The sequence below is a fragment of the Antechinus flavipes genome, chromosome 2 (genome assembly GCF_016432865.1).
Source record: "Antechinus flavipes isolate AdamAnt ecotype Samford, QLD, Australia chromosome 2, AdamAnt_v2, whole genome shotgun sequence".
Lineage (NCBI taxonomy): Eukaryota > Metazoa > Chordata > Mammalia > Dasyuromorphia > Dasyuridae > Antechinus > Antechinus flavipes.
This window is the reverse complement of record NC_067399.1, coordinates 44,856,087-44,999,590: the sequence shown is the minus strand read 5'-3', so window position 1 is coordinate 44,999,590 and position 143,504 is coordinate 44,856,087. Positions and strand designations below refer to the sequence as shown.

The window sequence follows — 143,504 nt, the reverse complement described above, 5'->3', positions numbered from 1 at the left end:
ATCGCATCTGTGAGTTGGCTGAAACCCTGCTCTCTGGAACAAAAGAAACAGAGACTACTATAAAGACATCACAAATGATGAGCCCTATTTTCAAGGAGAATCTATGATCTACCTGCATATCACAGAATCACCGAACTTTAGACCTGGAACAAACTTCCGACGCCATCTCACAAAACCAGTACTGGGCCAAGAATTCCTCCAAAGCATTCTTGACCAGTAGCTATTCAACCTCTTCTACTGAAAACCTCCAGGGAGGGGAGGATCTCCTTCCAACCAAAGGAGCCCTTTCTACTCCCAGAATTGTGAGGAAGTTTTGTCCTATCAACCCAGATCTAAAAGAACCTTCTAAATCTGGTTCTTCACAAAGAACCAGGATGAGTCCTAGAAATTGCCTAGAGCAGGCTTTATTTCATAGCAACTCATCCCCCTAATGATGACACATTTCTAACCATCCCACTTTCTATCCACTGACAACATCCTCTTTAAAACTAGGAAGTGTGTAGGTTTTATATCTTCTGGTATTGGCTGGCTCATTAATAAAACTACTCCTTATGGGAAGACATCAGGAATCCATCTGATGTTCTTAGAAAGTAGAGATAAGAAAATTAATATATAATACACTCATTACTTTTACATTAAGATTTGTAATTTGTCCCAGGTGGACTCTCTGCCCCAACAAAGATTGTAACCAATTAAGAAGCATTTGTGAAATGGTTCATATGAGCCAGGCACTGTGCTAAGCCCTGGGAATGTAAGGAGAAACAAGAAGCTTCCACAGGCTCCAAGGAGCCTCCATGCTAGCAGGGGAAACAAGATAGCAGGCGTATACAAGATCCACCCAGAGCAGAAGGAAGGTAACCTCAGAGGGAAAGGCTCTAGATTTGGGGGAGACCAGGAGATACCTCCTGCAGAAGGTGGGTTCCAGGAGGTGGAGTGTGAAAGGAGAACCTCCAAGTCTGGGGTCAGCCCATGCAAAGGCATTCAGATGGGAGAAAACCCTCCTGTCTAGAACAAGCAGACCAGGATGGGGGAAAGAGCTTGGACTGTCGAGCAGAGAGCCCACATGTCCATGACGCTGCTTCAACCACTTCAAACCACTTACTTCAGAAGGGCCTCTAACTCCCGCTTGATTTTCCCTATCACGGGGGGTCCCCCGTAGGTAAATGCTGTGTACATCTGGACCAATGAGGCACCGGCGCGGATCTTCTCCAACGCATCTTGCCCACTGCTGATCCCACCGACACCAATTATGGGAATTTTGCCTGATGGGTAAATGAATGAAAATGAGCATCCATGTCCTCCCATCTGTCCCGCCCAAATCAATAGCTCCAGAGCCATGATTCAGAGGTGTCCCACCGGGTCCAGACTGCCTTACCTTGGGTGAGTGAGTACATCTCACTCACAGTCTGGGTCGACATGTCTCGGAGGGGTTTCCCACTCAATCCTCCCACTTCAGATCGAAGTGCTCCCTGGAGGCTGGCGGGGCGACTGACGGTCGTGTTGGTGATTATCAAGCCATCGATGCCCACCTGCAAGGTGGGAACAGAGAAATGCATGTGTCACATGGGGTGGGCGGAAAGGCCGCTCATACCCAGCACACCCAGGATGCATCCCCTCAGCCCGCTGACCTGGGGTCCCAAGAAATCAAGAGGGGTATGCGATCCCTGATCACATAACAGCAGCTGGTGGGGCAGTGGGAAGAGCCAAGTCAAACCCTAGTCCTGTGCAGGACATTTCCCTGAGGTCTGCCTCAACTGCCTCATCTGCAAAAACGAGCTAACAGCAGCTGCCCCCAGGGCTGTGAAAACACTGATGGAAGGTGCTTTTGTGTGAATGCTGAACCTCCAGCTGAAGACTGAAGGGGGCCCAAAGCTTTGTGGAGAAAAGAAGGAGGTCAAGTGGCAGAGCAAAGACTGGCTGTCTCGGCACAAGGACAGTCTCCTGACTCACTGCATGACCAATAGCCATGAGAACTGACAGCAAACCAACCCAAGCCAGGAACGAAAGGGCCTACTCCAAATGAGAGCCAAACAGGCAAACCATGACACATCTGGGCAGGAACACTCACCTCCCTGACCACACTGGCGATCTCCTTCTTCTCCTGGGTTGTGAGATCCGGGGCAATTTTCACCAGTACTGCAGGCTTGTGTCCACCCTCTAAGGCGTCCCTCTCTTTCAGCACCTGGAGACAAGGCAACAGTAGGGTTTGAAATCTTTTGGAATCAAGAAAATTTCCAATGAAATTATAAACCATAGCAATTCTTTAGTGTTTCTTTGTGACAAGGAAGGATGTGCTGATGGGAACAGATCAGAAAATGGTTGTGATATTCTTAAAAAGGCACAAATGGAAATTCTGATTGGGAAGAATAAATAGTAAATAAAAAATTAAGTCAAACTTAAAAGGACAATTCTGCATTTTCATTATAAACAAGTATCTAAAGAAGTTGCAGGGGTGTGATTGACAGGCCTTGGCAACAACTTGGCAACAACTTTTGAGAATGAGAGATGGTGAGGGGTCCAGCATGACATTGGAGGATGGGAGGATGGTGTTGCCCTCTATAACACTAGAGAAAGGGAGGAAGGGAGGTGAAGAATTAGGGGAAAAGATCCAGGATGATTAATGCGAATTTGATTCAGTCTTTCCAAAGTATAATGAGTTAGCTGAGATCACAAAGGACAATTCTCTTAAACAGTCTATGATCTGTAATGATTACAGACAGCTCTTTATGTAAATGGACCATTCTGCAGACTTCTACATAAAGTGATTTTAAGTAATGAGAATCTGCCCATAGTGTAGGAGGATAGGAAAAGAGAGACTGAAAGGGGGCCACACACCCATTAAGGTAGGGAGCCAACACCTGGTTCACGGACACCTGGTAGCAAGGAACAAAGAAGTGAGAGCAGGAGGAGCAACCCACAGGAGCCAGGGATAGATGCATAGTACCTGAGCACAGACAGACAAGACAGACATGGGATTGAACATTCAGGCAGGGGTGAGGCGGAAGAGGGCAAAGTGCCATTTGTCTCCAGCTGAGCATGCAATCTGGTGGTGGGGGTCTCTCTGCTTTCACATGAGAGTTTGTTAGGGAGGTTTTTTTAGGGGAGGAGAAGGAAGAGGTCACAAAGCACTAAGCCAAGGGGCAGGAGCAGAGAAACAGAAACAGAAAGATGGAGAGAAAGAGAGAGAACACAGCACTGTATGATAAAGTTAACAGGTGGATTTTTTGGAATGTGAATTTCAGATTATTTAAAGTCAGATTTACATAATGTAAATTTACTTAAAGTGGGAATTGCTGATATTAAAAAACTTTCTTTAAAAAGTTAGATGATTCTACTGTTTCCAGTATAGAACAGTTAGAAATTATGGTTCCTAGCCCCAGATGAAAGATATATCAATGGCTCTATATGCATTTTTGTTTGCTTTTTGTTTTTTTCACAAGGGAAGGCTGTTTGAGAGAGCAGAGGGAGAGAGCTATGAAAGGAAATATACATGATATAAAAACAAAACATCAACTTAAAAAATTTATTTTTGAAAACTATATATAAAGTTTTAGAATCTTTTGATTTTTTTTCTCTTTTTAAAAAACCACCTAAGCCAATTAGAATTCAAATCTTTTAAAGACTGACTTTAAGAGTTCTTCAAGGGTGAATGTTGAAAACTATCTTTGCATATATTTTGAAAATTAAAAAGGGTTTATTTTTTTTAAAGTGACTTTAAAAATCCTAATTTTGTAAGTGGTGGACCTTGCTCAGCAGCTGGCGTAATTCCTCTTTCCCCTGCAGATTCCTCAATCCAGCAGTGTTAGGACTGGAAACATTCACCACCAAGTAGTCTGCCAAAGGCCCCATCACTCGAACTCCTTCTACGTAATCAGCCGCAGCATCTGAGGAGCTCTTATTCTTTCCCAGGTTTATTCCTAGCGGCATGCCATCTATAAGAGGGATGTACAAACATCTGAAATCCAGAGAACCTGCTTCAACTCTGAAGTAGCTATACTCTGCTATCTACAAAGGTCAATGGTACTTTCTTAGTCTTTCTAACAAATGGCTGGGAATCAGTCTAAGATATCAGCAGAACTAATGGTAGCTCTTTACTAACAGGAAGCATTCAGACTTGATAATAACTTTCTTAAACCCAAGATGAAGAATGAGCCAGTTTGGTTTCATTTGTGTGAGAGTAAAAAATGAAGTGGAGGACTCTGACTTGTTGGGGTTTCAGGATCAGTCAGGTAAAAACCAGTGGTTCACATTAACTTGGGAAATAGTGGAGATGACTCCTTGTTGGGGGAAGTTTGGGCTGGATAAGAGGTTTCTCCTTTGGCAATGAGATGGGGAACCTAAGCCACCCTGTGGGTCATTAAAAAAAATCCCTAATTAAAAATTAGGATGTTCTACAAGCCCAGAATTTCTCCTTCCTCTCTTCGGCCCTAAGAATTCTTCAAGCTTCAATCTGAGTCACCTCCTATAGGAAGCTGAACCCGATCTCCTCAGCCATCAGGACTTTTCCCCCTCCTCACACGCTCTTGCATTTACACACTTGCATGAATGCCCAAGTCCTGATTGCCCTCTCTTCCCCACAAAATATAACTTCCTTGAAGAAAGGAAGTTCTTTTTGCATTTTCAAGACCTTGCAAATTTACCTACACCTGTGTTTTCACTGGTATTAGGAACTTCGAATAAATAAACCCCTCCACCAAGATATATTAGCAGCTGCAGCCGGGTACCACAATAGATAGAGCCTGGGCTCAGAGTCAAGAAGACCTGAATTCAAATCCAGTTGAGAGATTTACTAGATGTATGACCCTAGGCAAGACTGATCATTCAGAGAAAGATAGGAGGGAGAAAGCGCCTGGAAAGTATCCCAAACTGCCCCATGACCTTTCCAGGGTCCCCAGATAGGCAGGTTTTGTTAAGAACCAAACCTAAGTGTCAGAACCACCTAAGCAGTTTCCCTTACAAAGCAATTAAACATATCTAGGGACACAGTGGGTGGCATTTAAAAAACGGTGCTTCCTTCCTGCTGAGTACGAGAGATCTTTACAAAGATGTAACAATGCAGCAGAAAGAACACAGTGGGAGGAGGCAGAAGCCCTGAGGTCTGTGTTCTGACCCAGACACTTGAAAGCTTTTTAACCGCTATGTGCCTCAGTTTCCTCACCTGTAAAATGGGTGTAATATTACCTGGCCAGTCTCACCCAAGAGGCTGTGATGAGAATTAAGATAATGAATGTGAAAGTGTTTCAGATATCACCAAGGTCTACACAAACAAGTTTGGTCCCAACATTTTTCTGTCACTAAGAAACTCTGCTGCAAGGCAGCTAGGTGGCGCAGTGGACAGAGCACCAACCCTGAAATCTGGAAGACCTGAGTTCAAATCTGACTTCAGACACTTAACACTTCCTGGCTGTGTGACCCTGAGCAAGTCACTTGATCCCAATTGCCTCAGAAAAAAAGCAAACCAAAACAAAACAAATTAACCTTGAGATTTTCCTAGCTAAGTTGCAGGTGGGAGGGTTCCATGTTACCTTCTGTGAGCTTAGCCTGCTTCTCCTGCCGGGCTCGTAACCTGTGCTCCACCACTGAGAGTCCGTGACTGTTGAACCCATATCTGTGGAGTACAAGAAAATATGGCTCATGGGAAGGGGTCTGTCCCCCAAACAGAAAGCGTCTGGACATTTGCAACATGCTAAGGGATAGAACCAGGACCCTCCGGGAGAAGGGAAGGAAACTAAAGATGATTTCCTCATTTTTAGGGCTGGATTAAAAAACCCTCTTCACAAACCACAGCTCTTCACCTACCTGTTAATGACAGCCTGGTCTTCTGGGAGCCGGAAGACTCTGGGCTTAGGGTTTCCTTCCTGAGGTTTTGGGGTAACGCTTCCCACCTCAACAAAACCAAAGCCCATCTTATAAAGTCCGTCCACTGCTTCTCCATGCTTGTCAAAGCCTGCAGCCATTCCCAAAGGATTTCGGAATCTATGGCCCAGGACCCGCACTTCCTAGAGGGACAAAGAGATCAAGCTTACAGCTCTAGCTCCATGACTTCATTAAAACTATGCCTTCAGTAAGCTAACAGGCCAAGGACACTCACCTAGACTACAGCTACTAGGGCCTCTGGAAGGAGACTCATATAGAAAATCTAATATTAATGACCTAATCTCCTTTTCCCCAGTTCAAGAAACAGATCCTTTCTCTGAATAACAAATTGCTTCCAGGCCCTATTCCTTTCCTTTCAGAAAAGTCTTTTTCCCTTTTCCTAATTCTCCCCTATATTTCAACCCTTCCATTCTTACAGTTTCTTCTGAACCAGGAAAGTCCAACCAATTGCAAAGGACACTAGAACAGGGATTCTTACCCTGTGTTCCGTGAATTTAAAAAAAAATTTTTTTTTCATTCACCTCAAACTGAAATCTAATATTTCCTTCAATCACAAATTTCTACAATTGGCAATCATGTAGTCCTTTAAGGTTGGCAAGGTTCTTTACACAGGTTATCTCAATGGATAGTTACAGCAACCAGGATGGGGAGGGGGGAAGAGTTGCTGTTATCAAACCCATTTTTAAAGTAAGTAAACTGAGACAGATTAAGTGCCTTTCCAGGAGTTACTTGGCTAATAAGTGTCTGAGGCCATGTTTGAATTCAGTCTTCCAAGCTTCACTATACTGCCAAAGGGGTCCATGTCCCAAAAAAGCCCAAGAAGTCCTGCAGTAGGGAATGTTAATCTAAACACAGAGACAGCAAAGGAAAGAAATATGAGGCAATAGATATCAAGTGCATTTTTAACCATTAGCTACACATACACACACGCACACATACATACATATACACGTGAATGCGTGTGTTCATACAGAATAGCTGCCTGCAGCCCTGTACATGTTTGCATGTATGCATACACACACACACACCCTCCTCTTCCAGCTGCATAAAGCTCTAGTCTAGAAAACTGATTATCTAGGGCGTGACACGCGACAGTCAGCCACTTCTTTAGCCACATTCCATAGTGAAAGGCCAGGGGAATCTTAAACTATACAATGCAAGAGAAAGGAAGAAATGAAGAGAAACGAGGAAGGGAGTGAGAAAGCAGAAAAGGAGAAGAATTAGGAGAAGTCAGAGATAAAAATGGACACAGAAAAATGACAAGAAAGGACTGACGACCTCTTGTGGGCAGGCTTCTATCCAGGGTCCTGACCCAAGGCTCAAGCGCTCTGTCAGCTAGAATTTGGAGCAGCAACTAAAAGGAAGTTGGTACAATGGGGGGGCTCAAGGGGAAGAGAACCTCCTTGTTGATGAGGCAACAACTGCAGCAAAGCCATGTTTCTTCTTGTTAATAAAAACATTAATCTGAAAGAATTGTCTTTTGCCTCTTTGTTTCCCCAGAGCTTAGCACGGCATAAATAATGATTAGTGAAATGACTTTAATTGAAAGTGTAGACCTTTTCCTCTACAAAGCACCTTTTTCACTTCTTTCTAAGACCCCAACATTCCCCTTGAGCTGCCTGGCAGTTAACGTCCCCAGGGATCCTCTGCGTCCTCCAGACACCCCCGAGGGACAAGGACTTGTTCCAATGGCGCCAGCCAACCTCAATATCACACTCTATGGGATCAACTTGGTGTAGTTCTATCAAGGACCCAATCAGGGAAATCCAGCTTACGGAAACCCCAGGGAACCTGTTCTGGGACAGCTTCGGACAGCACCAGATGTGCCTGAGCTTGCACGGGGATGTCTACTAGACACGGCGTACACGTGTGCTGCATATGTGCTTGCCGGGATGTCTCCTGCTACGCTGTACCCGTGTTATGCACGTGCAGGTTTGCAATGGGTGGCTGCGGACGCACTACATGCGTGCGCTTGCACACGGATGCCCTGGACACACGGTACATGTCTGTGCACCCAGGCCTGCTGGTACACTGTGCGCGTGTGTGCTGCCTGTGCCTGCCGCAAGCACCTCCTCTGCCCCAGGGAAGCTCCGCCCAGCCCCGGGGCTTGTGTCTGTCCCTCTCCCCACCCCCACCCCGAAGCCGTGGCCACGCCCCGCCCCTCCCCTCCCCCCTACCCCCCGTCTCGGCCCAAGGGCACGTACCAGCAGGCCGGAGTCGGGCCGGGCGCGGCTCGGGAGGAGGCCCAGGGAGATGCAGCGGACGGTCAGCTTGTGGGCCTGCTCCGGGTCCAGCAGCCTCTGCAGCGTGGGCATCAGGTGCTGGGCATAGAAGTGCTCGTCGCCCACGGCTGTCAGGTAGGAGGCGAAGATCAGGCCTCCCCCGCCCAGGATAATGGCCGCCTCCTGGGCGCGCTTCTGCAGAGAACGTGGGTCAGGAAAGAGCCGGGGCGAGACCCGCCACCCAGGCCCGGAACTCATGATTCCTCTCTCCGCGGCCCTTCTCGGATGGGGCTTTGCGGCCAGTGCCCACAAGGGAGCAAACGCTGAAGTTCGGTCAGCAAAAATTCTAGGGCAAGGACCACCTTTCCTCCCCACCCCCAGGTGAAGCACCCCTAAGTCACTCTGACTATAAACGAGAGAGGTGACCCCAGGGGTGGGTCAGTGTCTGAGCAGGTGAATGGGAGGCAGCCGAGGGTGGCGGGACAGGAGCCCCCTCACTCCACAGACCAAGAGAATTCGGGGAGAACAATGAGCGTTTATACACAGCGCTAAGCAACTTAACATATCTCGTATGATTCCACGGAGTGTTATTATTATTCCCATTTTGCATTTGTGGAAATCGAGGCAGAGGATGAGCCGACTGCGTTAGTTTAAGTCTAGAGTCGGATTTGAACTCAGGTCTCCTGACCTCAGGTCTGTTTTATTCATTCCGGTGAGTCTCAGAAGGCAGCCCCACCCCTACTCCAGCAGACTTGGCATTCACAGTTGAGTTGGGTTTTCTTAGAACAAATACTGGAGCCATTTCCATCTCCGGTCCATTTTATAGAAAAGAAAAAGCTAAAAGGGGGGAGTACTTGGCCCGGAAGTGTCGGAGGCTGGATTTGAACTCCGCTCCTCTCTTAGCTGGCCGCTTCTCTGGGTCAGAGTGGGTCAATGTTTGGCCACTGCACGTGATGCGGGACCTTAGCAAGTGAACCCTGACCCTCTGCGGCACGCGCACAACTCACATCCCCGCCCCTGGGGGCTCGCGGCTTCCCTCCGCTCAGGGCTCCCCCTCCCCCCATTTGGAGCCCCTCCCCCATGGGGGGGGCGGAATTGCAATGTGGAGGAATCCTTACCCTCAGCAGTCGCCCCGCCATGCCGGCCGACTCACCGCAGGAAGCCCCGCCTCCGGCCCCGTGATCATTGGCGGAGGCCAATCAGAGGCGGCAAAGCAAAAGAAACCCTCCCCTCCACGGCAAGACGCCGGAAGGCCTAACTCGGGCCTGATTCCCTTCAGTTTGTTCCTTACGCTGCCCTCTGCTGGCTGGGAAGACCAAAGTTTACAATTCAATGAGAGCGATAGATAAGAAACCTGGGGAGGGCAGCCTCCAATTTCGAGTTCGCCTTTTATCTACCCCAACTTTTCTTTCTCACTTCCTGGCTGGTGAGAAAAGGGTCCGGTGCCTTCGCTTCTTGAATTGGGTTCAATTCAGAGAGACTTTATTTCTCTTTTATGGGTGAGGAAACAAGTGCTGAAGGGTAAAGAGGCCGTAATTAAGTCCTAAATCTGACCTGGAGTGTAAAAGCGTGTGAAGTCACCTTTGTGTGGCCGGTCACTTAAGCCGCGTGGTTCGGGGAAAGCTACTGCGGTTTGCCTCAGTTTCCCCTTCTGTCAAATGGCAAAACTACAACCCTTCCCAGGGCGGGAGAAGGAAAGACGACCAGATCTGTAAACTCTCCGAGGGCGGGTATCAGGTCTTAGCTAGATCGTGATTCCTTCAAGACTAACAAGGTCCTGCCCAGTTTGGGGATCCAACAAAAGGTGCTAATTGGCTAGGACTTTGCCCAACAGAGAAAGAAGTAGCAGAGCCAGATTCCGTCCCTGGGGGATTCTCACCCAGATCCAATGCTGCTTCTGCTACACAGCAGAATGGTTTAGCAGATTCAAGGCACAAAGAACAGAGAGGCTGAACTTTTAAGGAGCAGAATTTCCCCCAAATTACTGATGTCAGAACGTGTATGGAGGGGTTTAACCCACTTCTAAGAAAGACATTTGAGATCAGAATGTTATAAAAGACATTTTCTAGTTCCTCAGTCCTATCCAGCTCTTCACAACACCCTTTGGAGTTTTCTTGGTAAAGACATGACAGCAGTTTGCCATTTCCTTCTTCAGTCATTTTACAGGTGAAGAAATTGAGGCAAACAGAGATAAGTGACTCGCCCAGGGTCCTACAGCCAGATTTGAAAACCTGTCCTTCCTTTAGTTCTATGCACCCTTATTTTAAGAATAATGAAAGCTCAGAGATTGATTCTTCAAGTACTAAAAGAGTATTAGTCCCTGGGTTAAGAGTCAAAAGGAAACATAGTCACCTACCATGGGGAACTTACTATTTATCCAAATAAGTAAGTACAAAATATACAAACTAATTGAAGGGGATCAGGAAAATTTCCAGCTGGGAGGAGACAGTGCTACTGAACTTTAAAATGAAGTTCCGGTTTCTAAGAGATAATAGTGGAATTGCATCCTGAGCAAACAAAAATGCAGAGATAAGAGATTAAAAGTTGTGCCGGAGAGTAACACTTGGATGATTGCTTGTTGAACTGAAGGTTAGCAGATAGCTAGAGCAGATCTTGTGTTCTGTGTCCCTGCTCTTAAAAAGCAATCAAACATTCTGCTTTTCACTTAAGGAAAAGTTGAGTTCTTTGCTTAGAAAATTTAGCTCCCATAATGTGTTGGAATCTTTACAAACTGCTAACTCATTAGAGTTGATAGATTATTGATCTAATCTTACAAGATGTTTTGGGCCAGAACCTGAAACAAGGTACCAAGTAGAACTAATTAATACAGTGCTTGTGTTTACACCTTTACTCATTGGAGTTCACAAGTATGGGAGATTCACAAAGTAAACTTTGTAACTTTGTGAATTCACATCTCCCTTGAAGCTCTTAGGCCAACACTATGGGAGAAAACCCATAATTCCTCTCTCTCCTATCCCATAATTCCTCTTTCTCATATATAAGAGACAGAGGCTCTCAGACAGATTTCAGCGGAATTACTCCAGAAGTCCACTCTCTGAGGCAAGAGAGATCTATTCCATTTTCCACTTGACTGCTGGGCTGAAGGACTAGCCTTTGGATTGGGAGATATTCAGAGGGAGCTCTTGGAACCGAGCAGAAAGATAGGCCTCTAAGAATCTAGCTATCCGGGCCTTGGATAGACTTGGAAGGAGAAATACATGCAGCTGGCTACATTTGGCATAATTATTGATCTGAACTGATACTAAGGCTGCCCCCAGAAAACCTCCCCGAGGAACCTGCATTCTCACCCAGAGAGAACTTATCTTATACCATTATTTTAAAGAAGAAAAAAATCACCACAATAATGCCTTTAGTCAGTGGCCATATACACAACAAGAAACAAAAACATTAAAAAAAAAAAAAAAAAAAACCTTTAAAACATGACCATAAAAAAGCTCCTAAGTCCTTTAAAAAAAAAAAAAGAGTAATGTTTTTTTAATATAAAATAGTATTTCATTTTTTCCAATTATATGTAAAGATAGTTTTCAACATTGATTTTTTTTTTTTAACAATTTTGAATTTCAGATTTTTTTCTCCCACCTTCTTCCCCAAAACTTCAAGCAATCTGATGTAGGTTATACATGTACAATTCCTGTAAATGTATTTCCAGAAAGCATTTTCCTACATACGTCTTCCAGAAAAATGTACAATCTGTAGGAGGTGGGAAGAAACTGGTCATAAACTTGAAGTACAATAGTAATAAAGCCTACACACACGCCTAAGACATCTCTCAACTCTAGAAATGCAACACTCCAGTGTCCATTCTCTCTCCAGGAGATCCTCCAAGAGATGATACTAGTGATACACGAGTCATTCCCTTGATCCTAGGCAGGTTAAGTGCTGGGCTGGACCAGGAAGCTCCTGCTCGGCTGCACAGCACTGCGCTGCAAAGACCATTAGGAGCAGAAGTCTCCTTCCTTTGACTCTCCGATTTTAATTTGGGTAAGTGTCATCGTCCCACATGACTAATTTGTTAAAGTCATACAGTCAGAATGTACCTGAGGCTAGAACTGAACTCGTAAAGATGAGTTTTCCTGGGTTCAGCACTCTATTCACCGTACCACCTAGCACTTAAACAGCTCTAATTTTGTTTTTTCTGATGTTTATCAAATTACAATTTTCTGGCAGATTCATGACACCCATAAATTCTAAGTTGAATGAATGAAAGCATTTATTCCCTTTGTACAGCAGCTCAAGCTGTTCAGAGCACCAAAACCTGCTTGGATTGGTGCTAGACTGCATGGCAGCTGCCTGATAATAATGTTTGGAAGCAGTCTACAGAGCCCATTCTATTGTACATCAATTGTATGAGCTCTGTCTAGGTAATAACAATTCATCATACTGTTCAAATATCTGAAAGAGCCACCAGCTCCTGTTGTCATGACAAAATATAGGTTTGCTGTAACTCAGAGGGAGGTTCTAAACTAGAGCTGAGCTTGGAGTTGGAATGTTAATCATTAATTTAAAGCAGGTTTGAACTACTGTGCTGTGCAGTTAATAGATTAGCACCAAGAGTTTAGAATCACTACATTCTCTTAGTGACTGAACTTGTTAACTATTAATCATTGCTAGACTTGCAAAGTATATGAGAAAATATTCAACCTACATATGATCTATCTACACACACATAAACATATATATGTACATAAATAGATACATATATAGCTACAATAATGCCTTATAGACTATCATATTGAATATGTAAAAGTTTATTAATTTGTCTTTCTGTTAGGAAGTCTCAAGCTCCATGTGGGCAAGGACCTTATCTTATATAAATTTTGTATCTCAAGTAGGTACCTAATGGTTATTGAATTGAATAAAATGAAAATAAATAAATATAAACATAGATAAAGCATTTATTAAATGATAAGTGTGTGCCAAGCACTATAATAAGCCTAGGGTACAAGTACAAGCAAAAAAGACAAAAAAGGAGTTTATATTCTCATAGGAGAGAACAACACATAAAAGGCAGCTAAAAAAGATACAGAAGAAAAGGAGATTGAACCAGTTTTCAGTAAGCATAGTTGCCATCTCCACTGACATGGATGTCAGCGACAAACTCACCAATTGGAGAAGGTAGTGGAGTTTGGAGGTATTGACAGTATAAAGAGCGCCACTGGGATAGAAGTCCAGATGGAGACTGGGTAGTCATGGTCGAACCACATTCAGAGTGAGTATAGGTCAAGAAGTACGGTATTATGTTCTGAATATTTTTTATTATAGCTTTTTATTAACAAAACATATGCATGGGTAATTTTTCAACATTGATTCTTGCAAAAACTTCTGTTCCAACTTTTTCTCTCCTTCTCTCTAATCCCTTCCCAGATGGCAGGTAATCTCATATATGTTAAATATGTTAAAGTATATGTTAAATACAATATATGTATACATATTTATACAGTTATCTTGCTGCACAAGAAAAATTGGATTTAGAAAGAAGGTAAAAATGACCTGAGAAGAAAAACAAAAATGCAAGCAAACAATAACAGAAAGAGTGTAAATGCTATGTTGCGGTCCACACTCATTTCCCAGTGTTCTTTCACTGAGTGTAGCTGGTTCTGTTCATTACTGATCAATTGGAACTGATTTGGATCCTCTCATTCTCGAAGATAGCCACTTGCATCAGAATTGGTCTCATACAGTATTGTTGTTGAAGTATATATTGATTTCCTGGTTCTGCTCATTTCACTTAGCATCAGTTCATGTAAGTCTCTCCAAGCCTCTTTGTATTCATCCTGCTGGTCATTTCTTACAGAACAATAAGTCAATATAATTTTTAACAGGAAATGGCTATTTGATAATATGATTTTAAGTGCATTAATTTAGATAAGTCAATTCACCAAGGGTTTATTCAATACTTATTATATGCTACCACAGAAGATACAAAGAAGGGCAAAAGGACAGCCCCTTCCCTTAGTAAGCTCAGAGCCTAATAGGAAAGGCAACATGAAAAGAACACAAAATATATATGGGATAAGTTGGAGATAATCTCAGAGGGAAGACACTAAGATTAAGGAGGTCTAAGAAAGAGAATTTCCAGAAGTAAGATTTTAGCTGAGGCTTGAAGGAATTCAGGAGGCAGAGATGAGGAAGGAGAACACTGCAGCATGGGAGGCAACTAGTGAAAATTCAGAGAACCAGGAGATGAAGTATTTTGTACAAGGAACAACCAAGAGGTTAGTGTCTGGATCTGAGATTACCTGGTGTCTAAAGGATGTTCAGGGAAGACTAGCACTTCTGGCATAGGGTTCAAACCAAATCCAACTTTGCCATTCAATAGACTGTCATTATAAGGAGTGCTAGACCAAGCATAGTCTTATTCTCTCCAAGCTAAATTTTTGTATTCCACAAAAGTGGTGGTCCAAGGCAAGAAGGCAACTAGAAGACAATGTCACAGATTGGAGCACTTTTTTGAGCTTGAAATGTTAATGGGGCAAGGCTGAGCCAATACATGGCTAGCAACAATGGAACCGAAAAGGAGGGGGCAGCTTTCAGAGATCTGGTGAGTAGCATCTCAGTGCTGGACACTACCAATATCAAGTTTGGTTTGACAAAAATGATGGGGAAATTCAAAAGCTGCTAAATAAAAAGCAAAAACTCCACAGGGTTTACCACAAGGACAGTTCATCCCATCTCAAAGAAGGCAGCATTTAACTCTATTAAAAGTAAAGTACAGTGACAACAAGATTATACAATAATCAATTCTGATGGATGTAACTCTTTTCAATAATGAGATGATTCAGGCCAATTCCAATGATCTTGTGATTACGAGAGAGAGCCATCTATACCCAGAAAGAGGACTTTGGGGAATGAGTGTGCTTCACAACATAGTATTTTCAGTCTTTTGTTGTTTGCTTACATTTTTTCTTTCTCATTTTTTCCCTTTTCATATGATTTTTCTCATGCAACAAGATAATTGTATAAACATGTATACATATATTGAATTTAATATACATTTTTAACATGTTTTACATATATTGGATTGCTTGCCATCTAGGGGAAGGTGTGAGGGGAAGGAGGAGAAAATTTGGAACATAAGGTTTTGCAGGGATCAATGTTGAAAAATTATCCATGCATATGTTTTGAAAATAAAAACGCTTTAATAAAAAAAAAAAAACGTAAAGTGCAGGCAAAGTTTAGGAAGATGCAGGATTCTTGGCTCAGTAACAAGGTAGATAAAATTCAATTTTATTTTGATAGTAAACCAAAGCACTTTTATGATGTCCTGAAGGCTATTTATGGGCCAGAGTTATATGATAATCTCAACTACTCAGTGCTGATAGAGAAACATTGATTAGTAATAACAGCATGATCCTGAAGAGATGGGCTGAACACTTAGGAGACCATCATCAACCAATGATTAAGCCATTGACCTTCTACCTCAGATTGAAATCAATCTTTTTCTAGCTGAACATGCAACTGCAGGAGAGGTTTTAAATGCCATTAGGTTCCTCTTGTGTGACAAAGTTCCTGATGCCAATTTGATTCCAGTAAAATTTACAAAGCAAGGGGTCCACAGCTCATAAAAAAGCTGACTATAATCTTCTAGGTTATATGGCAACAGGAGGTTATCCTCCATTGTTTATCTCTATAAAGGTAAAGGAAACAGATTATTTTGTAACAGTCATGGGAGAGGGGAATTGGAAGTCTGTGGGGATATGAGGGGCGTTTCTTAGTCATTGCCAGTACAATTTTTACCAGAGTCCTTAATAAGTTTACCCTTCACCTGGAAGCTGATCAACCATCTGACAGCCACTATGGCTTCAGAGAGGGCTGAGACATAGTATATCTACAGGAGAACTCTCCAGGAGAATAACTCCAGGAGAAATTCCAGGAATAGAACAGAGGTCATTACACAATATTTGTTGATCAAGACCTTTGATATACTTGGTCATGAGGGCTTATGGAAGATCATGGTGAAATCTGGTTACTTGGAGAAGTTCATCAGTTTTGCACAGCATGCTTGCACGGGGTCTGGATAATAATGTTATCATGTAAATAATAATTTGTTCCCAGTCAACAGTGGAATGAAGCAGGACTGTGTGCTTGCTCCCATGCTTTTTAGTGTGAAGTTTTCAGCATTATTGTCTGATGGCTTTAATAAGGACAAAAATGTTATCAAGGTCATTTCACTCTGAAACTACCTTATTTAACTTAAAAAGGCTATAAGCTAATATTAAAGTGGAGGGAGAGTTTATGTGCAAATCACAAATGATTATGCATTCAATGCAGCCTCTAAGGCAGAGATGCAATAGGGTATGGATCAATTCTATGTTGCTTGTGCTAATTTTGGCCTGACAAAGAAAATACAGGTTCACCAGTCAACATCACATCATAATACATGGAACTGTCAGTTAAAGCAAATGGAGAAATTTTGAATGCTGTGAATAAGTTCACTTATCTTGGCAGTATATTTTCCAGGGATGTATATATAGATTATGAGGTTGACACACAACACTTGTCAAAGGTAACTCAGTTTTTTGGAGGCTCTAAAGAAAAGTATAGGAGAGAAGAGGTATTAGATTCCCTGCCAAACTGAGATGTTGTACTACTTCCATTGTTTCCTATGAAACCTGGACAGTCCACCAGCTCCATGCCAGGAAATCGAATCATTCTTATATGAATTGTCTTAGGAAGATTCTGAAGATATGTAGCAAGATAAAGTACTGGACATTGAGATCCTTTCTTGAGCTGAACTGCAAAGCATTTAAACTCAATTGCAGAGAATGCAACTCCAATGGACTTGTTTAAATGTCAAATATATTTGCTTAAAACATACATTTTATGGAAAATTCATACAAGGAAAGTGCTCAAATTCTTAAGGTCTCTCTAAAGAACTTTGAAATTGCTTGCCATCTGGGGGAGGGGGTGGAGGGAGGGAGGGGAAAAACTGGAACAGAAGTGAATGCAAAGGATAATGCTGTAAAAAATTACCCTGGCATGGGTTCTATCAATAAAAAGTTAAAAAAATAAATATTCTCTACCTGAGATGTAAACAAACAAACAAAAAAAAAGAACTTTGAAATTGATTGCAAATACTGGCAAAGGATTATCTGGCATGGTGTACCAAAATCAATCATGCTGTCCTCTATGAAAAAAGCAGAATGGCAGTAGCTCAAAAGAAACATGAGATGCACAAATTTAGGGACATCTATCTCCTCTCTAAATGTTCATATAGCCTATGTCTGACCTGTGGTAGAGTCTTCTGAACTGATACTGGTCTCATCAGTCACAATTGGAAATACCGTATCTTGATCCTGACATAATGATATCATTTTGGTCCTCCTCTGGCTTTAAGGACAACTAGATCATCTGTGAGGAAGGAGGAAATCAAGCATGATTAGAAAGATAAGAAGTGCTCAATTATAAAGGGCTTTAAATGCCAAATGGAGAATTTTTTGTTTGATCTTGTAAATGATTAGGAGCCTCTTGAATGTATTGATTGAGGAATTTGATAGCTGAGAAGAGGATGAACTAGAGTGAGTAAAGAGTTGAGAAAGACAGAACTAAAAAAGTTCTTTACTTTAGTTCTTTATTTTACTTTAGCAGTAAAGTCCAGGAATGGGGTAATGAGAGAGGGCCTACATCAGTGAAAACAGTGTAAGAAGAAAAAAGGGGACAGATAGGAAAGATTTTTCAAAGGCAAAATTAACATTATTTGGCAACAGACTGGATATAGGGGTAGGAGTGAGAGAAAGTTGAGGCTGACATTAAGGTTATAAGCCTGGGTGACTGGAAGATTGGTGATACACTATAATAGTTATAGTGAAATTAGAAAGGGAAAGGAAAATAATTAATTCTGTTTTGGACATGTGGAGTTTGAGATGTCTGCAGATCCAGTTAAGATATCCAGTAGGAAGTTGGAGCTCTGAAACTAGAAATGGAGAGAGGTTAGGGCTAATTAAGCAGATTTAATGCATCAACTCTTTCATCATTTAAATTAGATTTTGTGTTAATGGGATTCTTACCCTCAAAGAAAAGTACATTGAGGAGAATAATATTAGAAACTTTATAAAAAGTGTTGGAAATTAAAGTAAACCCCATACAAGCTAGATGTCATAGAAGGCTTTATTGCCTTTAGGTTTCACTTGCAAATATAAAGCACTAGCTTAAAATGTTTTAGAATTTGCATATGCTTTGAGACAATATGATATAATTGAAAGTGACATTTTTATTTAAATAAATATTATAAATTCACTGTCATCAACAAGCAAGAATTTCGATATACAAAAGACATGTTTTTGAAACAATGAATCATCTGTATTTAACTTTTTTAAAGTATACGTCAACTTTAACATGGGAATACCAACATTGTCCCTTTTCTTTCTCTTTCCCCTGAACTTTATTTCATTCTCTTTTATGTATTTATTTACATGTTTCATTGATATTCTTTTCATTTTTATTTTTTGAGTATCACATTATCTTCAACTTTCCTCCACATTTCTCCTCCCTTAAGAGAAATCCTCCCTTGTAACAAACAAAATAAATTTGTGTTGAATTGGTCTTATTATACCTATTATTATACCTTCTGTTGCACAGAAGAGAAATAAGAAAAAAATGGACCACCAAATACTTGTATCTTGGAAGAAAAGAAGAAGAATCTTCCTGAAGCATAAGGAACTAAATGTTCTGAGAATGAAGCAACTGCTTCCAAGTACTGATAATATAGAGCCACAGGGGCTGTATGTATTTTCAGTAGTGTTAAATAGTTATCCAATAAGAGTAAAAAGAAAAAGGTGGTGGCTGGTGACTCCTGTTGAGGTTACCATTTGCCAATTGTAATAAAAAAAAAAAAAGTTAGATCTCTAATTTTCCAGGAACATGTACCCAAAACAAAATAGATAACTTCCAAAGATTTGTCACAAGGAATGATCACAGGTTATTTCTGGTGATTCACATGAATGAAAACTATATTCTCAAATGGAACCTCGAAAACATTACCAAAGATTACAAAATCATGTGCAAGAAATTGAAAATACCAGAGGCATAAGTGGTATTTTTATCACTGCTATCCATTAAAAGCAAAGAATCTTGAAAAGAAGGAATTTGAGAAGTGAGCAACTGGCTAAGAAATCAGTATCTGAGAATGTGATTTGGATTTCTGGACCAAGCCTTAAAATATATGAATGGGGGCAGCTAAGTGGTGCAGTGGATAGAGCACCAGCCCTGAAATCAGGAAGATCTGAGTTCAAATTTGACCTCAGACACTTAACACTTCCTGGCTGTGTGACCCTGGACAAGTCACTTAACCCCAATTGCCTCAGTCAAAAAAGAAAAAAGAAAAATAGATGAATGGCAGGCTCTTAACAGGAATGAAGTGTGTCTAATAAAGGCTAATAAGAATATATTTGAAACAATATATTTGCCTTGTGTCTTAAGCTTTTCAATCTGAGCATCAACAGTCCCTGTCCTCTCATTCAAGTAAAAACTGTGATAGCCCTAAAAGCAGAAAAGGGAGAAAACTACCTATGTATATCCATCAAGTTAGATGCCATAGAGAAGGATAGGAAAGAAGTTGAGACACCCAGAAATTCAGAAAAGGGAAAATCCAAGAGAAGAGCCAATAAAACTTCAAAAGTAATTATACTATACTGAAATGAACAAAAATATCATTGAGATGTAGAATGAAACTCTTGACCATGGCAATCCTTGTTGGTCCAACTCTTCATGACCCTATTTAAGGTTTTCTTGTCAAAGATACTGAAGTAGTTTGCCATATCCCTTTCCAGCTCATTTGGCATTTTATTCATGAAGAACATGAGGCAAACTGAGTGACTTGCCTAGGGTCACACAACTAGTGAGTGTCTGATTTGAACTCAGGAAGATGAGTCTTCCTCCAATCCCATCATGCTATCCATTGTGACACCCAATTATCTAGAAGTTTCAAATAAAATAAAGATAGTATAGTGAGTGGGGGGAGGAGGAATGGAAATAAAATGAGGCTATGAGAATAGTATTGTATATTGAGAAGGTATTTGTGCAGGAAAAACAGGAATCAGAGTAGGAAAATAGTAAAAAAAAAAAAAAAAAAAAAAGCATTGGGATGGAGATCAATAAAAGAAGAAATAGAAGCAATTTATTTACTAAAGTATGCTATGGATTACCTGAGTGGAAAGAGAACATGAGAAGTTTGGGAAACAATATAAAACAGGAATGAGGCTATAAAATAGATGGGGGGGGGGAGAGAAGGGGGACAGAGAGGACTTAATTATCCAGACATGCTGGAGTGCTTCTGTAGCAAAAATAGAGTATCTAATAATTTCTTGTTTTTCTTGAATGACAATTTTATCCTTCTAAAGGTGGAGAAACTAATAATTCTATTCTATACTAAATCTCACTAATATCCATCTTGCAGGGTTGTTGTGAGGATCAAATAATTTTGGTAAAGCCCCTAGCACAGGAGAGAAGGAAACAAGCATTTATTGAGTATCTATATTATCTGCTAAGCAACAAATTATGAAATGGGACATGCATTCTGAGATTTGACCAATGTATCCTTTGTTTTGTTTGACTATACATATTTGTTACAAGGGAAGCATTCTTCTTGGGGGAGGGGAATAGATGATGGTTAGTGAGTATGATATATGTGAAAAATAGTATCAATAAATCATTTTGAAAAGAAAAAAGTACAAAAAAGGATACAAAATTATTTTGTTGCTATCTAGCTTAATTAGTTAAATCTGTGATCTCAATACAGAGCTAATCATGTCACTACCAAGTAGGAGGCTTATTCTAGTATAAAAATCCCCGAGTCTAGAATAAAATTGCTAACTGGGAATAAAGGGAATGAAGCAGTCAGAAATAATAGTTTCAGAATGCCTTCAATTTGTTAACGAATTAAGGAAGGACTAGGATTAATGGGTTTACAATATAAGTTCAGAATGAAAGTCTATCACAGTTTTTACTTGAATGAGAAGGCAGGGACTGTTGATGCTCAGAATGAAAAGCTTAAATTTCACCATACATGGAGAGCAATCTGGAACTATGCTCAAAAATCTATCAAACTGTGCATACCTTTTGACCCAGCAGTGTTTCTCCTGGGCTTATATCCCAAAGAGATCTTAAAGGAGAGAAAGGGACCCGTATGTGCAAAAATGTTTGTGGCAGCCCTTTTTGTAGTGGCAAGGAACTGGAAACTAAGTGGATGTCCATCAATTGGAGAATGGCTGAATAAATTATGGTATATGAATGTTATGGAATATTATTGTTCTGTAAGAAATGACCAGCAGGATAATTTGAGGGAGGCCTGGAAAAACTTACATGAACTGATGCTGAGTGAAATGAGCAGAACCAGGAGATCATTATACATGGCAACAAGAAGACTATACAATGATCAATTCTAATGGACATGGCTCTCTTCAACAATGAGATGATTCAAATCAATTCCAATTGTGTAGTGATGAAGAGAGCCATCCACACCCAAAGAGAGGACCGTGGGAGCTGAGTGTGGACCACAACATAGCATTCGCATCCTTTATGTTGTTGTTTCCTTGCATTTTGTTTTCTTTCCTAGTTTTTTTTTTCTTCTTGATTCGATTTTTCTTGTGCAACAAGATAACTGTATAAATATGTATATATATATTGGATTTAACATATTTAACATATATTGAACTACCTGCCATCTAGGGGAGGGGATTGGAGGAAGGAGGGGATAATTTGGAACAGAAGGCTTTGCAAGGATCAATGTTGAAAAATTACCCATGCATATGTTTTGTAAATAAAAAATTTTAATAAAAAAATTTTCACCATACAATTTAGGAAAGCCATTCTCTTCAACCAATTATACTGTATTTATATTTGGTTTCAAAAATCAGTTTTCTAAGTACAAAATGGAAAAGACATGTTTAGCCGATGTAGACTTGAAGGCATCTTCATTCCATCTTCTTAGTCCCACTGATGAAGTGGGTTTTCTAGAGCTTGACTAATTACTTTTCCCCCTCAGGGTTCAAGACTGTCCCTGAAGAGTTGGAAATGATGTTCACTATATCAAGGATGTACTTATTCCAAAAACCATCAGTTGAGAATCCATTTAGTTAGTGAAATTTAAGTAGTTTTTAGAAAGGGGCATTTATTAAGATAGTATAATAAGATGGTACAATTCCCCCAGATCTCTATGGCAGAGAAGTAGATTATAACTCCTGATAGCTGGAAGTGCCTTTCTCTCATTTGTTGGGTGCTCAAGAAAATCCCTTCCATGTTTGTCTATCGCTGATCCAATCAACCAACTGATCTAGAGACACTGCTAGGATATTGATGCTGTCTTGGGGGTGAGATGCTAGAAGACCAGTGGAAAGATGGGGATTATACATGTTCTGAACTCTACAAAGATGAAAAGACTTCTTTTTAATAACTCAGGAAATTTATTGTTTTAGATGTATAGGGATTATAAGCTTAGATTTAATGCATTTGGCTTTTTCTACTTTATTTTTTTTTTTAACACACAGTGCTTTATGAATCATGTTAGGAGAGCAAAAAAAGAGCAAAAAGGGAAAAACCATAGTAGAGATAAAAAAAAAAGAAAAAGAAATGAACATAGTCTGTGTTGATTTACATTCAGTCTCCTTAGTTCTTTTTCTGGATGGAGATGGCATTTTCTATTAGGATTGCTTTGAATCATTGAATCACTGAGAAGAACCAAGTCTTTCATATTTGATCATCACACATTCTTGCTATCATTGTATACAATATATTCCTGGTTCTGCTTGTTTTGCTCAGCCTCAGTTTATGTAAATCTGAAAAGACTTTTTCTAAGGGTAATAGTTGGCAGGAGAGTAGACGTGGAGACAGAACTAGTCAAAACTAAAGCCAAAGCTTCTTTGCTCCACCTCCATCCTAAGCATTTTCTTCTCATAAGAGAAGTAGGGAGTTGAATGTGGGAGTTAGTTCAACTTGAATTCTAGACTCAATACAATTTCTAGAATAACCTCCCACTTCAACTAGAATGCTAACTTAAATATCATCCCTAAGTATAATCAAGTTTTCTCAGCCTATTAGGTCAAACTTCCAGTCTCATGTTTTTTCATTTCACCTAATGGCTTTCAAAGACATTTTATACTGAGTCTAAGATCTTTTGACTAATTGAAATATGTTCTCACCTAGTTGAAGAATCAGAGCTAAAATGGGATAGGTGATGTAGACCTCATCCTTACATGTAGACATTTAGACAACAGTTTGTCTAAAAAAGAAAATATAAGAGTTTGTTGGACTGGAAATTCAATATGAGTCAGCACTGTGATGCAGCAGCCAAAAAACACTAATGCAATCTTGAGCTACAAACTTCTAGGACTAAGGAGGTAATAAATGAACTTTCTCTTTGTCTGACTTCTCAAGGGTTTTATTCCTTGGACTACAATTTACCTTCTTTTAAATTCTGAGTGTCCCAGATTTTGGAGAGAATGGAATTTCCTTTATCTTGGGCACAAAATTTCTGCTTTGGAAAGGTTTGATAGATCATGGGGATCAAAGAAAATGACTAGTTCTCCATCTTGTTACTCATGTGACCTGGAAACTCCCACCTAGGAATGATTTAGATGTACACAATCCCAAATATCTAGGTATAGTAGGAATTACAAAAAACCTACTTCTCCTTCAACAAATGGTGCCTTCCCCAGCAGCAGCAAGATAAGCTCTACTTCTTCAGTCCTTTTCGGTGATCTTTTGCAAATCAAAAGCAACTCTTCGATAATTTAAATAATCTAGCCCAGCTGCCCTGAAGAAAGACAGGACATTTGAATGCCATGACTCACTTGGTGGGCTACATATCCTTGAAGTACCAGGGAAGAGAGTAAGCAGATAGGATTTATCCTTCATAATACAATAGTCCAGAAAGAGGGCATTCTCACTGTGCCTTCAAAGATCTTCAGAGGAGAAAGAGCTGTAGAATCCAGGTGTACATTTTCAAAAGAACAGAGTCATTTGGAACTCATTCAACAAAGATGCTGATATGCTTCCTTCCCTACTCCCTAAACGCCTTCCACCTCCCCACCCCCCCCAAGCCCTGTTATATGCTGTTAGCTGGTGTCCTGGGAAAAGTGACAAACACCACTCACAATAACTAGAATTAAAAATTGTGTGGAAAGTTAAGTGACTAGAAGTCAACTCATCAATGAAAATGAACAGAACTTGTAGGACAAACTCCTACCTGCAGAGAACTAAGGAAAATTACAAATGAAAGACAGGAGAGAATGATAGGGAAGATGGCAGATCCTTGCTTCCTCCCTTGCTGGAGTTTCAGATAGGACAGGATTGTTGAATGTAGAGAGAAGCATCTATGATATCTAAGGACTTAGATAAAAATCTGGGTTTGTTTTTTTTTTTTTGGGGGGGGGGGCTATTTGGTTTTTTTTTTTCATTAACTTACAAAAAAACATTGTGTTATGGTTTTTGAATCTAGTGATCCTACGTCCAGTAAGAGAGGCTAGTGGGCTACTATCATGGCAATGACAGGTGCTGACATTTCCAGATTACACCTGGGTAAGGGGCAATAAGCCGATAGGGGAGAAATCCCTAAAATGTAGCTATATCCCTTATATCAGGAGGAAGCCTCTAGGTCAAGAGCTACACAATTTATATTAAGTAAATAATGGCTTAATCCATAGGCAGGGCGTTATCCAGATACATAGACACAGGTGGGGTTGCCTCTTCAAAGATCCATGGATTTGTTATTCTCATTTATTTACCCTTTGGCTTAGAGGAACTTGATCCTTTAAATTAAAAAAAAAAAAAGCTTTTGTTCCTTCTTGCATTATCTACAATTCCCCCCAACACACATGACAAAAGCACCAGATGTATGTTTAAAAGGACCAGGTATCTGCTAAAGAGTGCAGACCAGTCATTTTTTGGTTCTGGGTCAGGGAGGATGATGTTCCGAACAGGGATCTGGCTTTGGCTCTGCATTGGACAAAATGTTTTAAGAGGAGGAGGACTAAATTACCAAAAGCAACATAGAAAAAGTGACTGCTATCAACTTAACAGGGTTCACTGCTCATTCGAGGGAGCACAGAACTATTGCCATAGACAGGGGGGTCAATTGATGACCATGTGGAATCAGGACATTAAAAATCATCTCAAAGATTACCTGGAAGAAGGAAAGAAGTGGTGGATTAGGCCAGATTCCGATCCATTGATAAAGAAGAAGAGAAAAGGTAAAGTATCAAGGAGTACAACAACTTCTTTACTTAGTATTCTGATCCTCTGCTTTCAGTCCTATAACTCTACTTTGTCCACTGACTTTTTCAGTGTCTTTGTTTAAATTACTTCAGTTCATCCCTTATTCCTCTGAACTGTGAAATGATAATTCCATTCAACAAATGTGCATGAAGCACCTACTATCTCACCTCTGATGCTGCCATTTTTGTGACTTGAAACACATCCTCAAACCTCCTGGGTCTCTATTTCTTCATCTGTAAAGTAAGGGTGTTAGGTTAACAGGACTCAGAGGTCTTTTCCAGCCCTAAATATATGATGCTATGATCTTGTATGCAAGAAGCATAATAATACCTGTTTCTTATTTTAAAAAAATTTTTTGCATTTATATATAATTCCTCCTGCTTCCTCTCCCTACCCTCTTTCCCAAACATGACAAAAGCATTAGATATGCTATGTGTTAGCCACTCACTGGTTTTGGTTCTGTTTGTAGAAAAAAAAATCATATTTTCTAATCAATACAAAGTTGATTAAACAATGTTCAGAATCAAATTAGTTAAAGCTTGGGAAAGAAGCACCCATAAATCCTAATCTAATCATAGTTTTTCCTACTCAAAAAATCCTCTTCCAATTATATGGCAAGATGTACCATATACTTCCTTATATATTTCCTAAATAAGTCAGTTACCTCATTTTTCTGCTCTCCAATGGGTCTAAATGGGAGGGAAAGTCAACTGTCTCCTTCCTTAGATGATTTGAGTCTCATACAATGTAACTGAGCTCTTTAGGGCAGATTTAATTAGGGAGAGTTGTCTCATTAGAGAATCTCACTTTCATTTTAGGAATTTGAACATTGTCTCACTTCTAGAGAGGAAATCATTTAAAATGTCACAGGAATAACAGGGATAAATTGATTTATGATATTCTCATAGAATAGAAAAAGGTCTTCCACAAAATGGGATCTTATGACTGGACCCACCTCTTGGCTCGATCGCCACAATTTCAGTGACCTTGAGTTGTCTCCTCTAAATCTGTTTCCCAAATGAGAGGAGTCAGACTAGATAAGATGATTTCTCTTCATATCTGTGATTGATATGTATTTATCACAATAATAATAAGAACTACCTTTTATAGAGTGCTTACTATGTGCCAGGCAGTGTGCTAAGAGTTTTACAATTAGATGACATGTAAAAGGGGTAGAGAGCCAGACTCAAAGACATGAAAGCCTGCCTCTGACATATTCTGCCTGTGTTGTCCTGGATAAGTGCTGTAAGTAACTGTCTGAGTTGCAGAGAAAGTATCATCTTTTAGTGGTAGGTACAGGAATTGCCTAAACGAGTGCACTCACGTATCTCATTTCCTCTTCATCTAGCTGAGAGTAAATCTTACCTTTATGTCATGGTTCTCAAAGTGAACCCCTTCAGAGTCTGTCCTAAAGATTAGGACCTATCTGTCTCCAGGGGTCAGGATTTCTTGGTTAAAAAGGAAAGGTAACATCATGTATCTTCTCTGAATAAGGTGCCCAGTACAATATGTTTTTTTCTGACCTCCAGAATTCTATCTTAGAGAATTCTCTTTACTTAATATATTTAGATCTAGGAACTCTAGAATCAGGAATCAGGAAGATGAGGGGATCACTGTGCTGGAAGCTCAGAGGATTAAGGACTGTAGATCTTTAGAGACACATAGAAGACTCTTCTTCAGCAAAGATGAGGAACTCTGTTGCCTGCTCAATGGCAGAAAAAAAAGTCAAAATTAATATTAACTCAGGCTCATAAATTCTTCCTGTTGAATTGGAAAGGTAGAACAAAAATGTTTAATAGGAGTTGAAATTCCAAGTGTATGAGAAATGATGATTTAAAGCCTCCAGTCAAGCTAATTATATTTTAGGGCATTGAAAGAACTAGTAACTATGATTGCTGAGATGTTGTCAGTGGATTCTAAAAGATGATCTGTGAGAAATGCCACAGGCCTGATGAAGGATAACATTCCAGTTTTCAGAATGGGGAAAACACCGATTTTTGTAAAGCATTTAACAGAGTATTTCATACTAATTTTGTGGGGAAAATGGAGAGATGGGATAGATGATTGTGGACTTAGAGGGGTTCAGAACTAATTGAATAAACATTGAGTGATCATGACATTGATTAAAGGATCAATATCAACTTAGAAGATCTCTAATTCCCCAATGATCTGTCCTTGGTGCTGTGAAGTTTGATATTTTTATTAATGACTTGGACAAAGGCATAAATAAACATTCAAGGATATTTATCAAGTTTTCAGATGACACAGTGCTGCAAGGCATACTTAACTCACTGGCTGAAAGAGATAGGATGTTAAGATTATAGACTCAGATGATGGGCTGAATGCAGTAAGATTAAACTGAATACAAATGAATGTAAAGACTATACTTGGATTCAAAAATTCAACTTAATCAAAAAAGAAATGGATATTCAGCAGTTTGAGTTTTAAAAGATCTAGAGTTTATTTGTAAATCGATCACTCAATAGAAGTCAACTCATTGTCCAAAAAGTCAAAATTTAGTTTCCAAAATAAGGAAAGTTGTGATAGTCCCATATATTCATTCTTGATCAGACTACACCTGGATTACTGCACTCAGTTTCAGGCACCATATTCTAAGAAGTACATTAGCTAGCCTGAGTGTAGCAAGAGTAAATTGTGATGTAGAGGGTGAAGGTATTAGAGATCATATTAAGATTATTTTGATTAATTGAAGAAACCAGGAATGTTTAATCTAGAGAATAGAAGACTTAGGGCATAGAAGACATCTTCAAATACTTGAAGAATTGAAATAAAGAAGAGATGTCAAATTTGTTCTTCTTAGACATGGAAGCATGATAAGGCACAGTTAGTAAAAGTTGCAGAAAGGCATATTGAGCCTTGATGTAAGGGAAAACTTCCTACAAATTAGAACCAGTCAAAAATATAATGGGTTTCCTCAGACTATTCTACCTCACTGCCTGACTTCAAGCAAATATCAGATGATGATGTATCTGCATCGTTATTTATAGCAAATATTTTTATTCAGGTTGCAGTAGATGGCATCTGAAGTCTCTGCCAACTCTGAGATTCTGTAACCTTGTGATCATGAATGTAGGGGCTATATTAGACATTATCATCATCCTTGGGAAATTAATTTCTAAAGCCTTAAGACAAAGGCTATGTTTTAAAGACAGGCCCTAAGATTTAGGGCTAGAAGGGGCATTTTATTGGTCAGTTAGATCTATCTTTTTCTACCCTACAATTTTGTAAATGAGGAAAGTGATAAAATGTGAAATAAAACTCAGACCTCTTTCCTCCATTTGACCAGAAGTTAATTAGCAGATTTGTGCATCTCAGATTGGTATTATTTATTGACTACTAACAGGAATGATCATCTGGACCTGCTCTCTCTTTCACAGAAGTCTCTGCCAACATCTTCACAAGATCTGGGCTTTCCCCTTCCAACAGATGCACATATGTGATCAGAAATTTGGATTTAGTTTCATCCAAAGTAGACCTTTGTTCAAAAGAACATTTTTTCATTTGTCAAGGAGGTAAGTGATAAATCTGTTTTAAGTTGTCAGAAATATATATGAGGTTTCAGAGAGTAAAATGTGTATATATGTATGTATGTGTATATATGCATGTATGTACATGAGAAATATATGAGATTCCAGAGATTAAAATATGTATATATGTATGTATGTATATTTGATGATAGGGGCTGTACTTTTGCCCTTTTTGTAATCCCAGGGTTTAGCATAATGCCTGGTACATAGTAGATGCTTAATAAATTATACATACACACATGTATATGTGTATATATGTATATGTGTATTAAATGTACTAGACAGATGGAATTAGAAGAATGGATGAAGGGAAGAAAGTTGGAATTTTGATTTTTTAAAGATTGATGAAAATAATAAAATATGAATAACTAGATCAACTACCTTGCATGAATGAATCATGGTAGGTGGGATACAGTGTTTTTATTTTAATCTTTATATATAAATTTGATCTTTACATATAAATTTTGTATTTCCATATACAAAGTAGAACAGAAAAAAAATTCACTAAATTTTCATATCCTTTGATTCAGCAATCCAATGCAAGTCAAAGAAAGAAAGATTCATATATAACAAAATATTCATAGTAGAGAATGGAAATGAAGTGTGTACCCATTGACTAAAAGGGGCTAGGTAAGTTATAATATATGATGAATATGAATAATTCAGAAAAAAGTGAGTTTATAGGAATTGTCACAGAGTGGAGAAAGTAGAATTCAATTCAGTATTTAGCGTTTATCATTTCCTATGTTCTTTCAAGATTCAAATCTTGAAAAATTCTCTATTTTGGCTTTTAAACACCTTTATAATTGTCCTCTTCTCACCTTTTTAGTTTTCTCATATCTTACTCCCCTTCTCATAGAAGAAGGGATGAATTTAAGAGAAGAATATAATGATTTCCACTTTGTATGTATTGAGTTTGAGATGTTTATTGGCTATCCAGGTAAAGATGTCCCAGAGGCGGTCAGAGATGTGAGACTGGACCTCAGCAGAGAGATGAAGGATAAATAGATAAACTGGAAGTCAGCAGCACAAGGGATAGTTATTGAAATCCTGGGAGCTAATGAGATGCCAAGAATATAGAGACAAAAGAGAAGAAAACCAAAGACAGAGCCATAGCTTTACTAATATATGGGGGATGGGACATGGATTATGAATCCCATAAAGGAGAATGCATATGTGTGCATGATGAAACCAGTGTTTTTATATACATGTGAAATCTCCTGGTGGGTATATGTGTGTATGTATGTATATACACTTATTATATATACATGTGTGTGTTAATGTAGGAGAATTTTTTTAGGAAGTTATAATTAAGGTAACAAAATTTTTATTAAAATTTTGTTATGACAATAAATAGTGATTTAAAACTAAATGGCAAATTTATCTAAAGCTAGGAACATTTTAAAGGCAAACTTTCTTATTATAAAAATCTACCATGTTATATAGGTCAATACTGATTTTTCTTAGAGGGACTTTTTAAAAATAGGTATTTGCCCTTAAATATAAATTGTTTCCAATATTTCATTTTATAATTGTCTGACTACCATTTGCTTTTTTTTTTTCCCTGATTGCTAACCTAGCTGCTTTTTCTAATATGATGTGATCCTAATGTAAGGTATGACTTTGGGCAACACTAGATAAGTTTCTTCTGCATTCTTAGGTTATTGTTCCAAAGAACAATAGCCAGATTAAAAATTGTTGTTTTTATTTTTCTCTATTGTTACTTTAGTGAAGAACACGATTTTTCAAAGACTGTCTCACAGCAAGAGCTATTGATATAATAGTTTATTTTCCACTTTGGATTCCAAATAGATGCCTTTCGGAACCATCCACATGACAACCATACAAGAGACAGAAAGGATGCCCCAGTTAACCCAACAATCAAGGGGAAAAAGTGGGAAATCTCTAAGATGAAAAATGAGATTGTCTCAGGTACTAGTTTTTTTCCTTCATAATAAATCTTTCCTCTCGGTAGCATGCTAGATATCAGAATTTACACAGAAATTTCTACAGTAATGCATAAGTCTCTTACATTGTCATTTATGGTTTGATAATGAATGATTCAGCCCAAGGGCATGACAGTGATTATTTCATTTTTAAATAGTGGAAATGAAATTGCTTTCTTCTTTCACATTGCTAGAATCATGCTTCAAATTCAAATAACAGGAGAAATATGCTTCTATCATTTAATATTCCTGTACTTCATATACAAATCTAGCAAAAAGTATTACCTTGAAACTCCCTCTGGTCAAATGAAATGCATAGCTCCCTCAGAAACAATGCTGTCATCTCAATTCAAGTACCCAGATGAGAAGGGCAAAGTAAGGTGTTTCTGTAGTCCTAAGCATTAAGACAAACTCAGAAGCACAAAACCCAAAAGAAATCTGAGCTAAACATTATGAAAAATGTTAATAACACTTTCAATATAAATACTGTACTGTACTCATACAGTCCTTTGACTTTATATTTATACCCTTCCTTGAGGACATTGCCATCTTGATAGGAAATAAGGGCTAAGAAAGCCAAAAAAAAAAAAAAAATGTGTTAGCCCACAAACTTTTTTTGTAGGCTGATAGTTTTTAGTTATTTCCAAGTATATAAAATTACATAGGGAAAAGGGGAGGAAAACATATATTTGTTAAATACCTACTATGTACCATTTATCAAATGCCTACTGTGTGCCAGACACAGTGCTAAGCACTTTACGGATATTATCTCATTGATCATCTCGGTGAGGCAGGTGCTGTAATATTCCTCATTTTAACAGTTGTAAAAACTAAAGGAGAATGAGGCTGTCCCACTGACAGTAAGTAGAACCTAATAATAGTTAGCATTTCTATAATATTCAAAAGTTTGCAGGCTTTTAAGAAATATTATTTCATTTTATACTTACAACAACCCCTTGAAGTAGAGGCTGGTATTAATCATTCCATTTTGCAGACAAGGTAACTGAAGTAGACAGGCTAAGTGATAACCTGTGGTCACACAGTTAATAAGTTTCACAGGCAAGATTTGAATACAGATCTTCCTAAGTTTAGCACTCTCTCCAGGACACCACATAAGAGCATTATCTAGCTCTCATTCTCTCTCTCTATCTACTTACACATCTTTGTGAAAATCAACATCATTTCCCTTAAATGGTCCTTTTTACCTATAATAAATAATTAATAGGGAAATGATTTCATGGCAATATTCATACGCTGTTGGTTTTAGAATTAGCCTGACAGCCAGTAGGGCACCAATAGCTTCAAATACTTAAATCAAATGATTTTAAAGATCCAAGATTAGATGTATTCAAAGAAGATCTAGATATTTCTTTCCACAGTCTTGACTTCTTGAATTCTTTTTTCTTCCTCTAACAGACCATCATCTTTCATCCAGATGTCAACAGATCACTGACATTTCTCAAGTAAGTGCTTTATGCTTCTAACATGCATGGAGTGAGTCTAGTTTCTCTCTTACGAAGAGTAATCCTGCTATAATTGTGCTGGCATTGCTGTATTTTATTCTATGTGGATGTGACTATCTTCTATACTATTCCATAATTATTCTGCCTGTGAAGAAGGCTAGGGACAGAGACTGGCCTATGATCTCTTTGGTATAGAGATATTCCAAATTCCATAATTTACAGACTTCCAGACTTTCCCACAGTTCTGAGTGGTTGAGGGACTTGGCAGAGAACTCACAAATTCTCCATTTTGAAATTGTCTTCTGGGTTTCTCAGTCAGTTCTATTCACTACAGCAGAAATTCTTAATCTTCTTGTGTAGTAGAACTCTTTGTCAGCTGAGAATCGGAAGGACCCCTTCACAAACAAAGGTTTTTAAATAAAACAAAATACTAGAGATTTCTAAGGAAACTAATCTTATTTAAATAGTTGTGTGTATACACATGTGTATATGTGTATTGCATATATATAAATATATGCATGTTTACACAGGTTCTTAACTTAGGTTCTATATACTTTAAATAGAAGAAGAATTACCTTTGTAAGTGCAAATCTGGCATCAGACACTGGATAAATCATTGAACCTTGTTTACCTCAGTTTACTCATCTGTAAAATGAATTGGAGAAGCAAATGGCAAACCATTTGCCAAGAAATCCCCAAATAGGATCACAACGAGTTGTATATGATTGAATAATAAGACCCTTGTTTAAGAAATATATATTAATACTATCCTATCTCTCATGAAGGAGATTTCAAATATGAAAAATAAATGGTCATTCTTATTTCCATGGCTCACCAAAAGGCAATTTATACATAGCAATCATAGTTTTTGCAAGATATAGCTGGCGACAGTTGGTTCATGTTTCTAAAATAAAGTATGTTGAGGAAAGCCTTGTATCCCTTCACTGGCTGCCTACCCCATTTCCTTGCGTGTAGGAGGCACAATTTAACTAATTGAACATGGATGGACATGGACGAGTTGAACATGAATACAGCAGTTTACAAATAAAATTCCTCACAGTTGGTTCTCAGTGAACCTTACGCAAATGAAGAATAAAGTGAAAGGCTACAGTGGGGAAGAAAGAAAGGTTTTGACTTTCTCTATCCAGGGTATTAAATAACCAACCAGCTGGGTGAACCATCCTTTCATGGTACAGGTGCTGAAACACTCCATTCTTCCCACTCTTTTGTTTCTTTTGGTCTATGATTTTACAGGCATATAGAAACTTTTATAAAGATGCAGATTAGCATTAGTCTTTGTATAGTCTTAAAGACTAAAGGACGCTGAGAAATTGACTTGCCCAGAGTCACATAACCAATATGACTCTTGTCAAACTCATTCTTTCTGAATTTTATATGAGATTCATTCATTTATTCTTGGAAAGAACATTTAGCAAGAATCAGGACACCCTAGTTTTTATTTTGGATCTGCCACTATTTTATTGTGTGATCTTGAGAAAAATCACTTTTTTGGATTTCAGTTTCCTTTTCCACAAAAAGTGGATCAGGAATAGAATCAAGAAGATTTTTGTTCAGGCATGGATTGAGCTAGATGATGTGTGAGGTCCCTTTCAAACTCTGATACTTCTGTATCCAGCCTAGTGGGAGGGCCTGCTACATTTGGATTTCCAAAAAGTAATCCTGAGGGTTTTCTTATCTATTGTGCTTAGTTTGAGTCTCCACTGGATGTGTTCCATCCCAACTCCTCCACAGTTAAATGCCAGTAATTAATATCCCAGTTCCTTTCATAGATTGGCTTCTACAAAAATACATTTATTTCAAAGATATAGAAAAAACAAATTATAAACAGTAACCCCCACCTTTCTCCTCAACATCTCATGGGTATATTCTCCTCCACTATGTGATCTCTTAGCACAGTACCTAAATAACATTCAAAAATAGCACCTCTATGAGATGAGTCCTTGTCTCAGTTGCTCCTGAGCTGGGATTCCAAAGATTATCCCCCACAATAGTCACTTCTTGCTCTTTAGGATATTGATGATTCACTGGCCATGGAACCCACATCTTGACATCAGGATGCTAAAATGTCCTCCTACCTTTCAGATTCACAAAGCCAGAGGTTCCGATCTCTTTTACCTATATGGGAAAAGTACAAAAACAAAGACCAAGGACCAAGGTTCATTTCTCAGGGCCATAGGTCTTCAGAAGAGAGAAGAATCCACAGACTCTCTTTACAGCATAGTGTTTCATCAGATGCTATGAACAAAAAAATCACCAAATATGGACTGAACAAGAGAGATGGCAATTACAAGTTTTGAATGACCCCACAATCAATGTGACTCCCATTTACCACATGGTTAGCAGAGCAGAACCAGTTCCAGAATGTCTGTGCAAGTCTCTCTAAGGCACTTGGCTCCCGGGCCATCATCTCTCTCCCAGAAGCAGGAAGTTCCATCAATATAGACAAGCAGATGGGTTCTGCAAATGTGCCAGACCCCAGTTATACATCCAAGTGGTAAAATTCTGGACTCTGAGTCTATGCTCAAAACAACTTTAGTTGTTGATTATTCTTTGTAACTCCATTAGAATAAAAAAGGTTTTTTTTTTCCTTTTTTTCAGTAATTTTCTTAACACATTGCCTCTTCCCTAGAAACCCTACAATGAATAACCAAGTACTCTATATCATAAGATCATAGAATTAAACCTTAGGATTAATTGTACCCAGCCCCCTATTTTATAGATAAAGAGAATGAGGTTCAGAGAGGGGAAGTCATTTTCCCATGGTCACATAGCTAGTAAATGTCAAAGGTAGGATATGTATCCAGGTCTCCCTAATTACAACTGCCCCTCAGCTGGTGCAAAGATCTAACTTCTGGCATTGCAAAAAAGGAGAGAAAAATTAAATAAAATCTCTCATTTCTATAACTATTTGCAAAAGCATATCCTTTCATTTATTATCATTTTCTTTATATTTTCTAGTCAACAACCTTGTGCCAAGAAATATCCAATATCCTGATTTCATCAACAATGCCCCAGACCACAGAGCAGATTCTGCTGGCAATATCTCCATTTGCCAGGCCGCCTCTCCCAATGACAACAACATTTAACAAGCCTACGTCTGAAAAACCTGTGTCAAAGATACCTGCAACCCCAAGAGAAGCACCAGCCCTGTCCATCTTTACAACTAATCCTCAAGTATCATTTCAGAATACTTCTGATCAGGTACAAATGGCCAATTAAAGTAAAGAGGCAATAAGGTTCAGTGGAAAGAGGACTGAATTTTAAGTCAAGAGATTGGGGTTCAATTCTTCACCATTACAACAAATGTCACCCTGGGCAAAGCACACCTCCATCTGAAAAATAGGGATAGTAATAATTCATGACTTAGAGATTTATTGTGAGTAAATTGCTTCATATAGACAAAAGTGCTTTATAAAAGTTATTATTATTATCTCCCGTATTATTCTGTGAAACCAAGGAAAGAAAAGTCTTCTTATTTTGCTAATGTCCTTAAAGATGGTAGAGCTGGAAAGTTCTTCTCTTTTCATCTCCAAATAGGACATTACCTTATCCATTGTTGGCAAAGAGACTGTTTCTGTTACTAAAAATATTGATGAAAATGAATTCTGTAATGTCTCAACCATATTTCAGCCTTTAATATTTCAGGATAAAAAGAACACAGAGATGTTCCAGGATGAAGCAGGCAAGATAGGGCAGGGCAGTTTATTTAAAGTTTTAATAGTATAAAATATAATAAAACAAAGATTTTTAAAAGTATCTCATAAAGTTTTACTATTAAAATATCTATCTTACCTATAAATAACTAAAAACTGTCACATTTCAGCCCTTAAATAGTCAAAAAAAGTAATAACATGTGAAAATGTATACCTTATTTCTAACTGCAGAAATAGAAATTAAAACACATATATAATAACATATACCTATTAGCAAAAATAAATAAAATTGTGAAACAGCACTAGAGGAGTAAATAAATAGGAAATTTTGAAAATCAGTGTCCTTTTTAGGAGAGTAATCTTGCAACATATAATAAGGACTATAAAACTGATCAGACTATTTGAAATAGTAATTCCATTTTAGGAATACCAAGAAAATAAACCAAAGGGGCAAAAAAAAGTGATTGTTTACAAAGATGCTCATGGCTTTACTATTGATCAGTGGTTCTCAAAATATGGTCTAGAGAATCCTGGGGATCTCTGAAACTCTTTTAGAGGGTCTACAAATTCAAAAATAGTTTTTATTTCCAATATGGTAAATGTGTATAAATATAATCCAGATAAACAAAAACTGTTTGGAGAGATTCCCAATAATTTTTAATTGGATAAAGATACTGAAAACAAAAGTTTGAGAACCACTGCTATTGATGATAGTGAAAAACTGGAAACAATCCTAATGTGCTCCCAATAAGGGAATGGCTAAACAAACTGATATAGTCATGCAATGAGGTAATGGACTTTGACAGAGGTATGAGGTGGCTAGGTGGTCTAACAGATAGAGCTCCTACCTTAGAGTCAGGAAAACTCATATTTCTGCATTCAAATTCCCTCCTCAGGTCCTTTATTCCCAGAGAGAAGAGCACAGTGAATAGAGCTCTGGACCTGAAGTCAAGAAGACATGAGCTCAAATCTTATTTTAAACTTATTAGCTATATAATCTTGTTCAAGTCACTTACCTGTTGTTTGTTCCCTAACTGTAAAATGGGATAATAATACTACTTCCTACCCCACCAAGGAGGTTGTGAGGATCAAATAGAATATTTGTTAAGCACTTAGCACATTGCCTTGTATATAAAAGGCCCTTAAATACTTGATCTCATCCCCCCTTTTCTCAGCAGATCCTAAGTGAAAAAATGGGAAACTTAACAAATCAATTCATGATTTTCAGTTGGTCCCCAAACTGCAGAGAGCTTGTGAGATCCTACAGAAGCTGATACAGTTTGCTTCCCCGTTTTCCAAGACAGTACAGGTAAGAAAATGAATTGAAGGGGTCAAGAGACACATTAAAGTCAAAAAGGAAAGAAAAGGAGAGAGGAGAATAAGAGAAAGTAAGAGTGAATATTTTAGTCGAAGTTTTGCCTCTGTCCCAGAGTGTCATAAAGTGCTCTGAACACAATAAACACTTTAAAAAGATGATTGTTTTTTGTTATTGTCACTGTTGCTGCAGCATCAAACCATTTCCTAGACTTTATTTAGATTAAATTTGAAGACTAGCCATTATTTCATTTTTAAAGAAAATTTTATTTTTTTTTTTAATCAATGAAAACCTGTCATTTCTTCCATCCATCTCCCACTTCCAACTCTGCCCACAAACACATTAAGAACAAGAGAAAAACAAAACAACTGTTACATGTATCAAGCAAAATTTACATTTCATGTCTCAATCTGTACCAACCCCATCACATCAGGAGGTAGGGAGCATGTCTCATCGTAATCCCTATGGAATCATGATTTGTTATTGTCCATTATATTTACAATGATACCTAATTATTTGTCTAATCATTAGTAATTTAGATCATTTTTAATATGGCTATTTATAGCTTGTATTTCTTCCTCTGAAAACTATTAATACCCTTTGCTTATTTATGGGACTGGCTTTTATTCTAATAAATCTGAACCAATTCTCTAAGTATCTTATGAGACCTTATAGGGAGAAAATTGCTGTAAAAAATTTTCCCATTTACCTGCTTATCTTCTAATTTTAGCTGAATTGGTTTTGTTTGTACAAAAACTTTTTAATTTTTTATGTGATTGAAATTGTTCATTTTATCTCCTGTGTTTCTGTTCTTTTTTGGTCATGAACCCTTTCCCCATCTATAAATCTGACAGAAAATTTCTTCTTGCTCCTCCAAAATGCTTATGATGTCACCCTTTCCGTCTAAGTCATGTCTCATCTGGAGCTTATGTTGGCATGTGATATGAGATGCTAGTTAATATTTAGTTTCTCCCAGGATGCTCTCCAGTGTTCCCAAAAGAAAAAAGGAAGGAAGGAAAGAAAGAAGGTAGGCAGGGAAGGAGGGAGGAGAAGAGAAGAAGGAAATTGCTTAGAGCAGTTAGATGAAATAATTTACCCAGAACCAATATGTAGCAGAAATGGAATCTGAACCTAATTCTTCCTGTTTTAGGAAAGTCTTTCTATCTATTACACTAGGCCCATTCAAAACACAGTGAGAAAACAAAGGCAGCATAATAGGCAGCTAAGTGGTGCAGTGAGTAGAGTGTCAGGTCTGGAATCAGGAAAACCTGAGTTAAAATCCAACCTCAGACATCAATTAGCAGGGTGGTCCTACCTAGTAGCAGTGAGCAACTTACCCTCAGTCTGCTCATTTGTAAAATGGGGATATGAATAGCACCTACCTCCCAGGGTCATTGTGAGGATAAAATATAATTTTTGTAGAGAGCTTGGCAAATAGAAAACACTATGCAAATGTTAACTTTTATTATTAGTGCTTTGAGCATTATAGGTACTCAATAAATATTTGTTTATTTGATTTTAAATCAACTCTTCTGCAGGAAGAGTCCCATTAAAAAAAAAAGAAGAATAGAAAGGAGAAAAGAACATGTATCCTATTTCTTTTAGTCTACTTCCTAATCTTGTATAAGTCTGTCAGATTTCTTTTAGCCTATGAATCCATTTATTTGTCCATTCATTTCTTTTTAAAATTAAATTTTTTTTCAGTTAACAGACATTCATTTTCTTCCTCCCTCTTCCTTGTTAAAAACAAAACAAAAATGCATGTAGCCCACTCATTTTCAGGGCTATTCATTTCCTCTGCCAGCTCAATCAGCAGTGATGATTTTTTCTGGATTCCTTTCTTTTTGCTACACCCTAACCCTCAAAGGCTGACTCAGTGTTTTTGAACAAAATACAATGAGAACTCTTTCCCATTAAAGAAAACAAAAGAGGATTTTTATGTTTCTACCAAATTATAAGATTATTTATATCCATTAGAATAGATTTTAATCCTACGAAATTTGTTTGGAATTTTAAAATATCTTCTATTTCCAGAGAAAAAGCACTAAATACACACAAGCCAATTACAAAGAAAGTTCAGGGATGGTATATGTTTGTACTTGTTTATTTTTTAATATTTACAGACCAATGCAAGCAGTTCCCTTCCCAACCTGAGTGAGCAGTTGCTGAAGGTCCAGTCTCTGAGTGGAAATCCTTTCAAACTGAAAGCTCCCCCAACCTTCTGCCCCTTTGATTCCTTCAACAGTGAAACAGAAGCCTCTGGAGAGAATGAGGGGATCCCGCAGGATATCCTGAAGGTTGGCGTAGAATCTTTAGTTACTATGTCTGAATGGAGATTCCTTTCAGTCTGTGGAGATCCTGGAGGTTACATGTTCTCTTTGGATTTTAGAACATTTCTACCCTGGGAATCACTGCTATAGAAACTACCCACTGAAATGTTTCAGGGTCCTACATCCCAACCTTTTATTCTTCTTAGCATCCAGGTAATCCTATGCCCAGAAAGTGAGTTGTTTAGAGAACAAATAAACATTTTTTTAAGAAAAGTAAATATTCATGGCAACAAGAAGATTATACAATGATCAATTCTGATGGACGTGTCTTTTTCCAACAATGAGATGATTCAGGCCAGTTGCAATGATCTTTTGATGGAGAGAGCCATTTGCTCCCAGATAGAGGACAGTAGGAACTGAGTATAGATCACAACATAGTATTTTCACCTTTTTTATTATTTGATTGCATTTTGTTTTCTTTTTTTCCTTTTTGATCTGATTTTTCTTGTGCAGCACTATAATTGTAGAAATATGTTTAGAAGAATTGCACCTGTTTAACATATATTGGATTAGTTCACATCTGGGGGGGGGGGAATTTTTGGAACACAAGGTTTTGCAAGGGTCAATGTTGAAAAATTACCCATGCATTTGTTTTGAAAATAAAAAGTTTTAATAAAAAAAGAAAAGTAAATATTCTCCCTCATGGTATTTCTAGGGTCAGCCTTGGCTATAGGGCAAAGGGACATTTCCTCAATTATGTCTTTTTTTGGCAATGGTTGATCTGTCTTTAGTCGGTCTGAAGTCTCTGTGATGGGATCTTATGACCAAAATGTACCTTTCTAGTCATCTTTGCTTGAGACTTGATATTCCTATCACTTCCTTCATGCATTGTTAGGGGTAAAATACGGAGAAGGATGGGACACAAGACATGTTATTTCCTTTCAAATGTAGATGGAAGACATGTTACAGTCATCTTTGCTAGCCCTGGGGAAGATACAAGAAACCCTCCTTCAGGACAACCAACCTTCAATGATAATGACTTCCTCTCTAGCCACTGTAATGCTAAAAAGGTAATAGAGAAAGGAGGAAGGGAGAAGCTACTTTTAGAATTCTGGTTTTCAGGAAAAAACAATTATTCCATGTATTTTCCTTTTTTTCCCCTAAGGCAAAATATATCAACTTTGTCTTCAAGCTCTTTTACTCTCCATTATCCAGCACCTATGCATTTAGGCTTCCCATCAGCCTCTGCTTTGGACAATCTCCTGAGGAAGAACCAAAGTGTAAACATTCAAGTGAGTGTGAAGTTGTTCCTGAACAGAATCATTTGTTTTGATGACCAAGAGTAAAGTACAATATAAACATGACATTATTCTCATGAATATAAGCTGGCCAGAGCGGTGAGTGATGTTAGCCACATAGAAATGTACAGCAGCAGAGATAATTAATTATATGCTTCTGGGTTTAACTGAAGGCCTGTGCTTGGTGAGAAGCAGTCTGGTAACAAGGGATCAATAGCGGGCCAGCCTCAGAGTCCAGAGGGCCTCCAAATCCTGTCTCAAACACACAGGCTATTCGACCTTGGAGCAAGGCCCTTGACCTCTCAGTGCTCAAGAGCACAGATTGATAGAAAGAGTTGTCTTATCCTGGAATTCCCAGTATCAGTGAAATCACACATCAGGTTCCTCCTGTATCTATTTGTATTCTGTCGTAGTTTGAATGATTTCAACGTGTTTCCTTCTAAAATCTCTGTTCAAGAAGATTCATTTTCCTGAGTTCAAATCTGGTCTCAGACACTTACTAGTTGTGTAATCCTGGGTAAATCACTTAATCCTTTTTGCCTCAGTTTCCTCATCTGTAAAAATGAGTTGGACATATTTAACATGTATTGGTCAACTTGCCATTGGAGAGAGGGGATGGGGGGAAGAAGGGGAAAAATAGGAACAAAAGGTTTGGCAATTGTCAATGCTGTAACCCATGCATATAACTTGTAAATAAAAATCTATTATTAAAAAAAATGAGTTGGAGAAGGAAATGGCAAAGTACTACAATATCTTTGCTAAGAAAACTCCAAATGTGGTCGAGGAAAGTTGGACAGGTCTGAAATGACTAAACAACAAACAAAAATCTATTCAGAGCCATAATTAGGTTAGGGTAACTGGGATTATGCCCTAAAATGCCAACATCTAAGGCCATGTTTGTGGTATTTGGGGGTTGATTTTCTCTGACTTTACACTGATCCAAGCCAGGGATACCACCCTCAAGATGCTTTTCAGTTTCACTTCTCTTCCAAGCCCATCTTCTACCATCACATCTCCTCCCTTCCAGATGCTAAGCTTCCCTCCTAAAACTTAGGGAATCAGAAGTCTAGGCCATTGATTTTCTCAACTGAAATCATTCTGAATGCATACCTAGTTATAGCTCTGCTCCTTCTAATTTAAATGTACAAAAGTTGAGAAAATCTGAATGGTTAATATGGTATGTGATCATGTTAGTAGGCAACACTTATTTCTGTGTCTTCTAACTCACTTTAATCACATCACTTAGCCTTTCCCTAGAGAACAATAGTGTTTGCCACTCAGAAAAAAAGGCAAGTCTCCAGGTGTGTGAGGTAAAGCATAAAGACAAGATTATGGAAGTCAGGAAAGTGTGACGCATCTTTTATTAATTTTTATTTTCATTTCTTTCTGTGGGACAATGAGAGATATTTGTATTTAATTTCAGAAGATATTACTATAAATCCCCTCAACATTTACTCTAACTCCTGATGTTTGATATCTGTCACTATATACCCTCTGCTGAGGTTGTAATAATGGTTTTCTCTTTGTCTTTAGGTTACAGGGCTGGCTTTTAATCCCTACGAACATTTTGATAAGCAGAATATTGTTGGAAGTATTGGAAACGTGTTACTCACCTCTGATCATGAATCTCTTCAAATCCAAGACTTGTTGGAAGAGGCAGAGGTACATATTAAGTGTCAGGCCATAACAGAAAAGGATCAAAGACCTTATCCAGTGGGGAAAGAAATAGTTTTAACTGAATGGCAATTACTTTGTTTTGTTACTTACATTTTTACTTTGGAGGTTCTAACAAAAATATGAATTCTTCTTCTAAATCTTAGACCTAGAGGAGAAAATCTCAAGACTTAAATCCATCAGAGATCTAGATCTTAATCCTATATCCTTGCTGTGAAAACCATGCTGGCTTCCCCCTCCCCTTACTAGGACCTAAACAGATCTATATGGGCAACAATACTACAGCTCTTGTTCTAGAGTGTTTTACTGGATAATGGGGCATTTACTTTTTAGGCCTAAATATATTCCTGTGTCTTATAACATTGATTCTAATAAATACTGAAGTGGGAAGTGAAATAAAGATTATTTATTACCTTCATAAACTAAACTATGACTAAACTAAAAATTACTCCAAGGCATTGATAAACAGCCTAGAATCCTGAGGATAACTTTTTTTCTTATTCTAGATAATAGTCTGGAGAGATGGCAGCATAGAAACCTATCCCACTACCTTCAACATGAGTGCAGACCATTTTGTGATCACTATAAACATCACTTCCCTAGAGGAATCTCTGATAGTCTTGGTAGAACCTGAAAATCCTCTTTCCATCACACTTTATCTTGGTTTCCAGTATCAACCTAATATTACTCATTTTCAACTAAACATCACCCTCCCAAAGGAACAGCTATGGGATAAAGGTAAAAATATAATCAATTTTATTATAGTTCAAGAGTTTCAGAATTGGAAGGATTTCCAGAGACCATCTATGAAACTGATTAGTATTTCACTAAATCCATAAATGAATTTAGGTAGTATTATCATTATGTTGGCATGACCTAGCCACAAGAGTGATTATTTCTCCAATAATTAAAGTCTCTTTCAAAAGAATATTTTATAGTTGTACTTAAATAAATCTTATATATATCATGGTAGACACCTAAATATTTATGCATTTCTAGTTATTTTAATGGAATTTCTTTTATAATATTTTTTTCCTTTTATAAAAATATTAATGATTTTTGTAGATTTTGGTTGCATTCTATTACTATTAATCATCTTCCTTAATTTCTTTGCTGATTCATAAATGTTTTCTAAGTTGACCATCATATCATCTGCATATATGAACAATTTCTCCTTGACCATGTTTATATTTTTCATTTTATTCTGTCTTATTGCTAAAGCAAGCATTTCTAGAATTGTGTCAAATAAATAGTGGGGTGAAGCAAAAGAGCTCTTTGCTTTACTCATTTGAACCAAAAAAAAACAAAAAACAACTTCTAGTGTTTATAGCAAACAATGTTAGCTCTTGGTTTTACATATATGCTTTTGAGAACATTCAAGAATTATTCCATGTGAGTATGTTTTTTAGATTTTTAATATAAATGAATGTTTTATCTTGTCAAAAGCTTTTTCTTTTGAAATAAGTATGTATTTTTGTTAATTTTCTTTTTTTTTCTTTTCTGTTTATATCATGGTACCAATTGTTTCCCTAATGTTGTACCATCCATGCATTCCCAATATGAAGCCAATTCATTGAATGATTTATTTTCTGAATATATTGATATATTTACTGTAAAGAACTTATTTACAGCATTAATATGATAATTAACATTTACATAGTATATATTCTGTGCCAAATCTTTTACAATTATTCTCTCATTTTGATCCTCATCACAATCCTGAAGGTAGGTGCTATTATTATCCCCGTTTATTAGATAAGGAAACTGATATTAACTGAATTGCCCAAGCCAAATCTGAATTCAAGTCTTTTTGACTCCAGCACTAGTGCTCTATTGACTGCACTCACTGATCTATATTTCTCTTTCCCAGTCTTATCTCTCCCTAGTTTGCATATGAGGACTGTTATTTGTCTCAGAAAAGGAGATTGGCAGTGTGCCTCCTCTCTCCATTTTTTAGGATTTTTTTTTTTGCTTAATAGTTGTTATTATTTCTTAAATATGTAATATAATTCATGTATAAATTAATCTAATCCAGGGTTTTTAATCTCCTTTTTAGTTCATTTTTTGCTTGCTCAATTTCTTTTTCAGAAATTGGGTTATTTAATGTTTCTATTTTTTATTTTGTTGGTTTGGATTTTTTTTTTTTTTTTTTTTGGTAAATACTCATCAACTTTCACCAGTCCTAGAAGCTAGGAAAATTTGGATAAGTATTGCTTTTGACATATACGGGTTCTGTGACTACAGGTAAGACTACAGTCAAAAAAATTTTTTAATTAACAGTTGGAGATATGGTACCAATATGTACTAGTAAACGGATTTTCTTCATTTGGGATTTTACACCAATGAAATCACAGGTCCAATATCTTTCTTTATCCTGTCCCTTTTGAAGCTCAAATAAGAATGTAGTACCTCATCATTCTGCTCCTCCTATACATACACACTCCCCATCTATTGTATTCTACTGACATTAATTTGTGATGTCCTTCTCCATTAAGTATTACTTTCATTCCATACTCTTTATTTTTTTCCTTTTTAAGATACTTCAGAAAATATTCCCAAGAACATTACCTCTTGAAGGAAGCAGCAAAGTACTATGGGATATATCTTGTAAAGCAAGTCTGAAAACTGACAGACTCTTTGAACCTATAATTCTTTCAAAACTCTTCAAGTCTTGTCCAAGCATTGGGTTTTTAACTGCTTTCTCCTCCTAGTGTGAATCAGTATCAAAACACACAATTCTTTGTAGGAGGTGTTCTTCTAAAGCAGGGGTCCTCAAACTTTTTAAATAGAGGGCCAGTTCACTGTCCCTCAGACTGTTGGAGGGCCCGACTATAGTAAAAACAAAAACTTTGCTTTGTGGGTCTTTAAATAAAGAAACTTCATAGCCCTGGGTGAGGGGGATAATCGTCCTCAGCTGCCACATCTGGCCCGCGGGCCATAGTTTGAGGACTCCTATAAGTGTCTAGACCCCACCCCATCAAAATTCAATAACAAAATTCTTGCCTCATCTTCCAGCTCTGGGGCCTTGTCTTTCCTTTTTTGCTAATTATCGCTTTTCCTGTTCCTCCCTCTGTGATTTACCTCTCAGTGTTCTATTTTTGCCAACCACAAGCTGAGAAGCTTCATCCAGAAACAGAGTGGAATGGAATCACACACTGCACTAAGTGCTTTACAAATTCAATCATAGTTGATGGGGGGAAATTGAAAGTCTCTCATCTACCTCCCTCCTTGAGATCTGAGCAGCCATTACCTAAGCCTACCTGCTCTCCCTGTTTAAGAGCTTTTGTTCTATATTATCCCACCACTTAGAATCTTGAGTTATTTTAAGGAATGAGATTTTTATCCCCTAAAATACTACTTCTCTTTGCTACCTACTTATCTCTTAACTATTCATACTAGACCTTTTTTTTTTAAGCTTTCTTTGAATGTCTCAGATAATATACGAGCTTCTTTCTTTCTTTTTTTAAAACAGATATCACTGAGGAGCTAGACAGGCTGAGCAGTCTGTCATCCTCTGAGTTGGAGGAGGCAGGTCCTACCTCTGTCTAGTTTCCCAAGCAGTTCCCTCCACTTCGATGATTTTTTTCTTTCCAAGTGTGGGATGGAATGATTTTGGCTGTGTCAACCATACTGAACCAGCCTCAAACCAGCCAAACAGAGCAGGCTAGAGACAGGAGAGTCAGAAATTAAACAGAAGTTTAATTTCAAAGTGAGGGAAATGGCTTGCAAGCAAAGAGACAGATTCAACACATGAATTGGGAGCCCACCTCTAGTGGGAGGACCTGTTTTAGTGTGGCTAAACCTTGATTTATATATTTGTGGCTAAACAAAGAGTCAGACAGTGTAATGTAATAACACTAGAGAAGCATAACAGCAACAGGAGGCAAGGTTGTCTAGTGAGAAGACTCCAGGTCAGGGCTTGTCCAAGTTTGGGACCATCAGATCATCCAGAAGATGAGCACAGGATTATTATGTCAAGCTCAGGGCTCAGCTTGCTCTGGAAAAGTATCTCAACAGCTGTTTTATTTGTGTCCATGCAGACTAGGTATGTCCACATGGGTCTGCCTAGATACAGGTCAAAGGGAGGCAGGAATGGGCAATGCAACTTTAGCATATTCTCCCACAACTCTTTACAAGGGAGATTTTGATTCCCACCAGGTAGGTTGGACCAGAGTCTGGTCTCTCTGCTCTCTTCAGATAAAGGAGATACTAGACTAGAATTACATCTATCTATTCCCCTAAATATTATTAGTCTAGGAGAAATTATATTCAAATTCAGGCTACAGCTCCTGATCATTGTTCCTTAACAGGGAAGGAAGAACCCAAGCTCTTTCTCCAAGGCTTCCCACCAAAAACCAGTTCCACAATGAACACCCATAATAAATAGCAAATAGATCTAATTATCAAAGTCAGTAACAAAAGAAAAGAAAATAAAAGAAATCTGAGTAAAATATATATGAAAATATGTCCCAAACAAAACAGATTGAATGACCTTTCTCTCTGGGAGAGATAACTCAGTTTAACCAAGATAATCCCAGCTCCCACACAAACAGAAATGCCCTGAAGTCTAGTATTTCAAGCACGGGGATGGGGACATGATAGAGATTCTGTTTCTTTACATATCATTTTCTTCCCAGAGTCTTAGTCTTCATGGACCTAAAAAGAGACTAAAATCATGTATCTTCTCCCTCAAAACTGGAATCCAGGAGAGCCAAGGATCTCTATTCTTTCCTATTCTTACCACCATCACCCCCCAAGCTCTATCTGAACCTTCAAACTCTTCTAATAAGGAAAGAATCCCATCCAACTGGCCCTTTAAGTCAAGGATTTCAAGAGCCACTCATTATCTGTTCTTTTTGTTTTCTTTACAAAATTCTACTGTACACAGAATAGTCACTATCTTGGGGGAAAAGGAAAGTTAAATAAATAAATAAAGGCCTGCAGCTTGCTCCCTTCAGAGCCTAGGGTGCTTCCCAGCTTGTGGTTTTTAGGGTTATCTGAAGTCCAAATTAATTGTCAGATTTGTAGCAGATCAGTTTTAGACTTCTACTTTGCTATAATTGCTCTACAGTCCCCACGCTGAGTCCTTAAGCCCCAAGCCTGATCAGATATAATCTTTTGACTTCAGAGAATGCTCTGTTTGCTCTAACGCTCTCTGTCTATAAGCATTTTGTAGGATAAAACACATTGCTCTGAATTTCTGTCGATCAATAGTTTTTCAAAATTGTGGGGTTAAGAAACAAGAGACATTGAGGACAAAAGTCAATTCTCTCTAGCCCAGAATGAAGCAAGTGGGTTAAAAGAGACTAAGGTGTGAGACAACTAGAAAGGTAGAAGGAGGCTAGGTTATAAAGGACTTGGATAATAGAACAAGTTCTCCAAAGAGCCCTGAAATGGCAATGGAGAAATTCTAAAAACCTCCAAAATAACTCAGAAGAACAGAGAATTAAGTGAAAATATTGAAAATATCAAAGAAGTAGAAATAAACTCTTTTTAATAGCTTCCTTGCAAATGCAGATGCAAGCCAAATCCCACCTTTTTTTCCCAAAATAGGTTTTTTCTCTTTCTTTCTTCCTTCCTTCCTTCATTCCTTCCTTCCTATCTTTCTTTCTTCTGAGGCAATTGGGGTGAAGTAACTTGTGCAGAGTCTTAGGTGTCTGAGATCAGATTTGAACTCAGGTCCTCCTGACTTCAGGGCTGGTACTCTATCTACTACACCATCTAGCTGCCTCTAGAAATAAACTCTTAAGGAAGAAATCAGTAAATCTAATCTGAGATGCAGTAAAATGTTTCGAGCAAAAACCATGTATTGAGTGAGTGAATTATCCACCATGGATTCAGTTTAGGCTTGGAAAATAGATAGTTTGCTTCCTTCTTCCCTTTTCCCTCTATATGGAGATAGTTAAATACATTTTGGGTCATTTATTCTCTTTTAACTCAATTGCTCTACACTTCTACACAATGCTTACACCTTCCTCCCAACACACTGACCCCACAGTGATACTGGCCTCCAGGCTGTTCCACCACTATGACACTCCATCACCTCCCACCATTTTCTCTAACTGTCCCCTATGTCTGGAATACTCTTTGTCTCTCCAACTCCATATTTCCCTGGCTTCTCTTAAGTCCCAACTAAAATCCCACTTTCTATGGAAAACCTTCCCAAACCCTTCTTCATTTCTAATGCCTTCTCTCTTTTAATTATTTCCTATTTGTCAGGTTAATTATTATCCCATTATATATATATATATATATATATATATATATATATATATATATATATATACATATTATATGTACTACATTATATATATTATATTTTATATATTTACTTGCACATTGTCTTCTCCCATTAGATTGTAAACTCAATGAGGGCAGGAGCTGTGAGCACTTGGTATATTACAGGCATTTATTCTTTCTTCCTGTGAGTAGCTGCTGTACTTCCAGTCTGGGCAGGATAAGGAGATCTGGTCTCAAAACAAATGCAGAACAGAGAAGAGCAAAAGGAGTCACTAAATGGCAATAGACCTGCATTTGGAGTTAAGTGGACTGCATTTGAGTTTCCTTGTCTATAAAATATGGAGGTTGAACTAGATGGACCTTAAGATACTTTCGACTGCTAAAAATAGGATTCTGAAGAAACATCTCTAGTCCAATTCATTTGTCTGGCATTACATGGGATCCAGGATCTTTTACTGGTTCTAACATTAATTTGTTTTATGCTCCTTATGGTTTGTTTCTAAAGAGGTAACCCAATATTGTTCTCTGTTCTAAGATGAGATGTACTCGTGGGTGCTTTCTCCAGAAAATCTGCAGCATGGAACAGGTACCTACCATATAACAGCTATGGTGAACGAAAGCAAGAAGGAGCCAAAGCAGACATCTCTGGGATTCTCAGTCACCACAGCAGCCACTCAGTGCTTTTTCTGGGACCTTCACAACAAGACATGGAAGAGTAATGGCTGCCGAGTAAGAAAAATTTACCTATCTACTCAATGTGACTGATATCTCATGATGGACAGCACAGCAGAAAGCAAAATTGTGAGACTAGACTGGAGTGCAGAAAGAAGGAAGATTCTGTATAGGGCAGAACTGAGACAAGCGTGGAGGGGATTGAGAAGTAGAAGCATGTGGCTACTTTCTGTTTTTGTCTTTCCTTTTTAATAGTCACACTTGAGAAATGCTGAATGCAACTGATTATTCCAGATAACCCACGTTTCAGCATAAAGAACACAATTGACATGAGGAAATATAGAACCAGTACAAAATAGACTTGGAAAATATATAAATCTCTGTGCTATCGCGTGGGAACAGGGATCATTCTAGTTTGATAAATGTGAATTAAATGAGCTAAGATATGTAAAGCACTATCTAAATGGGAGCTACTGCTACATTTTAGGTAAAAAAAAATTTCCTACTAAATAAAGTTAGAGAAAGGACTTTAGTGAATAAAAATAAGGAATCAGCTCCCCCTTCTGCATGAACTGAGCCTCTTGTCTCATTGCCTTCCTAAAAAGAAATGTTTTGTAATAATAAAAAGTCTGGTTCCAGAATTAGGGGAGGTCCTCTCTAAATTACAATATGAAAGCAGAAATAAGCCATGGTACAGTGACTTGCTTCTAAACTCTTTTGATGGCATACCTCATCAGTAAAACATTTTGAGCAGGTACCCCTAACACATGATATTAACTTATTAATAAATCATATATATGTTCTACTGTTCTAATATGTTTTAAATTTATACTATGTATATCACATATTATAAAATCTCAACATTTTATATATTATAAAATTTATACAATTTATGTATTATAAGCTTCACACTAAACTAGTGAGAACTTCTGCTACCTAAAAGGTGTCACTGGAGAACAAGAAAGAGAACCGATTTAAACAGGTAAAGTGGTCTGAGATAGCAAATTTAATTCACTATACCATTCAAAAGAAATGAGCCATATCAGACTTAGTAGAGTGTAGCAGGAAGCTCTGGCTTTGACAAAGGCATATTTACTTCAAAATATAGCAAAAACAAATGTGCAAATGTTTTCCCCAGCACCTTAGGGATATAATCCCCCCATATCATCTCAGTCTTTAAGATGGAAAAGGGGATTTAAACTTGAAACTTGGCCAAAGTAGGGTCTGAATCTCACATCAAATACTTAGTATGATAAGATTTGGAATTAAAACTGGGAGATGCCCAAGAGGACATTTAGTCTAAACCTCTCCTTTTTCAGGAAAAAACCTAAAGTCCATCTGGGTTAAGATCATATCAAAATAACAATAATAACAATGATGGTGATGATAACTAGTGTTTATGTAATGCTTTACAAATGTTATAGGATTCAATCCCGGGAGGTAAGTACTACTATTATCCCCATTTTACAGATAAGGAAACTGAGGCAAATAAGATCAAGTGACCTACCCAGAGTCACACAGCTAGGAAGTCAGGTCTTCTGGTCTCCAGATCCAATGCTCTATCCATTGTGCTTGCTAACGACAAATAGTAAATGGAGAAGTTGAGCGTGAATTCTAGTCTTCTGATTCCAAATCCAGTATTCTTTCCACTGTGGAATCTAATTACTTTATGATTCTGAAACCCTGTAAACCTCCATTTCCTCATCCTCATCCAGTTCCTCATGGAATTAATGTAAGGACCAAATGATGTAAGATATGATTGACTGATTAACTCTCTCAAGGCTAAGCCTGTTACATCCACCCCTCAAGGTATATTCTAGGTTTTGTGGGTGGTTCTTCTCTACTGCCATTGGCTTCAACCCCTACTGGCTGTTTCTAGTATTTTAAGGAGAGAGTGAAGAGAACAGGACCCCCAATTCCATTTAACAATTTAACATTGGATGAGCTTTTACAAAGTACAGTAGATAGAATGCTGGGCCTGGAATCAGGAGGACTCATCTTCCTGAGAGCAAATCTGGCTCCAGATACTTACTATGTAACCATGAGTAAGTAACTTAACCCCAACTGCCTAAGGGGAAAGGGGACAAGGATCAAGTATTTAGTGTGCTTTGCAAACTACAACTATTATTTGTTATCATCTTCAATAATAATAACCTCTTCTGGGACAAAGATTAAATTTCTTATTTAACTTGTGAGAAACAGCATAGAATAGTGGGTAGAGAGCTAATCTCAAAGGCAAGAACCCAAGTTTAAGAACAACTTCTGACATATATTGGCTTCAGGATGGCCAGGCAAGTTATTTAACTACAAGTAGCACTCTGGACATTGTAGAGGAGCGAATGACCTACACTGGTAGAAGTTCCCTTATCCAATGAAATCATAGGCCCAGTTCCTACCCCTACATAATGTGTGTATTTTCTTGAGGTTGTTCATCCTTTATTCTCAAAGAGGTCCAGTATTTTGCATGGTCTCTGAATGGCAAAAAATAAAAAATAAAAATAAATAAAAAGTCCTAAAACTCATACCAAAAAATTGCTCTTATTTATAACTTCAAGTGATGAGTATATATCCTTGCACTTGACACTTTTCTCCTGCCTTTTTGCTCTTCTAGCTCCTTTTTAGCTAACTCTTCTCCTTTCCTTTGATTGCAGGTAGGGCCCCAGAGCACCATCACCAAGACCCAGTGCCTCTGCAGCCACCTGACCTCTATTGGCAGCTTCTTTATGGCCTTGCCCAGGACGGTGAACATCCAAGACACAGTCATGCTCTTTCATAGGGTGGCCCACAATCCTGTCGGAGTGGCCTTGCTAGCTAGCCTTTTGGGATTTTATATCATTTTCATTGTATGGGCCTGGAGAAAAGATAGAGAGGACAGGAAGAAGGTGAGGTACATTGGGAGCTTTGGCAAAATGCTTCTCCTCACAAACCCCTACATCAATTATCAAAGACCAGAGTTCAACTCCTGTCTTATCTATTCACTTTCAAGTCACTTAATCTCTGTCAGCCCTCAGTATCCTCATCAGTAAAGTGAAAACAATAACAGCATTATGTCCCAGGATAGTTGTGAGGGTCAAATGAGATGATATCTTCAAAGTGCTTTGCAAGCCTTAAAAATGCTTTTTAAATGCTAGCTTTAGTTGTTATTATCTTTGAAAGAATGCCTTTGTCAGATCATATAGCATCAGATCTGGAAGGAATTTAGAGATCATCTAGTTTCTTCCCATCCTTTACAGATATGGAAACTGAGGCTCAGAGAGTTGAAGTGACTATCCAAGCTTACAAGCATAGGCTCAGAATCAAGACTTGAACCCAGGCCTCCTTCCTCCAAGTCCGGGGCTCTTGGCACTGTATATTATAGAAACTGAAGAAGAGGAGGAGGAAATTTTTCTTCATCTTGTTTTTATGGCTTCAGCTACCCAAGTGATAGGATATAGGTCTTGTTCACTCACACACACACACACACACACACACACACACACACACACACACACACACACTTTTTTATAGGGAGTTGTATCTCACCAGGCTTTAGTACAGTGGAAGCCTAGAAAAGAATTTCTAGAAATTGTAGCAGATATTAAATCTCATTGTGCTTTACTTTAATCCCAGGGGATCGTAACCTGAAATCCACAAACCTAAAGGTTCGTGGATAGATTTGATTTTGACTCATCATTTATTAGCTGTGTGAACTTGGACAAGTCACTTAACTTTTAAAGCCTCAGTTTCCTTGTCTATAAAATGGGAATGATAATTCTTAGTTTTACCAACCTTACAGGATTGTTGTGAGGGAACCAGTATTTATCTTAAAGTACCATAAATTTAATCCTATTTATTATCTATTTTATTTGTTATTCATTATTATCCTCATTCATATAAAGTTGCATATAGATAATTATTTACTAGTTTGCTTTAAAAAATCCTTTTCTAATATAAATAATTACTACCTAAATTTATGTTTTATCATTTTTATCTGGCTTTTTCTTTAAAGAAAATTCTAAACTGAACAAATGCCAAATAAGATGGGCATTTTCTATCTAGTTTTCTTACAATGGGAACCTAATGTATTTCTCATTCCCTAATTAATATAGAAAGCAACCCATTCATTCCTTGTAATCCTGATGAAGAGTCAAGTGATACTATGATCTATTGTATAGATAAATAGCTTCAGCCTTATTACTGCTATAATGACTTAAATATACTATTTATATATATATATGTATATATACATATATGTTTATTTATATTCACTTAGATGTATATATGTATTATGAATATATGTACATATATGTATATATACACATATATACAGTGTGTTTTGAAAATCTTAATTCAAAATTAAGCTTTAACAAACTTTTGGGATAGGCTGTATAAGTATAGGAGTGTGTGTGTGTGTGTGTGTGTGTGTGTGTGTGTGTGTGTGTTTATGTTTGTGTAGTAGTAGTAGTAGTAGTAGTAGTAGTAGTAGTAGTGTGTGAGATCAACTATAGCTATAGTCAGTCTTCCTTATCTCCTAGGACATCTATTGTACATAACCCCATACTTCTGCCCTGAATTTTTATGTCAATAATTTAATTTTATATAAGCAATTTTATATTGATAATTCCATGACAGTGAATTTTTATGATTCTATTTCTGTTATGGGAGAAAGCATCTTAAAAGAATATTAAGATTTTTTCTGATTTTGGTCACCCTACAGATAAAAGTCACCATCCTGGCAGATAACTCCCCCAGCTCTCAATCTTACTATCTCATTCAGGTCTTTACTGGGTATCGAAGAAAGGCAGCTACAACAGCTAAGGTAAGACAAAAACTTTTCATTCTAATATTCTTTCATCTCCTAACACATGAGTCCTGGACTATTTCAATGATCTTCTTGCTGCTCTATCACAAGTCTCTCTTTCCTCCTATTCATCCTCCCTTCAATTACCAGGGTGATTTTCCTGAAATGCTGGGCCACCTATGTCACACACACAACCTTCTCTAGCCCCCTATTCAATAAATTCCCATGGCTGCCTGTCACCTTTATGATCCTCTGTTCTGTGTTCAAAGCCCTTTGCAACCTGACCCTGCTATCTTTCTGATCCTCTAACACTTTATATCCCTCATCTCCATCCAGTGACATTAGTCTCATTATTCCTCAGCCAAGATGCTAAATCTCCTAATGGAATTTTCTTTGCTTGTACCCCATGCTTTGAATGCTCTCCTTCCTCATCTCCAACTCCTCACTTTCTTGACTTTTTAAAAATCCCACATTTTACCAGAAGTCTCTTTCCCAATACCTCTTAATTCTAATGCCTTCCCTCTGTTAATGATTTCCTATTTTATCCTGAATATAATCGTGTTGTACATATTTGTTGTCTCTACCTTAGAAAATGAGCTTTCCAAGAACAGGATTTCTCTTTTTCCTTTCTAACACATAGTAGGTGCTTAATAAATGTTTATTGACTAACTGGATATTTGACTTGTTGACTTCTGATAGTAGTATATTTTTTCCCTCCCTGTTATCTTCTAATCTCTATATTTCTCTTATGTATGTAGTTATGTACATATTGTCTCATTAGACTGTGAGCTCTTGAGAGTAGCAACTGCTTTCCTTTTCTTTGTATTCCTAGCTCTTAGCACCATGTCTGGAATACAGGCATGGCTTTAAATCAGTCAATCCTTGTTTTTAAATAGATCATTGTATGCTAACTGATTTAAAAACAAATCATAAAAGATCATAGGTCCATCCTTTAGACTATCCTTTCCTAGACTTAAAAATCCAGAGGACTGAGACTTCATTTGAATTCTCATATAAGTCAAATGAATCTACCTAACAGCCATTCTGATGTTCCATTTCATTCCTTAGGTCCAATCTCTAAATGTCAAGTGTTATGAACTCTTCTGTTAATCTTTCTTTGTCTGATTCAAGGTTATTCTGATCCTTTATGGGTCAGAGGGGCGCAGTGATCCTCACCACCTGAGTGACCCCCACAAAGTCGTCTTTGAACAAGGGGCACAAGATGTCTTCCTTCTAACAACCAGATCCCCATTAGGGGAGTTGCACAGCATTCGACTCTGGCATGATAATTCTGGGACCAGTCCATCTTGGTGAGTATTTTATTTTCACCGAGGTTTGTTTCTTCCCCTTTGTATCTCTTAGAGAAACCAGCATGGCGTTATAATAAAAATGATGATACTCTTGAGCTAACAATTAGTAAAATGAGCATCTATTTGGGAGGGGAGTCACTAACAAGATAAATTTATTAAGATCTGACTATTATGCAGAAAGGATCTGCTTTCAGGGTTCCTAAAACCTAAAATCTCCTTAAATCCCTCCTCCTAGTACATAGTAAATGCTTAATAAATGCCTGTACAAGTGGGAAGGCATAGCCACACAAACACTAGACCATGTAAGACAATGAGATCTGCACAATCCAGGCCTTTTCCATCTCACAATTAAAGTGGTTGCTAGCAGTTTTTATACCTGGAGCAAGCAACACAAAATACACCCTCACCTTAGTTGAAGATGGGGCAGCAACAATAGCAGAGATCTTGTGATGCTGCAAGACTCTTCTGGGGAAGTTTGGGTAGAGAGAAGAGGAGGGAAGCCAGAAAAAGAAGTTGCCCCCTTGGTGAGGGTCCATCTGATTAAGATCGGTCAGAGAAGCACCAGAGCCCCTGGTACCTATTTTAACTAATTATGTTTGCTAATCAGGAGCTAAGGTTAGTTGTTTCTATGCTACTAAATTGCAAGAGCTGTCCACTCCCTCTAAATTCAGCACCTGGGACAAAATCCCAGTCACCCAACTCTAATTATGTCCTCATGTCAATGCTTTTATAAACCTTTTCCCAGTAGATATTTCCACGAGCCTGGTATTCTCTTCTTATACAGTAAAGAACTCTTCTGGGGATGGGAAAAGGCCATGGGTGGAGATAAGAATGGCTATCATTTTTCTTTGGATCAAAAGACAGAGCTAGAAGGAGTTCAACTGAGGCCCAAAGAGCTTGAATAACTTTCCCTCAGTTACACAGTAACCAAGATGGGAGTTAAACCCAGGGTTTCTGACTCCAAATTCAGGGCTACTTTCTATGTATTTTGGCTTTCAGTAACAGAATCATTAGGACATGAGCTTATCACTGGACAGATCAAGGCCACTTCCTTTGCATTCAGCAAACAGTTGACATGTATTCTAATAATAAAATTCTCTGTTTCACTACAGGTATGTAAACCAAGTAATTGTCAGTGACTTGGCCACAAAGAAGAAGTGGTATTTCTTATGTAACTGCTGGCTGGCTGTTGACCTGGGAGACTGCCGACAGGACCAGGTTTTCACATCAGTCTCAAAGAAAGAACTTCTTTCTTTTAGGTATTACTGATATTAAAAAAAAAAAAACCCGATATCAAATGCTATATAGTCTCTCCTGCCACATAGCCTTGCTATGGGCCAATCGCTTTATCCTTCTGATTGCTTCTAGGATTTCTGCAGTAGCTCCTGACTATAATACACATATCAGTCTCTTTTTAGTTCACAGGATTTCTGTGAACTAAATCCTTCAGGATTTCTCAGGCATCTCTATAGATGCACTGGAGGGATTTTTATAATACTTATGTAGAATACAAATACTAAGATGGAGACATCTTAAATTCAGTATCCTCCCATCCCTTGTACTCATAACCTAGAAGTTATTTTGGATTCCTCATTCTCTCACAGCCTACATATCCCCCACCCTCCGCCACACGTAAAATGTTGCTAAAGCCTGCTGGTTTTACCTTTGCAACATCTCTACAAAGAGATCCCCTCTCCACTCTGACACTGTCACCATAATGGTACAGGACTTCTTCAAGTCAAGCTTTGACTAAAGCAATAAAAAGCTTGTTGGTCCATGTTTGTGCAACGGATACCTTCTCCCATTTAGTTGTCAAGTGGCTCCCTATGGCCTCCAGGAATTAAATATGGAGTCTTGTTTGAGTTTTAAAGACCTTTATATCCTTCCCCCTCCACTCTCCAGTGTTCTCAAACTCTATGGATTCAGCCATTCAGTGACAACCGGCCTTTGATGCCCCTCAAACAAGACATTCCATCTCCTGCCTGGATATTTTCCCTGGCTAACACTGCTCCTCATTCTGATTCCTGGCTTCCCTAGCTTTCTTCGACTTCCAGCCAAAATCCACCTTCTATGGGAAACTCTTCCAAATCTACATTAATTCTAAGGCCTTCTCTTTGTTGATATCTCCATTGATCCTAGCTATAGCTTGTTTCTACAGAGCCATCTGCATGTTGTTTTTCTCTCCCATTAGGCAGTAAGCTTCCTCCAGACCAGAGATTGTCCTTTGTTTTTCTTTGTATTGCCGGGACTTATCATAGTGCCTGGTATATAGTAGTTGTTTACTAAATGTTTACTGATTGACATGTTCAAAGTCTAAAGGAAATGAAGGTGGAATTAAGTCTGGAAGCTTATGAAAAATTTAGAGTTCTTGCTTCTACTTGCTAGTCTTTTTTTTTTTTTTTGGCTAGGATTTTCATGATAATTTTTATTTGCTGAGAGAGTATACTATGAATAAATAATCCTTTGTCTTTTCTTACGTTGTTAGAAGAGAAAGAAGCAAGAAGTAGGGGTAGGAAATGAGATCTAATTAATTTGTACTTTTGAATGAAATAATCAAGTACATTTTTAACTTTTTAAAAATGTTTTTATTTAACTTTTGTTTTCCCTCCCTTTCATCTTCGAAGCACTATATAAAATATGTTCCTAGGTATGCGGTAGATAGGGTGTTTGGCCTGTAGTCAGGGAGATCTCAGTTCAAATCCAACCTCAGACCTTTAATAGCTGTATCACCCTGGATAAGCCACTTAACTTCTATCACCGTTTCCTCATTTAGAAAATGGGGATAACAATAAGACTTACTTCCTCCATATTCTTATATATATTTTTATGAGGATAAAATAAGACAGCATATGTAAAGTGCTTTGCAGAGTTTAAAAACGCTATATATAAATAGCAATTATCATTATTGTTATTATTGTATGAAACAGCAGACTTTTATAGCATTTAAGGTTCAAATAATGCAGTACATACAGTATTCACAGAGAACATAATCCCCATTGAGAACTGAGGCACATAGAGTTTAGGTTTCCTTGGTACAGAGGCAAAAAGGGTCAAAGATAAGATTCAAACTCACTCTCTCCTCCCTCCAACCCCAGCAATCTTTCCATTATGTGCCCCCAAATCCCCAATTTCTTAAAAAAAAAGAAGAAGAAGAAGAAGAAGGGATTGAGTTCATGGTTTCCCATCTCTTGTCTTCTCTTTTCAGACATTTATTTTCCTCCATGATTGTAGAAAAATTTACCCAGGAGCACCTGTGGCTGTCAGTGGTGACCTGTAGCCCCTGGAACCAGGTCACACGAGTCCAGCGTCTTTCCTGCTGCATGACAATCCTTATTTGTAACATGGTCATCAACATCATGTTCTGGAAGCTAAACAGCATGGAGAACAGAGACATGGAGGACAAAGGTAAATCTAGCCCCAGGACCTTCATTATCTGCTGCCTTCTTTCAGAACCAAGAAAGGAAGGGTGATCTCCTTCATTCTAGGAAGGTTTCTCTGCTCTCACCTCCTTTCATTTATTAATCAATAAACTAGTAATAATAGCTAGTGTTTGTTTAGAGCTTTAAAAACACTGTGAGGTAAGATTTCTATTACCACCCCATTCATTTTAATAGATGATTAAACTGAGTCTGAAAAAGATGAAGTAGTTTGCCCAGAATCACACAGTTAAGTAACTATATTAGGTTTTGAATCTGTGATTCCTGATTCTAAGCCCAGCACTGTCTACTGCACCACTTAACTACCAGCTGTAGGTTCTTTTTTTTTTTTTTTTTTTTTGCTCAGGCAATTGGGGTTAAGTGACTTGTCTGAGATTAGATTTGAACTCAGGTCCTCCTGACTTCAGGGCTGGTGCTCTATCCACTATACCACCTAGCTACCCAATCCTGTAGGTTCTTAATAGTTTTCTATCTCTAGCCAAACCTGCAACAAGGAAAGTTGCTATATAAGAATTTTTTTAAATTTTATTTCATTTTATTTCCATATTGACTTAACAAACACCAAATAAAATGAGCATTCTGATATTCTGTATAACAGGGGAGGAATGTATATGAAACTACAAACTTTCAGACAGTATGTTCTTCTTTTTAAGTGTACAGTAAATTCAACATTCAACTTTCAAAGCTGCCCTGCCTGCCTGGGATACTCTCCTTTGGAGAAGGAAGGAAAATCTCTAATCCTCCTTTTCCTAACAATAGCAATAGCTAATATCTACCTTAAAACACTTTACAAATTTTAGTTTGTTTGATTCTTACAAAAACTCTGTGACATAAGTGCTATTGTTATTCCTATTTTACAGATGAGAAAACTTCAATTGAGAGAGAGTGACTTGCTCTGAGTCATACAGTTAGTAGGTGTCTGAAGCAGGGTTTAAACTGAGTTCTGCCTGACCCAAATTCAGCATTTTATCCACAAGAATCACTGAGCTCCTTTTCCTCCTGCCTTGTAATAATTATGCCTGCTATAAATAATTGGAAAAATATTAAGTGCTCTTGGATAGGCCGAGCAAATATAATAAAGATGACAATACTCCCTAAACTAATCTATTTATTTAGTGCTATACCAATCAGACTTCCAAGAAAATATTTTAATGATTTAGAAAAAATAACAACAAAATTCATATGGAACAATAAAAAGTCGAGAATCTCAAGGGAATTAATGAAAAAAAAATCAAATGAAGGTGGTCTAGCTGTACCTGATCTAAAATTATATTATAAAGCAGCAGTCACCAAAACCATCTGGTATTGGCTTAGAAATAGATTAGTTGATCAGTGGAAAAGGTTAGGTTCACAAGACAGAATAGTCAACTATAGCAATCTAGTGTTTGACAAACCCAAAGATTCTAAATTTTGGGATAAGATTTCATTATTTGATAAAAACTGCTGGGATAACTGGAAATTAGTATGGCAGAAATTAGGCAAGGACCCACACTTAACACCACATACCAAGATAAGATCAAAATGGGTCCATGACCTAGGCATAAAGAACGAGATTATAAATAAATTAGAAGAACATAGGATAGTTTATCTCTCAGACTTGTGGAGGAGAAAGAAATTTGTGACCAAAGATGAACTAGAGACCATTACCAATCACAAAATAGAAAATTTTGATTATATCAAATTAAAAAGCCTTTGTACAAACAGAACGAATGCAAACAAGATTAGTAGGGAAGTAACTAACTGGGAAAACATCTTTACAATTAAAGGTTCTGATAAAGGCCTCATTTCCAAAATATATAGAGAACTGACTCAAATTTATAAAAAATCAAGCCATTCTCCAATTGATAAATGGTCAAAGGATATGAACAGACAATTTTCAGATGAAGAAATTGAAACTATTACCACTCACATGAAAGAGTGTTCCAAATCACTATTGATCAGAGAAATGCAAATTAAGACAACTCTGAGATATCACTACACTCCTGTCAGATTGGCTAAGATGACAGGAAAAAACAATGATGAATGTTGGAGGGGATGCGGGAAAACGGGGACATTGATGCATTGTTGGTGGAGTTGTGAACGAATCCAGCCATTCTGGAGAGCGATCTGGAATTATGCCCAAAAAGTTATCAAACTGTGCATACCCTTTGATCCAACAGTGTTTCTATTGGGCTTATACCCCAAAGAGATACTAAAAAAGGGAAGGGGACCTGTATGTGCCAAAATGTTTGTAGCAGCCCTGTTTGTAGTGGCTAGAAACTGGAAAATGAATGGATGCCCATCAATTGGAGAATGGCTGGGTAAATTGTGGTATATGAACGTTATGGAATATTATTGCTCTGTAAGGAATGACCAGCAGGATGAATACAGAGAGGCTTGGAGAGACCTACATGGACTGATGCTAAGTGAGATGAGCAGAACCAGGAGATCATTATACACTTCGACAACGATATTGTATGAGGATGTATTCTGATGGAAGTGGATTTCTCTGACAAAGAGACTTAACTGAGTTTCATTGGAGAAATGATGGACAGAAACAGCTACACCCAAAGAAGGAATACTGGGAAATGAATGTGAACTATTTGCAATTTTGATTTTCTTCCCGAGTTATTTTTACCTTCTGAATCCAATTCTCCCTGTGCAACAAGAGAACTGTTTGGTTCTGCAAATATGTATTGTATCTAGGATATACTGCAACATGTTTAGCATATATAGGACTGCTTGCCATCCTGGGGGGGGGGGGAGGAGGGAGGGAGGGGAAAAAACGAAACATAAGTGATTGCAAGGGATAATGTCGTGTAGAAATTATCCTGGCATGGATTCTGTCAATGCGAAGTTATTATTAAATAAAATAAAATTTATTATAAAAAAAAAAAAAAAAAAAAAAAAATTATGCCTGCTATAAAAGTAATTATATGTGACTGGGAATGTATGAATGTCTTTATAGTGGTAACACTGTGCATAGTGAATCTGGGTACTATTTGTATTCCTTCAGTAGGACCTTTTGCTGTGACCTGGTCTGAACTACTCATCAGCATCCAAACTTCTTCTATCCTCTTCCCAATCAATCTTATCATTGGGAGAATCTTCCCATTGATTCAGCGACAAGAGAAGATTCCACCTCATTTCATTCCCATTCAGGCAGTTTCCATATCAGATACAACTTTAGTATCTGTAACTACTCAAAAAATAACTGAGGTAAGTTGAGCCACATTACACGTTTCTCTTTTTCAATAATAATAGTTATCCATATATTGGTCTACCTGCCATCTAGGGAAGGGGGTGGGGGGAAGGAGGGGAAAAGTTGGAACAGAAGGTTTTGCAAGGGTCAATGCTGAAAAATTACCCATACATATATCTTGTAAATAAAAAGCTATAATAAAATAAATAAATATAAAAAGAAGATAAAAAATAATAATAGTTATCTAAGGTGTAAGCATCAGTGTTGTGTCCCTGGAGAACTGAAGTTAGAAATTTAAAAAAAAATCTGAAATGTTTACAAAATAATGCACAATTTCCAAATTTGTTGCATCTATATTTCAATAGCATTTACATTCCTCTATAAGACAAAATCAATTAAAATTAGTATGTAGAGAGTAAGAATAATGATTTAAAGTAGGAAACCACCTATCCCAAGCCCTGTCCTCTGATTGCTCCACGCAAAAGTTCCTTCTTTCCAACTCTGTTGCATTCCCTTCCCCTTTCAAGTAGCAGTTTACCTTTCAGTGTTTTCTTGATGTCCCTCTTACAGAGAGACCGAGACAGAGATTTGTGTCTCTAACACTCAGCCTGGTGCGTAACTGAATAGTAGTGCTGAATAGTAGGTGCTGAATAGATGAATGAGCTCTGGATACCTGCGTTCACATCCTGCCTTAGATAGATCATTTAACCTCAGTTTCCTCATTTGTAATTGACTGTTGTACTTGAGAATGTCTCTGAGGGTCCTTTCCAATTCCAAATCTCTGATGGTGAAGCAGCTTTTCCCCTTAACAAAAGATATAGTCCTGCTCTTTAGTGTTTCTTCTGATACTTTCGATACGATCATTCTTAATTTTTGTAAAAAACAAATAGAATTAACTTTTTTCATCTTGGTTCTACCATTCAGGAGCTGAAGGAAACAGTGGGATTTTTGCATTTGAAAAATGCATGCTTGCCTTCTGAGTGGGAAGGCTCCAACTGGAGTTCTGACAGTGTTCCAGATCTCGTCAAGCAGCTGTTCAGCCTCATTCATTCTCACCTAGACAGGCAAGGAGGCCGATGGCAGCAGACAGGGCCACTTTTTACAAATGGTAAAGTGCTGTTGCTGCTTCTTCTCTCTCCTTAACTTCCCACTGTTCCCAACCACTGAACTACTGATGAGAGTGATTTTACCTCTTCCTAGTTTTAACCCCTTTGAGCCCAAATCTCTTCATCAGATATACTAATACAAGAATTTTCCCAAAGCTACAATGTTAAGAGTAATTCCATTGAATATTCCCTGAGGACAGCAGAGACCAACTGCCCAGTTCCCTCTCTAGGAAGTTATTGTAACTCTTTGTTCATTTCTAGAGATCACTGAGATCATACGATTGAGGAAATCAGGGTCTGGATGCAACTTGTTTCTCACAATAATTCCAGTATATTTCACTTATAAAGAGCATCTAAAAGTTGGTTGAACCTTCTGACATGCCTTTACACAGCCTGTCAGTGCAGAAAATGCCCTTTCTTAGAATCCCCGGGTTCTTTCACAACTCATACTAAACATACTTCCTTCGCTTTACCTTCCTGATCTTCCCTATCCCAGCTTTGTATCTGTATTCCCAGTTACAGGAATACCACAAGTACTTAATAAATGCTGGATTTGTTCAGTGCTTTCTGACTCCTTATGATCCCATTCAGAGTTTTCTTGGCAGAGATAATGGAATGATTTGCCATTTCCTTCCCCAGCTCATTTTACTGAGGAGGAAATTGAAGAAGAAAGGTTAAAGTGACTTCCCTGGGTCACAAAGCTAGTAAATGTCCAATAAATGTCACAATGTCTAGAGTTAGGAGGACTTGAATTCAGATCCAGCCTCAGACACTCACTAGCCTGGACCAGTCACTTCACCTTGTTTGTGTTTCCTCATCTATCAAATGAGCTAGAGAAGGAAATGGCAAATCGCTCCAATATCTTTGCCAAGAAAACCTCAAAGGGATTACAGAAAGTTAAACATGAATGGAAAAAAAAAAACAATAACAAAATACTTATTGACTGATTGGGGTAAGGGAAAGGGAGGAAGTATAGTTTCTTTCTTTCTTTTTTGTTGTTGAGGCAACTGGAGTTATGTGACTTGCCCAGGATCACACAGCTAGGAAGTGTTAAGTGTCTGAGACCAGATTTGAACTCAGACTTTCCTGACTTCAGGGCTGGTGCTCTATCCACTGCACCACCTAGCTGCCCCAGGAAGTGTAGTTTCTTGAACCATTTTAAATACTTACAGCTGAATGATTTGTAAAGCAAGATCAAGCATAGTCATATGTAGAGATAAGTCCAACTCACCAAAGTAGAAACAGATCTCTGTTAATAACCAGCCTTGATTGAGAACTTTCCCTTGAGAAGCATCCTCACATCCATATGTGCTTTCAGAGATTCCAGAAAATCTCCACAATTTAAACCATTACTTGCTCAGAGTCCTGGAGAGGCTGCAATCCCAATGCAGGACACTTTTGGCAAGCCCATCCACAAAGCCGCATGACTTCCTGGACTCAGCCAGCCAGCTACAAAGCCTCAAGGAGCTTGTGGAGACCCACATTCTCTCCAAGGCCAGCGGCCCCTGCAGGTAAGAGGCTCCTTCCTACTTCTGTTTCCACCTTCCTCCTAGAACATCATTAAATACAAGATTCTTGCCCCCAATCTCTTCTCCATAGTGAAATCACGAGTTTCCCTATTCTGGACTCAGAGGAAGAGAAGCCTGCCCTCTCCAGCTACCTGCCAAAATGGTCCCTTTATATCTGCTGGCTCCTTCTGGGTGTGACAAGTCTGGTCTCAGCCTTTTTCACAGCTCTTTATAGCCTAAAACTGAACAAAGATCAAGCAACCAGCTGGGTCATTTCCATGGTACTTTCAGTCCTCCAGAACATCTTCATAATCCAGCCAGTGAAAGTAAGTGGGAATTTAATACAAATGAGACTGAAGTAAATTTCTATCCAAACTACCAAAGAGATATTTTGTAAAACCATGCAAAATAACAGCAAAAGATATTTGGTAAAATAATGGACTAGAACAAGGAGGGTTTCTTAATCTGTTTTTTGTTTTGTTTGTTTTATTTTTTGGTAATCCTAAGTGTTTAATTTTATGAATTGCAAAACATTACTCTGAAAAGGGATTCATAGGTTTTATTGGATTGCTAAAGAAGTCCTATATCACAAAAATACTTTTCTGTTCTGTATCCCTAAAGGCAGTTCCTTTAAGTACAGAGAGCTGACCTTAGTGCTAGGAAGACCTTCAAAGGAAATAATGAAAAAAGCAGAAAAATTAAGGGGACAGAGTATTACAAAGCCTAAAACTATATAATGACCACAATTTAATTACTATTTAGTTTTATTCTAGAAATAGAAAAAGAGAACAATGCAATAGACTAGCTAAGCAAAAAAACAAAAGCAATTTAACGAAAAGTAGTTCAGTGTTCGATTAACCCAAGAATGTAAATTATAAGGGAAAGAGCTCCTATGTTACAAAAACCACTGGAAAAACTGGAAATCAGTTTGGCAGAAATTAGGGTTTAGACCAGCATCTTCTACCACAATAATGTTCCAAATAGATAGTTGACTTGAATACTAAAGGTTACATTTTTTAAAAGGGGAGGGGGACAGCTAGTTGGCACAGTAAATAGAACACCAGCCCTGAAGTCAGGAGGACCCAAGTTCAAATCTGGCTTCAGACACTTAACATTTCCTGGCTGTGTAACTCTGGGCAAGTCACTTAACCCCAATTGCCTCAGCAAAAAAAAAAAAAAAAAAAAAAATTAATTAATTAAAAATTTAAAAATTATTTAAAAAGAATAGAGGGAAGAATTGGTCATAATTATAGATGGGGAAGAATCAATAGCCAAACAAGAAATAGAGGTGAGGAATTAAAAACAAACAAATTCAAAATGTTTTACAATATCAAAATCAGTCCAGATAGAAAAAAATACTTTTTATCACTATCACTGATAAAAATCTGATATCCAAGATATATAAGGAATTGACAAAATTTATAAGCCTAAGTTCCATTCTTTAAAAGGTAAATTGTCAAAGCATAAGAAGAGTTTCTACAAAAAGAGAATGACAATTTATCAATTCAATATGAAAACATGTTCCAAATCACTAATAATAAGAGAAATATAAAATAAGACAACACTAAGGTTTTACCTCACGTCTTATAAAGATCCTTTTAAAGGCCTGTTTTTAAAAGAACTAATCATTAATAGAAAGGATGAAATGTAATGGAGAGAGAACTGACTTCAAAGTCAAGTCAACAAATATTTACTAAATATCTGTATGACAGGTTGTTTGTCCTTCATACCATCAGAGTGAGGACTGAAATTCAGATTGTTTGTCTCCCTCATTGTCATCAAGCCATATTCTTCCTCATTAAACTGTAAACTCCTTGAAAGCAGAGGGTTGGTTTTTTTTTCACTCTTTCTTTTTATCCCTAGTGCTTAACATAGTCCTCTACAAGACTTTCTACCATGTTCTATCCTCTGCTGGATTTTTAATACTTGACTTTTTAAAAAATTCATTAACAGACGGTATCTTCCCCTTTGTTAATGACACATTCATTAGAAACTTTGCCAATTTTATGGCAATATAATAAAGCTTTTTACCCTTGACTCAGAAAAAATTAATTAACAGAGTCCCTCCAAAGATATATTAGGGAACGAGGTCAAGCAATTTTTCAGTCATCACAAGTGGTCTACTTCCTTTCCAATATTACAAGATCTTCTACTTATCATGTTCATAAAGTAAGGTGTAAGATAATATTCTCTTTACCTTTCTTTGTTCCTTCCTTCTTTCCTGCTTCCTTCCTTCCTTCCCTCTTTTTCTTTTCTATCTTCCTTCCCTCTCTCCCTTTTCTCCCTTCCTTCTTTTTTTCTTCCTTTCTTTCTTTTTTCTTTCTCTTTCTTTTTCTTTCTCTTTTTCTTCCTTCCTTCCTTCTTTCTTTTCACTTTCTTTCTTGCTTTCTTTTTTCCATGTTCATTTCCTCCTTTTCTTTTCTCTTTTCCTTCCTCTTCTTTTTCTCCCTTCTTCCTTCCCCCATTCCTTTTTTTTTTCCTCTCCTCTCTCCTCCCTTCTCAAATAATTACTATCAGAATTCCATGCTGTGGGTCATCTCCTCTTATACACATAAGTAACTGATACCTAAGTATCTATAATATTAGTAATATTGAACTTTAAATTGGTAATTTTACAAAGATAGTGAAAACAGACAGTTCTAAGTTCAACACCAAGTAAGTATAATAGAATTAATGGTATTGAAATCTATTTATCATAGCCAACCCTTATTTTAGGCAAAAAATTCAACTTCTTGCCCCCAAACGAATCCTGTAACACTGGTTTAGCAAGAAATCTCTCCTTCTGTAGGTGACGATACTCACAGTGTTCCTCTCACTGTTGCTGACAAGGATATCATGGCACAACAAAGAGAAGGAACAACAGATGAGAAAGATCTTGGCTCTCCTGGGTAATTCCTTCATATCTTCCCTCACGTAGGAGCCTTTCCCCATTTTCCTTAGGTTTAGGATCTTCCCCCAATTTATCCCGAACATATCCTGTTTATATATAGTTGTTGTACGCAGTCTCCCTGTTAGACCATAAGCTTCTAGAGAGCAGGGTGTCTCTTGCCCTTCTTTGTAAGCCCAGTATTTAGTATAGTGCTTGATGTTTTGTTTGTCATTCAGTCATTTTCAGACATGTTCAATTCTTTGTGCTTCCACTTGGGGTTTTCTTGGCAAAGATATGGGAATGAATGGTTTGCATTTCCTTCTCCAGTCCATTTTACAGATGATGAAACAGAAGCAAATAAAGTTAAGTAATCTGCGCAGGATCACACATGGAATAAGTCTCTGAGGCCAGATTTGAGCTCAGAAAGGTGACCCAGACCCAGTGCTCCACGCACTATGGCCACCTAGCTGTACTCATAACTGCTTGTTGACTGATTTCCAAGTGTACTGTGCTAGCACAATCACTTAAAATCTAGGCAGGTCTTATTGAATCAAACCAATTTTCATTTTGTCATTTTGTATCTAGCAAAGTGCCAACAACCAGGCAGGCATTTAACAAATGCATACTGGGTTGGGATGGATTTATACATTTAGGGATTCTGCCTCTCTGTCCAGGGTTATGTTGATCAATATCTCACCAAACTATTCAGCAAAGATCAGTATTCACCAAAGAATAGTGTTTCTTTTGCCTCTGTTGTTTTGCTTTTTTTTTTTTTTTTTTTTGGACAGCAAGATGTCCCTCGTTGTCATCACCTGGTTTAAGAGATGAGAACAATCCCATTTATAAAGTCCCTGCTGTGACCAGCCCAGTTATAATTCCAGAAAGAACCACGAAAGAGAAGCAACTGTTCCAACTGGCGAGAGAAATTTTTGGTATGAGAAAGAACAAGGCAGCGTGTTAAGCCAGCAAACAGAAAAAATGCGGGGGAGAAGGAATTTGTCCATTGAGAATTTATTTGAGTTTTAGAGGGCAGTATAGTCAATGGAAAGACTTCAGACAGTATCAAGAAGGAAAGTCCCACACAGGGATTTCAGTCCCACTCAGGTCTATTTCCTAGGACAAAGACTTAATTTCTCTATGACTCCTTTTCCCCATGTGAATTTTAGAAATAATGATAAGTCTTACTTATCTCACAGAATTGCTGAAGAAAATGAATCACTTATAAAAACATTTTTTTAAAAAATTGTTAATTCACTCAAAAAGAATAAGGTATATGATTAAGTAGATTACTTCCACATTATCAATACAGCCGAAAACATATCCCATGGATTTTGAAACACAAGTGCTACTCTGCTTTGTGAACACAGACATTATATATCCCCACATACATTATACATAGACTTATAACAAACTCAACAATAGTGCTGATGTATATGAGATGAGATATGTTTTACCTCCTCTGGGGGAAAATATTGTCTAATAGAAAAGACAAAAAGAACTACTCTGGGAAAAAATCCTGGTAGGGAATTCCAATTTTTTGGAGGAAGGATAGCTAATTGTTAAGAACCCAAACATTCCACTTACTGTACCATTGCTGCCTTTTAACCACTCATTTGATTTCTCTATCTAACAGTACAAATCCTCTTCCTTGTAATGTTGATGATTTCCGCTCATTCAGAAAGGAATTACAACAGGTTTTACCTCAATCAGGCCATCCAGAAGAGAATTAATAACCCCTTTGAAGAGATCAAACGTATTAAACACTTCTACCAATGGACCAACAAAACCCTTATTCCTAACCTGTATGGGAAATATAGAGGTAAGAATCACATGGTGGGGACAGGAACTTTGTATCCCCCAACACCTAGCATGATATCTGGCACATGGCAGGTGTCTGAATACTGAGTGATGGGTTGATATTGTTAGTTTCCATAGGTTCCACACAATGTTTTTTTTTTCTTTTAATATTTATTGGTTATTCTTGTTTTTGTATCACCTTAATTTCTATCTTCCATTTTCACTTAGAGAACCATCCCTTATTGCAAGAGATAGAGAGAGAAGAAAAATAGATCATAGTTTGTCAAAACTCCCACTAAGTCTGATACAATGTGCCATATTGTCTCTCATTTCTGCAAAGGAAGGAGGTACATTGTCTCCACTCTTCTCAAGGGGCCAAAATTGATGATGTTAGTTATACAACTTTCAATTTCATCTCTTGTGGCTCTTCACATATATATTGGTGTGATTGTAGCCGTTTTGTATATCATTTTCCTAGTTTTTTCACTTTGTTCACATACCTCCAAAGTTTCTTTGTATTCTTCATGGTCATCAACCCCTACAGAACATATTACATAATTTGTTTAAGCCATTCCTCAGTTAACGAACATCTACTTTGTTTCCATTTCTTACTAGAATAATGGTGGTGATATTTTTGTGTGTATAGGACCTTCTCCCTTTGACCTCATTAAAGCACATTCCTGGCAGGGAATCTCTGGTTCAAAGAGCATGAGCGTTTTAGTCACATTGTTAGAGCAATTCCAAACTGCTTTTTAGAGTGGTTGTATCCATTTATAAGTCTGCCATTAATGTATCAATAATGTTTGTCTTTTCACAATTTTTCCAACATTTCCCATTCCCATCTTTGTCGATCTGGCGGGTGTAAGGTAAAACCTCAGATCTGTTTTGATTTGCATTTATTATTACAGTGGTTCTTATATTATCATTATTCCAGTATGCTATACTTTTTTTTACTATACTTACACTATTATTATAGTGCATCATGGTGAATTGGAGAAATCGTGCATTTTTTAAAAGTTTGCAATTCTTTGAAAACAGTGTATTCACATTCCATTGCTATTTATCCATTAAGGAATGTGTCTTGGTTATATAACTATGCTATTTCTCTATATATGTTTGCCATCAGGAAACTATCAAAGCTGTTCGAGGCAAATTCCCCACCCCTTCAAGATTTCCTCCCACCAGTTGACTACTTCCTCTCTCAAACTAGTTCTTTTGATAAACATAAGAGCTTTTCAATTTCATGTGATCTTAACAATTTATCTTTTATATCACCTCTATCCCTTATTTAAGAATCCTCTCCTTAGCCATAGTTAGGAAAGCTATTTGACCTCTCTTCCATTTTAAAAAATGAATGACCTTTAATATTCAGCTCAACTATCCATTTTGAGCTTATTGTGGTATATGGTAAAAGATATTAGTCTATAATTTTTCTGCTTTCCAATTTTCCAGCAGTTTCCAGCAAAGAAATTCTTTTACAAATAATTTCTGTATTAGAGTTTATAAAATATCATCCACAATATTGTAATTGGAGTTTTTAAAAGTCAGCTATTTTAGGCCAGGCTTCCCAGGCTGACTGCATCTTGCAGAAGTAATTAGAATTTGTCCCAGGTTTCTGTAAGTTTAACCACACTCTTTATAGCTACAATTGAAGGCTATTTCTTTGGTTATGGATATCTATTAAAGCGGTAGGCTGATCTACTACTTACCAATTGTAACCTTTGATTTATTGTAATCTAACAAATGGATGCAGCTCCGTGGCACAATGGAGAGAGAACTGGGCCTGGAATCAGAAAGCCTCATCTTCTTGAGTTCAAATCTGGTCTCAGACATAGACTAGCTATGTGACTTGGCCAAGTCCCTTCACCCAAATGAACTGGAAAAGGAAAGGGCAAATCTCTCAAAGAAAACCTCAAATGGAATCATGACTGAACAATTCAACAAATATTTAAGTTATGTGCAAAGCACTATTACTTGACTTGGCAAGTTGTCCTTTAATCATCTCTTCTATAATCTAAACAACCAGCTTACTTTTATTCTAAATTAAGTAACTATCAACAAAAAATTAAAATACAAAACCAAAATTAAAATGATCACCTGTAAATGGTATCATTTATAATTTGTTTCTTAAATGCGTAATTTTAACAGTAAAAAACATCCTCTTTGTGTATATGGGGTTGTCACTATTAAGTTGTTATATAATTGCAGTCACCGGTGATATATTGTCCACATTTTTCTTTCTTTATATCACTTTTTATATCATCTCACATTTCTTTTTTTCATGTTTACCATTATATAGACATTTTTCATTCACTGGACATGTGAATTGTTCATGCTTTTATATTATTACAAAATAGAGTAAAAATTTTTGTATAGATTCATTTCTTTATAAAGTTTTAATGAATCTTTAGGGTCTTAGTGGAGCAAGTCCTATTATTTTAGGTATTTCCAGTAAACTTCTCAGTGCTTTTTTCTCTCACTTAACTGGATGCTCTAATGATTTTTTTTTTTTTTTTTTTTTGGTCCCTAGGTTTTATCGCTGAAGGAAATTCCTTACTTATAGGTAGTGTCCAAATTCGCCAGATCCGGATTCCTGATGCTGTATCCTTTCCAAAAAGAATTTCTCCTAGTGAACAAGTGAAGTTTTATTATCAGTATCAGGAGGATCAAAAGAATTATGGAGTTAACTGGACCCCTCTTGATCTGAATGGTACAAATCAAGAGAGCATTTGGTGTTATCAGAATGAGGAAATCTTGGGTGGATACCCTATCCAAGGGCAGTTTGCAGTCTACTCAGGAGGAGGTTATGTTGTTACTCTTGGGAACAACTCTAAGGACGCTAACAGGTGAGCCAATCTGAATTCTGAGCAAAAGTTCTGGGATGCAGCTTTCTATCCATTCTTGAAGTTGGGCATTTGAGAGCTAACAAAATGTATTATAAATTCAGGCTTACAGATACCATATCTATTTACCATGTTACTAACATTTTAGGGAACATCTTTCTGAGGAAGTTTTCCTTTTAGATACAAAGTTCTAGATTTTGTTTCATTTTACAGGTACATAGTAGGGCAAAAATCCATTTCATCGCTGTTCTGGTAAGATATTTTCAAGTATAACTCAAAGTTGACCAAACTATTAAATGACTTTCTTTATGAACACTTTATTCAAAAACTACCTAATTATCAGAAACACATAGATTGATGTGTATCAAATGAAGGCTTCAATCACATGTGACAAAGTACTGGATTTGACATCAGAAGAGCTGGTCTTTATTGTTAGTTTGTCAAAATTACTTTAAATGTTTAAAAAACAAATCATAAATGATACCATTTATAGACAACTATTTTTTGTCTCTGTATTTTTTTGTTGATGGTTATGTGGTTTAGAAAAGTAAATTGGTTTGACACTTGATTTATTGTGCGACCTTAGCAAATCACTTAAATTTTCTTTAAGTCTGTTTCTTCATCTACAAGAATTGCAAGATGATCCCTGAAGGTTCATTCCATTATGACACCATTAATTAAACTTATATGGAACAGGGGGAGGGGAGATAGCTACATTACCCAAACAATGATCCTGGGCTTGACCCGTAAAGATTAAAGCTATCAGTGCTTCAACTGAAACTAAGGTGTCCACATTAGCAACTAACCAGCACCATATATAACGATTCCTTCTTTGAAATTAATTCTAGAAATGTTTACTTGTATGATGTTGTATACCATCAGGGTGTTTTAATGCTGAGCATTTTTCTTTGTTAAGTTTACCAACTTCATGTACTGTTTTTATGCCAACATCAGTAGAAATATTAGCATTTGTGGTCAAACACAATTTCACAAAAAAGCATCCACTCAAGTGACACAAAAAACTCATCTTCTGTTTTGTGGAAAAGAGGACAAAATATTAGGGCATGTTTGATTGGATTTTTCTTGTGCAGGAAGATAATTGTATAAATATGTATGCATATATTGGATTATTTGCCATCTAGGGGAAAGGATGGGGAGATGGGAGTGAAAATTGGAACACAAGGTTTTGCAAGGGATAATAATGAAAAATTATCCATGCATATATTTTGAAAATAAAAAAATTAATGTGTATCAAGTAAAGGCTTCAATCCAGCTAGAGGGAACTTTAGGTTTTTAAAGAACTTTGTTCTATTCCTTCATAGTTAATTCAATCCAATGCAATAAATATTAAGTCCTAAAAAAAAAAAAAAAAAAAAAAAGGACATTTTTTTCCTTCTTAGATTTGGGTTATTTACCCTTTTTCTCCTCTGACTACCTTAGAATTCTTCAGCATCTGAAACAAAACCATTGGCTAGATAGACACACCAGAAGCCTCTTTGTATCATTTGTTGTCTATAATGCTAACGTGAACCTCTTCTGCGTGGTGACCCTGATTCTGGAGTCCAATGGTGTGGGTAAGAGCAGCTTTACTCCCCAGGCCTTTCCATAGCTCCTAAGGCTAAAGGAGAGGTCTGCTTTACTTTAGGAATATTCTGTGCTTTTTGAAAACATTTTAATTTCAACACCTTATTTGGGGACAGGGTTTTGAGCTTGTATAAACTCCCGAGACATCTGGGTAGCAGGTCAACTTATGTATCATCCCTTTATTTCTTCTCAAGGGCCTGCTTGTTCCCTTGCACCTTCTGAGAAAAGTTTTTTTCTTTTTGGTCTCCTCAAAGCTTCTAATTGGCCCTCCTACGGAGGCAAGCACACACCAGCATTTTCTAAAGGTTGTTGTTCACGAGTTTGAGTCATGGTGACCCCATTAGGGACTTTCTTAGCAAAGACGCTGGAGTGGTCTGTCACTTCCTTCTCCAGTTCATTTGACAAATGAGGAAGCTAAGGCTGAGTTAAGTGACTTGGCTAGGGTCACACAGCCACAAACTGTTGGAGGGCCCGATTTGAACTCAGGAAGATAAACCTGTCTGACTCCAAGCCACTCTAGTATTTGGAGTCACCGAGCTGCCCCAGATTACTGATAGAGCAAAGAAAGACAAAAAGTGTGGGGGAAATTTCAAAAATAATATCAGTAGTAAACAAAGTCACAAAAAGGTTTCAAAATTGCACTGTAATGGTTATTTCATGTGCTGTAGGACTGAATCAGTCTCATCCCTACTGCTCTTGGAGACTAAAGAGTTCTCATATTTTTGGTCATACTTCATATGGAAATAAGGGTTCTTTTAATTGGGATAGTAACATCTTGAATTTTTATATACTACTTTCCTTATAGAACAAAATAAAAGACAACTATACATTCAAAATTTATCTTTACATACTTTTATTAGAATGTTTTTCTTAGCAAAAAATATTTTTATTCTTTAAAACATTTAAAACAAACAGGTGTTACTTTTTACATATCAGTCTTTACACATTTCTATTTACCATCCTACCGTATTTTCTCTTAAGCTTCACGTCAGTCAGCACTGCAACAGGAATCAAAAAGATTATTTTTCCTGCCCTATTTTCTTTATAGATTATGCATCTTCTTTCTACTTAGAGTTCATTGACTTACTTTCTTACTAGCTGTGAGTCAATATATATTCCACTGTGTAGCAATTAGAAAAACAAACCATTTACACAAATACTAGCAACACTTTTTACTTTTTTCTCTTTATATTTATACATTCTTCCCTTCTTTTAAAAAACACTTAGGCTTCTACTCTTGAAGCAATCACATTTATTTGATAAAAGGAAGTACTGAGCAGGGTGAGTTCACAAAACTCAGGACTAAAGGAAATAGCAATGGTCAGTTAAGGGACTGTCTGCATAGTTGAGAATCCAGAGGGAAAGCTGGACTCTTCTCCCAAAACTTTCTGCATTCTTTCCAGGAGCTTTCTTCAATTCTATCAAAGTGAACAGTTTACAGATCACTCAGACCCACAGAAGTTTCATCTGGTTCACTGCCTCGAATGTTATCTATTTTCTGCTACTCTTTTATTACGTCTTCATACAGGTAAAACGGGGATTGATCTGCTCTAAATTCTACAGGCTATTCTGAAGGTCAGTCACTTAAAACTGATGGCATGAAATAAGTGCGTCATAATTGTATTGCTAGATATAATCTGTGATAACTCTACAATGAAAGAACTTTGCCAAAACTCTGCATTGAAGGCTAATTCAATTCTCTGGTTGGTATTCTATTTATAGAAAGGGGTATTTTCCCTATGAGGGGAAATGAAACAACAGAGACTATGTTAGATAACAAATTAACTTAAAACTTTCTGGAAATTGACCATTTGGCATTTTTTAAAAATTCCCTAAATAATTATTCCTAAACCTAAGTTCTTGATTTTCCAAAAAGAAAAGCTGTTCAAATTCAAGTTTCTTATTCCTAAACCTAAGTTCTTGATTCTCCAAAAAGAAAAGCTGTTCAAATTCAAGTTTCTTACTCATTTAGAACCAGCCGATCTTTCTATAACAATTAGCTCTGAATGACTGTAGAACAGAGCAAGAATCAAATCATTTTACATTTCAATCTTTACTGAACCAAGATTTTCTAAGAGTAAACTATCCAATCTGACATGACTTGTATGTTTAGGTGCCCCGGCTGAAACAACAAGGATGGAAATACTTCACCAAGAAAGGCAACATCCTGGACACGAGCATAATCTTCATAACCTTTATAATGCTGGTACTCCAGGTGAAGGGTTTTTTTTTGCATAAAAGAGTTATGGATCAGTACCGTCATAATAAAAGCAGGTAAGCAAGCAGTGCTGGCATAAGAGTCCCCAGGACATAGAGTACCAAGGTTCCCAAGCAGAACTCCAGCTTATGGCAAAGAGGAAAGCAAACAAAACTTACTCTTTCCTTCCTCTCCAGTCTCCTATATTTCTGTGCCTATCACAGCTAAAAACCAAATTTGGGCCAATGTCACAGTAAACAACAATTAGAAAATTACAATACTGCTTATATTTTCCCCATGCATTTATTTGAATTATTTCTGCCTTCATCATGATATTTAGTCTGTTGAACTAGGATTTATTAAGGACTATGTGCCAGGCCCCTGGCATAAAGACAAAAATGAAAATGGCCCCTGCTTCAAGGAGCTTACTTTATTCATTATTTTATATACTCATTTTTGCACTCAAGGAATTGGGTTTGACAATAATCCTGCACAACAGAATCACAAAACCTAATTCATGAATTAATGGTTTTCTTGTTCTAAGAAATAGCAAGTTATAGGCATCTCAATCCAATGAATTGAAAACATCAAGGTGATGTGAAGTGTCTTATGAGCTTTACTGGGTGTAGAACTTTTTTGTACCCCCTTTCTTCTTGGAAAAAGTACTATATTCCCATAAAGACCACAATGGCAGCTATTTTTGGCACCTCTTTGCATAGACCCTTGTAATGAGACATACGACATTACAGACACGGAAACAAGTTGTTTTCTAAATCAATGGTTATGAAGAAATAGCCAACTTAAGAGTAACATCTATATTAAGATTTCACAGGTGGCGATCTTGAGTCCAGTATATGGCAAAGGGAAAACCTTCCTTTTACTTAACAGAAAATGTCAGCTATATATAATAATACAATATAATCATTGCTAAACAGTACACTTCTATATACAAAAAGTCTTTTCTATGAGCCAAGATATTACAATACAAAATAACCTGATAAAATTACTAATCCTCTTTCTTTGGAAGCCCCTCACCAGGCAAGTCAAGTAGTTATTTAGGTTTCATTGTATTATAGGAGAATACTCAGAGGATATCAAGTCCAACTTTTTAATTTTACATTTAAGGAAACCGAGGCTCTTAACCTCCCTGATTCCATAGATACACATATCACAAAAACAAATATTTAGAGGGCAAGGAAGGGGGAAAGTAGATGAAGAAAGCAGACAGACCTCTCTGAGCAAAACTATCATACACTTATGAAAACTTTTCAGCAAGCACCTTATTCCCCACACAAATCTGTCTATTTGCTATCACTGCTGAATCTCCCAATCTCGGATTTGATTATCACTGACCTGGGAACAGGTTAGGAAAACACCAAAGTTCAGGCTTTCTTGATACCTCATGGGAAAAGGTCACTCCAACTGAGATGAGAGTTTGCTCACATTCACAAGAGATGGGGCTGACCAGACCCCTAAATTCAGAGTGAAGACCAGGCTTAGGGAAATCTCAAACACAACTCCCCCGCCACATCCAATGACAACCATCCATTCATCCAAGGTCAAGTTCCCACTAAAATTTATTGGGAAACAATATTGTAGAAGTAACTATTTCAGTCAAAACTGGCCAAAATCAAAGGAAAAGTTGGCAATATAAAGATTGTGTATTAAATTATTAAGCTTACAGTAATGCCAAAGAAATGCAGGGCTTGATTCTTCAGTGGTGATGACTAATGGCCAGACTTTCTTGTAGATTCATCAGCTTCCATGAAGTCATACAAGTGGCCTTTGTTCTCACTTACCTCCTTGGCTTCCTGGTCTTGCTGACAACTATTCGGCTCTGGAGCCTGCTGAGGCTCAACCCCCGACTCCAGATCATCAGCACAACTCTGAGGAGAGCTTGGGATGAGGTGGTCGGCTTCTCGCTGATCATTCTGATCCTGCTGACAGGCTACTCCATTGCCGTAAGCCATTCCGATGCTTCCCTCCTGACACGCTGGCAAGAGGGGAATCCTGGGCAACACAATGGCTAACCCTCTTAGGTCAGAGATGTTGCTATGACATGGTAGGGAAAACACTCAAGAGTCACAGGACCAGGTTTCAGTCAAAGCTGTCACTATCAGTATTTTTATTTAACTTTTCTCCAGGTTAATTTTCTCACCATAAAATGGAGAAAACGATACCTATGGCACTGAAATGCTAAGGATCAAAGTTAATGGATATGTGAGTGCTTTTCCAAGAGGCCCAGACAGGATAAGTGTTTGCCCCAATCACACAAACAGCAACACTGAAGGTAGATTTGAAAAGGCATTCAATTCCAGATCCTAGTACATCCTAGGGACATTTCTAAACTTCCTTAGATAACAAAGCACTTCTGGGGAGATGCAGTGTATAGAACAAGGAGTGCTGGAAACACAGAGGTAACAAAGTGGATGCACCACTAGGCCTACATCAGGAAGACCCAAGGTCAAATGGGGTCTGTTTGACCACAGACAAGTCAGAGCCTCCATCTTGCTCAGTTAATTCAAATATGAAATGGGGATTATAGCAGCGCCTCCTTCCCGGGTTACTGTGTAAGACCTAAAGCACTTACAACAGTCAGTGTCTGGCACATAACGGGTGCTACACGGGTATACTCCATTACGAGCATTATGAGACTCGTTTCCTCAACAGTACAATGAAGGGTGGGCAGAGATGGTCCCTCCAATTCTTTCTAGTTCTAAATCTCCGCTGCCATGGCCATTTGCCGCCGCCTGCTCTCCAAGAGCACAGAAGTTGTGCTAAAGGGCCACTACTCCTCTCACCAGCATTTTCCCTTACACAGTTCAACATTCTTTTTGGATGGAGCATTGCTGACTACAAAACCTTTTTCAACTCAGCTGTAACTATTGTTGGCCTTCTGATGGGGATCTTTGATTACCATGAGGTGAGAATTTTTGCTCTATAGTTCTAAGTTCCATTTTGCTTAATATGTGTGTCTAACCATGAGCTGCTCCCAATGGATAGATTTCCCTTAAGCCAGGGATGCAAACTTGAGCTCTTCTGCCAGAGCAGAGCATTAGCTTTTGTGTAGTGCTCTGGTGACCAGAGCCTATATGGTTATTCCTTTTAAAAATCTACTCTTACAAGACTATTTTTACTCCCTTACTTTTTGTGCTTGTCAGAATTAAGTGTCAAAGGCCATTGTTCTTTAAGTTTTGAGGCACAAACCTAAATTCCATATTCATTAAGCAGCTGTCCAAGGTAATAAGGAGTTTTGATTTCTTTCTCAAGGTTTCTTTGAAAATGTACAAATAGGAGGAAAAACCTAAAAAGTGTCAACAGTAACATTAAACAAAATTTTAGGAAGAACTCCATTATTTCTTTATTGCCATTGGAAATTCCTCATTTCAGGAAAACAGGAATTATCTTCAGGAAAGGTAAAAGATCAAACCTTTACATTACTTATAAAGTGTTAAGAAACTAAATTAAAGGCTAATGTTCAATTTAAATTAAAGAAATCTCTTTTAACTATCAGAATGTAAACATTCCAGAGATACTGTTACAATAGTAGAAGGATGACATCGTTGATCTTGAAAGATGGCATCCACCTCAAAATCCAGAGATGTTTAGCTGCTAGGATGCAGCTCTTCCTGGTGAGGTTTTAGGCCTCTCAAACTCTTAAGCAATTCAATCACAATTGGGATTTTGTCACATTCATATTGTGCTGACATCTTTTTTGGCTCCTTCAAATTTGTCCTTTCCTTCAAATTCAGTCCTTTAGAACTTTGCAACTTGAAGGGAAAATGAGACTAAAGAACATTTGTAAATGGCCTTAGCCAGAGATACATATAAGATCTTGTGGCTTTAGTTGCCTTGGAAATTAGATATATCCCATGTTGTTGTTTTTTTTTCAATTAAGTGACTGATAGCAGCATTTACACTGGGATTTGGTCTGCAGTCTAATGGCATTTTTAATCCCCTAGTGACTTTTGAAAAAAAAAAAAGCAGAAAGAAGCAAGTAGTATTCAGTAGGCCAAAACCAATGGCAAACACCACCTCTATAGTCAAGGGAAGTGAAATTAAATAAAAAGAACAATCCTAGGCATGTGGCTCTGGTTGGTTTCCAAATAAGAGAAATGGATGATCTCAATACTGAAAACTGAAGATGAAACAGAACTGTATTGTTCTGTGACAATGAAACAATTCCATAAGGAAGTAAAAGAACCATACTAAGATAAAAGGCTATACAGTTATCCTTTGAAAACCCACTACATTTTTATTTAATAAGTTTCTGGATGTGTTAATGGATAGTTTTGTTTCTAGTGTTTATGTATTCATTGAACACAATCCCGTTATTCCTTAAAAATGAACACATGCCCTCCCAATGAGTTTGGACATCGTCACCTACATAAAAAAAGGGAACTAAGTAATTTACAGTTTTATTATAATTCATCCATCCCTTTACATTAAACAAAGTGTATTGCACCCTTAAATAAATCAGCTGTTGCACTTTTCTAATCCTTTCCAGTAATAATTCTTCTCCTTTTCTAAATTTATAAATGCTTTTTATGAATGAATCCCAAACAATATATTACTTTGTTTTCTGGAACCAGAAATAAAATTCCATCAGAATTTACATGTATTACTCAGGACTTGTTTCCATTACCATTTCAGGTTATCACCTTAGACCCAGTCCTGGGCTCCTTTCTGATCATCACCAGTGTCGTTTTGTTAGTGCTTGTGATCGTTAACCTTTTTGTTTCTGCAATTATGCTGACCTTCAGCAAGGAGAGAAAGTCCATTATGGTAGGTAATTCCCCACCTCAGTAAGTATGAAGACTCAGCTGTTAGAAAGACTCAATATCACCAAAGCAAAGAATGGATGTGCATACTCAGCACCATTATCCTTCTATACTATTCTACAGAGGGCTCTGAGCCAGTTTCCTACTTGTAGAATGACACTAAATTCTATGTTCTTCACACACTTCCTAGCACCCTGCTGACACTCAATTACTAAATAGTAGTGACATCTTACTTTCTAGCAACACGTTAAGGTTCTACATTAGCACTGTTCCTTTTGCTCTGCCTCTAACAATTCTTTTAAGTTTTGTCTCATTCTTATCCTCCTTTTTTTTCCACAACTAGGCACAGAAAGAAGCACCACTTACAGAAATTCTGCTGCAGAAACTCTCCAATTTGTTAGGAATACAGAGGCCTCAAAAGGCGCCAGAGCAAAGAGTCCCAGCAGCAGCAGGCACCAACACGGAAACTGCAGAGAACGAACTAACTTGACTTTCTCTTTCCCCATCCTTGGCTTTTCTACCATGGCTGATTAATGTAAAGCATCCCGGTGGTTTTTATTTTCGCATGGCATGGCCTGGGGAATGACAGTTGCATGTACCCATTCTTATTTACAACTTAACTCTGTAAGATTCAATGAAGAATTAAAGTCACCTCAGCAGTGTGTTCCATTTACGTGGACTTCAGGCATTCTTCAGGGCCCTGACATGGTTGAGGTGCATATGAGCAAAGATCCTGGACAGACCAATCACAGTGCACTGTCAGTCCCACTGCCAATGAGGTAGAGAAGGTTAGCAGAACCACCCAGTACTCTCTCGGCACAGCCAGTTTAGACTTCTACTGCCCACATTTACAAAGTGACTGTGAGGGTAAATAGTCAGAATGAAGCCAAGTTCCTTGCAACCTGTGCAAAAGAACTGATTTTAATATCAGATTTTTTTTTTTTCTGCAAGACAAAGGCACTGACAAGAGGTTCAGTTTATTATGAACCCAAGAAATAATTCAAAAGTTACTATCTGTGACTAAATACAACAACTCCAAACTATTTAACTTAAACATTTAGAGTAATTAAAAGTCTCCAGGAATGGCATTAGGACTGCCTGGTGTGCTTCCATAGGTCGCTTATTTAAACAACCCTCTACATACAGTCACTAAGGCTCTCCATTCCCAATGCCCCTTATCGATACTTTTACTCTCTGGCCAAGCGGTAGCAAAACAGGGCATTGAATCTTTACTTTTATTAGGAGCTACTAATCTCCACAATAAAAATCAATCCAAAAATTAAAGAAAAGCTGTTTGAAACTTCTGTACAGATACATTACACAGAAAAGACTAGTCACACATCACTGATATAGGAGGCCTTCCCCCCGGGAGAGTAGCACTGGCTAAAAGGACCAAGGAGAGTTAAGAGTCAGGATGTCAGCCTCCATCCATTTATGCAGGGAAAGCAGAGAACTACTATCCTCCTGTGGGCACCAACCAAGTATTTTTGACTATACTGTTGAAGGTTCCACATCATCTTAAAGAATTCAAATAAAAACAGATTTCCTTATTTGCAGTGGATTTTCCACTCACTCACTAAGAGACTTTGAATGCTTGTGTTAAGGCAGCCAGAACCTTCGACTAGGCATATTCTGCCTCACCTAAACTGTCATCTCTGCGCCAGTGGTACACTCAAGAAGAAAAAACAAATGACTTACAACGGAATATGCTATGGGGAAAAGCAGGAAACTGTAACACTGATCCCTCATGAAAGAGAAACTCAGCATTCAAACTTAAAGGGGTAAAAGGCCACGGAGGGCTCCCTGAGAATCCAGCAGAACTAAGAGGGGCCATCGACTTTCCAGAAAAATCTTTGCAACTGGATCCAGATGCAAGAGCATCCCGCAGCCAGGAGTAGTATATATGCAATGAAATTGCCCAGCTTCCAGCAACTATTGCTGTAATTCCCATGTTTTCTCCTCCCCTTCTATTTGAAGATGTGAGAAATATTGCCCCTAATTCACACCCATGAAAATGTCCCTTACGAAGGGGTTTCTGAGTTGGGGGTCAGGGGGATGAAAAAGCCTCATCTTACCCTCTTTCCTATGGTCCAGCAAACCTTGACTCTCCCAGTGTTTTCCCTTGCCTTATTCCCCCTGCAGAATTGCTTCATAATAGCCAAGCACAAAATCTGTAACCACACTAACGGGGGATGGAAAAAGTGTATTTGAGGGAACAACCCACACCTGCAGGAGTCGTTCCTCTTAGTGTTCTTGTAGGATCCCCAATAGTTAGCCTCCTGAAGTCATGAAGAATTGGAAAGCAGCAGAATTTGGTACAGCAGGAAGAGAGTTCAAGAGGAAGAGAGCATTCGTTAATACAGGAAACAGAATTCTATGGGAATCTTCATTACAAGAAGAGAGCTGCTCAGTCCCAACTCCCAAATCCTGGAGCGGTATAGCAAAAGAAAGTCTATGTTTTCTTTTTCAGCTCTTCAAATCTCCGGGAGAGGTCATCAAAGTCAATATCCTCAGAGGCTGAGGTGTTGGCACCTGCAGACGTGGTCGGTAGCGTATCGGGGACAGACGGCAATTCAGGCAACACAAAGTTGTCAAAGGTATCTGTAGTTTTCAAAGTGGGTCTTGCAGGAGCTTCAGGTTTGGGGCCAGGACCTAATTAATTACAATGAGCAAAGAATTAAATATGCTGATAAGCTTTCCATTTATAGAGTTAAAGATTGCTCAAATTGGAAGCGATCAACTGATTTAATCCTCTCATTCCCCCCTCTCAAAAAGGAAATCAGGGTCCCCCAAAATAACTTGAATATATCACAAGAAGTCAGCAGCACAAGCACGAACCCTGTTTCTTATACTCTACTGCCTCAAAAACCTGGTGTTTAAGCCTTCCAGATTGATTAAAAATTTCATATCTATGTCCCCTCAAAACATACAGCCAACTTTTATTTAAAATGCTTTGTTTTATTAAAACATAAGAGAAAACATACTTGAATACTTCACATATCTATGATTTATCAATGTCCCCAATCCCTCTTCCCAGTATCAAAAATGATAACAATTCAACAGCTTGGTAACTGGTCTTCAAATACTATCATGGCCCCAAAATCCAACACCTTGTGGTCAATCTAGTGATAAGCCTCTCTAAATTTAACTACAATGGTTCTCAGAAAACAGACTGACTCAGTGTGACACATCAGTCCAGTCCATCACTAGCCCAGTACTTTTTTTAAAACATAGAAAAATTTAATCCGGTGAGTCAATAAAACGCACTACAATATATTTTTTTCTAATTATAGTCTAATCCTATTGGGCAGAAAGAAGGGTTTCCTTTTATAAATGAACAAAGTCAAAGTCTTTCATGATGGCCAAACAGTAAGATCTATATTCATTCTCCTATATGTGGCACATCCCAAAGGGCTCCCTGAAATTCTGATGTGACAAGTGCTGCTATAAGCACTGACTAGAACTTGGAAATCTTTTTTACTTTATGGATATTTAAGTTTAAGCAGACTAATGCTCAGGCAAGCGACATATATACATTTGTATGCCTGTATGGGAGAAAATTCTTTTAAAATTTTACAGAAATTATTAAATCCTTGAGGGTAAGGATGTTTTTAAAATTGTATTCTTTCTTTAAGTATTTTGGAGGAGGAGAATGGCATACATAATGGAGAAAGGCTGATCCTGAACTACAGAAGACTTGGTTTCAACTCTGTCACTGGAACATACTCCAGATTATCCTGGAGTTGTCCCAATCCAAAAACTGTCATCTACAAAGAAGGTGCTGAATGACATTGAGAGTTCCCTATAAGTCCCAGTCTCTTCCTAATCCTCTCACAAAAAAAAAAAGCTCATATTTCAACCTCCTTTCCAAGAAAAATCTGACAATCATACCTTCAACTTTAATCATACTGGTTTTTACTATGAAAATGGTTGCATTTTTAAAATTACAATCCTTGCCAGGAATTTCTTAACTAAAATTACATTTCTTCCGGCAAAATAGTTTCTAGATAATCTTGTTCTTTAATTTTAAGGTCACTTTAAAAAGTTCAAATCTTTGAAAGAAAAAAAAATTTCATCAGAAACCCAACATCCAGAAATCCTAAATTCTTCAGTTCTATTGTCAATCACCCAACCTTATGCTAACAGTAGCATGATCACATGTGGTCCTGTTACAATTTACAATCTAATTGTAAACCAATACATAGGAAGTAGTGAACATAAGAAAATAAATAATAGTAAGTCACATTTGTACAGAGCTTAAAGGAAAGGAAACAAAGTACTTTCCTCATAACATGCCTGTAGGTCAAAATTCTAAATATTATAATCCTCATTTTATATATAAGGAAATTGAAGTTCTAATGGGGAAAATAACTTGCCCAAGTTATCACAACTACTAAGTGTCTAGGACAAAGATCTAGATCTTTGACTCCAAAGGTCATGGTAAAGATTCTCTAAAAGTTTAGAGCAACAGAGTTAAGTGAGAGCTGAAGTAGATGGATTTGCTAACAAAGAGAAGACTAAGGGAACAAAGAGAGGGAAGGCATAAGCTGGAAATGACACATGATATGTTTATGGGACCAGGGAGAATGAGGAATAGGAAAAAATAAAAATTAGAAGAAAGATGAGGCTAGATTAAAAAAATTCTTGGAAGCTAGGCTGACATTAGGAAAGATAAGTAGGTGACAAAGAGGCATTGGAGTTAAAAAAGGCTCACAAGAAAACTGCTAAAGTAACCTAAATAGGTAAAAATGAAGATTTTAAATATGGTGAAGGAAATAGGAATTAAAAAAAAAAAAAAAAACAAGGATTCGACATATTCTAACTCTAAATTTAAACTCTAAAGTTTAAAACTTCTGTTTAGATAATTTTAAAGGGTTTAATCCAAAATAACACTGAGATCTCAAGTTTGGGAGACTAGAAAAATAATTCTATCAGTATGCTAATTTAAAATACAGCTAAAAGACAGGTGAACTCAGATTACTATAATGCCTAATCGTGATCCCAAAGAAAAGACAAAAGAGACTTTTCAACTTTCAGTAGAGAGAAGGGGATTAGAGTACAGAGTAGAGAGCTACAGGCACAAAATTTGCACGTAGCTTCAAATGAGGTTATTTTGTTTGCTAGTGCTCTTGAACTAATTTTTTCTTATAAGAAAGATTCAATGTAGCTGGACTTTACAATGGAAAATTTAAAGGCATCCAAGTACCATGAATAAAAAAGTTACACTGATGATCATTTACATGGAAGATGTAATTTACAGGATGAAAATTTCAAAAATGTACATTTGTTCTAATCTATAATGTCATTCTCAAAAATGCATAGAAAGTGATTAAGATGTTTCCTTAAGGGGGCAGCAAGATAGTGCAGTGGATAGAACACCAGCCCTGGAATTAAGAGGACTCAAATTTAAATCTGATCTCAGACACTTAACATTTCCTAGCTATATGACCCTGGGCAAGTCACTTAACTTCAACTGCCTGCAAAAAACAAACAAAAACAAGATATTTCTTTAACCTACATGGTATAACATTCTAACGCTCCTGAATATAAAAAATAAATGTGTATGTGTGTGTGTGTGTGTGTGTGTGTGTGTGTGTGTGTGTGTGTGTGTGTATCTCCATCCCAAGAAAGGTAAGAAAAAAGGAAGAAGAGCTAATCCTGATGGGGGGAGCAAGGGGAATAGAAGTTCTGTTTTGAATATGTTGACTTTGGGTAAAGACAGAAGACACAAATGGAGTCATGAGAAAAGAGAATTCTGACAGCACAGAGACAGAGCAGAAGGCTGAGCACTAAGCTTTGAGAAACTCTTTGAGAATGCTTGTTCTACTATTTACATTTTTGATTTTCTTCCCGAGTTATTTTTACCTTCTGAATCCAATTCTCCCTGTGCAGCGGGAGAACTGTTCGGTTCTGCAAATATGTATTGTATCTAGGATATACTGCAACATATTTAACATATATAGGACTGCCTGCCATCTTGGGGGGGGGGGGGGGAGGGTGGAGGGAGGGAGGGGAAAAAACAAAACATAAGCGATTGCAAGGGATAATGTTGTATAAAAATTATCCTGGCATGGATTCTGTCAATACAAAGTTATTATTAAATAAAATAAAATTAAAAAAAAAAAAAAAAAAAAAGAGAATGCTTGTTCTAAAAATACAAGATCTCAATAAACATTTCAGGAGAAAGAAAAACACTTTAGGTTGGGGATAGAATGAGAGAGAAGAACTACTATACTGTACTTACCAACAACCTGTGCAGAAGGAACATTCTTATCAGCATTAACATCAGCCTGAAACACAGAAAGGGTTACTATGGAGGAAAAAAATCACTCAAGAGAATGCAGTGGCTTACACCAAGTGAAACTGCTCACCATAGACAAAAGACTCAAGCCCTCAAAGAAATTGAGCTATCAACCTCTAGCATCCTTTTGCTGTTCTTCCTTCCATTACATTTAGTCATCTAACAACAAAAGCCAATAACCAGAAAATTCTCAGCCTAATATTCTGTCCATCACTTTAGGAGGGACGAAGCTCTTCCATTCCACTGTTCCCAGACAATCCCAAGCAATGCTCTAGCGTGTGCACAGGCCAATGCCCAAGAAAAGACTGTTAAAAACAAAAATGGAAAGACTCAACTTATGATGCACCACTCACAGAGAAAAAAAATGTCAATAAAAGAACCCAAGCAGGCCTAGGAGCAGGCAGCTTTTCTCAAGTGATTAATTTATAATACATGTCCATTTCAGGATTCTTCAATATCTGAACCAAGCTAATTTTTTTTCTGCTATAACAGAATTTGGTAGAAATCTGCTTCAAGTCATGAACATGGGGCTAGCAGAAATCCCAAGAGCCATAAACTGTACCAAATGACATTGTATTCTAAAAGACATCCCTTTCCATGGTTTCTGAGAATATAAGTAAGTGGCATTTAGAGTTCCAATCCTAAAACTACATCACCAGGTACACATGGTCCATGAACTTTTCTATCTGATCCAAAGAATTGGTTCCAATTACATTTTAGTTGGTCTTCTTTAGGAGTTTTCAGTGACCTTGTTCTCCTGTTCCTAAATCAATCACTGAGAGACAAAGCAATACCACCACTATGTCCCAGATGGGATGAAGCAGAATGAAAAGTGTTAAAGCAGAAACCATGTTAGTGCTAGGGGCTGAATGAAACTGTGCCTTCCCTGTGACAATTATTCTGCCCTCTTCATGGGATTCTCTCTGCAGCTGCTGCTTATAAAAGGAAGCTCAGGCACTTACAGATTCATATGTTGGGGGAGTTGCTGGTATCTGAGGTGGATGGATATTGGGAAAAGGCTGATAAGTCCCAATTGGCAATCCATTGAAATCCGACTGTAAAAGGAAAAAAATCAATGTCATGGATACAGTATTGATCTCAGTTTACAACTAGGAAAGATTTCTTGTTTGGATCAAAAAAATAACAAAGCAGGAACCCTATTAGGAAAAATTACCTAAAACAGCTCTAAAGACATAAGCATAAGGCAATTAATCCAAATAGCAAACAGAAATGCAACTAACTTGCTGAATCTTCCCCAAAAACACTTATCAGACCAGTCCTGCAAAGGCTACCCTTTGCCAACAGTAAAAGTCATTCTCTCCAACAGCAACCATTCTCTGCAGAAGTGTTCTTGTTAACCACATGGGAAGTAGCTATAAAGTCCCTCTATAGTGAGTGAGGCCCAATGACAGTTGGGAGACATACAAGAAAGATTTTTTTCCCCAAAAAATCCTGTTTTACTTCTTTATGATGTACAATTGAGCCAAGAGATAGCCCCTTAATCCAAATGGTAAAACTTATTTTCCTAAGTTTACACTAGACTTAATACCAGTCACGTTGCTTTTTCAATCTTCAATTGTGGAGTGCCAAAAGTTGATAATATCCATTCTATTCTCAAGACTCTCTACCAAAAGATCTTATATATACTTACTGGTCCCTTTGGAGGTGGATATGAGAAAGGAGAACCTGGTGAGGGCATGGGCATTGGCATGGGCATAGGCATGGGCACTGTTCCATCAGGACCAACTGGTGCAGTGAATCCACCACCTCCTCCTCCTCTTCCATGCCCACCTTTTTTCACATCATCTGTGAATCCAACATCAATAAGATCTGTGTCAACTCCAGGAGGAGCTTCTGCCTGAGGAAAGAAAGGAACCAATATATAGTTACACAACAGGCCCAGAGGCCTGGGGGTTACCTCACAATCCATGAGGGTATTATGAATTCCTCAATGTCAATTCACATTTACAAGTCAGAAAGAACAGCTACGTTAATGATATCACCTAAGATACATATTGCTGTATAATTTTTTTAATTATTTAGATAGTAATTATCATACACAAAGTGGTAGCACAGTGGATATATTCTTGGAGTAAGGAAGGCCAAGGTGACATCCAGTCTGAGACACCGACTAAGCCTAAAATACAGCTTAGGTGATCTTCATTTAAATCTGTTATCTGAGGCAAATCACTTAACCTTATGTGCCTCAGGCAATTCTCTAGGATTTATATATGGTCATTCCTAGATGAGTAAATCATAGGTCTCTAGTGTAATTTGTCCTTCCTTCTCCAAGAGGAGCTCCTCAGCAGGGAGTTGATGCCATGATATGCAAGTGAATTGGTCACCAGCCTCACTCTGCCCTCCAGAGCCAATCTGGGTTAGATTTAGATCAGGATTGGAAATGGATCTGAATGGCATGGACAGCTTGATCTTTTCTAAAATAAGTTCTCAGTTTGACTGAGGTAATGCCCTTTAATGTCCTTTATGATGATTAAGACTAGGTAAGAACTGAGACAAAGAATGGACCTCTTTACTAGTCTCTTCCCAGCCCTACTCCCTTTCCCCCTAAAAAAAAATCAGTCTGGGAAAGGAAGTCCTCAGAGTTCTGGCCAAAATAGAAACAATTGCTATTTATATTCACTCTGAGCCAATCATCTGCCTCAGTTTCCTCATCTCTAAAATGTGAAGATCAAATGAAATACCATTTGTAAAGTACCTATTTTTTTTGTTTAATGTTCTACTATTCCTACAGACTAGCAAAGCAAAAGCAGAGATTTAATCCCTACGTGTATTACCAAGTTGTCTAAACAATGGAGAAGATGGTCCTACTGAGAGATCCTCACTCTCCTCTGTACCTCAACTGGACCTAATGTACTCACCATGACAACAGAGTCAGGTTCATAAGGAACATTGTAATTTTTGGCTATTTCAATCAGGTATCTCTCTACCAGAATTTTGGGTGGAGCCTCCACACTCAATTTATGCATTAGCTGGGGAAAAAACAAAAACAAAACAAATTACTTCGGAAAATGAATATCCACTTTCATCCCAAGATACCTATAACTATGATAGTACAATAAGCGGCTTAGTGTTCATTACAAAATTGGTAGCAATCACCAATTAATCAGTTGTTTTTCTCTTTTTAGTATTTCTTTCTTGCACAAGACAAAGTGAAGATAAATTATTTTCCCAAAGTCGCAAATTAAGTTAGTAGCAGTATTAGCATTTGGCATTAGCATTTTTCCTAGGCACACGGAACAGGGTCCATTTCCCAAGTACTATTCTATTTTTGTTTTTGTAATCTTATTGACTTAGAACAGTTCCAGCATTTACTAGCTGCTGGTTGCTTGGCTAATCTGAGGAAAAATAAAATATGTAGTTGCTGACAAACATGGATCAGGTGCCTCCTCCACTACTTCCTCTCCAATCAGCTCGAGAACAGGGATGATGTCATTTTGCTATTTTTATAGCTCCAGTGTGCGTACTACAATAGTTATGTGTACAAAATAGATGTTTCATGAAATTGTTGAATAAATTTTGAATATAACGATAAATAAAAGAGCAATATTATAGGACTAGGATCAGATAAAAGTCACACGCCCCAAAAGTGAAGGGACAAAATGACTGCACTGTTAACCTACAATTCAATACTGTCCCCTTTTCTTCTTCCCTCCTTTCTGACAATGAAATGGACAACTCTACATTAATCTAGGCTTACTTGTGTCTACCAAAATTGTAGCGGGTCAAAAGTATCACCTACCCATCTTGCTTGGTTTTATTTTTTAACAAGTATGCACATTACCCTGTCATTCACAGTTCCAATCTGATTGGTCCTACATAGTTTGCCATATTCTTTACTATACTTGGCACAAAGCTGATCTGCAACCTAAAGAGAAAAAAAGAACACTGAAAAAAATGCAGAAACCATTCAACAAGCAACTGAGGAAAAGAACAGATCATTTCCTCTCTAATCATACTAAACATTCCATCAATTTGTGAAATAAAGTCTCAGAACAAGAATTTTTTTTATCAGAAACAGTATAACAAAAAAACACAATTCCCCCCCTCAAAAAATGATAATCTATAATCATACATATGAACTAAACAGAGGCAGCAAACATAGAAATAGATGTCTTATTTCACTGAAGGATTATAAAAATTACTGAAATCAAAAATCATACTCACTATTTTCAACTCAGCCACTTCAGACTGGAGTCGAGGAGCAGCCCATATCAAAGTGGACACAGATTCAGCCAGACCAGAATCAAGTTCTCTAAGAAATTATAAAAATGAAAAAACACAATTAACTCAGTATTTTAAACTAAAACTACACTGTACTATTTCTTAAGAATGCCCTAGTAGGGGCAGCTAGGTGGCGCAGTAGCTAGAACACCAGCCCTGAAGTCAGGAGGACCTAAGTTCAAATCTGGTCTTAGACACTTAACACTTCCTAGTTGTGTGACCCTAGGCAAGTCATTTAACCTCAATTGCCTCGGGGATTGGGGTGGGGGAATAAAGAATGCCCTAGGTATCCCACTTCAGATGGGACCACTCTATCAGGCTACAGATAAGGACAATAACATCATGCCAGTTTCCCCACATAATCATGTAAAATAAAATCCATGCCCATTCCTGCCAAAAATCTCAGGGGAATGTAACATGTCTTACTTCATGGACTGGATCAGACCAAATCGGGCTAAGAGCAGATCACAGTAGAGTTCTAGTATCTCCATGGCTTCCACAAGGTAATCTTCTCGAATGATATGCTCCACACGGATCCGAGCCCGTTCATCCTTCCCAGCTGCTAGATAATCTGCAATCTCCTTCCTTGCTTTCTGGGCTAATTCCGCTGTAATATAAACAGTATATATTTTTTTACACATTGATAATGAGCTTTCCCATGGTCAGGAAAGATACACTGTACTAGCAGTCTATGCTATAAAAATTCTGCATGAAACCTACAGAAAAATCATTTTCCTAGGTTGGTTCAACATTCCAAAAAAAAGCTCATTTGAGCTTTTTATTCCTTTTCCTTGGTAAGATTACTCTTCATAACAACCAACAGCAACAGTAAGCATTTATTTTATATATACACACCTTTAAGTTCTTTACAAATATTATCTTATTTCATTATTAGAACAGCTCTGGGAATGGGTGCTATTATTAGTCTCCATTTTGCAGATAAAGAAACTAAGATGCATAGAAGTTTACTTACACAACCTGAAAAAAAAATTCCATAGCCAGGATCCAGTGAGAAACCTGAGAAAAGGGAAAAATAAATGCCATGCTGAAGTACTCACTTTTCTTTTTTTCTAGCAGTTTGAGGCGATTTATGACCAGGCGCAAGTTGACTCTTAAGCGTTCAGCCTTGAACCCAGAGCCCAGCATGATTTATATTTCCTATGGAGAAAATATAGGAGCCATAATGAGATATTTTTAGAGGCAGTCTGCCTGGTCAAAAAGTCAAGTTCTAGTTAAATAATCACAAATTCAGTCATAGAATTAAACAACTCTACATTTTATAGATGAAATTAACACTCAAGAAGGGCAGCTAGGTGGCGCAGTACATAGAGCCCCAGCCCTGAAGTCAGGAGGACCTGAGTTCAAATCGGATCTCAGACACTTAACACGTCCTAGCTGTGTGACCTTGGGCAAGTCACTTAACCCCAGTTGCCTCAGCACAAAAAAAAGAAAAGAAAAGAAAAGAAATTAACACTCAAGAGCATCTATCTGGTAACAACAGAGTTGGCAACAGAAGTCTACAAGAGCTTTAAGACTACTACTTTTCCCCCAAGGTATACTGCCTGTAACACTTATAAGTAGATGTATTTTAACAAAATAACTGACAAACTGAGTCAGAATTATTGCATTTATATACAATTGCTCCAATTTTTATGTCAAAAAATTACACATAAAAAGACTATCATTACATCATCAAGGTAAAAAGTTTGGCTGAGGTTATCTTTATAGTACCTACTGTAACAGAACATGTCATGCTTTTTTTTTATCATCATATCTTAAGTTTAATTTGATATCATATGAAACTATCAGTACAAATATCTCATCCCTAAAAAGTGATTCAAAAGGAATTCAAAAAGAAAAAAAATGCTTATGTTTAAAAATAACAACGGTTATTATTCCCCCTTAAATTTTATATAAGCCTACTGAGTGTATGGAAAAGGGGAAACAAGGAGAGAAGTTTGGGCAGATGCCCCAATGTTCAGACCAATAAAGTAAACATGGAACATTTTTAAACCTTCTGAAAGTTTTGCTTTGGGTAGCTATAGATAACTATGCTGATTTATTTCAATGACAGATAAACAAATCCCATTCCTTCCAGCAACAAAAGAAAGTCCATTCAAATCCCATTTTGTTTAACTATATAGAATGTTAGAAAAGATCCAAGTGAGTATCAACCATGCAAATTAACAAAAGCTACCAGATGTCAGAGAAAAAAAAAACTATCAAGACACATTAAAAAGAGTACTGGCTCTAGAGTTAAAAAGTGTTGGGCCCTTTCTCTGATGCTAATTACTTGTATGATCTTGAGCAAGTATTTTATTCTCCCTGGGCCTCCGTTTCCTAATCTGTAAAATAATCTATGTTTCTATGATACTATCAATATATTACAAAAGCACCCCTGCTGATTTCTTCAAACAGAACTCCAACAGTTCCAAAAGACATGAAAATAAATTGCTAAATAGCCATTCACTAAAACATAAACATATAAAGCTACCTGAACACCTAAGTGAACTTCAGAGACATGTTGTAGTGCGAGAAGGGTAGCATTTTCTGCTATAATAATGCCATTCAAAGACCTATATGCTGCACCTGACATTCTTTAGAAAAAAGGCAAAATTAAGACAAGGAAAAGAAAAAGATCCCCTAAGTTTTCCCAAATCTAAAAGGATTTAGAAGGGGGGAAGGGAGAAATGGCACTAAGAAACCAGTGAGTAAGATATCATCTGGATTTCTCATTTCCTGTTAACCAAGTTTTAGCTCTTAGGAAGAAGTTGGTGCTTTCCAAGACAGCAAAAATCACACCCCAACATCCACCTGTATACAAAAGGGGGATATGGGGAGGAGAAGGGTGAGACAAAAAGAAGAGAGCAAGACACACAGAGGGAAGTAGAGAGAAAGAAAAAAGCAAGAAAAAAGAGGATCATAAAAAGATATATTGTACTGTCAAAGAAAATAAGTATCATATGCCAGAACCCAAAACAACTCTTTAACAAAACTTACAGGAACCAGTAAAGCTGTACATTACTTTAGAACATTAGTAAAATAAACAGAACATTAACAAAATGGCTAGGCTTCAGTTCTACCATGATGTATCAATCACTAATTTATAAACCCTCACAGATAATATTATCTTTAGATAAAAGTTTGTTTTCCTCTTTCAAATAATCTTGCCATTTATCTTCAAAACAACTCAATCAAGAGGACAGAGTTCAAATCTGGCTCAGATATTTGATACTTATTAGTTGTATGACCCTTGGCAAATCACTTAATCCCAATGAGGGAGAGGGAAGGATGGGGATCATAAATAGAATTATGTCAGTCACTATCATGGATACAGCTTGTCTGTTTACATGTTTTTGATGACGCCAGTGTAAAAATGAAAGGCAATAGAACTTTTTAAAGGACGTGGAGAGTCACTGTCCCCAAAAGACTCCTCACCAGACTTTCCTCAATGCCCAAAGTTTCTACTGCTAAGAATCCTTCCTTTGGGTAAAAGTATTATCAAGAATCCATTAAAATGGAAATAACACCTAAATAAAATAACCTATTAACAATTTTAAGATTCCTTTATCACAGAACTAGGCTCTGAGAAAATTAAATAAGACAAATCAAAACGTTCAGAATATAGGTTGTCTGTAAAATACAAAGAACCATTAGAGTGGTAACCTTCAGTCAAAAGAAATAAAACAGGTAATTTAAAAAAGAGAAAACATTGCTAATAACTACTTGAAAAAGTCTTATTAGCTAAAAACAACTCTAATAATTGAAAGCACTAACATGCAGGTTGTGAAGAATTGGATACACTGATACTACCCTCACTCTGGGTCAAGCCCTCATCATCTCATACCTGAATTACTGCAATAGCTAGTTGATCTGCCTGCCTCAGGTCTCTATAAACATTGGGCTAACAAAATTATCTCCTAAAAACAACAAGGTCACTCATTTACTCAACAAATTCCAAAAGCTCCCATGGTCTCCAGCATCAAATACAAAATCCTCTAGTGTTCAAACCCCTTATAACTTAGTCCTCCCTGATTTTCCAATCTTCTTACACCTTATATGTTCCTACTAATAACTCTTTGCTCTTTTGATTGTTGGTGGAATTGTGAATGGATCTAACCATTCTGGAGAGCAATTTAGAACGATGCTCAAAATATTATCAAACTGTGCATACCCTTTGATCCAGCAGTGTTAGTACTGGGCTTATATCCCAAAGAGATCTTAAAGAAGGAAAGGGACCTGTATGTGCCAAAATGTTTGTGGCAGCCCTTTTTGTAGTGGTTAGAAACTGGAAGTTAAATGGATGCCCATCAATTGGAGAATGGCTAAATAAATTGTTGTACATGAATGTTATGGAGTATTATTATTTGGTAAGAAATGACCAACAGGATGATTTCAGAGAGGCCTGGAGAGACTTACATGAACAGATGCTAAGTGAAATGAGCAGAACTAGGAGATCATTATACACTTCAACAATAATATTATATGATGATCAAATCTGATGGAAGTGGCTCTCTTCAATGATGAGATGATCCAAATCAGTTCCAATTGTTAAGTAATTAAGAGAACCAGCTACACCCAGCGAAAGGACTATGGGAAATGAGTGTGGACCACAACATAGCATTTCTGCTCTTTCTGTTGTTCTTTGCTTACATTTTTATTTTCCTTCTCAGGTTATTTTTACATTCTTTCTAAATCCGATTTTTCTAGTGCAGCAAGATAAACACAATATATGTACACATATTTATACAGTTAACATATTTAACATGTATTGGACTACATTCCATCTAGGGGAGGGGGTAAGGGGAAGAAGGGGGAAAATTGGAACAGAAGGTTTCTCAAGGGTCAATGATGAAAAATTACCCATGCATATGTTTTGTCAATAAAAAGCTATTAAAAAAAAAAAAAGAATTAGGGGCAGCTAAGGGGTGCAGTAGATAGAGCACTAGCCCTGAAGTCAGGAGGACCTGATTCAAATCAAAGACACTTAACACTTCCTAACTGTGTGACCAGGGTAAGTTACTTAACCCCAATGGCCTCAGGAAAAAAAAAAAAAAAAAAAAAAAAGGAAAACAATAGTTCACTAAAATTAGTCAACATTACAAACCCAATTAGACAATATATGTAAAATCTAAATTGATAGTTTTATGAAACAAGAGGTGAGAGATGTATACTCATACATTTTTTCAGGGTCAAAGCTGAGCATTATAGTGTTTGGTTTAAATTTTTTGTTGTTTTTACTCTTACTTTCATGTTCATGGCTTTAGTTATTATTATGCATATTATATTACTGGCTCTGTTACTGAACTTTTTATTGGTTTACATAAATATTTTTGTGCTTTTCTGAATTCATCATTTATTTTCTTATGGCAGAGTCATACTCCATTATATTCCTCTGTGTATGTTATTTACCCATTAATTGCTAGGCATCTACTATAAAAGTACAAAAAATACAATTATAAAAAAAAAATTTTCTAGTGCCTCACCTCTATTATTATTTCTTAATTATCCTTACATAGTTTGTTTGCATATATCTCTTTGCTTGTTATGTTTCCCACTAAACTGAGAATTCCTCCTGTTCAGGGACTGTTTTAATTTAAATGTAACTAAATAAATAATCATAAGCAATCACCTCAGATTCTCTATGCTTTTCTCTTCTGCTCCAAATTAAGAAGTTGAGGCTGCCCTGCTTAGTAAGGGCAGCTTGTCCTTCCATAAAATCATTATCTTTTTTTCTCTCCTTAGCTTAACACAGGTTCCTTGCTGCCTACCTTCAAACTACCCAGATCCTCTCATCCCAACCAACCTTCACATTTATACAAAATCCTGCACTTGCTCTACTACCTCCTCATGCTATTATCCTATGACTCCTTCCCCCCTTCATGGTGCCTGTCATATAGTGAGCATTTAATAATGAGCATCACTCATGATCCCTTTTTTCTTGACCATCATTCTTGAGCTCTTTGCACTGATTCTGACCAGCCCTTCCTCTAAATCCTCACCCCTAGAATTCTTGGGACATCCAGCTGATTGTCAATCAACCTGCACATATTTCCACCTTGATATTCCATAGGCATCTCAAAATTCAGTTTTTCTAAAATAAAATTATCCTTCCCTAAAATCTATTCACTCCTAATTTCTGTCCTAGGAAACGCCATTTATCCAATCATTCAACTCATTTTCAGACACTTATTTCCAGTCTCCTCTACTCATACCACACCCCCCCCCCTTATTACTTGCTGTCTATACTACAGAGATATAGCTTCCTAATTGTTCTTCCTGTATCCAGTCTCTTCCCTTTCCAATCCACACTGCTGCTAAATTGATATACCTAAAGCATAAATCTCAATGGCTCCCCAGTTTAGAACAAAATAAAAATTTCTGCTTGATGTTTAAAGTTCTTTCATATTCCAGCATATTTTCCCAGATTGATTGCACAGAACTCCCCCTCACAAACTGTTCCAACTGTACTTATATGTTCATATGATTCCCCTATGTTAGAATGTGCTTTTTCCAAGCAAGAATAGCTTCATCAATCCTTGTATCCTGTATGGCCACTAATGAATGAATCAAAGTTTAAAACTTTTAATAAAACATTTTAAAAATCTCATATAGTATTTGGCATTCTTAGCTGAAAGTATAATGACCCCTGAGATTTCCCTTGAAAGTCTAACACACACACACACACACACACACACACACACACACACACACACACACACACACAATTTATTTTCCTGTGATTTGTTTCTTCTACCTAAAACTAAAGTGCCTAAAGGAAACTTAAGAAACTGAGTTCTTATTCCAATTTTTATTGTATTAGAAATATTAATAAATCTATTCCCAAATAGCTTACCTAGCAATAGTGGATGGAATGAGATTTATTTTGAGAACATGATCCAGAAATGGTTGATTAATTACTGAATATATAAATGACTTACAAATTGCTGAAGCCAGGAATTGTCAGAAAGGCATTCTTGATTGGCATTCCTGTTATTCCTACAGAGGTTCAGTGACATGGGTTTGGACTTAAGTGAAATTAATGGAAGGTTAGCTAACAGAAGGTTAGGAAAATTCCATTTTCCTAAAACCATGGGTAACATACTCAAGTGAAAGATGGCCAGGGACTTAGCTGTTTATTTTTCATTTGCTATATTTACTCATTTATCAAATTAATATTATTTATTAATCTGTCATTTCATTTATGAAAGAAATGAACTAATGGGGGAAAAAAGAAATTAATGGCAACAGTTTACACTTCAGTATATCAACTTCATTCAAAGGATTATGAAACTTATGTCCAAACGTAATGAAAGATGCCTCCTACTCCACGAGAAGATTCCAAATGAATCAAAAGCAAAATTGTGTATATGGCTTATCTCTTTGGTTATACAAATTAATGTAAATAAAATAGCAGCTGAAAAGCAGCATAGATAGATAGATAACATTGTGTGATGCATCAAGCTCAGGAGTCAGTACTCTCTTACTATTTGCGTGACCTTGCACAAATTCTACAACCCTCTCCTGGCCCTCAATTTCTTCATGAAGTCATTAGACTCAAAGGCCTCCAACTATATAGACCGATGCATTATGAATACCCATCCTGATCACTGAAATTGAAAAACCATCTTTGGGGGTTCCATTAACAATACTCTTCTAGTTCTAATAGGACTGTGAGTCACAGAACACTATAATCTTTAAAGAATCAAAGTTGTGAGTGACCCAAAGGGCGCATGGTAGACATAAATTGGCTGCAGCATTCTACTGAGGGCTTGCATAAGAAATGAAATTAAAATAATGAGGATAAATGTAAGCAGAAAGGTAAACAGTGTTACAAAGTAACACAACTGTGCTACAATGCTATCCACAAAATGCTAAAGTACCCAGAGAAGAGCCTCTAAGACATGGATGGACTTGCCCTGTGAAGAATTTGGGGGAGTTTATGGACAAGAATTTCCCAAAATAAGAGTCACTTCGTTCTGAGGGAAGCACTCACATGGATTCACTAAAGAACAGAGATATGTTTGATCTGAACTTCTTTACAAAAACAGCTAAGTAAACTCTATATTAAATTCACAGTGGGGAATGAAGCATTGTTTATTCATATATTCTAATTAAAAGTCTTATCACATAGAATGATTGAGAATATCAATTTTTAAAGAATTAGAATACAAAATAAACAACACAAAGGATCCTGAGTTTCCTCTGGTGAGTAAGACAACACAACACAACAATATTCCTCAGTATAATCATTGTTATTTGATTTGAAGAAGTGTCTATTACTAGGCAGTCTCAACTAATAGAAGAAAGTTTAATGTTATATCACACCACAAATTACAAACATAACTTTGATGAGGAAACTTTTTTTTTTTAATCACGAAACCTATGACATTCACATAATCAAGGCTCTTACATTCTCTTCAAAATCAACCTAATTGGAAATCACTATGCTGATCAATATCAAAGATTTAGTTGTTGAACCTATAGTACTGTCTACTGTCCATGGGATTTTCTTGGTAAAGACATTGGAAAGACTTGCCTTTTCCTTCTCCCCTGGGATTATGGCAAACAACTTAAGTCATTTTTCCAAGGTCACACAGCTAGTATCTGAGATAGAATTTGAATTCAGGTCCTCCAAATTCCATGACCAGCCCTCAATCCACTGAGTCCAGCTGCCTCCTGAGGTGTATGATGCAGACATTGAAAAAATATCCTACACTCAAGAGTATGTTACAGCTGCCATTATGGAAATCTAGACGGTGCAATAAAGACTACAAACATTACTTATCATGAACTTAGGACTTCCCTGTTATATATTAAATAGCACTAAATGGAGTAATTTTGCTCCCTCCACTGTATTCACAGTCCAAAAAATTCTGTATACTTCTAGTCTAGATTTATATATAAAGCACATAATCATAGCTTGACTCCATCTGTTTCAAAAGCACTAGGGCCCAAATTAAACATTGTTTTATGTCTAAAAGTAGATTCATACATTGCTAATAAAGCAGCATTTTAAGCAATCTAAGCAACTTTATATATAATGTGTACTAGAACAACCATCTATACTCAGGGAGAGGACTGTGGGAACTGAGTGTGGACCACAATATAGAACTTTCACTCTTTCTGTTGTTTGCTTGCATTTTTGTTTTTCTTCTCAAGGTTTTTTTCTTTCTTTCTTTCAGGATCTGATTTTCTTGTGCAGCAAGATAACTGTATGGATATGTGTGTGTGTCTATATATATAGGATTTAACATATATTTTAGTATGTATTAGAATACCTGCCATCTAGGGGAAGGGGTGGGGAAAAGGAAGGGAAAATTTGGAACAGAAGGTTTTGCAAGGGTCAGTGTTGAAAAATTATCCATGTATATGTGTTGTAAATAAAAAACTATAATACAATGCATACTAGAAGAAAAATGAGTAATGGGAAAATACGATTCCCAATTCCACTGAAAACTTTATAATTTTTAAATTTAAAATGTTCTTAAAGCTAAGCAATTTAAAATTTTGTTTTACAGAATTTTTCATTGATTATTTTATATATTCTCTATATGCTACCAAAACATATATTGAATTTAACAATTCACCAAAGCATTTCTATCAGACTTTAAGTATTTTTTGTCTATTTATATTACCAATGTAGTAAATATATTACCAAATGCCAAATTTTTGTTTATATTAATTCATTTGAATATTGATTTATAAACACAGGTGCCTTTAAAAATCTTATAAACTAAGATCATAGTTTATAAACTATGCTTTTTATAGCTAAAATCAGCTCTAGGTTTTAGAGAAACACAACCTAAATCAATTTATTCATTCAATATCATATCAATTAAGCGATTGAAGAATTATTTTAGAGATCTAGAAAAAAACTGACATATTTGGATGGCCAAAAGGACTTAAAAGAGGAAAGTAGAAACAAAGGTGCCTAGCAGACCAGACCAACCACTATACAAGTCAAGAATGCTAATAGACAGATGACCGACCCGCCTCCAACTGAGGAAGATCTCTGACCCCCAGCTCAGTTTATCCTAACATAGACCTTTTTTTCATTATGGATAATTTTAAATCATCCTCAGATGTTTTTAAATGCATAAAAGAGAAGGACAATTATCAAACTGATTTTTTATTTAAGTTCATGCCCCGGGAGGAAGAGCGCTGGCTTTAAGACGAGCCTCAATGGGCAACAGGAGCGCCTTCCTCCAAGAATATTCTGAAGCCAAGAAATCGCAGGCGTGGTTCCTGCCTCCAGCGTGTCTTGGGGAAAGGTGGTTGAGTTTTTCCATTAACTGCTACATTTTTTAATGGAAAATAACTGAAAACGGCGATGTTATGTGAGGGATTTTACTCTTGGCAGGGCACCGAAGGACGCCTATCACAGCAGGCGGTTTCTCCCCGGGGGCATGTGAATTTCTGGATTACGTTCCGGTTCGGGAATTTCAGTCCAAGTGGCTTGTTTTTTGTATTTAAAACCTGAGACCGAAAAGGGGCTCGCACAGTTCACCCGTGGAACAAAGAGGGCCATGGCATAGACATGGTTAGGAATGCCCCAGACTTGGTGCCCCAAAGTGGCATTCCGCCCCTTCCTCTAAAACACTCGTGACAAGCGTGAGACCCCCACCTTCACCCGTAGCACTTAGCGATTTCTCCCTCCAACTGTGTCACGCCGGGTGAGACCCACGCCCCCACTCACAGATTTCCTTTCCAGATCCTCCCGTCACCCCCCCTCACCCCCGCTCTGGGTCCGGCCTGACAGTCAGGTGCCTCCCCCGCCCCTTTCCACCCCCAGGGGAGGCAGCTCTGCAGGGGGGCACGCATGGGCGTGTGTGCAGTGGGCTGAACCAGGCCACGGTTGAAGAGAACAACCTGCCCCGAGACAAAGGGACCCGGGCTGAATGACAGATCGCGGACCCTCCCGGGGCCGGATTCATCCCCGCCAAGTCTCCAAGACGGGCGGAAGGACAGAGCGATGCCTGCAGCTCCCGGCCCCGGCTCCCTCCTTCCCTCGCTGTCTCCGGGAAGCGGCGGGAAGAGAACAGGACGCTGCAGGCCCGGGGCTGCACACTCACCGGCCCGACAGCGGACTGGAGACGGCGGCGGCTACAGCAGGGACGGCGGCAGAGAGAGACCAGCGTCCAAAATGGCGGCTCGCTCGGCCTCAGTCCCACTGGTGCAGGCGGAGGGATCCGCGGGGGAGAGGTGGGCACGCCCCATTCCGGGGATAGGCTGAGCACCTGCCTGAGATAGATCATGCCCCCTACCGGGGATAGGCCCCGTTCGTTATTGGACATGGGCCACACCCCCTTCCGGAGATAGGCTGCACTTGGGCGGCTTCCCGGGACTTCCCCTCTCCGGTTCCCGAAGGTTGGACCCTGCTTCCGGGCCGACTTCTGCCTCCGAGCGGGGACTACTTCCCGTAGCGGAAGAGCTCTACCTTACGCTCGCCTAAGGAGAGCAAGTAATGCTACAGGGTCACGCAGTCTTGAGTCATTGGGGTGGGGAGCCCACGAGCTGGGTGGGGCGGCCGCCTATTAAAGGGCCGGGACCCTTAGAATCGAAGATCTAGGACTGTTAAGAGGCATTAAAGGTTACCACTCTAACCTCCCCATTTCATAAAAGGGGTTACTGAAGTCCAGTTAGGTGAACTGATTTGCCGAGGTTTCCTCGCTAGGAAAGACCTCCGCCCTCCTTCCCGGGGCTGCTCTCTCTTCTGAGATTCCGGGCTCGCCTTTCGTGCCCGCCTTCCGTGCCCCACCTTTCCTTTCATTGTCCCTCCTCCCTTTTCCTTGCCCTTCCCCCTCGCTTCCCTCAGCTTCTCCCCAGGAGCGCTCGGTAACCTTGGATACGAGCGACCCCACCCCTGCATCCTTCGCCTGCCCCGCCTTCCCGGCCCCCAGGGGCGGCCATCCCTAGCTTCTTTTCCCCTAATTAGTCCTTTCCTCTTTCCCCCTTCTTCCCCTCACTTTTCCCTCCTTAAAATTAATTTTGCTCAAAAAAATGTGAGGTTTCTTCACCTTGATCTTCTGTGATTAGGCTCATCAAATTCTAAATCGGTTTCCTGTTGCTGTTGCATTTTCAGTCGTGACCGACTCTTCCTGAACCCTGAACCTGAATTTCCTTCTCCAGCTCATTTTACACATGAGGAAACTGAGGCACACAGGGTGAAGTGACTTGGTCAGAGTCACTCTCCTAGTGTCTGAGGCTGTATTTGAACTCAGGTCCTCCATACTTCGAGCCTGGAAGAAGCACCCACTTTAATAAATGTTGGATAAATAACATTCCTAATACCCCCAAACATCTTTTCTGTGATTGGAGTTGGAATGGATTTCTGCAGGTCATTTAGGCTCGAGTTAAACTGAACTGCTTATCGCTATGGCACCCATTTCCAAAGACCACGTGGAAAGCTGTGTTTTAGAATGTTTGATAATAATGGTAGTAGAAAACATCTCTGTAAGCTCTTCATACTTTGTCTCATTTGAGTCTCACAATAAACGCCAAGATGCAGGTGCTATTACTATTCCCACTCTACAGATGAGTTCACTGAGGCAAAAGTTAAATGATCACACAGCTTAGAAAGTGTCGGAGGGAGGAACAACACTGTATCCACTTCACAGATTTGCTACCCATCTTCTATCCCCATCAGTCTGTTAGAAACATCAGGTTTTATGATATTTTCTCTTTCTCATTTATAATATACATACGTGTTTGTAATAATAGTTTTTGTATATAATTATTTCAGTATAATTTATTTTAGCAGTTCCTATGGGACTTCAGCATACAAAAGCAGTGTTTTTCCAGACACATCTATGTACCCTCTACCAGCACCTCAATTTTAACTTTAAAAATCCAGTTTTGTCACAACACCAGATTCCCTCCCCTCAAAAAATAAAAAGTAAAAATCTAATTTTGTCATCAGTATGGAAAACAATCCTTTTTTTTTTTTTTGATGAATTACTGTATTTCAATACAATATGACTCAAAATATAGAAATGTGCTATAACTACAGATTAGGATAATTTTATAAAAACATATTCATAACTGCAAGTTATATATGAATGCAACCTTGTGTGAAGGTTCAGATATGTAATATGTAATGGAACAAAAAGGGAACCCCAGATGAGAAATAAAGAGTTTAATTTTTTACTATTTCTTTTAAAAATACAGATTTCATTTAGAACTAAAGAAAGTCTCAATAACAAAGCTTTTAAGTTAAAAAATACCTGTGCAAGCAATAAGAAAGGAATAACTATGAGAAAAGAACATTTCTTGATACATTGAAGATAAATGAATGAAAGTCGTATTATCAGGGATGGTGAGGACCATCCATATCACCAATTTTGAACTATAGACATATGTAGTTTCTTGCAAAAGAAAAGAATTTTAAAGGCACCCATCTTGGTTTTACCTCTGCTTTTTTATGGATTCTGATTTTAATATTAAAAGTAATTTATTGTATTGTTCTCTTTGCTACACTGATTTCCAAGGAACTTGGTAATGACTATTGAATTCTTTTCAAATATCAGAATATAGGGTGTCCTAAAAGTCTGTTTAGTTTTAAGCTTTAATAACTTCAGAAATATACTAAGATATAAAATTAGTTGCAGGAATAAAACTTTTTGAGAAATTTTAAAGTCAGGGCTCTTTTAAAGTGGCCCTGTGGCCCTGAAGCACTAATAGGTTGTAGGGACTCTTATCAGTACTCTATAGGGATACTAGGTACCCCAAGAATGTAAAGACTTTCCCTGCTGGAATGGACAAATGTGAGCAATTTGATTCAGTGGCCATGAAGGTGCTGAAGCAGGCACTGGGGAAAGTTCAGTCAAGCATGAAAGACTGGATACTGGACATTCAGCTTGACTTTTGTGTGCCAATGGACTTTGATGACTGGAAGAGAGTCCAAAGACTATGTGTACCTCTCACTTAAATCCAATTCATACCCACAGACATACACACTATAAACTAACTGTAAAGTTAATAAATACATGTACATTTATAAGTGCACATGTACACATGGGGTATTTGGAAGGAATGACCTTAGTTATGCTGCTAACCTCCCAAGCCTGGATGACCCCACCCCACATCCCCCTTCTCTGCCCCTACTCCACAGTCCTGAACACTGATGAAGGAAGTTAGAGGAACTGGGAATCTGGGACCACTGTTCATTAATGTTCCCTCAGCACAGCTGGTACCCCAGTGCCACATGGATCTCTTCTGATTAAATCTCTACTATGCTTCCTTCCTCCAACAGATGTTCCAAATCTTTTCCCCCTCAAAATCCTCTCAGCAGATGAGCTGACCTCCTCTTTTACCAAGAAAATTAAAGCCATCTGTCATGTGCTTCTCCCCCATTCTCCACCTCAAAACCCTTCAGCATCTTTATCCTCTTTTAATTCTGGTAAAATATAATAATAATAGCTATTATGCTGACATTTGTGGAGCAAAGCAGTTGTTGTTGTTGTTGTTTTTTACAAAGCACTTTTCATGTCTCTCGCCCCCTCATTTGACTGTCAGTGAAGTAGCTGAGGAAACTGAGGCTCATGCTCTATTTTATATTAACTTATTTTTCCGATACATCGAAAAAAGTAAAGAGAAGTTTTTGAAGGGCAGTTACAACTCTGAGGCACTATACAAGTAGGGTTGTTGGAAGGTGACTAGCATTATGACTATTTTGGAATGGAGAAATAAGAATTCACAAAAACAGAAGCACAGGAAACAGCTGGGGACTGCTTTTTACTTTTATCTTTTCACATATTCTGAAACTTGATTTCTTCATTGTGTGATAACACCCCATTTGTATTCCTCACTATAAGATGGCAAGAACTACTAGTAGGAGAAGTGTTGGGCTCAAGATACAAAAACAAATAAACATTTTCCAGACATGACCGATGTGGGAATTTGTTTTGCTTGAATGACTATTTATAACAAGAGTTTTTTTCCTTTCCTTTTTTTTCCCCAGTTGGTGGGGGAGGGAAGAACAGGAAAAAGAAAAGGGCATCTATAGGGTTAACAAAAAGAAGAAACAGAGTCATTGAAGCATTTTTAAAGTGCGCTGAAGAGAACAGAAGGGAGGGCAGAAGCAAACAAAGAAACGTCATAGTTCTGAAAGTTAGGTGTTGAATTTATCATGTACTTAAAAAGGAAAAATAACATAACAGATACTCCCAGTTCCAGATACAATCTTTTGTTGTTGTACTACTTTGTAGACAGAAATTTTCATTTTATTTGGTATTAGTTAAGTTCAAAATAAAATACACACACATATCCAAGTTTGAAGTTTGTTTTTTAAGAAGAAAAAGGACTACTGTGAGGTGGAAAAGCCAAAGTTTGTTATTTGAATTCTTCCCCAGAAACAGTCTTACACTTGATTGAAGGCAGAAAACAAGTATTTAATGTTTAGGTTTCAAGTTATTTTTAGGGGAAATCACTTAACCAAAAACATTTTATTGACTAGCACTAGCACAAACAGCCAGACCAAAAAATTAAAAAAAAATTTTTTTAAAGCTATTTCACATACCAAATTTTCTAAGGAACAAGATCTCCCAAGATTGACACTGGAATAAATTAAGCACAAGATTAAAAATTGCCTGTTCTTCAATGGAGATTTAAGATAACTCTATTCCCAAGCAGTGTATGGACACTTGGATCATTTTCTAAGACCAGGGTTTTTTTACTTGTTTAGTAATCCAAGGGCCATTAATGGGGCCATAAAGGGGTTAAAAATAAAGAGAGAAGAGAAGACATGAGAAACTGAGGAGAGAGGTGGAAAGGTGGAGACAGACCCAAAGAGAAACAGGGAAACCCTGAGAAAATGACTAATAGCTAACATCACCACCAGCCACCAGCTACCAGCCACAAGGAGAACCAAAGAAACAGTCATATAAACAAGCCCCAGAGAGATAGTTACAGGGAGAGCCAAAAAAATTGTCAAAGACAGATGCAAAGAGAGAGTTATAGGAAGGACCAAAGAAATAGAAACCCAGAGAGACAGTTACAGGGAGAACCAAAGAAACAGTCAGACAGAGACAAAGAGAGACAGACAGATCCAAAGAGATTGTCACAAGGAGAAGCAAAGAAACAGTCAGAGACACATAGACTCAAAGAGAGACAGACCCAAAAACAGTCACAAGGAGAACCAAAGAAACAGTCAGACAGAGGTAGACAGACCCAATGAGACAGTCACAGGGAGAAGCAAAGAAACAGAGACAGATCCAGAGAGACAGTCACAGAGAGAAACAGTCAGACAGAGATAGACAAACAGATCCAAAGACAGCAAGATCCAAACAGTCATAAGGAGAACTAAAGAGTCAAAGACAGACACAAAGAGAGACAGACAGACCCAAAGAGATAGTCATAGGAAGAACCAAAGAAACAGAGACCCAGAGAGACAGTCACATGAAGAAGCAAAGAAACTGTCAAAGACAGACAGATTCAAACATACAATCATAAGGAGAATCAAAGGAACAGTCAGAGATAGACCCAAAGAGAGACATACAGACCCAGAGACAGTTACAAGGAGAACCAAAGAAACAGAGACAGACAGACCCAAAAAGACAGTCACAAAGAGAACCAAAGAAAATATCAGACACAGACAGACCCAAAGAGACAGTCACAAGGAGAACCAAAGAAACAGTCAGACACAGACAGACCCAAAGAGAGACAGACCCAGAGACAGTCATAAGGACAACCAAAGAAACAGAGACCCAGAGACAGCCACAGGGAAAACCAAAGAAACAGTCAGACACAAACAGACCCAAAGAGAAAGTCACAAGGAGAACCAAAGAAACAGTCAGAGACAGACAAACCCAAAGAAACAGTCACAAGGAGAACCAAAGAAACAGACAGACAGACCCAGAGATAGCCACAGGGAAAACCCAAGAAACAGTCAGAGACAGACAAACCCAAAGAGACAGTCACAAGAACCAAGGAAACAGATAGACAAACCCAATGAGACAGTCAGAGGGAGAACCAAAGAAACAGAGGCAGACAGACCCAAAGAGAAAGTCAGAGACACTTGGAGAGATACAGACCTAAACAGACAATCACAAAGAGAACCAAAGAAACAGTCAGACACAGACAGACCCAAAGAGACAGTCAAAAGGACAACCAAAGAAACAGACCAAAGAAAGACAGACCCAGAGACAGTCACAAGGACAACCAAAGAAACAGAGACCCAGAGACAGCCACAGGGAAAACCAAAGAAACAGTCAGACACAAACAGACCCAAAAAGAAAGTCACAAGGAGAACCAAAGAAACAGAGACAGACAAACCCAAAGAGACAGTCACAAGAACCAAGGAAACAGTCAGATAGACCCAGAGATAGCCACAGGGAAAACCAAAGAAACAGAGACAGACAAACCCAACGAGACAGTCACAAGAACCAAGGAAACAGTCAGATAGACAAACCCAATGAGACAGTCAGAGGGAGAACCAAAGAAACAGAGACAGACAGACCCAAAGAGAGGCAGAGAGATCCAAAGAGACAGTCACAGGACGAACCAAAGAAACAGTCAGACAGAGCCAGACAGACCCAAAGAGAAAGTCAGAGACACTCGGAGAGATACAGACCTAAACAGACAATCACAAAGAGAACCAAAGAAACAGTCAGACACAGACCCAAAGAGAGACAAACTGAGTGATATAGTCGTAGACAGATCCAAGGAGCAACAGTCAAACAGACCCAGAGAGGGAGTGACAGAGAGACGGCCCGCGGGAAAGGAAGACGAGAAGGGGCGCAGGCTAGCCCAGCTCCCCTCGAGGCCACTTCCCTGACTCTTCCGGCTGGGGGCGGGGCGCGCGGCGCCGGAGTGGTGGGACGGAGGTCAAAGTCACTCGCGACTCCTCCCCTTTCCCCCCCCCACCCCCGGCGTGTACTCGGGCAGGAAGGGAGGCCGGAAGGAACCGGGCACTTTAGGGTTTGGGGGAACTGGTTGTGGCGGGGGTCGGCAGGGAAAGCAAGAGTGTGGGGTCTTCGATTGAACTTGGTGGTAGAGCGGAAAGGAGGCCCAACCCCCAAGGCGGACTTGGCTGATTAGGGGAGGCTCCGGAGGGAGACTCCGCCTCTGCCCCGCCCGTGAGGAGGAGAAGGAGGAGCCGGCAGCGGCGAACCGGGATGAGGGAGGCGGGGGCGCGGCTCCGGCGGCTCCTGCTCGTGCACGCGCGCCCCCAGCTGGCGGGTGCACGAGCGGCGCGGTCCCGCCGCTCGCGTCGCCATCTTTTCCCCCCTCCGTCTGTCTGTCTGCCGCTGGCTTTGTCCGTCTGCAACGCCGCCCGTAGGATCCCTGCGCACGGCCCGGCCAGAGCCCGCACGGCCCCGGCCCCGGCCCGGAGAGGCCCCGGCCCTGGCGTGGCCCGAGCCGCGAACCCGGGGTCCATTGTCCGGCGGTCTGTCTGTCTGGCCGGCCGGAGGCGGGGCCCAGCGTGGGGGTCTGGAGCTCCCGGTACCGGGTAAAGAGCCCCCCTCTCCCTTCCCCGGCCCGGGTTCCGAACGTTCCGGCGCAGGGTGGGAGGGAGAGCCGCCCCCGCCCCCTCCCGAGGCGGTCCGGGCTTGGGTCTGTCTGTCCTTTTGTCTGTCTGCGTCTGAGGTGGGGGAGGGGAGCGCACCCTCCGGGCGGTCTGAAAGAAGGTGGGAGGAAGAGGCGAGCCCCGAAGCCCCCATCCTCCTTCCCTTGTTTGTTGGTCTGTCCATCTGTCTGTGTGCTTCTGGGCCGGGGGACTGGAGGGCTTCACTTCCCAAGCTGTTCTTCTGGGGGTTTTGGGCGGGGGTGGGGGTGAGGGGGGTGTCTGTCTTCCTGGCCTTGGCCGATCGCCGAGGGAGCCTGGTGTGGGGGTGCCCCGCGCCTCTTCCTCCCCGCCCCCCTCCCTTTCCCCCTCTCCCGTCTGCGCGTCCATCTGTCTTTGGCAGGGCTGGGGGGGGGGGGTGACAAAGAGGTGGCCGTGGGAGCAGAGCCATCCAGGCTTGGGGGCAGGGAGGGGCATCCACCCTAAGGTCTGAGGCTCCCGGGAAAACTTTGTAATTCTGGATTGCCGAGAGTGCCCGAGGTGCTGGGGGGGGGGGGTCCCCGGGACGCCTGCCCTGTGCTCCAGTTGGGAACAGCCGCTGCCAAGCCGGGCCGTGGTAACAGGCTCTTCCCTCGGATATCGCAGGTACAACCCGCCTCTTCGGTGGAGGCCCCCGGCTCCCTGGGGCTGCTGAAGAGCGCAGGTGAGGAGGCTGCGGCTCGCTCCCAGCGACTCGCCCCGGGGGGCCGCGGCCCTTTCCGGGGAGTGCTCTCGAGCCGGCCGCTGCCGCCACCACGGTTAAGGGCCCCTGGATCCCCCCAGTCGGAGTTCTCTGTCTCCTTGTCCGCTCTTTGTTCAGCAAAGTCAGGCACGGAAGTCACCGGCCTCCTTAGCGCGGCCCGGGTCTGCCCGGAGCGGGGCTGGAAGCCGAGATCTTTTGGCTTCCCCTCCGGGCGGAGGGCTGCGCCGTTAGTTACTGGGCGGACTGGAGGGGTCTGCGAGTCGTTTGGAGAGATAGGGAAAGAAGGGGTGCTCCTCCTCCTGCCTGGAACCCCACAGGTTGTTGTGCCCAGATGGTTCCGCCGCTAGGGGGAATTAGGGGATGCTAGGGCCGGGGCAGCCTAGAAGCTGAAGCGCTTTGCTCCCTAGTCGCCGACTGTAGCTTTCTCCATAGCACCTGGCCCGAGTAAGAGGAGCCAGAGAGAGGCACTAAACCTTTCCTCGGAGAAACTTCTGTGAAAATAAGGTCATTGAGGCTATTTTTGATTGATTGTCTTAGTTTATTAACCCCGAGGTCTGAATAAAAGCGGGGAACCTTTTAAATGCCTCCTTTGGGAAACTAGGTGAAATCATATTGTGCACTATTTAAAGGCTAACTCACTGGACTGGAGTAGGAAGAAAAAGTCTCAGGTTAGTGCTGCAGAAAACCCTTCCCTCTGGTAGTAGCATTTTATAATCTTTTCTGGGGGAAGGCTGGGCTTTATTTTTTTTAACTCATGATTTTAAAAGATTCTCTTTGCTTAAGGATGAGGCAGATGCCTGGTAAAAACATCTTCCCCTTGCCATTTCTCTGTCTGGGGCTGCTTTCTGTCTCTTGGGGGTAGGATCTGATTTTGAGTCTGGTATAACAAATGGTAAAGGCCTCACTGTTTGGAAATATAATTAAGCCACTATTGGTTTAAACCAGTAGGCAGCTAACTTGGAATAAGATCTATTTGTATGTCAAAGGGATGGCTTTGTAGAGGAAGAAGACTAGAAATCTTAGAAGGGAATGGAATACAGGCTGCTCTGCCTTTGGTAGGATTGAGGCTTATGGTCTGGCTTGTTCCTTTCCTCCTAAAGAAGAGATTCTGAAGCACCTTCTTACTTTGACTTCTTTTTCCTGTTATAGCAGAAAAAGGGGATGAGGGAATAGGCATTCTGCATCCTTTTCTGGAGAGGGAACTTCTTTCTTTGTCGGCAGAATCATCCAGGTCATGGAGGGCAGATCAAGTCTCGGTGAAGTCATTAGCCTTGGCCATGTAAGAGCTCCTTACAGCGGAGGGTCTTTCTTCCTTTGGGCAGTTAGCTTCGTATGCATCCACTCATCCATCATTACACTTGGCTTGCTAGGCAGAAACAGGGTTTTCCCACACCCTTTTCATTTACAGATGTCCAGGATTTGGGGACCTTTCCTATCCCACAGAGACTGATGCCTTTGTCACCTCCGGGTGAGATAACGACAGTGTGAGCTTGACAGCCATCTGGAAGCTCCAGTTGTTGCCGTGTGCAGTGCTTGACTTCCTGTAGGCATGTGAAATGTGAGCTCCAATCCCTCCAGGCTTTTTGCTTACCTCAGATGCCATTCAGGGGCAGAATTTCTTTGGGCCCCAAATCATCCTGGATCAGGGTCCTCACGTGTCTTTCTCTTGCTCTGTCTGGTAGCTGCACTCAAGATCACTTCCCAGGATCCTGCTCATCCTCCAAATGGAGTTTGTGGAGGACTTTGGAGGAGGTCCCCTCTTCTACTGAATTCTCTGAGGACTTTGGCCTTAGGCTGGAGAATATGTTCATTTCTATTTTTCTGGGGGTAATTTCATTTCCTGATACATGGGCTCCTTTACAGCCTGGGTTTTTCATGCTATTTTTATGGGGCTATTTTTGAAAATCTTTTACTCTTTGTGTGATCCCAGAGGGAAGAATGCCTAACAGTTACCCCTCTCTCTAGGTCAGCATCTTACAAGAAGGCAGGAACGTTTCCAGTGGTGAAGCTGGACAAGGCCAGAGCTACGGGGCCAGGGAAACATGTCCCGTCGGAAACAGACCAATCCAAATAAAGTTCACTGTGAGTATGAGGAAAATGAAGGGATCTGGAGTAAATAAGTTCTAAGGAGCCTGCTCTAGACCAAGGGGCAAAATTTAGTTGTCAGTAGTTAACATCAGGTTTAATTTGTGGAGGAGGGTAGAGCAGAGTTTGTAACAGAATGTTGATAGTAAGGATGCAAGAAATTCTATCAAAAGCAGATACTTTCTGTCAGTTAATTGTTAAAAGAGAGTGGTCCAGCCAGTAAGAAGTGCAGGCCTTTGGAGGACTGAGAGAGTGCTGGGAACAGGAGGATTGAAGAAGATGCCATGAGATAGGTGGGACCTCAAGAAACAGATGGGAATTGCCTATGAGAGGTAAAGGTGATTAGATAAACAGAGTGGGGGAAGACATGCCAAATCAAAGCCTGGAGTGACCATGGATGTGGGTTACCTAAGGGTCAGTGATTAGACACTTAGTTTACAGAGAATTTGGTTGGTGAACTAGAAGGCAAGGCTGGGGAGGTGGCTTTGGCTTTGATCTTGGAGAGCCCTGAATGCCCCAAATTGAAAGCAGATTCTGCAGGCAATGAATAGCTATTGAAAGTCTTTGAGCAGAAGAGTGACCTGTGCAGAGTACTATGTCCAAATTGAAAGGAATTGAGGCTTTTCCTCCGATTACATTGGCATAGGGAGTTTTTGATGAGAGAATTCTTTCCCTGATACAAATTAATACATGCACAATCTTTGATCTTAGAGAGATTCGTAGGGCATTGAGAGAAAGGGGGATGGGGTGGAGGGAGAAGCATTTATAGAGCACCTACTATGTGCTAGAAACTGCGCTAAGTGATTTTTTTTTTTTAAAAACAAATATGATCTCATGTGATCTTCACAGCACTCGTGGAAGTAGGTGCTATGATTATCCCCATTTTCATTTGAAAAAATTGAGGCACTCTAGGCTCAGCATTGTATCCACTGTGCCACCCACAGCCTCTGATTAAGTGCTTAGGGGTGTGCTGCTGGTATGTGGCTGGCCTGACAACCTAACCCCTACTTTTCCCCAAATTCTGGGCCAGCTTTCTTCTCCATCCTGCCACACTGCCTCTTAGTAAATAAAACACATTGAAGAAGGGAGGTTTACAGTAGTCCTGGCAAGAAATAGGTAGCCTACCATTGCTCCTTAACTCTTTGCTGAGTGGAGGCATAATTTGGTGTCCAGGTCTTGCTGGAGATAGAAGAACAGATTTTTAAAAGAAAATTTTCCTATGGGAATAACCCGAGGCCATATGTACATAGCAAGTGCTCCATAAAAACTTAATTGAATCAAGGGGAAGTTATCTATACTAATTGGAGGTTCTCATCCAGAAAATGGTGAGAGTATCAGTCTGAGAGTTGGGGTAACAAGCAGAGCCTTGATGTAAGGTCTGGTGGTTGGAGAAGAAACTTTGGATGGAAATAGAGCCGAAGGAATGAGATGGGGGCATTCTTAGGAGGAGAAGATGGTGATTGAGTCAGAGTTGAGATAGCTTTTGGTGAAAGGATTGAGGTTACAGAGCAGTTGTGCAATAATTGTGAGAGAAATTGTTAGCATGGGTGGAGGAGTTGGAAATTCTCTGGTGTGGGGTTTTTCCTGGGTATAGGTGGGTGTGGTTGGCTGAATTAAATGAAGATGAAAGAGAAGAGGCAGATTGGTGATGGGGGAGTGGGGCAAAGCAACAGTGCAAGAATGAAGTGTGGTAAAGAAGCTGGAGAACTGAATACCTTTGGCTGGTATGATCTGGCACAGGGGCCATGGGGGCAGCCACCAGGCAAGGGAGGAGAGCTGCTAAAGAATGCTCCGGGCAGGGCAGGGCCAGGCTGGGGCACAGTGCCCTCTTGGGGTAAGTTAGCAGGATTCAGTGTAGGCCAATCAGAGGAGGATAGCCTTCATCTCTAGGACTCACTGTGTAGAAAAACTGGTCAGGCTGAATGAAAGGGAGTCGGTAAATACTGTGTGGGAGGCCTAACACACTGTGGCTTTTCCCCTGGAGACTTCACTCCATTCCAATCCCTTCTTGCATTAGCCAGATCCTGAGAGCCTTGACAGTGGAGGCCAGAGACAGAGGCCCAGAGAGTCAGTGGGGGAGAAGGGCAGCGCAGTGTGCATCTGCAGCTGCCTCGGTGCCCCTAGCCAAGCTGAGTGACCTTTCTATGAGAGGGGAGTAACTGGAGCTGGTATGGTGATGGAGCTCAGAGTAGGCTCCTCTGCAGAGACCTTCCCCTCTTGGGCAGGAGCTCCAAATAGGAACTGCTCCTGGAGAACAGGCAAACAGAGTGGGTCTGAAAGTCTGAACCCCTCTCAGAGAGTGGACTTACCAGGATTGACCGAAAGGCAAAAAGATAGTGGAGGTCTGTTCCCTACGGCTGTTTCTTTCTCATTAGTGGAATAGAGCTGGCCCTGACCACTACAAGACAGCCTTCTCACTGGCCCTGGGGGAATAATGCCGATGGCCTGTAGGTCATTTGGATGCTTCTGCTTGACCTGACTGAAAGGGAGGTCCTGTGTTGATCCTGTGTATCTACCTCATCCTCTGATAAAGACTCAAGATCCAGGAGGCACGAGAAGGTTGCAGAAGCTTTGCTCCCAGGCAGGGCTCATGAGCAGAGGAGAGCAGTAATAGTTGGGGTCAGTGGATCTGCATTCCGGGAAAACAGAGTCCTAGGAGAGCAGCAGCACCCCACTCCTGCGACCGGGTTGCGATTGTTAGCCACAGCTCCACAGATCCTGCTGCAGGAGGAGCTCGGAGTGTGCTGGGCTTGGTGACCATCTGCCTCTCTTCACTTCTTCCTTCCTCCTCCTCAAAACATTCTCCAGAGGGATTCCTGGGCTATATCTAGCTCATTTTTAAAAGAAGTGAACACAGAACTTTTGGAATGAAAACTTGGAGGAAATCTCAGTGACATTTCAATGACCTAGCAGATGTTAAAGGTCTGAGATATTTGTCGGATCTCTTGTTAGTCCCTGACAGCTGCTTCTAAAAAGACAGCCACAAATACATCAACTCCCATGTGCCTTTCAGTTAGTGTACTCACATAGAGCAAGCTGCTCAAAAATCAACTTTCATCTTAAGAGGTCTTCAATTTCTTATTGCAATCTTAACCAATCAACGTTTATTAAGCACCTACTATGTTATTAGTACTATGTACTGGATAGAGATTTTAGAGGTCCATTTTCTCTTTTCTTAAAGAAGTAAAGAAGTAAGCCCTTTGAGTGTGCAGCCTGTCTGATTTTTGTCTAGGACCCAATCCCGAAGGGTGTTCATTGCTGCTTGGTTGATTCTGCCCTGCTGTGAACCTCACACTCCCACCCCCCCCCCCCCCGCCCCTTCTTAGTATGAAGCAGGGGCAACGACCAGTGTTGGTGTGGGCAGGCCACCTTAATTACTCAGTGCCAAGCACTGATGTGCTGTGGGGAAACCAGAAGAAGCAAGAGACAGTCCCCACTCTGAGAGAGCTTATAAAAGGGCCAGAGCCTTTGCTGTTGAAGCACCAATCATGTATTCTCTCTTTTATCAGAAGAACATGCTGGGTTTAGCATCCCTGTGAGAGAGGGGACTATTCTAGTCTACATTTTACAAGAGGAAATAGTAAAGCAGACTATCAGTGGGAGGGGGGCCCCTATGGCGGCAGCACTTCATGGCTCACTGCTTTTCTCAGGATGTGCTTTTGTATCTTACAAAAGCCTAAAATGGCATGAGACTAATTTTGTCATATCTGGGTCACAGAAAAAAGAAATCAAATCCTAAAATCTTTGACTTCATATATCATACCTTCCATCCCATACCTTTTAATTGTTCTTTCTCCTAACTTGGTCTCCTTGGTCTTCCTTGCATTGAGCATCAGCCAGGCTGCCAGAGCTTTTGCCAGACCGAGACCATAATATTTCCATTTCATTGGCAAGGATGGGGAGGATTATGCTAGCTTGTTGTCGTAGTCAAATGCCTTTTTCTCAACTATTAGTGGCCAAGCAGTCATACTTGATTAAGCTATTCTCGTACTACATAAAGGAGAAAGAATCTGTCCTCCTTGCTTCAAAATGAGGAAATGGTCATAAGCAATTCTGTAATTATTCACTTATTTTTTTAATTTATTACTATAATCTGTTCAGATTTCAACTGTAGCTGGGTATAAACACTAAGTCCAGTATTTTCATATAGAAATATAGCTCCTAGTGTTTGGATTAATATTGCTTTCTTTAAAGTTATTCATAGGTCTTACCTTCCTATTATAAAACCTTTTTTACTGTACTTTGTCTGGAAGAATAGATTTTTTTTTTTTGCTCACTTATTTTAAATGGTGAAATTTTTACCTCTAGGTCAGGAAGATTAGAAGCCAAAAAATTATAAGCTTTTCCTGACAAATTTTTTTCAGAAGGGTGGCAGAATTCATTTGTTTAAGCATATTAGCTGAAGGCAGTCAGAGTATCCTGGAGGAAGAGAAATTGTGCAAAACAGACTCTTGTCCACTTGGATCTCTTGTCTGTGGAAGATAGCCATGGGCGGGGAGACCTTTGAGCCCCCTTGGTGGTGGCTAGCTGAACTGCGAAGTTATGTCTCTCATTGGGAAACTCTCAGCTGCTATTGGAGAACATAACCATAAAATGTTTCTATTTTCTTTGGATGTCATGGACTTCCCGGTCAATAGTAGTCACCCTGATGTCATATTCTAACCATACAATCACAAGCTTCTTATTACCTCCCTTTAAGACCAGTTGTTTTTGGTCAGAATGCTACAAAGGCTGTTGTTTTTCACTGAAGTCTCTGTTGCTTATCCTTTGGCCTCCAGAGTAACATTGGTCTGTTCCTCCTTATCCTTAAGCATATGCTCACTGCCCTACAGGAGGCAGAGGCAGGGGGGCCTGCGAGCCACAGAAAGAGCATTTCTATGGATCATCAGCTCGGTGTTTTCCAAATTCTCCCACTTCCTAACTTGGGGACCTTGGGACGGTCCCTTTGTCTTCTTGGGCCTCCGCTCCCTCAGTGTCAAAAGAAGGAGGCCGGACCCAGTGATCTCTGGGCCCTGGCAGCCAGGTTTCAAGTCAGGTCCTCGGTCTCCTGTTGAGGACAGCCGTTCTTGCTCTTTTTGTCAGGAGCTCATGTGACAGTCCAGGAAAGCCTGAGGTCTCTATAAATAGAGATTTTTAGAGGTTCTTTTTCTCTCTTCTTAAAGAAGTAAGCCCCTTGAGTGTACAGCCTGTCTGATTTTTGTCTAGGGCCCGACCCTGATGGGTGTTCATTGCTGCTTGGTTGATTATGCCCTTCTGTGAACCCCCCTTCTTAGTATGAAGCAGGGGCAGCGACCAGCATTGCTGTGGGCAGGCCTCCTCTGCCCAGAAGAGATTCTCTCCCATCTGCTTTCAGAATTACTCTTCTGACCGTCCTCCTGCCTAATAACTAACGTTATGTGGCACTCACTTTGTGCTAGGCACTGGGCTAAGCACTTTACTCTCATTACCTCATTTGCTCTTCACTCAAAGTGGGAAGGAGGTAGTTTTGTTATTCCCTTGTTAGAGATAAGAAAGCTGAGTCTGTCTGAAGCCAGGTCTGAATTCAAGTCTTCCCGACTCCACACCCACTTGCCCTCACTTGTAGTGATGCCCCTCAGGTCTTTCCCACGTGGGAGGCTGGGCCAGGAGAAGGTAAGCAGGCTTCCACGTGCCATCTTTCTCCATCCGAGGAACATGGTGTGGAACCCAAGCTCTCCTTTTCTTCTCTTGCCTCTGAAGAGAAAGGCTCCAGCAGTGGAGAGGTGTCCCGAGGACGTCTCAGTTGCTTCTCTCACTGGCTAGACCATAGCTGGTCTAACTACATGGCTGTAGTTTCCATGGTCCGGGTTCCATGCTCCTCTCCCTGCTGTGCCATGTGGAGATGAGGAGCAGGGCATCCAGAAGTTAACTCCTGGAGGCCTAAGCAGAGTCTCAGGCTATTTAACCAGAAGTGGGCCCACAGGCATTTATTCAATGCTTGGCACATGCCAGAGATGGAGCTGAGTGCTAAGGAAGCAGAAGGTTGAGCCTAGAAATATGCAAGAGAAAGAGGAGAGCCCAGGATATATCCAGTGCCCAGTCAGCCCTGTCAGAGCATGTGTCTCAAAGGAAGTAATGTTTCAGTATAAATAGGTTCAGGGAGTGTCTGTTCTCCTTTTAGTTCATTATTGAATCAGAAGTTACTGAACTTGGAGTGTCTGTTCTCCTTTTAGTCCATTATTGAATCAGAAGTTACTGAACTTTTGGGGTCTTACTCATTGGGTATTAAAAAGAAACACCCGAGGAAAACAGCTTGGGAGGTGGAAGGTCCTTATCTAGATTTGTTACTTGAAAGGATTAGAGAAGCTTCAGAGAGTGTGTGCTCAGCCAGCAGGTTATACTAACTTGCTTTTTGCCTTTACACTTTGATACCAGAAACTGTGTGTTGGGAATCACTTTCCCTAGCCTGAGGTCCTAACTCTGCCTGATGACTTCCCATCCCCTTGCCTTAATTTCCCCAGTCATAAACAGAAGGTTTGCAAAATAAAATTGAAAGCAATTGTTCTTTTGTATTTGATTCCCTTTGAAGTAACTAAAGGCCATAGGATGTAAAGAAAGGGAGTATGTAATTTTTTCTAGAGATGTTGGCCATGGATATCTCAGAAGATATTGAATACTACTTAGGAAGATTAGCTGCTCCCAGAAGCCTAGTGGAGGCAATAACCCAACTTGGAGATGAAGGATCCTTGCAGCCTGTCTCCTTATATTTAAATGGTCAGATTTGACCTTCCTGCCAGCCTCCCTGGAGATGTGCTGCTCCAGCTCGTAGCTTGACTGTTTTTCCTTGTGACCACCAGGGGAACAGGTATTTGCTGGGCTGGAGGAGCAAGCCCGACAGGCGATGATGAAAACTGATTTTCCTGGAGATCTTGGCAATCAGCATCCAGCTATCCAACAACTGAGAGATCAGGCCTCCAGTAGCAGTGAGTTCTGCACCTTCTGGTAATGACTCAGGGCAATGGGGAGAGGAATATCAGAGTGTGTGCTGTGGGGAGTATGCATGGGGGTGAGGATGAAAGGAGATGGGAAGTTAGACTCACAAAAGGTGTTGTGGTTGAGAGGTGGGCATGTGCTATCCTTCTGTTAGGACAGGGTGGAAATCATGTTTCCCTCTCTACCCAGGGCTGGACACACCACTTTTTACTGTATATGATATTTGTGTGCATAGGAACAACTGCTGCCCAAACAGGCATGGAAATGGGGGAAAGAGGTTCCTTGTTTCTGGGGCATCTCTTTATATTTTGTAATTAATAAAAGGCAGAAGGAGTCTCTGAGATGTTTTGTGTCACATTGGCTCGAGAGCCAGCACAGAACCGGGAAAAACCTGGGCTCACACTGTGTCTCTGACAAAGTCTTAGCTTTGTGGACCTGATGAGTCACTGAAACTGCCAGGATTTGAGACAGTTCTTGAAAAGTAGTCATCGGTGTAGTTTCCCCATTGAAGTCACAGCTCTAGTTTTAAAAGAGGGATGGTGGGTGGGATGGTGATTCTCTAAGAATTTGGGAATGTGGGTTGCATTTCAATGTCTAGTGTGATATAGCAGTGATCCTTAGATCAAATTTGACATCTCCTTGCAGGAAAGAAATTCCTGTTAAGAATTTTTATTTAACATTATAATGTAGAGAGAGGAAGTTGAAAGGATTAACTATGAAAATATCTAACAGTGCCCTCAAATACTGATAGAAAATACTGAGTGGACAAGGCTGTGTTTCTAATAAGAGACATGACTGGGCCTGACAAAATCCAGAAAAATCTAATCATTTTGTTATGAAAAACATGGCTCTGTTCTCTAGAGAGTGAGCATGGTAGCTGGGGGGAATGGGAAAGAGGGAGTTCAAAAAGGCAGTTGCATCCAAGAAAAAATGTAATTTTCCTTTTGATAGGCTTTTTTATAAAAAGAGGAATACAATCAGTTGTATTAAACATTTCATCTAAATTTAGAAGTAACCTGCCACCTTTCCTCTTTTCTCCTGCACCAAAAAAAGAGTTGGTTATAAAATACACACTTACTGAATAAGTGTCAATCCTTCATTATCAAAGCATTGAAGCTTTTGAATAGATAAAGTTAAGGACATAACTCAAAGTTCTTCGATTCAGAGAGTGAGTGTGTGTGTGTATGTGAATGTCTATTGTATGTATAAAGTTCCAATCCAGCCCATCAGCCAATGAGAGGAGCTAACATAAACATGTAGCTTTAGATAGATAATCTTGGATTCATCCTATAAATCCTGAAGAGATCCACAGACCAGTGCATGGAAGTTAGAGGGACCTACTTTTCAGCTCAATGTTATAAATCAGTAATATAAAATTTTCTATTACTTGTCTAAAAATGGAAAGGAGCACCTTCAGTTCTGCAAGCCTTTATCCAGCACCTGTGTAGTTGGTGCAAAGCACTTTTTCCTAGATACTGGGAAGCTGAGCAGAAAGCTGGATGGCCATCTTTCTCTCAGGGATCCGACTTGCTCTCAGACCGTCGTAATGGATGATTTTTTCCAAAATGTCAGTCGATATTGGATCTCAAGGTACAAGGGATGTAGGTAGGAAGTAAGAAGTGTTGTGCCAGTGGAAGTCATTCCCATTGCCTATGCTTGGAGCCAACTGGTGTCTGTCCACTCCTCCTGGCCTGATGGTCAGGCCTGGGAATCGGCCGATAGCTGGGCCCAAGCCCATCAGGACCTAGGGTCTCATGGATTTGTTTTGACTGCTCAGCTTCCTTGGAATGGAGGCCAGGGACCTTGCAGCTGCTTTGGTCTAGTCTTTAGTCTAATCTAATCCATCTTCTGTAAGTAACTAAAAGCAAACCAAACCCAGCTTTAGTTATCAAGAATTACACTTTGTCCTTTATTGAAATATGGCCTGTCCTTTCCAGTCAGCTCTTCAGGGATTCACCTGCTTAAGAAATAAGGAAAATATGGGAGCAGGCCTCCTAAGCTCATGCTCCTCCTGGCTGGAAGCTCTGCGAGCAATGAGCAGCATCTTCTCTAAAATAACCTCAATAGCATTGACCAAGACAGCCCTTTCTCCAGGGGAGTCACCTTCATCCAGTAAGGGAAAGAGCCTGCAGGATCTGGGGGGCTGCCATGAAGAGGGAGGAATGTTGGGGACCTCAAGCAGAGGAGAAGTAATAAATGTGCCAAATGCCTAGCAAGCCGAAGGGGGTGTCTATAAGGGATGTTGGAGGTGAATGTATGTAGCCCTGGAGATGGTGCTTGGGGGAGGATCAGCGAGTGGCTTGTGTGGGGAGGCTTGACTTGAAAGTGTGAAATAAATGCATGGAGACCCATGGGGGGAGACTGCTTTTCCTGGCAGGGCTCTGACACAAATTGGGCTCTGTGACCATTTTCCAACAACACCGGCTCGCTGTCTGTTTGTACAGTGTCCAGAACCCAAACTCTTTCTGTAGGATATTTTCCATAACTCATATGGTTCTCGGCATGTCATAGCTGGGTCTACGTTGCCTGCAGACTCAGCTGTGACTCTGTGTGTCGGGAAACTCAGGGCTGAGGCTCGATGGAGTCGGACTAAGTGACCGGTTTGTGTCTTCTAGGCGACAGTGAGGGGGACGAAGAGGAGACCACACAAGACGAAGTCTCTTCCCACACATCCGAGGAGGATGGCGGGATGGTGAAAGTGAAAAAGGAGTTAGAGAACGCAGAGCAGAGTGTTGGAGGGAATGAGGTGATAGGGGAGCATGAGGCAAGTGACCAGTGCCCACAGCATGGGCCCATCTCTCTCATGCCTGCCCTTCACCCGGGTTGAATGCCCCCTCCCTTGACTCTTCCTTGGCTCCTCCCAAAACAACAAAACCATCTCTCTCTCTCTCTCTCTCTCTCTCTCTCTCTCTCTCTCCCTCTCTCTGTGTGTGTGTGTGTGTGTGTGTGTGTGTGTGTGTGTGTGTGTGTCTCTGCCTGTCAGCCTTCTCCCACTTCCTGCCCTCCACTTCTTCCCTTCTTCTCTCCAGAACACATTCTCCCTATCCTCTATTCATGTATACAAAAGAAAAGACAAGCATTTGTTACCCAAGGAGCTCTCTTTTCCAGTTATATCCCTTCCTTTTCCCCTCCCCCCTTGAACTATGCAAAGAAGGGAGTTACATAGCTATTCTTCCCTCTAAACATATCTTGATAGGAAAAGGAGAATAGTGCTTATGAAATCATCCTCATTTCTCCTGCTGGGAGCTGGAAGAAGGATGGAAATGGGGATGAATTTAAATATCTCCTCCTAAATTGTTTCTACATAGAGCAGAGGAGGAGATGGAGTCAGTTTTTGTTCTCTGCCCTGTGAAGGGGGTGGGAAAAGAGGAAGAAGTTAGTAATAGACACTGGGTTCAGGAACAGCTGAATGCAATATCCGTTTACTTGTTTTTTATATTGTTAATTAACTTTTGCTTGTTTACAGGTCACGGAACATTTGAATTCAGATCCCATGCTTGGTCTTTGTCAGTGTCCCCTTTGTCAGTTGGACTGTGGTAGCCGAGAACAACTCATTGCTCATGTCTACCAGGTATAGAGTCTGAGAGAAGCACACATTCTTTTGCACTTAACTTCTTTTCAGCCCTAGATGTGCCATCTTAACCTCTGACCTTGATTTTAGGTTAATTGCCTTCCTTGGGATTCAGTTCCCTCTTCAGGAAAATGTGCTTGATTTCTGCTCCCTGTTCATTGCACAACACTCTGGAGAGAATCAATAGTATATATTGGATAACATTATTAGAGTCCCCAGGTAGAGATGCTGAGGAAACGTTCATGATTTCTACTAAAATGATTAATGAATGTTTCAGACATGAAATAAAAGCTAATATTTGTTAATGACGAATAAAGCTTGACTTTAAAAGAATAAAGTAAATTAAATGTCTCTGATAGACCAGGATTGGAGGATCAGAGTGGGACTTGTATACTCTGATCAAGAGTACCTATATGATTTCTGACAAGATAACCCTTCTTAGTTGGTAGTCTAGACTCAACTGTGAAGGTGTGTGCCTTGTGATATATCTTGAGAATATATTAGCTCCAGTGCTTTTTTCAAAAGTACATAAATTTAAGCTCATATTCCTGCTAACACATACCCTCTTCTTTTTTGCATAGCTCTCTTCTGTTGTTTCCTACTTAGATCTTTATTTCTTCATCATTTTTAAATTGCACTTGAAAGTCCTCCAACTATGTGTCCAGAAAGAGATCCTGAAAAGTATTCTAGTTCAGACACTGTAGTTACATGAGTCATGCACATAAATTTACTCATCCAGCCTCTCCATTTCTCAGGAGAGTCAGAACCTAGACCAGCAAGATAGTAGATCAGGAGCTCCAAAGTGGAACGCCTACAAGCCTTCGCTCCTACAGGAGTCATGCAGAGAGGAGCTTAGAGTCTTCTGTTCTCACAATAAGGCAGATGAACTTTGCCCAGTGGGTGGTGTTTGTGGTGAGGGTGGTGGCTTGAAAATGGTTTGTGAGAGAAAGTTGCTGGTTGAAACCAGGTTCTCTTTTCCAGCACACCGCAGCAGTGGTGAGTGCCAAGAGTTACGTGTGCCCGGTGTGTGGCCGAGCCCTCAGCTCCCCAGGATCGCTGGGCCGCCATCTCCTCATCCACTCTGAGGACCAGCGGTCTAACTGTGCAGTGTGTGGAGCTCGTTTCACCAGCCACGCCACCTTCAACAGGTCAGCTTTATGTTCCACTTCCCCACGTGGGGAACACGCTGTAGCTGCTGTTTGCCAGAAGGGAGACAGACAGTATAGATAGCTCACACTCACCCAGGTACTTTTGGAAACAGAATCAGTACTAGCACGTAACTGCTTTACTCCTTTCGGTTTGAGGGGAAATGTTCCCAATTTCCCTCTCCCATTTCCCACTAAGAAAGTCCTAAGTCAGTTGTGCCTTGGGAAGAGAAGGCCTTTGCCAGGATGGCCAGTGATTAGGCCTCGGTCTCCATTGCTTCAGGAATGCTTACCACTATGCTGTATGGTTGCCTCAGCTTAGCCCCGGTGGACTTTGTGTTCAGGACTGACATTTTCCCTTTGTTCTTCATCCCAATCGATGCCAAAGGAGAGAGGCTAATGTAGTGTAAGGGGCAAGTGCCTTGTCTCCCTTCACAGGCGTTGTTCTTGGGGCCGTGCTTAAGCTTCCTTGAACTTAGAGTTCTAAGAGTTTGGTCCACAGGAGAGACTTTCTATTTAGAAAGAGTGGCAGAAGAATAGAGGGGCTGAGTCGCTAGATGTGCACAAAAGCCAGTCGCCCTGGTGGGCCTGGCCCTAAGCACTCCCCTCTTCCCCTGCATCTGTCCTAGGGAGTGGGGGGACAGCCGGGGGACAGCGAGACCAGCCCGTGTCAGCCCAGGGGACCAGACGTTTTTACAGTCTGAGCCAGGCAGAGAGGTCACTGACTGTCCCATGCTTTTTCTTTTCAGTGAAAAGCTTCCAGAAGTGCTGAATATGGAGTCTGTACCCCCCAACCACAGCGAAGGCCCCTCCAGTGCAGAGGGGAAGGACATTGCTTTCAGTCCCCCCGTGTACCCTGCTGGCATCCTGCTGGTGTGCAACAACTGTGCGGCCTACCGCAAGCTGCTAGAAGCCCAGGCGCCTGGGGTCCGCAAATGGGCGCTGCGGCGGCAGAACGAGCCTCTGGAGGTTCGGCTGCAGAGGCTGGAACGGGAACGCACGGCCAAGAAGAGCCGGAGGGACAACGAGACCCCTGAAGAACGGGAAGTGAGGCGCATGCGGGACCGGGAAGCCAAGCGCCTGCAGCGCCTGCAGGAAACTGACGAGCAGCGGGCACGCCGCCTGCAGCGGGACCGAGAGGCCATGAGGCTTAAACGCGCCAACGAGACTCCGGAGAAGCGGCAGGCCCGGCTTATCCGGGAGCGCGAAGCCAAGCGGCTAAAGCGGCGGCTGGAAAAAATGGACATGATGTTGCGAGCTCAGTTTGGTCAGGACCCCTCTGCCGTGGCCGCCTTGGCAGCTGAAATGAGCTTCTTTCAGCTGCCGGTGGGCAGCGTGGAGCTGGAGAGTCAGCTTCTGGGCAAGGTGGCCTTCGAGGAGCAGAACAGCAGCTCCCTCCACTGACCAGACCAGATCCACCCTGGCCAACATGGACCAGTCCTCTGCCTGCCCACAAGCCTCTGCCCCCACTGCTGGGGAGGCTCCTGGGTTTGGCCCCGGCTTAGCTCATGCCGACACACACACACCGAAGCTTCCCTTGCATGCTGGAGGAAAATGGGGACAAAGAGGGCTGGCTCAGGTGGCCCCGGAGGGAGCAGGCACTCCAGACTAGATTCCCAAGCCATGGTTGCAGGACATGATTAGTGCTCTGCAAACTAGGTAAAGCCCCCACTTGAGGAGGGCAAATAAATTAATTTTATCTTTATTAAGTCCCTTCACGCTTTTATGTCAGCTTAATTCCAGGCTGATAAGGTGAGCATGCTGGTCGGAGTCACAGAAGCAGAGGCCGCTTTCCTTGGCTCTTCTCCCAAGGAGGGGCTGTGGGTCAAGACCTAGCACATGGGGTACTGAAAATAAAATAGGAGAATCAATCTAATTTGACTATAAGAGAAAAAGGACTGCTGACTAAGGGAAGGCTCACTCCATTGATCATATTAAAAGCTAAGACTGTCCCCATGATATAGCCAGTGAACTCTAGCCAGTGCCGCCTTCTCCCCAGTCAGAATACAGAGAGCCTTTTCTTGAGCTAATGGAAAATATGGGTCAGTTCTGCCACTAGTCCAGAGGAGGAGGTGGTGCCGCACGGGCTAGGTGCCAAGTGCTGCTCCCAGGCTGGGTTCTCTTGCCAGTGTCTTAATGCATTCTCCCAAGCAGCTCTCCTGTTTTGGAGTGCGCTTCCCCAGCTGCAATCATAGGTCCCCATTAGTGAGGAACTAAGACTCTGCTCTGTTCCCTCAATAACTTAGAGCTGGAGGTAGAGGACTAAAACTCAGGAAAAGAGAGGATTCATTAATGGAGCAGCCATGCCCCCCCCCCCCGCCGCCCCCCATGGTCAGAGCAGAGCTGCCAGGCCAAGGTGCCAAAGTTCACACACAGCAGGGCGGAACCACCCCGGACCATTCCTGCCCAGTGCTGGAGGGAGGCTGCAGTTGAAATAAAAGGAAGTAGCCTAGTTCAGTTGTAATCAGAAAATGGACTCTGCCAGGAAGCGAGACTACTTCTTAGTCATAAGGAAGAGGTTTCTTCGATTCCTTTCTCCACCAGTGTTCTGCCCAGGGCTTTCTGTGCCTTCTCAGACAGGCACCTTCCCCACCCCTAGCACTCCCACCCAGTCCTGTTGTGCTCTGCATTTGGCTTAGAGATGAAAGGACCAGATATTTATGCTAAGTTGCTGTTCTCTGCACTTTGAATTATTCTCATTTTCTAGATAGGGCTTTGCAGAATGAGGCAACAGTATAAATCTGGAGATCATCCACCCAGGTCACTTAGCACCTGCTCCAGGGGCTACTTGCTTGTGACTGACAGTGTATGTCTATTAGACTATTACTGGTAGCAGATCACGTTAGAGGCAACATTGGCGACTGACAGATAAGTATCCCCTAAAAAATCCCCTTCCCAAGCCAGGCAGAGGCATCGAGGAAAGGAAGAGCAGCAAATAAATACACCTATGGGTCCTTCCAGCTATTATTCTGTCCCCTGGGGTCTTCATCAGAACTGGTCAGCAGACAAGGGATTTCAGGATGATCTGCTCAGAGCTTTGAGAAGCCACAGACGAGCTCGTGCCCCCACAACCTTGGGGCCGAGATAGGAAGAAGGCGCAAACACCAAAAGGAAAAGCTATTAGTTTATATAGAGATATATAGATATTGATATATACTGTGTTTACATAGTCCACAAGTTAAATGCAGGTATCCATAAGAAGAGCATTAACAATAAAAATACAATCTGTGTAGCCAAGTACAGAGACTTAAAATGGTAAAACAGCAAAAAGGATTTCACAAAAGGTACAAATATACAGTACAAATTGATTTATTTAAAACAGTTACAAAAAAGCACAACAAAATAGATTATCCTTAGAATTATTAATGCTTTGTTAAAGATCAGGTAGGATTAGAGGGTAAGAAACAGTATTGGGTGGGGGGAGCACCTGACTAGTTCTAAGGCTTTAGATACAATGCAGTTGGTTACATGTTAATTCAGCCATTACATAATGGGGATTATAGTTGAGGGATCGGTAATTTATCTACAGGGAACTCCTACCTAAAACAGATCCAGCCGGGCCTCTCCAGGTTTGGCCTTCTCTCCCTCCTGGATGACATTCCCTTCCCTATCCCATCTTCATCCCTCTCCTCGCCCCCCACCCCCTTAAGGTGCTGTACAAGCGGAGCTGTGCGCCCCACCGCAGCTGGGATGTACACTGGTTTGGCTACCGGAGAAGGTGGCTGGGGACCAGCCCTGCGACAAGACTCCAGATGTGCTACGATCCTCTCCCCAACACAATACGCGGTCTCCTCCAGGCAACACAGGGAGTCAGGGAAGCTGAGGGGCCACCCACTCACTCCCCACTGCCAACTCCCATCCCCCCCCAGGCAGCTTCCACTGAAGAAATCTCAGTCCCTATGACAGCCAGAAAGATGCAAATGCTTGTGGGTTTGACACTGAGTAAAGGCACAAGGGCCCCCGCGCCATGCACACCGCGGGCAGGGACCCGACTTGAGGCCACTGTCACCGCTGGGGATTGCAGCTGACATGGCTTTGGGATTACATGGACTTGGGAGTTCTCTATCTACCAGGGAGAATCTGGGTTTAAGGGGAGGGGGAAAAACAAAACAAAACGAAAAAAGCCTTTTTTAGTGTGAAAAGTGCATTGAATTACAACTGCTCCTGCTAGGGAAGCTCAGCAGGGCAAACTGCACCCTTGTCCCCTCCAGAGCCTGCAAGTGAGGAGCGCCCTGGCTCCAGGCTGTGCTCATAGACTAAGCCTCTGGGCTGCAGCTGCCAGCTCCAGAACCATATGCTCGGTTTATTATTGCATAAGGAGAGAGGCCTGCCCAAGCCCAGGGAATGGAGGGTTGCAGGCTTCCCCCAGTCCCTTCTCATCCCCATCCAATGTGAGCAGGGTTCAGCCCTCCATTGTAGTGTTTGTTACTACAGTTTTTCTCATCTGGAAAGTATTGCAGCTTCAGTGTGAATAGGCATTCCCCTAGGGGGGCCAGGAAGTCTCCCTAAAACTTGCCACTTTTTCCATTTTTAGCCAATCCTTCCAGGCTCTCCAAGGTCAGTTAATTTTGTAGTCTTTCCTCCATTGGCCTCTGGGCACTTTTACTCTCCAGCATGATCTCCCAACTCTTCTCAATCTGCCTGCTGTTAGGCCATAGCATCCTGCTCTGTACAGCCCGAAGGGTTTCTGCTACCCTCAAAGTCTTCGTGCTGCTACAAATGCAACCAAAGTGCCTTTGAAGACCCAAGTGCTTCGGCCCTCTCCCACCACTAGGCTGGCTCTAAGGGTCTGGTAGGAAGGAGGCCTCTGAGGATAGGGATGTAGGCCTTAGCTTCTGACTCCCCTTTATTACCTTCAAAATCGGGTCACTAAAAAAATCAGAAAGGTTAAGAAGTCAATAGAAGAGAACATATGTGCGCGCACAACCAACTTATTTATGCTAAAGGCGAACGGCAAAGAGATGCTTGGAGCTATGGGTCTGATGACAAGCACCTGAGCCTCCTATTCTCCCATTCACTCATCCTGAAATCATTCCTAACTATTCGTTTTAACCGGACAAAACAGACCACTCTTAGTAGTGATCTTGGCCTAACGGGGGCAAAGACAGGGTATTACTGTTTCCTCTGCAGCCTGAGTTTAAAATATTTGGCCAAGGGGACAGAAAGGCCTGGGGAGAAAGCAGCAATGCAGGAAGCAAGCAGGAAGCAGGACCCAGGGCAGACTGCCTCAGCGACCAAGCAGCATTGGGGGCACCGCGACTACTCAAAGTCAGGCTGGTGCCTCTTGTGCTTTGGATTGGGCTCTCAGAAAGGAGCACTGGAGATCCAAAGCTGGGACAATGGTGGATTATCACCTCCTCATAATGGCTTCTCCACCCCGTGGAGGAAAGCCTGCCAGCCATCACAGAAATCACCTTCCTCTCTCACCTCCATTTCTCTCACAAAGCTCTGGCTTCATTCTCCTTCCTCAACCTAACTCGGGACCTCTGTTCCTGCAATCCTCTTCCTAACCATCCTCAACCCCATGCCCCAGTGTGAGAGGAAGTCGCTATCCTCCAGCGAGCAGGACAGAAGTCCCAGCAGCACCACGGACCTGAGACCATCCTCCAAGACACCAGAGAGCAAAGCCAAGTGACATGCGGGGTGTGCACGGCACTGGGCAATGCCATACAGCCTAAAAACCCCACTTTACCCACGAGCAGCAGAAAGGGCAGAGCACAGGAGAGGAGAGCATGGGCACCGCTGGCTGGAGGGGCACAAAACGGCTCCCTTCTTCCAAGCCCAAGTACAACCCACTCAGGGAACCTGCCTCTCTTATGGGGGGATCAATGATACATTCTCAAGCCCTTTCAGCCTGCAGGGCATTATCCTATGGTAATCAGCTTTCCCACAAAGAAAACTATTGCTGAGAAACCTGTGCAAGTGGAATTCCCTGGACACCATCTACTCAGAACAACTGGAAAGCGGTGTCTTCTCCCAAGGTTCTGTGATAAGAGGGAATTCATCAGACCACCTCCAGGCCCCAACTTGAGGAAACAAGCAAGAAAAAGCAGCACTTAGGGAGACGGGGGGGGGGGGGGGGGGGGGGACTGAAAGGAGGCAGGCAGAGATCTCAAATGCAGTACCAAGGTTCAGTGTTCACCAGACACGGTTAACGTTTGGTTCTTATTACAGCTAGCAACTCAAGGGACTGGGCTCCAGTCCGGCAGATGGGGCTTTCCAAAGTGACCAGAGAGCTACCCCCCCAAAAGGAAACTCTGAAGTGCATGACTGGCAGACAGCACATCAAGGCTTCAGTCACTCCGCTCTCCTGTGTTCTCTCTGGCTGGCCATTGTCAGAACATCCCCCGGGAGGTAGGTAATATTCATCCCCATCTGGCTGTTGGGGAGAAAGTGAGACAGAGAGGTCATAGCACTTGCTAATGTCACTAAGCAAAAAAACTGAGGTCAGCCCTTGGGAGTTCATGGATTCGATCCCGAGCAGAGCCATTTCCATAAAATACATGCTACCTCCTGGTCAGAACCAGAATCTGTAACCAGGGAGAAGCCAAAGCAGAGTTAGGTGACACTGCCCTGAGTTACCTTGAATAAACTAAAATAAACTCATTCATGATCCAGCGGCTCTTGGAAGAGCCTGGCTGAAGCTAAAAGTTTCAGGCATAGCAACTTGGGGCTTCCACATTGGGAGGAGGCCAAGCAAGAATATCTGCATTTTAAAAATACCCTTCCATGAGGAACTGGCCACAACCAAGGCCAGAAGACATTAGGTATTGGAATATGTACATCAAGACAAATCCCCAACCTTAAAGCCCTTCTTCATTAGCGTGGTGGATGGCGAGAGGAAGCCTGACTATGGGATGAGAGAGTGGGGTCACGACAGATGCCAGCGAGTCCTGGAACCCATCTGGGGAATGGGATGTAGTTGGCTGCTCAGCAGCAGAAAGGGCCACCATGCCCACGGAGTCCCAGGGGATTTTGGAAATGGAAAGAAAAGTCAAAGATCATCAGAGGGGAAACCCAGAGTCCCTGGAAAATTAGCAGGCTTAGTAGTGATGGATAAAAGTTTTAAGATGAAACCAGTGAAGTCAGAAGAGGCCCAAATGGAAAAACTCTGCCCAAAGATAGTACGGAGATGGGGAAGTGCAGGCACTTGGGCACATTTGCAGAGAAAGGAGAGGGAATGCAGGTGTCTAAGTAAAGCATTGATATATGAATGTTTCAAGGACTCTCCATTCTGATAGAGGAATTCAAATGATTTTGAACTAGTCATAAATGATCTAAGCAGGTTGGACTTTGAGACCCGTGGATACCCATAAGCTCCATCTACTTGCCTAAAAACTCTTTCCTCTAATGTCCTCCAGCTGCCAGCTCTCTGCCCTTCCTTCTTAATCCTATAGGTGGTTTAATTTCTCTCCAGTCTGAATGTTGCTGCATGCCTTGTGAAATAGGACAGTGAAAACAGATGGGGGAGAAAGAAGATGATGAGGTCTAAATACAAGCCTGTAGAGGAGACAGTGTTCCTTGCCCACAAACCCAAAGATGACCATCTGTAACAAAATTACCCTTTAAAGTGCACATCTCTCAAATGAAGGGCTCTGGGGTAGGAGCCTCTTATTCCAAAGAGGGGGGTCTCCCCTGCCCCCACCCCCAAAAGAGAAAAGAAAAAACTCCAGACAGTTTAACTGCTGCTACTCTAAGCTGTGTGTGGATCATAGTTTTTGGCTCTTACTTTGTGGTCCTCCCTCTGCCCCACCCCCACCCCCCGCTCCTGATGCTCAGACCTCTCTAGTGCAAGGGATGGGCGAGGGCAGAGGAGGCACCAGGGCTTGGAATACTACGATTCTCACCTAGACTGGCACCTCTGCCCTTTCCCCACCCTCACTTCCCAACCCAAGCATTTTCCGGAGCCATCCCAGAAGAATGCCAAGGGCTGCGTGAGGCTGATGTCTCTCTCCTCCCTCCCCAAATTCCCCTGGCTAAGAGAGTGGATTAACGCCTCAGCGTGTGCAAATTCTCCACCTGCTCACGGTGAGACTCAGCTCTGGACTAAAACTCCCATCCTGGCATGGGGGGAAGAGAGTTCATTTTCCTGCATTAGAACGCCCTTCAATGGAGAGTTTCACCTCCTGTGGAATGAAAGAGGGACGGAGCAGAGTGGCCCGTGCTTCCTCTCCCTGCAGACTGTATCTTTGGAAGCCCGTGGCTGGCCAGCAGGACTGAGCTCCAGGCTCAGGCTGGGAGGGCTCCACCAGGTGGGAGCTCGGGGCCAAGGCCCCCTCTCCTGAAGGCTGGCTCTTCCTGTCACTGTCAGATGGCTCTCTGGATCCCAAGACTGTCCTCTCAGGCCTCTCTTGGGAGGGACCCAACTGGTCTGGGGGAGGGAAGCCAGCCTGAGAAACCGAGTTACTGTTCAAGCTCTGTAAACTGATAGAGATGCAGACATCTCCCACCTGCAGCCGGTGGCAAGGCAGAGAGAAGAGCTGCGCTGTCCGCCCCGGGCTGCAGGAGGACCATCCCTGGCCATACACAAAGAAAGGGTGCTCGGGGGGCACATCGATGCTTACTTTGCTCTGTTGCTCCCCAACCACAAAATGCAGCATGACAAAGCCAGGCCACTGGCTCTCCTGAATGTCCACCACGGTGCTGGAGTCGATCTTCAGCCCTCCGCTCACCTCTGCACTGCGCACAAAGTCTTGGGTCTGCAGATCCTCGACCCGCTTCAGCTCTCCTGTGGCCAACTGGATGATGGCCCCTTTCATGAAGTGAGAGGGCAAGTGGGAAGAAGTGCTGGGCGGCGGGCTCGGCTCCTTGTTGGGAAAGGGAGCTCGCACCTGCATATCCAGACTCGACGTCACCAGGATCTCTGACCCCACAGACAGCAGGCCCTGTTCAGTGCCCACGGGCACCAAATTGCCATTGGCTATAACCATCGCTTTGGGTAAAGGTCTATGTTTTGCCAGCTCTTGAGGAGGCTGAGTGTAGAGGCCCGGGGCCTGATTTTTCTCTGCCATTTCGACTGGATTCCTAGCCAAGCCTCGGCCCTCCTGATGGTCAGGGGCATGATGGGATAAATTGAGGGGGCTGGGCTCGTCTTGTCTCTGAGCTGCCCCCATTCGATAGTCCTGAGACACTAAGGTTCCAACCACTCTCTGCACCTCGAGGTCGGTCTCCGGAGTCCCTCGGTGTGCCGGCACCATAACCTCCATCCGTGGAGTCTGAGAACCTGAAAACAAGTGCCCATCGACCACACATTCCACCACCGTGCCTGGTCCCTGGCCTTCGTCCTTGCCGCCGGGAGGGTCCGTGCCTTCACTTTCCCGTCTCGCCGCGCTCCGTTCCATGTGCCTCTGCCCGCCATTGGGAGTAGTCACATCCAGAACAGGCTGGACCTCATGTAGTGCAGGGACCGAATCGGGGCTTGCTCCGGATGGAGGGAGTTCATGCGTCGTATAGCCAGCGGGGAGCCGAGACATCTGGTAGTAAATGGGCACTCGGCCTGGAGTGAGGTCCACTGGCTGAGTGCCCGAGTGATGCTGCAGCTGAGCCGGGGGGGAAGTGGCAGCAGGGACTTTGCTGAACGTGTGGGCTGGAGATGTGGGCTGGGGGGGAGGGGTAGCCCCTTCTGCCAGGAGCGAGGCATATGGCACAAAGTGAGGGACGTGAGAGGTCGTGAGGTTGGCAGAAGGTGAGAGCAGAGGACCAGGGAGGAAATTGGGTGGCATGGCATAGGGCATAGTGTAAGGAGATCCGATAAACTGCAGAGAAGTGGGGGGAAGCTGAGCATAATGGATGGGGGGATAGTGGATTCCTGGATGCTGAATCAGTGATGATGCTACATTAAAGGCAGAGGGCAGGGGGCTCATGTTCACCACAGGATGGAGGCCAGTTGGGGAAAACGTGGCTGGTGGCACAGCCACCTTGTACAGCATACCATACTGGTCCACGGTCAGACCAGCGAGGGCCTCCACGCCATCACTGCCGACGCTCTGTCTTACTCCGGCCTGGGTCTGCCCAGTCACCACCACCCCCCGACACCAATCAGAAGCATCGCTAGAGGGTGTGTGGTTGGTGGAGCAGCTGCTGGTCCTCCCCATCTCCTCGCTGGTCACAGGGAGGTCTCTTTTCTTTGGTGGAAGGCATTCCTGACTCCTCTCATGAACAGGTTTCATATTGCTTTGTAGTATTCCCAGAGCCCGGAGGGGGTCGGCTTGCTTCTGGGGACATCAGAACAGACTTCTCTGTGATTTCCTTGTACCCCCTTCCACTGCTGACTGGGGCACCCACATCTGCTGGGGAACAAATCAAAGGCACAGAGAAATGACCTGGGGGTGGGCTCCACATGCAAACAAAGGGTTGGTTCACCGAGCAGAAGGAAATAGCAAGTCTGACCCAGGGAAGTCTGTGAGAGAAGAGAGATGTAGGTGAAAGGGACAAAGCACACGGCAAAAAAAAATGAGAAAAGGACAAATAAACACCAAGAGGGACTACCCCCATTGGCTAGCCAGGACATACAGAAAAACCACAAAGCAAAAAGAGCTCTGAGGGAAAAAAAAGTCGCTACATCAATAATCTGTGGGCACCACTCCTCTGAGGAGACCAACAGCTCCACTGCAGTCACATCTCCAATGATGACCTCGATTGTTGCCAGAGCTCAGATTCCCCGTCTGTGGGGACTCACACACAGAATCTTTATTGCTGACCCTCTTTCCTTAAATCGCTCTCCTTTCTGCTATCATACACTAATGTGTCATCTTCCTCACTCAATCCTATGATCTCATCCTCACTTCCTCTCCCTTCTCTTATTTGGTTTATGACTTCACCTATCTCTTCTCCCTTCTTCTCCCCCCTACCCTCCCACCTTTCCTGGCTTGTATCACTCCCCCAATAATCACCACTCCCTAGGCCTTCTAGTCTACTGTCTTACTGTTACCTTTTCTCCCATATAACTTCCTGAGCTAGCTTTCAAATGCCATCAACTTAGTTCTAAAAAATGTCATTTCTCATTATGAATCAGAGCAACTCAAGCTCTCATAGTCAGAACTGGTTTCATATATCACTTATATTTGTTTCTTTTCATCCTCAAAAGGTAGCCCAATCTGACCTCGACTGGGCTAAAAGACTATAGTTCCTATTCAGGTAAGAGCAATTTTTCCCCCTCCATTTGACTAACCTCCCTCCCCCCAATTCTGATCAGCAATATTTTATCACCTGTAATTCTTGATTCTTTTACCTTTGTTTTTTCTTCATGTTGTCAATGGTTCCTTTTCCTTGGAATTTTCAAAAATGTATTATTTTATGCTCACTTGCTAAAGTACTTGTTCCCCTTTAGAATCATAGGTTTATTTTCTCAATTCTTTAAAAAAAAAAAAAAAAAGCTTTCTCTTTTCTCCTTTTCCTTAATTACCTTTCATAAGCATTTTTGACCATGATTAATCAGAATCTTTTTTGGCTTAGAAGCCCTTCTTATGTAGTTTACTACTTATTCCTTTTAATTAATCTTCAGCATTCAGAATATATTTCTGAAGGATAAAAAGAGTTATATATTGGGCTCTCTTCAGTTTTCCTACTCTTACACTTTGGAAGCTATTCTGCAAAGAACCCAAAGAGATGCCCATATTTATTACCTGAGCTTCCATCAATGCTTCTGGGCAACTGTAATATGAAGCAGTCTCCTCCCGACTGACTTAGTAGCCTGGAAAAAGGAAACAGGATAGGAGAAAAGAATGAATAGGATACTTTCATTTCTGACCCTTCCAAAAGCCATTAGAGAATAGGTAATAAGAGAGACACAAAAAAGTGAATTCTGCAGCTCTTTTAAGCAGAGTAGTACATCGACTAGACAATGCAGCTACATAATCTGTTGTTGTTTTTTTTTAAAGTCATTTTTTAATCTTATGTGGCTTAAGGATGTAAAACCAGTCAGGAGTCTAATTTCACTGTCTCTACAATGTGATAGCCTTCTCAATTCCTTCTGCTCAGACCTATTACTATCCTCTCAGTTTCAATTTATATTCAGCATAAATATTCCACTGGATCCAGGAATAAATAGAACAGCTTCTCTAAGCCTATGACCAAGTAAAAAGACAAGAAAGATCAATTTCATGACTTCACCTTTGCCCTGAGCTGTTGAAAGCTAAGGCACAGAGGTCATTTGAATACGAGAGACACCAGAGAAAAGAACTATTAATATTTCTGGGGCAGAAAAGGAGGTCAAGAGGGAATCAAATCACTCAAGAGGAAGCTTTATTAAGACTTCCAACCAAAAACAATTTGGACCCCAACCAGTCAGCCAGTATCATTTGCTACACACCAGCTCTGTACAAAACAGTATCGGATGCTAACGAAACCAAACACAGCCCTGATCTTCGAATGGAGAAAGCCCAGCCCTCCGCCCCCAGCCTCGCGGACCTCACACCAGCAGCCCAAGCACTCCCGGCAGCTGCTGGCCGACAAAGCCGCTTCCCAGTACACCCACGGGTCACCTCGGTGCGAAGTCGGGAGCCGGGACACAGCCACCAAGAGGGCACCGAGACAGAACTCTTCACTAAAAGGGTCAAGTGGCCATGAAAGCCCAGATTTCACGCTACAGAGTCATGGATGCCCTTTCTATCCTCGAGTCACAGTAGCGGAAAAGCTGGGGCACTTTTGGGTCCCGCTGCGACCCCCGGGGGGAGGGGGGTGGAAGAAAACTCCCCGCACCTGCCTTTCTGTCCCTGAATGCCGAGCCAAGCATCCAAAGGACAGAGGATGCCCCGGGAGTCGGTCGTTCACCGAGACAAGGCACGGGGGAGAAAAGCCTATGTGCCCGCCCCCGAGAGCACTGATCACTTATCCGGACCGAACAGCCCCCTCGGGACGAGGCTCCGGGTGGGAGCCGGGGAGCCGGAGGAGGTTCGGGGCTCCCGCTAAGCCCGGGGAAGCATTTGCTCCGAGGTCTCACCTCCCCGGCTGCTCGGGCACCCCAGGGCTCCCCGTCAGGGCCGCGGATTCAGAAACGACGGGGGATGGGTTTAAATTTCCGGAGGAGAGCGAGCCACAAGAGGAACCTCGAAGGGAGGGCGCCCGCTTCCTTGTTTGGGGGTCACGGCGCGGGAGGAGGATGGCGCTCACGAGGAGTAGAGGGTGGGGGTCAGTGGGGGAGGTCCCGCTAAGGGGGAACCCAGAATGGGGGATCCCCCCCGAGCCCCGGCCTGGGCCACAGCGGAGCCCAAAGGGGTTACGGCCACTTGCGGGGAGACTTACCGGCCCATCTCACGGCGCTTTCTTGGCTCCTCCCGCTGGTGTCAGGGCCGTGGCCCGAGGAGCCGTCACCGCCGCCGCCGCCGGCGCCGCCGCCGCCGCCGCCATCCCGGGCCCCGGAGCCGCCCCACACCCAGCGCCCAGAGCCCAGCGCCCCCAGCCTGGCGCCTGAAGATGGCGTCACCGCATCCTGCCCTCGGCGCCCGGAGATGGCGTCAGAGCGGCGGGGGGCGGGGGGCCGCGGGTATGAGCGCCGAGCCCGAGCACCACCAGCTGGCCGAACCCCGGCGGCTGCGGCCCCGCCCGAAGGAGACTCGGGTCACGTGTCCGTGAGCCCCGCCCCCTTTCCCCCCAGGTGACCCTGACCTCGCTCTGACCCCACCCCTTTACAGTGGAAGGTCTATGAGCGCACGTGGACCCCAGCCTGGGCAAGTCCGGCGCCTTTGTTTGTGAGACTCTGGACCCCGAGGTGCAAGGCCTTTGTGCGCGTCCGGGAGGCCGCCCCCGTGGGTTAGATCAGTGCCTCCTGCTGTGGGAGAACTAAGCCCATGTAGGACGACGTTCCTTCTGGGTGGGCGGAGTCTCCATCCCTGGGAAAAGGCTCGCCTTGGGGACGTGCCGATCCCCGGGAGCGCTGGCACTCGCTAACTTTCGCTTCCCCTGCTTGAAGGCGCCGTAAACTTTCTGTTCGTCAATCAACCACCGGCCCCCTCTCCTCCCTCCCTCCGTTTCGCGCTGCCTAAAAGAGGCACAGGGACACAGTGCTTCTGGCCTTGAAGTTAAGGACATGCGTTCGAATTCTGGAGACGGGCTACATTTCTTTGTAGCCCTCCTCTAGTCCTTCCCAGCCCGGCCTGGGCTTTCCCAGGCGGCTTAGCCCGGGCAGCAGCCGGCTCGAGTTCCGGGGCAAGCCTGAAAGGCTGCGTGCTGGGTTTCTATGCCCGAGACCCCAGCGAGTGAGTGACCAAGAGACCCCAACGAGTGAGTGACCTACTTAGCATCAAGCATCTGACACTATTAGCTTAAAATCAAAAAGGACAGATACGGTAAGGAGTGAGCATCCCGTCCGAAGTCTCCCCCCAAAATACGGGAAGCCTATGGGGGAAGTGGATATAGAGTGAATCAGTGTAACAAAGGGGTACGCGCCATTCCGGATCCGTAAAGTCTCTTTGTGGAGCCCTCTTAAAGTTCCCCTGGGCGCCAGCTTTCTGAGGGCCCTTCTACCTGCCATGACTGGTGATGCTTCCTGATGGGGCCATCCTTCCAGATCTGTCTGCAGCCATGTCCGCGCCCGTGGGCACTATTCCGGTCGCTACTGCCATTCTGCCACAAACTGCTAAGGGTCTCCTCATGGCTTCTCTAGATCAAAGCTTCTTACACCGAGGGTCACAGCCTCACATGAGGTCACATAACTGGATGTGGGGGGTCAGAAAATGACGATTTTAAATGTTTGATTTGTGTACCTATTTTATTTTCCTATGCCTCCAAGGTTATGTAAAAAATTTTCAGGCAAAAAGGGGTCCCAAGTGGAAAAAGTGGATCCCCTGATCTTACAAGATCTTATGCTTTCATTTCAGAATTTTCATTTGTCCAAGATCAAGAAAGAACAGAGATGGAGAAATAGAGAAAGCCATGGACTCACAGCTGCCATGTATAGATAGGGGACAAGAGCTCTTTTCCTTCACCTGGCTCTTGTGACCAACTATAAGTAGTCCTTGAAACAAAGAAATTAAAGCCATTTCTAATCATATGAAAAAAATATTCCAAATCATAATGATTAGAGAAATGCAAATTAAAACAACTCTGAGATACTTCACACCTCTCAGAGTGGCTAAGATGACAGGAAAAAATAATGATGAATGTTGGAGGGGATGTGGGAAAGCTGAGACATTGCTGCATTGTTGTTGCAGTTTTAAAATGATCCAACCATTCTGGAGAACAATTTGGAACTAAGCCCAAAAAGGTATAAAATTGTGCATAAAACTTTTGATCATTTGTATCCCAAAGAGATCATAAAAGAGGGAAAAGGACCTACATGGGCAAAAATGTTTGTAGCGGCTCTTTTTCTGGTGGCAAGGAATTGGAAACTGAGTGGATGCCCATCAATTGGGGAATGGTTTAATAAGTTATGGTCTCTGAATGTAATGTAATATTATTGTTCTATAAGAAATGATGAGTAGGCTAATTTCAGAAAAATCTGGAAAGATTAGGTGAACTGCTGCTAAGTGAAGGGAGTAGAACCAAGAAAACATTGTACATAGCAACAAGAAGACTTTATGATGATCAACTATGATGGACATGATTCTTTTCAACAATGAGTCGATTCAAGGCAATTCCAATAGACTTGTGATGGAGAGAACCATCTGCACCCAGAGAGAGGACTATGGAAACTGGATGAGGATCACAATCTTTTTGTTCTTGTTGTTGTTTGTTTGTTTGTTTTTTAATTTTTTTTCTTGTGTTTTTTTTTCCTCCTTTGAGCTGATTTGTGTGTGTGTGTGTGTGTGTGTGTGTGAGAATGACAAATATGGAAATATGTTCAGAATAATTGCACACGGTTAACCTATATCAGATTGCTTGCTGTCTTGGGGAGGGAAAAGAGGAAGAGAGGAAGAAACATTTGGTACACAAGGCTTTGCAAAAGTGAATGTTGAAAACTATCTTTGCAAGGATTTGGGAAAATAAAATACCATTTAAAAAAATAAGTAGTCTCTGAAGCAGTAAAGAAAAAGGGAGAGATAAACGTATTCATTCAACTTCACCTGAGTTATCTATTCTTCTCACCAATTAGACAGACAGCTAACTAGATGACTTTTCATAATCTCCTAACATAAGCTCCTCAGTCACACATGGGACTGAAACTCCTATGGTTCCTTGAATTGAAACTAAATAGAAAATATTTGCACATGTTCTAAGACTGACCTTCATAAACCAGTTCATGTTAAAATCAGAGAGGGTTTGCAATTTGTGCATCAATGAAATGTGCCCTTAATGTGTGTTCAAAGTACATAATATTTTACAGACCTGAACTGAACTGAAGGGGTCCTCAGTGGCTGAATGGCTAACTCCCACTGGAACAGGAGTTCTTTCTATAGTAAGAAATTCATCAATAAAGTCCATTTTACTTTTGGAAAATTTCCATTATACAGAAGTTTTTTCTTCCATAATTCATCTAACATTTTTACTTAATGCCTATTATGTGCAAAGCACCATGTTTAGTGGTACAAAGACAAAAGCCAAACAGTCCTTTACACTCAAGTTGCTCATCCACTTGGGGATTATGATATGTACAAAGTAATTTCAAATGTGGAAAATGCTAATAACTGATGAGGAGGAGGGAGGGAGCAATTAAGATTTTTGAGATGGTCAGACCTGTGCATTAGGAATATTAGTTTGGCAACTGTTTGGAGGATGAATCGGAGAAGGGAGGAACTAAATCAGGAGATCAGTTAGAAAGCTATTATAATAGTTTAATAGCAGTGAGTAGAAAAAAGACATATTATAGACAATGGTCATAAGATTTAGCAATTAATTAGCTATGGGGGATGGGAGAGAGAAGAATCAAAATGACTCTAAGATTGAAAACCTGGATGACTAAAAGAATGGCATAGGCAGTTTTTTCTACTGTCTTTATAACCCTAGTACCTAGCAAGTCCCTTGCACATAGCAAATCTTGATAAATGCTTGCTGAATTGCATTGCATTATTTTGAATTGCTGATTGTATCATCAACAGAACCCAAAGAATGTGGAGGAGGAAAATATGTGGGGAAAGATGTAATGAATTCTATTTTAGGCTTGAGTTTGAGATTGTGAAGAAAGGATTAGATTTTGTGTGTATGTGTGTGCCTCAGGGCAGAAGTAGGAGCAAAGGGGAGAATTAGAAGATGTAAATTCAAGGAAAACTTCTCAACATTAAGGCTGGGATATCTTTCTGAAAAGGTAGTTAGTTCCTCCTTTTTGGAGGTCTTCCTGCTGAGGCTAGGTAACCACTTGTGAAGTATGTTTTAGTGAGAATTCCTTTCTGTTATAGATTGAACTAGATTTCAGGTGTTTTTAAAATTTTGAGTCATGAACCCTTTTATATTGTGAAACTTATGATTCACTTCTCAGAATAATATTTTAAAATGCATAAAATAAAATATGTAGGATTACAGAGGAGTCAATTATACTGAAATACAATGATCAACATATTTTACAGCTCCCAAATTAAGAACTCCTGACTAGATGATCACTAGATGGTTCTTCCTACTTCCAAATTCTGTGATTCTGAGATGTCTGTGGGATATCCACACAGATATACAGCAAATAGCTGCTAATTCAAGGACTGAGTTCAAGAGAAAGTTCATCAGAACTATCATGACAATTCTTCAAATTCAAATTCAAAATTCTGTCAAATTGCAAAGTATTTTATGTGTTATTTCTTACATTGATTTTGATGCCCTCATAAAAGGCTGAATGAGAGGATGTAAGAAGGCAGAGAGAGAAAAAATGGGGGGGTTCCTGAATAGAGCTTTTGGAAATACTCCCCCTTAATGAGTACAAGGAGGATAATGATAGAGCAAAGGAAATTGTTTAGTAACCCAAGGAGAGAGTACCCAGGAGAAAGGAATACTCAGCAGTGTGGATCATGTAGTAAAGTTGGAACTCAGAATGCAAGGAACTAAAAAGTAAATGGAGATACATAATAAGCTGTATATTTATGTGTATGTATATGTGTATATATATATGTATGTATACGTACACACATACATATATACATATATATATCAAGATATATAATAAAACAAGAATATAATTTCAGGGTATAGTAGGATCAGTGAAAGATTTTGAAAAATGGAGGATATATGGACATATTTGGAGGTGGTAAGAAAAGAGAAAAGAATTACCCATTTCTTTTACTTGTGCCCCCTGGAAGCAGATAGAATAAAACTAACCTTTTTCCCACAATCTCAAGCTAAAATACAGCTTATTATATATCTCCCCAAACCATCCTGTTTCAAAGCTTCCCTGTTTCTATTAATACTATCATCAAAGAGCCAATACATGAGGATGACTATGTAAAGAATATGTAAAGTTCTTTGAACATTTTATAATGCTATTTGGTAGGACTCTTTCTTTACATATAACCTACATAGTATTGTTTTTTGTTTTTGCTTTTTTTTTTAATTAATAAAAATTTAAGTTCAAGATTAATCATTCCACAACTTTCACACTGGTTTGGAAAATGTCTTTAGGCAAGGAAATTTCATTCTTTTTCAATAGAAATTCTAGTCAGTATAATGTAGTAAAAAAAAAAAAAATCTGGATATGGGTTCCAGTTATGTCACTACCTAGCTATTTCTTTATGCTCTCTTCTCCTAGATTTTCAGAAAATAACTCTTTTCTGGTTCTTCTACCTATATGATTGCTCCTTCTCAGTCTCCTTCATAAGCCCTTTCTTTACTTTTTCAATTGGTGATCTTATCAGCTCCTTGTATTTAATTACCAGCTTTATTTTGAAGATTCTTATATCTACCTATTCTGTGCCAACCTCTCTAGTGACTTCCAAACTGATATCCATCTTTTCAATAGACATTTCAAACTCAGCATGTCCAAAACTGAAACTATTATTTTCCCCCTAAACATTCCCTTCACCCACCACCTTTCTTTTCTTTTCTTTTTTTTTTTTTTTTTTAAGTCCAAATCCTTTATTATCTCCTTCACTGTCTAGTTTCCTTGCCTGGGGCCTCAACTAGCTTATTTATTTATTTTTTATATAACTTTATATTGACAGAATCCATGCCAGGGTAATTTTTTTTAACAACATTATCCCTTGCACTCGCTTCTGTTCCGATTTTTCCCCTCCCCTAGATGGCAAGCAGTCCTATATATGTTAAATATGTTGCAGTATATTCTAGATAC

The 143,504-nt window shown here is 40.3% G+C and overlaps 5 protein-coding genes and 2 long non-coding RNA genes across 12 annotated transcripts in view; 4 read left to right on the top strand and 3 right to left on the bottom strand.

Annotated features, from left to right (window-relative positions):
- The window catches only part of DHODH (dihydroorotate dehydrogenase (quinone)), a 12,798-nt gene extending 286 nt beyond the window's left edge, over positions 1-12,512 (bottom strand). The window contains exons 1-9 of one of the 2 annotated variants that reach the window (XM_051974690.1): positions 9,218-12,512; positions 8,082-8,294; positions 5,800-5,999; positions 5,526-5,608; positions 3,745-3,932; positions 2,069-2,182; positions 1,376-1,529; positions 1,103-1,262; positions 1-33 (exon numbers count right to left, since the gene is read on the bottom strand). The exon at positions 1-33 is cut by the window's left edge and continues 286 nt beyond it. In XM_051974690.1, coding sequence (XP_051830650.1) covers positions 1-33; positions 1,103-1,262; positions 1,376-1,529; positions 2,069-2,182; positions 3,745-3,932; positions 5,526-5,608; positions 5,800-5,999; positions 8,082-8,294; positions 9,218-9,238 — 1,166 coding nt within the window. In that variant the 5' untranslated portion in view covers positions 9,239-12,512. Of the gene's footprint in view, positions 34-1,102; positions 1,263-1,375; positions 1,530-2,068; positions 2,183-3,744; positions 3,933-5,525; positions 5,609-5,799; positions 6,000-8,081; positions 9,198-9,217 lie in introns of those variants that run through there. The other variant, XM_051974689.1, reaches the window with a different exon arrangement.
- A 12,490-nt stretch (positions 12,513-25,002) lies between these two features.
- PKD1L3 (polycystin 1 like 3, transient receptor potential channel interacting) lies at positions 25,003-81,494 on the top strand. Its single transcript, XM_051973532.1, has 30 exons — positions 25,003-25,303; positions 29,736-29,845; positions 37,188-37,268; positions 39,398-39,687; positions 39,751-39,757; positions 40,496-40,614; positions 40,710-40,836; positions 42,376-42,504; positions 43,023-43,254; positions 49,292-49,485; positions 52,080-52,310; positions 54,125-54,226; positions 55,340-55,518; positions 56,631-56,777; positions 58,724-58,923; positions 61,954-62,153; positions 63,061-63,244; positions 64,534-64,753; positions 64,842-65,076; positions 67,539-67,663; positions 68,031-68,088; positions 68,356-68,551; positions 69,253-69,438; positions 71,947-72,262; positions 73,700-73,856; positions 75,957-76,117; positions 77,791-78,001; positions 78,862-78,963; positions 80,694-80,825; positions 81,165-81,494. The coding sequence occupies exons 1-30, from the start codon at positions 25,018-25,020 to the stop codon at positions 81,309-81,311; spliced, it is 5,064 nt and encodes a 1,687-aa protein (XP_051829492.1). The 5' UTR covers positions 25,003-25,017; the 3' UTR covers positions 81,312-81,494.
- Positions 30,693-35,501, top strand: LOC127547717 (uncharacterized). Its single transcript, XR_007950256.1, has 3 exons — positions 30,693-30,808; positions 32,239-32,285; positions 35,265-35,501. It is a non-coding gene; the product is annotated as an uncharacterized LOC127547717 (long non-coding RNA).
- Positions 79,377-102,538, bottom strand: IST1 (IST1 factor associated with ESCRT-III). Its single transcript, XM_051974688.1, has 10 exons — positions 102,440-102,538; positions 92,423-92,522; positions 91,791-91,971; positions 91,308-91,395; positions 90,925-91,008; positions 90,002-90,112; positions 88,774-88,980; positions 88,085-88,177; positions 87,066-87,111; positions 79,377-83,473 (listed from the first exon to the last, which is right to left on the bottom strand). Exons 2-10 carry the CDS (start codon positions 92,508-92,510, stop codon positions 83,274-83,276), a joined length of 1,098 nt encoding a protein of 365 aa, XP_051830648.1. The 5' UTR covers positions 92,511-92,522; positions 102,440-102,538; the 3' UTR covers positions 79,377-83,273.
- Positions 102,539-109,495: 6,957 nt separating this feature from the next.
- Positions 109,496-126,068, top strand: ZNF821 (zinc finger protein 821). Of its 4 annotated transcripts, XM_051974684.1 has the most exons (7): positions 109,709-109,815; positions 112,577-112,693; positions 119,512-119,637; positions 122,263-122,411; positions 123,114-123,218; positions 124,200-124,366; positions 125,113-126,068. In XM_051974684.1, exons 2-7 carry the CDS (start codon positions 112,654-112,656, stop codon positions 125,765-125,767), a joined length of 1,242 nt encoding a protein of 413 aa, XP_051830644.1. In that variant the 5' UTR covers positions 109,709-109,815; positions 112,577-112,653; the 3' UTR covers positions 125,768-126,068. The 4 variants fall into 4 exon arrangements, with proteins under 4 accessions (XP_051830647.1, XP_051830644.1, XP_051830645.1 ...); XM_051974687.1 differs by lacking the exon at positions 112,577-112,693 and having other exon boundaries at positions 109,496-109,815; XM_051974685.1 differs by lacking the exon at positions 119,512-119,637 and having other exon boundaries at positions 109,712-109,815.
- A 1,406-nt stretch (positions 126,069-127,474) lies between these two features.
- Positions 127,475-137,699, bottom strand: ATXN1L (ataxin 1 like). Of its 2 annotated transcripts, none has more exons than XM_051974683.1 (4): positions 137,606-137,699; positions 135,988-136,055; positions 132,383-134,762; positions 127,475-129,232 (listed from the first exon to the last, which is right to left on the bottom strand). In XM_051974683.1, exon 3 carries the CDS (start codon positions 134,530-134,532, stop codon positions 132,445-132,447), a length of 2,088 nt encoding a protein of 695 aa, XP_051830643.1. In that variant the 5' UTR covers positions 134,533-134,762; positions 135,988-136,055; positions 137,606-137,699; the 3' UTR covers positions 127,475-129,232; positions 132,383-132,444. The 2 variants fall into 2 exon arrangements, with proteins under 2 accessions (XP_051830643.1, XP_051830642.1); XM_051974682.1 differs by having other exon boundaries at positions 132,383-134,649.
- A 130-nt stretch (positions 137,700-137,829) lies between these two features.
- Positions 137,830-140,741, top strand: LOC127547715 (uncharacterized). The gene is made up of 2 exons (XR_007950255.1): positions 137,830-138,648; positions 139,180-140,741. It is a non-coding gene; the product is annotated as an uncharacterized LOC127547715 (long non-coding RNA).
- Positions 140,742-143,504: the final 2,763 nt, after the last annotated feature.

What these genes read in the sequence shown, in the direction of transcription:
- PKD1L3 (XM_051973532.1), top strand. Translation starts at nt 25,018, where the DNA reads ATGATGTTCCGAACAGGGATCTGGCTTTGGCTCTGCATTGGACAAAAT. An exon ending in ACCAAAGTGTAAACATTCAA is followed by an intron (nt 40,837 to 42,375) that starts GTGAGTGTGAAG and finishes CTTTGTCTTTAG; the next exon opens with GTTACAGGGCTGGCTTTTAA. An exon ending in CAGAGACATGGAGGACAAAG is followed by an intron (nt 58,924 to 61,953) that starts GTAAATCTAGCC and finishes TTCCTTCAGTAG; the next exon opens with GACCTTTTGCTGTGACCTGG.
- IST1 (XM_051974688.1), bottom strand. Translation starts at nt 92,510, where the DNA reads ATGCTGGGCTCTGGGTTCAAGGCTGAACGCTTAAGAGTCAACTTGCGC. An exon ending in ACTGCTAGAAAAAAAGAAAA is followed by an intron (nt 91,972 to 92,422) that starts GTGAGTACTTCA and finishes TTTATATTACAG; the next exon opens with CGGAATTAGCCCAGAAAGCA. An exon ending in AAGTGGCTGAGTTGAAAATA is followed by an intron (nt 91,009 to 91,307) that starts GTGAGTATGATT and finishes TTTTCTCTTTAG; the next exon opens with GTTGCAGATCAGCTTTGTGC.
- ZNF821 (XM_051974684.1), top strand. Translation starts at nt 112,654, where the DNA reads ATGTCCCGTCGGAAACAGACCAATCCAAATAAAGTTCACT. An exon ending in AGATCAGGCCTCCAGTAGCA is followed by an intron (nt 119,638 to 122,262) that starts GTGAGTTCTGCA and finishes TGTGTCTTCTAG; the next exon opens with GCGACAGTGAGGGGGACGAA. An exon ending in TCATTGCTCATGTCTACCAG is followed by an intron (nt 123,219 to 124,199) that starts GTATAGAGTCTG and finishes TCTCTTTTCCAG; the next exon opens with CACACCGCAGCAGTGGTGAG.
- ATXN1L (XM_051974683.1), bottom strand. Translation starts at nt 134,532, where the DNA reads ATGAAACCTGTTCATGAGAGGAGTCAGGAATGCCTTCCACCAAAGAAA.